This window comes from Dromiciops gliroides, chromosome 5, assembly GCF_019393635.1.
Source record: "Dromiciops gliroides isolate mDroGli1 chromosome 5, mDroGli1.pri, whole genome shotgun sequence".
Taxonomy (NCBI): Eukaryota; Metazoa; Chordata; class Mammalia; order Microbiotheria; family Microbiotheriidae; genus Dromiciops; species Dromiciops gliroides.
In genome coordinates this window covers 88,024,308-88,168,486 of record NC_057865.1, presented here as the reverse complement: position 1 = coordinate 88,168,486, position 144,179 = coordinate 88,024,308, and the positions used below count along the sequence as shown (strand labels likewise).

Sequence of the window (144,179 nt, the reverse complement as noted above, 5' to 3'; positions counted from 1 at the left end):
GATCTGAACCAGGCCTTAGGATATGCCCAGAATTTGGATAGGTGGAAGAATATTACAAGCGGAGATGCAGAAGGAATAATATACACAGGAACAAGGAGTAAGGCAGGGAAGAGCGCACACCTTAGCATACGGTGATCCTGCGTACAGCTCATACAGTACATACATCTTTAAATCCATTGACCCTATCAGGCACAGGCTATGCATTCAATATTATGCAGCTCTAGATTATTTTGAGGCAATGAAGTGGTATAATGGATACAGTGCTTCCTCAGACACTTACTAGCTGTGTGACCTTGGGCAAGTCCCTTAACCCCTATCAGATTTCATTTCCTCATCTGTAAAATGGGACAAGGTCAATAATAGCACCTATGTCAAAGAGATACTGTGAAGATCAAATGAAATATATACAGCATTTTACAAATCTTAAATATGATGCTATCAAGATGTTAGCTCTTATTACCATTATGAACAGCTATATAAATGTTAGCAATTATTATTTTTTACCAATGCTTATCAGAATTTCACCGTGTAATAGGATCCACACTCTCCCTTGGTTCCCCTTAAGACCAATGACATCCATATACAAAATGTCATCAGTATAGATCAGAAATAAGTCAATTGGTCCACACAGGATTCCAAACAAGGCCCTAGGTCTCATTAGGATTCAGCACTAACTCAGGGACTATCCAGAGATAGCAGAAAAGAAAATTGTTTTTTCCAGGCCAAGTATGTTTTATTATTAAGGAAGAGAGGGAGGGAAGAGCTAACAGAGAGATACCACATCCTCAACTTCTCATCACAAACTCACAGTCTGGATTTGATAAACACAGAGGATTAGAGCATACAACTAATGCTGGACTCAAGAGCTTTGAACATGACAATTAAGGAGAGCATTTTTCTACAAAGGAGCTCTGCTCCTGGCAAAAGTGTTTCTCATCTCTGTTCATTTTGATCAGACATTGACAGATCATGTTAATCAAGTGTAATAACATTCACAGACCTTATTGAGTTGCCTCCATGGTACGAATTTGCAGACCGTGCTGCCTTATTTGCTAAATGCCTCGAACACTCACTTCATAAATTGTAAATGAAATAGAACAATCTCTCCCAAGCTCTGGGAAGTATCTGGGCACTCTGATCTCCCTTTGAGCATTAGAATTGAGCTTCCATAAGTGTAGTATAAGATGGCCAGGCTCCCCATTCTCTTTCAGAAAGAACCTCAAGCTCTCTTTACCTTTCCCTGGGAAGAAGCCTATTAGTGGATTTTTTCTTGAAATCACCTGGAATAAAGCTTTCCAGATGACACACTGGCCTCTTTTCTGTTTCAAAAGTTCTAGGATAACCTACCAGAGGATAATCAAACATGTCCCAAAACATCTTCAGAAACCCATTTATAAATAGCAAAAGAGGCTCAGATGGGATCATACAGAAAGATAATGGATGGATCTTTCCACACTTGGAGTTGGAAGGGGAAATGGTGTGGGCATATGTGGCAAAGATCACTCTGAGTACAGAATCAGAGGCCATGCCCCCCGCCCCAGTCCCAGGTCAACAGTCAAACAAGCAATCTTTAAAAGGGAGCATCTCTAAGTAGGGAACTCCAAGGTGGGTCTGATGTGTCCCTATGCGGGAGTCACACAAAGACCCTATCTATCCATGGTAAAATTCACTGAATAGATTTAATAGTGCTAAGGAAGTAAAGGCATTTCATTCTAAAAAGGTGTTACAAATACTCTTGGGTAATTCCATATCTATTTAGAGAATAGTGAACTATTAACAAAGGGGGTAGGCTCCAAGAAAAGAAAAGCTCTGGTCTGATCTCTAATTTTTTTTGTGTGAGGCAATTGGGGTTAAGTGACTTGCCCAGGGTCACACAGCTAGTAAGTGTTAAGTGTCTGAGGCTGGATTTGAACTCAGGTACTCCTGACTCCAGGGCTGGTGCTCTATCCACTGTGTCACCTAGCTGCCCCGGTCTGATCTCTTATTGATAAAGTTGTAAACTCTGAAGAAAATAGCTCTAATCAATGGTCTGGCCAGGTATCTAAAGTGTCCAAGGAGAATCATGGGTAGCTTGAAAAGATACTAGTACTACTCCAACAGGTAATGGAAGCTCAGAGGATGACAGAGAAACATTAACTTCTCTTTCCTTCTTATTTTTAACCTATCCACAGCTAGGTGATGCAATGGATACAGTGCTGGGCCAGGAGTCATGAAGATTCATCTTCCAAGGTTCCAATCTGACCTCAGTCTTCCTAGCTATGTGACCTAGGGCAAGTCATTTAACCCTATTTGCCTCAGTTTCCTCATCTGTAAAAAGAGCAGGAGAAGGAAATGGCAAACCCCTCCAGTATCTTTGCCAAGAAAACTCCAAATGGGACATGACTAAAGAACAAAGCTGTGCACAAATAGTAACTTCTCATCCACAATCCCCTTCTTGGTTCCACATGATTGAGTGCTTAAGTGCATACTTAAGTGGCCACACATGATTTTGTTACACAGTGCATTGCACAAGGCTGTTTTGTTGACTGTGTGTTTGCTTTCTCTCCCCTATCTTGATAGACAAGGATCATGTCTTTTATTTCATTTATATTCCACAGTGACAGATAGTCTGAGTACTATATTAGTGGCCCAAAAAGGGGGAAAAAATCAGAGGACTGTCTCCAAAAGATTTTGTGGATACTTTTGGGAGGATTTATGGAAAGGTATGGGCAGGCATCTCATTGGATGAGAACCTATGAAGGAGTTGTTATCTGAGCTGGTGGAGGTACTGCTCATATCAATGAGATCAAATATTAATTAAGGGTCAGAAGACTTTGGTTCATATCTCACCTCTGATGTTTACCAGCTATGTAACATTTGGCTTAAAATTATTTAATTTCCCTGGGCCTTAATTTCCTTATCTGAAAAAGAAGTTAAACTACATTGTCTTAGAGGTACCTTTGAACTCTGTACATATGATCCTATGAGTTATGTACATATTCCAAGGTACCACATTCACTTGAAGGCTTGCCAACTAATGCCAACAACTAGGGATTCTCCTGTAAGGGACATAAGGCGGTGATTTAGGGCATTGGGTCCACTACTTTGATAGAATGTCCCTATATGGAGTGTTCTCCTATATAGCTGCTATATTGTCCCATCCCAGCTATGGGCCATTTTCTCCTGGGTATCTGATAATTATTGCCTTACTAATAAACTGTGAACACATTGGATACTCAATAAATACTTGTTGGTTGCCTGATAAGTCACTACAGCCTCAACCAACCAAATGTCACCTTTTCAATGTAATAGCAATAGTCCTCCCTTCATTACACACACACATGCATGTGTGAGCACATATACACACACAAAAGAAAGAAAATCAGTGACCAAGAAAAATTAATCTGTTAGCAAATGAGAAGATAAATTTTAATTATGTGTCCTTCAACAATGCACTCATATGCTAAAATCTCCCTTGAACCAGAGAAAATAAAAAGTTATTGAGCTGTTGCTATTGTGTAGAAATATAGTATATAAAAAGCCAAACCATTTGTAAATCACCTACTCTGTGCAACATGATATCTTTATCATCTTGGGGAAGCAATGCTTGTGGAGAAGGGACCATTCATCCCCACCACCACTGTTTTAACCACTATCTCCCCTCAGACCCTAATGGAAAGAACGCAGGTTTCTGAAATGAAGAGGCTTAGGAATAAAAATGCTTCTGGTCCAGTGCTGTCAGCCATCATCCTGGGAAGCAAACCCTGGGGAAATGAAGCCTGGAAACTGGTCCTATAAGATTTATAGCCACAGGTACTGGTGAGGGAGAAAAGAAAGTTCTTGCCACCAAAGTGGTTCTGAGGTTGAAGGCTGTGTGGTTTAACATAAAAAACTGGTATCAGGGCAGCTAGGTGGCTCAGTGGAGTACCTGAGTTCAAATCCGGCCTCAGACACTTAACACTTACTAGCTGTGTGACCTTGGGCAAGTCACTTAACCCCAACTGCCTCACTAAAAAAAAAAAATTAAAAAAAAAACTGGTATCCTTTTCTCTGTGAAAATGACATTAAAGAAGAGAAATTAACATCTGCCTTGCTACTGGACCCTAAGGACCATGGGACTTTCCTATCTAATGCAGCTGAGACCTTCCATATTTGTTGTCTCTCCCCGATTAGAATGTTAGTGCCTGAAAGCAGGGACTGTCTTACTTTTCTATTTAGAGCCCCAGCACTTAGCACAGTGCATTGCACATAGTAGGTGTTTCATAAATGCATTATTCATTCAAAGAACTGAGGATACAGAAGAAAAATAGTACCTTCCCTCAAGGAGTTCATATTCTTGGAAAGAAACAACACATGCACAGATGAGTGAATAAAATGGATATGAAAAATAAATTCAAAGTAATTGAGGGGAATATTGACAACTAGGAAAATCAGAAAGGGTTTCTTATAAGTAAAAACATAAGTAGATATGTAATAATTTGAGGAGGAAGAGAGAGACAGAGACAGAGACAGAGACAGAGAGAGACAGAGAGAGAACACAGTGTATCCTAAATGTAGAGCTAGAAAAGAATTTAAAAAGACCCATCTAGTTCAAACCCCTCATTTTCAAGTGAGGAAACTAAGGTGAAAACAGAAAAGTGATTTTTCTCACATACAGCAAGTGAATATCAGAGAAAGTTTTATCAACTAGGGGAAGATTATGACTGTCATCCCATCAAGTGCGATTCATAAACTGAACCCTGAATCAAGATAGGGATTGTAAGAGATAGAGTACATTAGAGGCATGGAGTACAGCCCGTACAGAATGGAAGTGGAGATGGAATGTAGAGTTTGAGAACTAGCAAGTGGGCCGGATTAGCTAGAAGCTCTTCCCTTTGCCCATCTGACTGCCCCTCTCTCCCCATCTGGAACAGAGTAGACCTCCAGATATTCTCCAAACCAGACCTTCAGGGATCAGCCTATAGGAGTTAGTCCATTCAACTTTGGAAATCTGACCAGGAATTGAGCTATCATGAAACTCATCTAATTCATTACATCCAACTAACATCAGACTATGCTTCTCATCCATTCACCTTGGAAAGCTCGCCCTCAGTCCTTCTTCTGTAAGCATACCTCACCCCCTCTTTTGCTCTGGGAACAGTAATAAATTCTACCATTGCTACTGAAATTATCGTGACAATCATAGTATCATAGATTTAGAGCTAGAAGGGACCATCTAGTACTACCCTTTCATTTTGCAAATGGATCTGAAGTTCAGGGATAGTGTGACTTCCCCAAGGTCACACAGCTAGCAAGTGGGGGACAGGATTCAAACCCAGGTCTTCCTGACTCCAAATCCAGCACTATATCCCCTATGCTGCCTCTTGTATCCTTTGGATCCACTTACCATTACCAAGGATCCCCAGGCTAAGACTTCCTTTCCTGCTTACTCCCCTATATACCATGTTGGTTTTCCCCATTAGACTCACTTTTATATATGTATCCCCAACACTTAGCACAGTGCCCAGCACATAGTAGGCACTCTAAAAATCCTTGCTTCCTTTCTCCCTTCCTCCCTTTCTCCCTCCCTTCCTTCCTTCTTTCCTTCCTTCCTTTCTATAGAGTGGGGGAAAGTGGAGATGTGAAATAAGCCTGGAAATATAGACTGATGGCTTGTGAAAGGCTTTAAATCTCAAGCTGAAGAGCTTTCTTAATCTTAGATACAACAAGCAACCATAAAACCTTCTTGGGAAGGATAGTGACATGGTGAGGCTCACACTTTAGGAAGGCTGGGAAGGTTTGGCCAGCTGTATGACAGATGTACTAGAGAGGGAAGAGATGAAGAAGGGAGTACAAACTAAGAATCTGTTTCAGTTCTCGAGGTAAGAGGTGATGAACGGAGGAACCAGGGTGTTGGTTATGTGAGAAAATTAAAAGGGACAGATGAGAGAGCTATTGAGGAAGCAAGTGACTTGGCAAGTGACTAAATTGTTGGGGTGGCGGGGAGAAGAAAAGAGCACTGGATTTAGACACAAAATAATTAGATCCAAATCCTGTCTCTGTGGCCATGGGCAAATTTCTATACTTCTCTGGGCCTCCATTTCTTCAATTGTGAAATGAATGAGATCTAGGATCCCTCCTATCTCTTACATTATATGATTATATAATCTACAAACTATATAATCTACAAATTATATAATCTACAAATCATAATAAATGTTTGTTGGAATTATTTAGTAGGACTGGAATTATTATTTAGTTGGAATTATCTGGTAGAATTTATTCAAATTATTATTAATAATAATTATTGCATGGTAATTTTCTTTATTGGTAATTTGTTGGAATTATTATTTAGTAGGATTATCTAATGGGATTCTCTTGGCTCTTAGGAAGAGGTTGTTGTTTGTCCTTCATTCTTTTTTTTTTTTATCCTTCATTCTTGAAGAGGACCATGATATCAGGAGGTGATGTCATGACTTGCAGTGAGTTGGATTTAAGTGAGGGAGGGCTGTGCAAAGTCACCAACCACATTCTCTCTTTCAGAGCCATCTGGGTCCAGTAGCAAGATATATATCTGGATGACTGGAGATGGCCCTGGATGTTTAAGGTGATTGGGGTTAAATGACTTGTCCAGGGTCACACAGCTAGTGTCTGAGGTGAGATTTGAACTCAGGTCCTCCCAATTTCAGGGCCAATGTTCTATCTACTGTATCACTTAGTTGCTGCTAAAAACAGTTAAGAATTACAGGGATGTAAGAAGAGGGAGAAGTTGCTTCTGCCAGACTCAAAAAGACCAGAAGTATCAGAGAATTATTTTGTAAATATCAAAGCTCTGCAATAAATATTTCAGGTGTGGACATCATATTTCCTCAAACGATTTACAACTTTCCTGAATACAAAAATTATGTACTTCCTCCATATGTCTCGTGGTATTGGGCATATAGTAGGTATCAATAAATATTGGTTTAATTATACTTCATTGAACTGAATTGTATTAGAAATTTGAAATCTAAAACCAGTTGGAACACAGGCCATCAGGGAATTAGGGGAATTGACTTTTGCTAGGTGGATAGAGGGCTGGATTTGGCATCAGGAAGACCTGACTTCAAATCCTGCCTCAGACATTTAGTAACTGTGTGGCCTTGGACAAGTCATTTAACCTTTCTTAGACTCAGTTGCCTCCTTTGTCAAATGGGGATTATAATAGCACTTCTCTTAAAGGTTATTGTGAGGATCACATGAGATGTTATATTTTTGTAAACCTTAAAAGTATTAGTTTCTTTTTCTAACACCATGGACACTAAATGTTCTTATCCTCACATCAAAAGTAAGACCATTAGAGTTGCTTTAGTTCGTTCATCTGTAAAACAAGGTGGGGGGTCAATTAAATGAATTCTAATGGGCTATAAGGCACCTAAAAGATCATCTAGGCCAACTCTCTCATTTTATAGATGAGCAAACTCAGCCTAGAAATGCAAAATGTCCTGCCCAAAGCAGCAAGTGGCAGAGCCAATATTCAAACCCCAGTCCTCAATTCCAAAGCCAGTGTGCTCTTTCCAGTACAAACTGCCTCCTAGCAGTAACCAGGCAGATACCAAGAGCAATAGGTGTCTAAGCATCAGCACTGGGGGAAAAAAAAAAAAACACTTATTCAACAAATATTCCCTTGTTTTCAGCGGTCATTTGACTGAATTTTTTTTTATCTTCTTGGTCATTCATTCAATTATCATACATAATGTTGATACCAATAAAGTAATCACATGGTACAGCATCTTTCTTTGGGGGGGGGCAATGAGGGTTAAATGAGGTCATACAGATAGTGTCAAGTGTCTGAGGTCGGATTTGAACTCAGGTCATCCTGAATCTAGGGCAGGTGCTTTATCTACTGTGCCACCTAGCTGCCTAATACAGCATCTTTCTTTGTCTTCTGGGACAAACTTTCAAATTATCTTTGGTCAGTGGTAGAAATGTTTACAATGGGGGAGGAAGAGAAGTAGAAGAGTAGGAAGAGGAGGAGGAGGAGGAGTAGAAAGAAAAGAAGAAGAATGCACAACACACTTTTAAGTTTAACCTGCATTATTAACGTTTTCTCCATCGCTTTCTTATGTCTGGACCAGCAATAAGACAATAAGCCAAGCCCTGATTTGTAGCATTTTTTTTTTTTGCCAATTTCCAAGGTGAAAATGCTCAAACTGAAAATTTAACAATCAATTCTTGAGAGCCACCTCAAGCTAGCTCCAGCGCACTCGTGGTTGATATACATTTTCATTTGAAAACTGACAACAGCCTAGTGAAGTAGATAGGGCAGGTATTTTTCTGTTAAGTACATTGTAGAGCTTCATTGGGCTTTACAATTGGAGGCATTAGCAGAAGATTACTCACTGGTGTCCAATCCTGAGAAGGGTTAAGTCTACAAAGGAATTATCTGATGCAGAGGTGATTATTTTTATCACCTTGGTCTTGAATGCATTAAAGGAACATGAATTGCCATGGGGCATGTATGGAGGACAGGAGTGTCTGTGAAGCTATAAACCCACAGCAATAATAATGTCTTGAAATCTCAAGAAACCCAAACCTCATTTGTCTTCATAACTTCCCAAAGAGGAAGGCATATGACCACATCGCCATTTTAAAGATAAACAAACTAAGGCATAGGGAATGTGCTGAGTCGGCATCGGTGCGCACACAAGGGATGAATGAACAGACCTTCAACATGACTGTACTTTATTACTGCACAAACTGCTTTAGAGTCCCTGTATACAACCATGGAATTTCAAAAGATACAAAACACTAAGGAAGTCAAAAGGGGAAAATCACTGCATTGCACCAAAGAATCCAAAGTAGAATCTTGCCCCTTCTTCCCCCTTATGTATCATAATATTTTAGCCAACAAGAGAACATCCTTTGGGAAACTGTCTCTGTTTTCCATGAGAGTATAGAAATGCCACATGCCTTCACTTTCACTGTTTTGATGGCCAGAGAAGCCTTCATTTTGAGGCTCTGATGAATCCCAAGGACTCACTAGAAGACTCTGGAGAGGTGACTCAACTTGTGGTCCACAGAGCCCCAAAAGGTCCAAGGGTAGATTTCAGGAGCTCCATGAACTTGGATGGGAAAATAATTACATCTTTATTTTAACTAACCTTTAACTGAAATTTAGCACATCCTTCAATTATTTTAAAATATTATTCTGAAAAGTTGTTTATGGGCTTCACCAGACTGCCATGATAAAAAAAAAATGTCTAGAAGCCATGCTCTAGAGGAAATGCTTTTTAATCATTTAGTCAAATTGTCAATCCACCATGAGAGAAATACTTTCACAGTTGACTAACACAGAGATATCAGACTGACTTCTCCACTCACTGGACCCTGGATGACGTATGTACCATGATCTCAATTATAGTGCTAAGAATTGATTTAGTTCCATTGTTTCCAGCACAGACTAATCCTCATAGTAAAAAAAAAAAAGTCAAAGACAGTTGATATCCTTCTGTATGCAATTTTTTTTGCCCTACTGAGACAAGCTCCATTCAGGTGGTTCATAAATGTTTTCTCTCCCAAAATTGCTCTTCTGGAATAATCTGTACTTCACATTCCTATCCAGAAATGTCTGAAACATACTAAGACTGGGAGCATTCTGGTACCTTGCCAATATTTTAATGGTTGGATATAGCTTCTTTCCCCTATTTCTTCTTAGGATGCTTAATGCCCAAAGGATATGAACTCTAAGCACATAGTGGTGGTAAGGTTTTCCAAATAAACAGTGGGAAGAACGTGGGAGGAAAGAGGAAGTAATGGGCATGAGAGGTGACCTGTGGTTTGATGAGATTGCAACAGATTTTCTTTCCCCCCTTCCCACTCCCTCCAGAAAAAGAAGTGATTAAGACCCACCCTCCCATGGCTTGCTGACCCTTGAGGGGAGTATTACTTCTTTTTTTTCCTCTCTAATTTAATGTGTTTTATTTTTCCCCAATTGCATATTAAAACAAACTTTTATCATTTAGGTTTTTTCTAAGTTTTGCATTTCAAATTCTAACCCTCTCTCTCTCCCTCTGTTCCCCCCTCCCTGAGACAGGAAGCAATCAGATATAGGTTATATATATACAATCATGCAAGGGAGCTTTACTTCTACCATTCTTTCATGGATACAACATCATCTGATTCCTAATGTCTCAGTGATCTTCAAGGCAGCCCAGAATGCTCAAACCTGATCTCTGTCAGAATTTGATCCATGAGACAAACAGTATAGCAGCCGAAATACTGGGATACAACACATTTTTGTGTTTATCTATGGCAAGCCTTACCTGTCCCTGGTAGTTGGGACTGTGTGAGAAAGCCATTTTGGGATGTTGGTAAAGTTTTACAATATCTGTTTTTGATGCATTCTGTGAAGATATAGCTCTATTAACAAATCACTTGCTATCATATTGTAGTAAAGCAGAACAGTGTAATTGGGTTAGGATGGTAGTATCAAACAGAAGACACAGTACAGATCTAGCTCTCATATTGAGTTGGGTAACGTCAAAATAAGCCAATATTCAAAACAATCCATCATTCAGCTCCCCTAAGTCACATTTCAAGAGTAGCAAGAAAAGGGCTTGATTGTCCACAAACCCCTCTAAGAACCTGCTAAACTCAAGTGAAGAAAATGCAAGCATTATCAGAAATAATGATGATGGGGGCGGGGGGGGGGGCAGCTAGGCGGCGCAGTGGATAAAGCACTGGCCCTCGATTCAGGAGGACATGAGTTCAAAGCCAGCCTCAGACACTTGACACTTACTAGCTGTGTGACCCTGGGCAAGTCACTTAACCCTCATTGCCCCACAAAAAAAGAGAAATGATGATGATGATGATAAGAACGATAGCAGTGGCTAGCACTTATGTGGCATTTCAAGGTTTTGCAGAGTGTTTTATGTATTTTATCTCTTTATTCCTGACAATCTGTGATTTGCAAATAATTTATGCAAAGCTCTGACTGTTGCAATGAATGTCCGAGATGAACTCAGGAGTCTTTAAGTCCTTTCCACTCTGGGGATTCAGTGATTGATTTTGAAAATCAGTCTACCATAATGAAGTCCTTACAGAATTAATATGGAGTCTTAATCAAGGTTTCTTGGCCATCTGAATAGCATGCATTCTTCTTGGTCACAGTCCTTTCAATATCAGAATCAGTACCAGGTCTGCAGACATCACTTTTGCCAATGCTTTTATGACGATAATCTGCATCAACTGCAGCTAGTACAGGCAAGGTAATGTGTTAATAACTTACGAAGTAAGCATGTGTCTTCTCCATAAAAGGCAGACAGTTCATGTTAACAGCCAGTGAAATGTATGAATTCCTCGGGCAGTTCCTCTGTTGATCACATCCAGTTCAAAAGAGGAGTCAGCCTTAAGTCCCATATTATTAATCTTGCAATTTGATCATCCTGAATAGGTGAGTCAAGGAAGTCTTTTAATATCAAAACTTCCATTAAGGGCAAAGCAGCCTAATTCAGGATCCATTTGATCTTGCCCTTTCATTGTAGATAATGGAGTATTAATGGCTATTGAATCATAGCATAACAGTGTCTTCTTTGTACCTTACCACCCAGAATAGTGCCTTGTATATATTCAGTGATAAGCTAATGTTTGTTGAACGCATTTGTTGAGTCCATTTCTTTAACACCAACACTCCCTCAATGATGCTATATGTCTGCAACTCCTATGACACAATAATAGCCAAAAGAACAAAAATTTCAAATAATCTAAAAGGCGATGGAAAGACACAATGGGGACCTAAGTAGGTATCTCATGTTACCAGTAATGCATTGTATGTGAGAAGTAGATTACAAAATATTATCAAGGATATAGTTGGCCAAAAGAGAAGTGAGCCAGTCTAATGAGAGACTATAGCTAGACAGCCTGGTTGCTAGTGTGGTACTACTGAAATATGAATAAAATAAGAAGGCATACAACATTTTGAATGGATCTTCCTGTAGAAGAATTATAGATAGCCTTGACTAAGAATTACACAGGTGGTTTGCTCCCTTTGTCAGTGGAAAGACACTCACTGATTAAATCATGACATGATTAGAAACACTAGGCAGCCAAATGATGCTGGAGCCTGACAGCATTAAGAGATGGTTAAATGCCTTTCTGGGAATCAGATTGATGCCAACCTCTAATTCTCCATGCTCCCTCTAGTGGGGAGAAGCCACAAAAACTTATTGTTACTTGTCAGCTTTTGGAAAGTGTGAGTAAGAAAAGCAATATCTTTTCAGTTGTTTTCTGATTCCCCCCCCTTTAATTTTTAGTCAATCTCCTAAAGCCAATGGGGGTTTCCTGAAGAGGAAAGCCATGCCTCACTCACAATAGCTGCCATTAAGAAAGAACTTCTTTGACTCTGAAAAATAATGGCTCTGTATGTGTGCGAAGCTTTCTAATCATTTCAGGATTCAAATAACAAAATAATCTAAGCTTAATTCTTCCAGGAACACTGATATAAGTGTTTACGAACATATCAGTGCGTGTGTGTATGTGTGCTTAGGTGTGAATAAAAAGCTTTATTAGAATCATGAGGATTTTAGAATAAAAAAATCTTTTGTGATCATCTAGTCCCACCCTATTATGTTACCAATAAGTAGATTGGCAAAGCAGATTCTGGGAGCAATGGAAAGGGTCAGAGAGAGCAGTAGAAAAATCTGTTATGGTTAGAAAATTTTAAATTTAATTTTACTACTTTAATTTAAATTTACTAGTAGCAACATCAATGATAGCAATTAAGCTTACCTAGATAGTGTTTGTATCCCTATTGTATTCAGTATGATAGGTATTCCACTGGAATGCCAGTAGCTTATTTTTGTCATTGTCAGATAATAAGAAAAATGGATTCACTTGCGAGAAGTAAGAGGTTATTCCCAATATTATTTACATTATGGGTATATACAATGTGATTCCTTAATAGTTTTGCCCCCAGTTGTCCCCTACTACTGAAGATCTGGGATGGCTAATATTGGTGTGATCAGCACTATTGGATACTGGCACCCTTGGGTCAATTACTGGACTACTCTTCTCTCCCTTAGGCTTATGTCATGCTTGCAAGGTATTAGATTTGGGGTAATAAGTGAAAGGAGAAAAGGATAGTTGCAAGCAAAATTTTGAATAAGGTAATGTTTTTTCTTTGCTTACCCCAGGTTCTTCATTCTATATGTAGCCTATTCCTACTAACCCTACTAATGATCAGGCAACAAGCCAAGTTAGGGAACTTATTTTGGTAAGTGGGGTTTTCCCAGAACCTTTCAAATGACAACATATACTCTATTCTGCCTGAGGGCAAGGCTGAAATTAGGTGATTAAGGAGAAAAGTAGTTGTGACCAGAGTGTTCAGGAAAACAATTTCAGAACCATGGAGAGTTCTGCCACAGGCACCTTAAGCCAGAAGACCCAGGGCTCACTAGCACTGGAGTGAGCCTTAAGAGTACTTTGTTTTACAACATACCTGTGGCAGTGGAAGAAAAGAGTCATATAGAGCTTTCAGGCTTTCAAAGCACTTGCCCCACAACAGCTCTGTGAGGTAGGCCGTGCAAGTATTATTGTTGTTTACATTTTATAAATGATGAAATCCAGGTTCATAAAGTTTAGGCAACTTGCTCATGCACACCAGCTAATAGGTTTCTGAAATAGAATCGGAACCCAGGCTTCCTAATTTCAAGTCCCAGACTCCTTGTACTACACTAAACAGATTTGGGTCTCTGTGAAGCAGCATAATTATTAAACAATTCCTGTCCTAGAAATGTGGTGTGAGAAATAAGGTATGATTTGTTGATTGGTAGACCCTGTTGAGTTAAGAGAAAACATGTGTATTTTAAGATTTTTTCTATTCATGGGTTTTGCTTCTTTATTCATCCATTGCCTTGTCCTTGTGCACACTCGCACGCAAACACTCGCATACATACACACAATCACTCCTCACCAGCCTCTTGAAGGTTTGTGATCCCTTTAGTTCAATAGGGTTAACTTTTGTTTTCTAATCCCTTCAACTTTAAAAGGTAAAGTCACATATAAAACAGTTCTGAGAGTTACAGGCAATCAGGTCATTTTTCATGAGACATCATCCCTGGGATCTTACATAACAAAAGAATGATAATGAAAATCAGGGACACACACACACAAAGACAAACAAAGACACACCATCATCTGGACTCTCACTTACCTTTAAAGTCCTAGTACCTGACAACAGAGTTATAAAGCCAATTAATTCATCAATATAGTGATAGTGAAAGCCTACCTTTTGCCAGGGAGGGGAGAAGCATGTTATGACATCTAAAAAGAGAAATATATTCACAGTATTTGAATGAGGAGTGTGAGAATTGGATTGACACCCCCTGTTGGAGAGTTACTGTAGAAAAACTCCATGAGGAGAAGGTGTCTGAGGGCAAGCCATGTGGCTTGGAAGGTCAGTTCCTTGGCATCAGGAAGTGATGTTTGCTCATGGGTACTGTCGATCAAAGCTACCAGCCAATTAGCTTGGAGCTGTGTGTGGGTGAACAGGATATTTCTGGTTTTCACAAGAGGCTTGTGGGATGAAGAAGGGGCTCTCTCTCCTCTTCTCTCTCTCTGTCTCTCTGTCTCTGTCTGTCTCTGTCTCTGTCTCTGTCTCTCTCTCTCTCTCTCACCAGGACCTCATGAGGAGTGGAGCAGAAATGCTGGCTCCCTGAGATAGATAGATGAAGGCATCTTGGCCTCTTTCTCTCTTCTCACCAAATTCTTATGCTCCTTAATAAATGCTTAAAAGTCTAAAGTCTTGCTAAAGCTTCTAATTTATTGGTGACTACTCATTAGATTTTTAGATAGTCTAGCTAGAATCTTAGCCACCTTACAGACAGCAACTATTCAGGAGAGAAAAAGCATCAGGAAAGACTTTCCCTAGGTGGTTGAGACTTAAAGGTAGTTAGGGCTTTCCATAGATAGAAGTGAAGAAAAAGGAAATGGATTCCAGGCATAAGGGGATAGCCTGTGCAAAGGCCAAGAGGTGGGAGATGAATGCTGAGTACTAGTGGGTCGAACATTGAGAGGACACAGAGGGAATAATCAGAAATAAGACTGGAAAGGTAGATTATAGTCAGAATGTGAAGGGCTTTAAAGACTAAGCCGAGGATTTTGGACTACATCCTGGAGATTAGAGTACTTAATAGTAAGCTATTTCTGTAAAATGAAGGTGATGAAGCTAGAGCTTTCAGAACATCTAGTCCAATATTCCATAATATAGAGTTCTTAAAACTCACAATTACATAATGTTTTAAATTTTAACACATTACTTTACATATGTTATCTCATTCAAGCCTCTCAACAGCTTTGTATGGTAGGAGCTCTTATTCCCATTTTGTAGCTGAGGAGGGGCAGCTAGGTGGCACAGTGAATAGAGCACTGGCCCTGAAGTTGCCAGGACCTGAGTTCAAATCTCACATCCAACCCTGAGCAAATCACTTACCCTGGATTTCCTCAAACATCTGGGGCCATCTCCAGTCATCCTGATATATATCTTGCCACTGGACAAGATGACTCTGGAGAAGAGAGTGAGGCTGGTGACTTTGTACAGCCCTGCCTCACTTAAATCCAATCCATGCAAGTCATGACATGATCCCAATGTCATGATCCTCTTCAAGAACAATGGACAAGTAACAATAACAATAGCTGAGGAAACTGAAGCTCAGAAAGATTGGGCAACATGCCTATGGTCACACAGCTACTAAGTGTCTGAGGCAACATTCAATTCTAGGCCATTTTGACTCCAAGTTCAGCATTCTATCCAATACCCCATGATGCTTTAAAGGTTTAAGAGTTTAGTCAAAGTATGTTCAGAGTTTTCCTGTCATGAAAATTTTACCATCACAAAAAATAAGAGAACATTTGTTCTCTGCTCTGCTATTCTCCATTTTAAAAAACGACAAGTCAAATAAACTGGTTGGTGAAAAAACTAGGAAGATCATAAGGGAAAGTTCTAATAGGGAAAGTCCTTTCACCAAATCATCGACACTTCTGTACCTTGAAATCTTCATAATCCCCTGAAAAGTGGTGACTTTGGACACAATCTGGTGCAGCCGTTCCTTTTTCTCACCATTTGTAAAATTGGAATAAGTAAAGTGACTTGGCCACAGTCATACCTAGTGGAAGAAGCAGTGTGTTGGAATGGGAAAAAGGCTCTGGGCTTGAAAGACCTAGCCTCAATGCTAGGCTCTCATCCCTATCAGCTGTATGATTCTGGGAAAGTAACTTCATCATTCTGTGTCTCAGTTTCCCCATTTGTCCAATGACCTGGTTGAACTAGACAAGAGAATGCATGGGGTAGTGGGGAGAGCATTAGGTTTTAGCATCAGATGCATAATCTTGGTTCCTCTATGTTATGGAATATTGGACTAGATACTCTGAAGGCTCTTTCCCGCTTTATCACTCTCACCTTACAGTAGTTTACTATTATTTCCAGGATATAATACAAAGTTCTCAGTATGGCTCTGACACTACTTCTAAGTGACTTTGGGCAAAACACTTAGTCTTTCTGGGCTTCAGTCTCTACTTCTGTGGATTTGAGTAGTTGACCTGTAAAATTTCTTCTAGTTCTAAATCTATGGTTTTATGACCTCTCGGGTCTTTTTCAATTACATTTTGTTGGATCAGTGTTCCCGGGACTTTTCCCCTTTCCTTCTTAAAAGTGTTTTCCTGTTATCTCAAAATCAACACAAGGTGGCAGCAAAGGAAGGGTTCTGGGCAAATAGATTCTTTTCAGATACCATAGGGGCTGCAGGGGTAGGATGGCAGTGGAAGGCTGGGAGCTTTGTCTATATCAGTAATAGGCTCTAGATAAGGGCAAATCAAGGGGCCCAGGCAGTTGTCCGTGTGGTCACTTCAACACCCAGTTTCCGAAAATATCACTTCTATTGTCTGTGACACTATCATGCCTTCCTTCCTAGATGTGAAGTATCATTTCCAGATGGCAGAGATAGGAGGTGGAATTAAATGCACAGAGATTATGAGGATTGATTTCTTGATTGATTAATGTCCCCCATTAACACACTAACACAAATTAATTTATCACACTCTTTCCTAAACTTTATTACAAGCTATTGATTTGATATGCATTTGATTAGATGTCCATGATTTGGGGGGGGGGCAAATAGGGGTTCCTTGAGAATAAATGAGGCTGCTAGGTGGTGCAGTGGATAAAGCACCAGCCCTGGATTCAGGAGGACCTGAGTTCAAATTTGACCTCAGACACTTGACACTTACTAGCTGTGTGACCCTGGGCAAGTCACTTAACCTTCATTGCCCTGGGGGAAAAAGAGAGAATAAGTGGATGTCAGTAACATGTTCCCCTTTAACACAGCAAATATAAAATTATGTATCAAAAATCTTGTATGAGGACAATAGCCGAACATATTCTCTCCTCAGCAAATTTGTATCTTATGTGGTAGCAATGTCCTCAACTGGTCACTGGAGCCTGAAAGCATGAAGTACCAGACAGAGATACTTTATTTACAGGAAGAATGGGGCAAAATGTTCACTAGTCTGTCCGAGAAACCATTATTTCTCAAATTGACTTGGCCAAAGAGTGGTTGAAGGTTTAAAATACATTGGTGGAACCCATAGAACTAGTTCAGGAGATTCGGAAGTATGGGATGCCCTTAGGATGAGGGATCGCAGAGGAATTTTGGAGAAAAAGAGAAAAGTCTATTTTCATACTAAAGACAATTACCCTTTATGTGTCCACTCAAAGTTTCACCCACAATGACCTACGTCCTCTTCCCAGAACTTAGCATGCACTTCCCACCTCTTGGCCTTTGCACAAGTTATCCCCTTATACCTGGAAGTCATTTCCTCTCTCTTCACCTCTACCTATATATAGAAAGCCCTAACTACCTTTAAGTCTCAGCGATGCTTTCTCTCTCCTCCAAATACTGCAAATATATATATTTTTATATGCATAAACATGTCATCAATGAGAGAAGCATGATGTAACAGAAAGGACACTAGGCTTGAAGGTGAGACCTGAGTTCAAATCTGGGCCCCGACAGTTGGGTATAATGACCTTTGCACGACCTCCTTCATTCAGTCATTTGTGATGAAGGCACTTATTATCTATCATTGGTGTGGCCATATAACAAATCATACTTGGCATGAGGATGCCATGTCAGGGAATAGATGGGAAGAGAGATATAGAAAATCATACATGAATCCATTCTAACCCTCCAAATTTTGGATGTGGTTCAACATCTTAATTTTACATATGAGGAAACAAGTTAGTGATAGAGTCAGAACTAAATCCCAGAATTCCTGAGTTATCATAGAACCAGAGGATCTGGAACGAGGGGATGCCCTAGATATTGTCTTGTTCAATCTTCCCATTTTACAAATGAGAAAACTGAGGCCCAGATCAATAATGTGACCTGTCTGAGGTAATATAGGACAAAAAGTAGCAGAGGCTAGATTAGAACCCAGGTCCAGGGCTCTTTTCCTTTCAACATGCTTCCTTCTATCCAGTTTTACCCTAAGCTAACTTCTAAGGGTATAATATCCCACATCAGAAGGTGAGAGCCCTTTGTCTAGAATATTTTCATTTGTATCATGACAGGTTCTCTGGTTACTCCCTATGTCAGAGAGGCATTAGATTTAGATTTAGATTATACAAACTGTCAGCAAAATGGTTAGTTAAGGTAGCCTGAGAACAGATGGGCATGTGGACAGGAGGGCAGGTGAGAAGGGATTCAGCCAGTTCAAGGCCTCCAATAAGAACATCTATGTTTTATCTCTTTCTGTGGTGGCTAAGAAAGGGAAATCAAAGAGATGGCTAAACAAACTGTGGTCTATGATGGTGATGGAATATTATTGTGCTATAAGAAATGACAAGGAGGATGATTTCAGAAAGGACTGGAAAGACTTACGTGAACTGATGTATAGTGAAGTAAGCAGAACTAGGAGAATGTTGTGCACAGTGACAGCAATAGAGTTTGATGAAAAATTGTGAATGACAACTATTTTCAGCAACACAATGATCCAAGACAATCCCAAAGGACTAATGATGAAGAATACTATCCACCACCAAAAAACTGATGTTGGTTGAACACAGACAGAAACATGCTATTTTTCACTTTATTTCATTTTTTCTCTTTTATTCAAGTTTTCTTATACAAAATGACTAATATGGCAATGTTTTACATAATTTCACATGTATAATCTATATCTGATTGCTTACCACTTCAGGGAAGGGGGAGGGGAGGGAGGAAAGGAACGATAAACTTTGAAACTCAAAATGTTAAATAAAAACATTTATTATTTTTAAACAATAGTGGAGATTTCAAAGAGTACATTAGAACAGGAAGTCAGAGGACAGTATAGACTGTGGTGGAAGAACTGGTGTGAAGAACACTGAAAGAGATAGGAAAAGAAAGTTTTCACAATAGAAATTGACTCTTAGAAGCATGGAGATTAGGGGAGCAGGGGCTAGGAATCTGTCCACTATAACATGAACCACTAGTTGGTAGGGAATATGCACCCTCTACGGGCCTGTGATGCATGAGTCAATGAAGGGCTCTCATTGCTTTCTGATTGATAGGTGGCATCTTTCATTGTTCTGAGACACCAGTGGCTGAGGAAAGATGGGGTCACTAGGGGTTGGGTTGAACTCACTCTTCAGACTCAATCCAGAAACTCAACCTAAGATGTCTGGGACTGAGGTACCATCATAAAATACCCTCTGCGTGGTTTGGAGACTCTGCTCTAGATCTCTAAATCCTTAGAAGCAAAGGCCCTATCTTACTCACAGTGCCCTGAGGCTCAGGATTTGAGATGGCTAAGAGTCTCCTCCTGAGTAAGCTCTCTGAAGCCCCCAAAATCTTAGATGCAGAGGCCTGAAATGGTTTAGGGTCCCCTTCAGGGCAGGTTTTCTTTCTTCCCCGGATCTCCAAAGACATGCCTTCTTATAGTTCTGAGATCAAGATTCCTTGGAAGCAAAAGCCCCTACCATACCTTAGGTACACTGAGCTTCTGGATCTGAGATGATCAACCCTAAACTTTGGAACAATAGTACTCCTAGTGCCTCTCATGCCTAGGTGCTGAGCCCTGAGACTGCCTACAGCGGTGGTTCTCAAACTTTTTGGCCTCAAAAAGGCCTTCACAAGTTTGAAAAGTTTTGAGAATCCTTTCCCCCTACAAAAGGTTTTTGATTATGTAGGCTATATCTAAAATGTTTATTGTATTAAAAATTAAAATTCTTAGTATTAATATAAAAAGTTTTGACCTCCCAGATGCCCTGGAAGGGTCTCATGGAGCCTTAAGGGTTTCCAGATAACATTTTGAGAACTACTGGTTTAGCATTTTCACCTTTTTCTCTATCAATCATCCTGTCTAGCATGGTGTTTGACAAGTAAGGGCTTAATAAGTACTTCTCAACAGGAAATAATAATAAAGTCCTTTGGCGGATTTTCATTCACCAAATAAGCATACAGTTTGGTAGCTATAAGCATCTCTGATAACAGATCATATACCTTTCAAAGAATTTGCTTTACAGAAGAATACTGGGGGAAAGGGAAGGAAATAAGTAGAGTGAGTCAGAGGATCACAGAAGGAAAGCTTGGGAGAGATCTGAGAGGTAGCTTGTGGCTTAGTGACTAAAGCTGTGGGCCTTGGTAAGGAAGACCTGAGTTCAAATCTCGCCTCAGACACTTGATAGCAAGTCACTTAACTGCTAACTGCCTCAGTTTCCCTATTTGTAGAACAGGGATGATAAGAGCATCTATCTTGCCGAACTGCTGTGAGGATCAAGTGAGATACCATGTGGAAAGTTCTCGTTTCCTTCCTTAGAGGTTCTCTAGTCCAGTGGTTTCAAACAGGCTGCATACCCCTAAGTGCTGCTGACCCGGACTAAAATGTAATTAGGAAATATTTAATAAAAATACAGACATAGATGTTATGTTTTAAACCAAGCCAACCTGTAACCCTTAGGTATCATTATGTACAGATTGTCCCCCTTTCTATTTGAGTTTGATACCATTGCTCCAGTCCTTCGTTTTACAGATGATGAAACTGAGGACTAACAGAATTGACTTGCTTAGAATCACAGAAATCGGGGAGGGGGGGCATCTAGGTGACACAGCAGAGAGAACCACAGCCCTCGAGTCAGGAGGACCTGAGTTCAAATGTAACTTCAGACACTTATTAGCTGTGTGACCCTGGGCAAGTCACAACCCTGAATGCTTTCCCTATCCTCCCCCCAAAAGAACTACATAAATGTTAAGTGCAGATGTGGAATTTTAAACTAGGTATGGCTAATAGCTATAGAATAAGGACAAGAGCCTACATCTCCTGCCTTCTAATTTAGTTTCATTTCCCCTCCACAATAGTGTGTGGAATGGTTCCTTTCCTTGGGGAGCATATGATACTGTGGAGACTAAGCATCTTACAGGCAAAAGGCTGAAGAACATTTACAATACAGTCCAGCACTCTCTTCACAAACACTTGTTTGGTGATGGGGGTAGAGTTTCGTACCAAGAATTTTGGCACCTGAGACAAATTCAGTTAAGGAAGGGGGAGTTGGGAGTCCAAGGTCTCCATGTTGTGGTGCAGCACCAGCATAAGATTTCTCCATACTGGCCCAGTTATGGGCTACATGTTTATCTGTTGTCCAGCTTAGCTAAATTCAGAGACTCAGAATGATGCATTTTTGGTCATCATAATTCTCAAAAATCATCTAATACGCTGCACAGAGGTTAAAATCAGGATATGTGGAGGTAGTACCCGCATCAGTGAAACTGTAGATCTCTGAAGTGTTCAAGTAAATAGTCTAATACACTTATCATCATTTCCTATTATTCACCGACAAGGGTGTAATTTTCTGTTCCTATGACCCAGTGCCTTAGTGATGAAAATTCTTTTAAGCATGTTGAAATAATGAAAAAGGAAACCGAGTTAGATCAAAGGAGACTCTGATCAACTCTAAATATGAAGTAGAAATTGCCCCCATGCCCCTCAATGAGAGTTTCTTCTCATGATTTGTACAAGAGTAAAGAGTCTCCAGTTTCATTCTCTGATCTGTCACAATGGGTGATTAGGACTCATTCTTGTCTACTTCAATTTCTTTCTTGATAAGAGTGAGATGAGATTCTCTATTTCAGGCTCTTTAAAACATTGTAAGAAATAACCATCTGTCTGCACAGTACTTCATCATTCACCCATTCTTATTCATCAGGCAAGCATTTATTATCTACCATGTTCTGGCTTAAAACTTAGGCACAAACACACAAGCAAGCAAAGTCAAGGTGGCCTTCAATAGGCATCTTACAAAACCATTCATTTGAAGCTGGAATCGTTGAGAGTGGCAGGACAAGGTCTAGACCTGGGTGTCATGAGTCCAAGTTCAATGCCCTCACTAACCATGTTATATTGGACAAATCACCACACCACTCTTGGCCTCAGTTCTAGATCTGATGACATTTAAAGTCCATAGATAAACTGCAAAGACATTTAGCATCTCTTTTGACTCTGAACAGCCCTCTTCTAGGAATCCATATATTGTGTGTCTCTTCTACACAGGCCTAAAGTTGCCATTCCCTGGATTTTCAGTGGGACTTTAGGAGCCAGCTGAGAGCATGTAGCTCATTAACCTCATATTTTCAAAGTGCTTTCCTTCTAACTATCCTCTGGGGTAGGTAGTATAAGAGAAGGAAAGTGTAGAGCCAGTTGGACTACACCAGAGGTGTCAAACAAAAGGCTTGTGTGCCTGCCAGCACTTCCCAGTGAGACCAGAATCAAATTAAAATGTAATTGGGAAACATTTGACAATTTAAAAAAAAATACCGTAGAGCATAGATAATGTTAATATGTGGTTTTCTAAGTCAATATGTGGCCCATAGGGATCCTTATGTATAGTTTAGTGGTCCCATTTCTATTTGAGTTTGACACCCCTGGGCTACAGGTATTTCTTGAAGGAGAAGAAATGCCCCCATTCCACCAGGTCCTACTTGAGCCATGGCCCTGGTTGCTCTATGCTAGTTCCATCTCTGGGTAGCAGAGAGTCAGAATAGCGTAACAAAGCAGCACTGGAGGCAGAGTCCGGAAGAACTGGGTTCAAGTCTTGCTTCAGATACTTATTAACTACATGACTGAGCAAAGTATTTAACTTCTCTCAATCTGTTTCTTTATTTGTACAATTAAGATTTGATCCTCTATGATTGTTTGCAGCTTATTATGACATGGAGTGGTCAGTAGCCAATTTTTGTTGCTTCTTACCTACTGATCCCACTTTTAAGTCTGATCCATGCTGATTCTTCAGATGCTTTGCTGGTACAGATGGTTCTTGAACCAATCTAAACCAAGGGGCTTCAGGTCAGAGCCTCAGGAGAAAGGAAGGGTCGACAACATTAAGGCCTGCAGGACCTTAGGGCTGCCAACACAGGCCAGAGTGAAGGAGTGGAGCCAGTTGGGCTGTAAGCATTTCCTCAGGTAAGAAGAAAGACAATCTGCTACCAGGTTCCACTTAAGATATGGTCTTGGTTGTTCTAGCTCTAGGCACAGGGAAGGAGATATAAAACACCAGGAGAGTCAACTTTGCCTCTCTTCCCTCTCCAGTGTCTTTTTTTTTTTTTGGCAGGGCACTTAACCTTAAGTGACTTGCCCAAGGTCACATAGCTAATAAGTGTCAAGTGTCTGAGGCTGGATTTGAACTCAGGTCTTCCTGAATCCAGGGCCAGTGCTTTATCCACTGCGCCACCTAGTTGCCCCTCCAGTGTCTTTTAAAGATCTCTACTCTTGGGGGCAGCTAGGTGGCACAGTGGATAAAGCACTGGCCCTGGATTCAGGAAGACCTGAGTTCAAATCTGACCTCAGACACTTGACACTTACAAGCTGTGTGGCCCTGGGCAAGTCATTCAACCTTCTTTGCCCTGAGGGGGGAAAAATACCTCTACTCTCCTGAGCCCACTTATCACCCCAATCAAATACATATCCAGCTCCAAAGTTCTTTATTTTTGTATATTTTTTCAATAAAATTTTACTGCTTTTTTTCTTACAACATTCTCACTTTCCAATGACTTCTCCTGTTCTACACACATACACACACACACACACACACACACACACACACACACACACACACACCACCCTCCTTGTGATGAAAGCCAAGCAGAATGAACCAACATATTGGCCGTGTGTGACAATGCATGCTTCCTTTGGCACCTCTGCCAAGAAGAGGCAGGAATGCTTCACCGTGTCACTGCAATGATAAGATTGTTGCTCCATGTCTTTTATAATTGTCTTCCTTCACACTGTTGGAGCCATTGTGAACTTTTGTTCCCCTGGTTCTGCTATGGTTCATACACTTCCTCCCAGGTTTCCCTGAATTTTTCATATACACAGTTCCTTATAGTGCAGACACATTCCATTCCATCCCATTCCATTCCTCTTCGTGCCAATTTGTCCAGGCCTTCCTAAACTGATGGGCACTGTTTCCAACTGATCATTCAACAAGCACTTACTACATACCAGGCACACATTCCTTTGCTTCCAAAAAAAGGGCTGCTATAAATATCAGCTCCATGTTCCCAACTGCATACCTACTGGCCATCTCCATCTTCATGCTCTGTCAATACTACAAACTGAATTCATCAGTTCCCAACTTATCACATTCTAATTGGCACCACTGTTACTTGCAATATATTTTTCATCTTCCCTATTATATTGTAAGTTCCTTTAAAGAGGGGACTTGCCTTATTTCATCTCTATATTTCCAGCACCTAACAGTTGCCTGTACACAGCAGGAACTCAATACAGGTGTTTTGCTCAGCTATTGTATTGAATATTATGCAGATAAAACCAGAGTAAGCCCATGGCCAAGTCTGCAGGAAAGGCACGCATTTATCTTCTTCCCATTTTAAAAAAGAGAGAGAGAAAGAAAGTCAAAGGGTCTGTTTGTGTTTCTGGTGGCTATGAAATAAAGTCTGGCAATTTAAATTTATGCTCTGATATAAATGTACATTAATATTCTGCTTATTGCATCAACACAGATATAAACTGTGTGGCACAGAACATAATTAGGAGCGATTTATTTTAATTAAGGTGTATTACTAGATGTAAAATGTAACATCCTTGGAGATGCATCATTAATTCTTCTGAGCAACATATGCAAACATCATCCTGTTGTGTTGTAAATATGTTTGCTGCCCAACACATCCCTTTCAGAGGCAAGCAAAGCATTCACCTGCTGCCTCTGTATTTGCTAAGGGGCGGCAGAGAAACCTCTAGGCAATGGGGGGGGGTGAGGGGGGGAGGGGAGATGATTGGGACACTGGGCCCAGCTCCCTGGGTTAGATAGCAGTTTGTATCATTTGAGCCCACCTGACACAATTCAGAAAGAACACAGACCAGGAGTGTGTTTCTAATAGCCGTGTGTGTCATGAGCAGATCTCAACACCTTCCTGAGCCTCAGTTTTTCCTTATGGAAAATGGGCATAATAACGGTACTATCTCCCTCATGAGATTACTGTGAAGCTCAAAGTAGATAATTTTTGTAACAGTCTGTTCACTTGAAAGTACCACAAATGTCAGTTTATGATTGTTATTATAGGAGCAAAAGGATTTGAAATTTTGGATATATGCCTTCCAAGGCTCCCTCTGCAAGCCTGTGATGCTTCTGTAATCAGAACAGTCCTACATATTGCATGACTGTTTTGTGTTGTTTAAAAATCTAAATGTGGGTTCTAATCTGTCCCCCCAGTTTTGGGGAAAAACTAGATAAAATCACTGATAAATTCACCAAGAGTTTAGGTTTTAAAGGGTTTATTAAAGGATATAAGATAGTAAAGAGAGAAAGATTGAGAACAGATTTCCTATAGCATGGAAATCCTAGTCTTCCTAAACTCCCATGTGAAGTCCTGTCACCATGCTGATCTCTACAGCCAGAAGAAGAAGTTCCCCGCCAGGTTTCCCTTCCTCCTTCATGTCCTCCTCCCAGAAATGGGAGGTTCTTCAAGCTGATGGGCTAGCATCATTCAAATTCATTCGTTCACTGGACCCAAAGGTGGTCTTGATGTAAAGTTCAAAGTTTCTAGCTTCTGAGAACAATATCCTCTTAAGTACCAGCCAGATGTGCTTACAATCCAGTTAACTGGAAGTAAGCCAGTCAGCAGTCAGTCACTCTTATCCAATTCAATCAGTTTAGATCAATCTCCAGGTGGGCCCCTGAGTATCTGCTAAATCCCCTCATCTACCACATTCCATTATCTCACGCAGTTTTGTGGACCATGTGAAAAATGGTTCAGTGGAAAATGTGCTGAGCTTGGAAGCTAAAAAATTCTGCATTTACTACACCTGTGTGTGACCTTCAGCAAAGTGACTTATCTGGGCTTCAGGTTCACACCAGGAGGTGGCCATTATAATAAGGTCATTTATGGTGTTAGGATTGTTTCTTGTCCTTCCCTCCATCCTCAGCACCTAGCACAGTGTCTAGCCCACAACTACTTAAAAATACTTGACTGATGGACTGCTAAGGATCCTTCCAGCTCTAAGTCTATGATCATGATCCACTGTAATACTTTCTGTAGTCCATGTCAGTCAGCAGGCCCCAGCTCTTTCCTCATCGCTCCCACCCATAGCAGACTGTGAGTCTTACAAGCTGTCATTTTTTTCTCTTGGTGCTCATCTTGTTATGGCTGTTGATCATTCTGAAAGAGGACCAATGACATCAGAAGGGTGATGTCTTGACTTGAAAGTGAATTGGATTTAAGGGAAGCAGAGAAGTGCAGAGTCATCAGCCTCACTCTCTCCCCCAGTCATCAGAGTCCAGTGACAAGACATAGGTCAGGATGACTGGCGATGGCCCAGGATGCAGTGGGAGACCTTGGCCTTTTTTAAGCTAAGGTTTTTCCCAGGTCTGTTTGTCTGAGGCAATGCCCATTCAGTGATTAAAGGCTCATCTTAGCACACACAGGGAGGTGATAAAGCAGGAGGAGCAAGGGCATTGAGAGTCAAAGGCCATGGGTTCAATCCCCCACCCCACCTCTTCTCCTTACAGTGATCCTTGGCAGGTTATTTCATCTCTGTAGATCTTGGTTTCCTCATTTGACAAAAGATGGAGTGGGAATGATATAAAAATGGATTGGAATAAGCATGTATTAAGAGGCTACTTATGTGCCAGGCACTGTGCTAATCATTTTACAATCATTTTGATCCTGAAAACAACCCTGACAGGCAGGTGCTATGATTAGCCCCATTTTATAAGCAAGGAAACTGAGGCAAACAGAGGCTAAGTGACTCATCCAGGGTCACACAGCTAATGTGTCTCTAAGGCTGATTTGAACTCAGGTCTTTTCTGTTCCAGGGCCAGTGTTCTTTCTACCTCCAGAGGAGTTCTGAGATCCCTTCTAGACCTAAATCTCTCCTCATAAGCCTTAGGATCAGTTTCTCCAGACAGCAGATCAGTGCAGTACTTTCTCTTTCAGCCCCCCCCCCCTTCTCTTATCTTTCTTTCTGCCTGATCTCTGGGGGCAATTAAAGTTGTTCTGACAAAGCCAGACCTCATCCAAGAAGAAAAGCCAACATAGCAGGCTCGAGTTTTCACAGTAACAGAGAGTTCCAGAAATGAATGGCATCTTCCATGGCTTCTCTAAGCAAGTCCCTTCCCTCCAAGCCTCATCAGATGTCTTTAAAAGTAGTAAGGGCTGAGGAACTGCAGATTATCGGTGTTGAGAGAAACCTCAGAAGCCAACTGGTTTGACTTGTGCCTGAAGGAGAACCTCCTCTTGGGTGCTCATTCAGCCTTTCCTTGAATAACTCTAGCAAAAGATAATTCATTGCCCCACAAGGCAGCCCGTGATTCTACTTTTGTACATTTCTGACCATTGTAAGTTTTCCCTGAAGTCAAGCCTTCATCAGTCTCTCTGAAACTTCCACCTGTCGCTCTTTGTTCTGTCCTCCGGGATCAAGCAGAATAAATCCAGTTCCTTTTTCACATCATGGCTACCATTTTGTTCCGGCTACCATTGCAGACTGCTGTCCCACATGGGCCCCTTTGCGTCATCTGTCCTGGGCTCCACCATGATAAAACAGCTGAGATTACAGTTGACAAGGGTCAATAGGGGATCAATAGCTGAAACAAGCCACTGACCATGCCACATGTTACAGTGGTAAAAAGTCTTACTGGTTTTGTAAATGAGGATGAATGGACCACAGATCCACTGGAAGGAACTCTGGAACTAATAAGGTCCAATCTCTTACATTTTACAGATCAAGAAACTGAGGCCCAGAGAGGTAAATGACTTGCAGCTAATGTCATGCAGCTAATGAATCTCTGGCAGGATTTGAAACCAGGTCCTCCTAATTCTAAACCCAGCTCCCTAACTGCTTTCCACAAGGCCTCTTGAATTAGTGTTACTCTTCTGCATCCCTCAACTGTGTCTCCAACTCTTATAAAAAAAATATCTCTCTGAAACTGAGGAATGGGGCATCTCCTATTGCTCTTAGAAGCCATGACTGGTGGGAGGTTGGGAAAGAGAGAAAGTCCTATAGGCACACTGATTCCCTTGAACTCTCAAACAGCATGGATTTACTCCAGGGCTGTCAGGGTTAGTTTTGAGACCTCTAAGGGTGTGGCCAAGTTTTGCCTGCCAAAAGCAAGGCTCCCCTTTGGATTCAATCAAGGACAAACCTGTTTGGTCTAGTGAAGGGATAATTGATGTGGCCACATTTTCACAGCTTAATACCTTATTATCTATACCTGACTCTGTGACTAAAAGAAAATCAAATGATCAAAGACCAACTACCCCCCTAAAGTGGAAACATATTGAAGGAACTTTTGCTATCACACTTTATTGAAGCCAAAATCTATCACCCTCATGTCTAGATTATATTTCATTTTTGACATTTTAGATTGCAGAGACCTCTTAGAATCCTCTCTCTCTTCAAGAGTTCTTTCCTGATCTTCCCAGTTAGGCACACTTACTAGCTATGTGACCCTGAGCAAGTAACTTAAACTCAGACAGCCTCAGTTTCCCCAAATATAAAATGAAGATAATTATAGCACCCATCTTTCAGGGTTGTGAGGACTGATGAAATATTTGCAGTGTTTAGCACAATTCCTGGAACATAGTGGATGCTTATTTCCTTCCATTCCTCCATTACTTCCTTCTTTCTTCACTCTGTACCCTCCTCTCACAAATAACTTTGTATATTTTGAATTTATTTGTCTATATACCTATTTCCTCAAAGTGGATTATAAATTCTTTAAGGGAAAGGACTATTTCATTGTTTATTGTTGTATCTCTAGCACAGTGCCTGGTACATAGTGGGTACTTAATAAATGCTTACTGAAGAAGGAGATGGATGGATGGATGAGAACAAAATAGATGAATTTAAGAAATTTCAACATAGACTCTACACAGCTATAGTTGTGATCAAAATACTGTCTGACTGCAAACCTAAGTGCACAAAGTTACTAGGCAGAAAGTCCACTGCCTAGAATCATTACTTATCTGGTATATGAAACTTGATTGAGTAAGCTCTTGGATTTCATGACACAATAGCTCCAATAAACCTCTAAATACTGCCACAGGACAATTCCTGGAGCAGCAGAACCCACCAAAGAATGGGCTGAGATTTTCCAGCCAAAGACAGCTTAGACGGTTAGCAGGAGAGGGCTGCTGTGCTGGGGCAGAAGTGGAGACTAACACCACAGTCACAATGATACAGATCCAGTCCCAGGCAGGCCTCACCAGAAAAAGAGACCCCCCTGAGCCTCTGAATCAGCTGCAGTAACAGTGTCTTCTGGAACTAAGCTCACGGTCTGTTGAGAGGGCTGAGCAGTTGGCCTGAGGGAGATTACAAGGGTCTCTCTGCTGGTGCTGAAGTGGAACTTGGGTGTTCCACCGCTGCTGGGAACCAGGAAGTAGGTAGGCTTGAGTGGCTGTGGCCCAGTGGGGGAGGGGTGCAGGCTGACAACCACAGGACACAAAGTTTTGCTGCCTGGTTAATTAGCAAGTTGGCCTACAGACCAGAGAACAGGTCAGGCAAGTGAAGAAGCTGCTCCTTCTTAAATCATACCACCTGGGATCCCGTGAAGCTTGGGACAGTGCAACCTGGAAATAGTGCCCCACTTTAAGAAGGAGTTAAAAGTCAAGTAAAACACAGGCTAGATGATCAGAGAGAGAAAGATGAGAAAGTTTTTTTAGTGACAAGGAAGATAGAGGTGCACCCTCAGAAAAGGATAGCAATGTCAGGGCTCCTACATCCAAAGCTTCCAAGAAAAATATGAATTGGTCTCAGGCCATAGAGGTGCTCAAAAAGGACTTTCAAGATGAAGAGATGCAAAGAATTAATTGTTATTTGAGTTTTTCATGCCTCGGCGCACACTGGCCTGGGGCTCCGCAAACCACACGGTGCTCCACCCACTGGTTGTAGCCGCTGCCAGGGCTCTGGCACCTAACATCATCACCACTCACCGACGCCTACATGGGTCTGGCTAAATTATGATTGGAAGCCTAGTGAGGGCAGTCATGTGACTGTCAGAGTGGCCATCCCATTGGCTGGGGCTGTGTGGGGTGTTTCTAGGTTTGGGGGAGAATTGGGCATTCTAGGTGGAAGCTGGAAAGTGACAGGCGTTCTGCTGCGTATTTTCAGCTGATTCCTGGGCGGTGGTATTTTTTCAGGTATTATAATTTCCCTTTCCCCATTTTATTTCCTTTCCCTTGATCCTACTGATCCTGTTTTGTTTTGTTTTTTTAAAGTTTGTTCTTTTTAAAATAAATCTTGTTCTGTTTTGAGGGAGGCTGCCGGTCTCCTTCCTTGCCCCAATATTGTGGCGAGCCGCTTAGTTAGCACTCCCCAATTAAAAATTGGTCCCCACAGAGAGGTAGAAGAAAAAAATGGAAAGAGAAATGAGAATGATGCAGGAAGGTCATGAAAAAAAGTTAACAGCTTGAAAAGCCAAACTGGCCAAATGGAAAAGGAGGTACAAAAGCTCTCTAAAGAAAATCATTGCTTAAAAATTAGGATTGAGCAAATAGAAGCTAATGACTTTATGAGAAATCAAGACACAATAAAGCAAATCCAAATGAATAAAAAAATAGAGGGCAATGTGAAATATCTCCTTGCAAAAACAGCTGACCTGGAAAATAGATCCAGGAGAGATAATTTGAAAATTATTAGAATACCTGAAAACCATGATCAAGGAAACAGCTTAGACATCTCTTCCAGGAAATCATCAGGAAAAATTGCCCTGATACTCTAGAAGCAGAAGGTAAAATAGACATTGGATTCGGAAAACTCCCAGGAATATTATAACCAAGTTCCAGAGCTCCCAGGCCAAGGAGAAAATGTTGCAAGCAGCCAGAAAGAAACAACTCAAGTACTGTGGAGCCAGTCAGGATAGCACAAAATCTAGCAGGTTCTACATTAAAGGACCAGAGGGCATGGAATATGATATTCCAGAAGACAAAGAAACTGGGATTACAATCAAGAATCACCTATCCAGCAAAACTGAGTATAATCTTTCAGGGGGGAAAATGGGACTTCAATAAAAAAGAGGACTTTCAGGTACTCATGATGAAAAGACCTGAACTGAACAGAAAATCTGACTCAAATAACAAGACCCTAGAGAAACATAAAAAGGTAAACAGGAAAAAGAAATTAAGAGAGATGTTAAAAGGCTAAACCGTTTACATTCCTTTTTTTGTTTGTTTTTGGTGAGGCAATTGGAGTTAAGTGACTTGCCCAGGGTCACACAGCTAGTAAGTGTCAAGTGTCTGAGACCAGATTTGAACTCAGGTCCTCCTGAATCCAGGGCTGGTGCTCTATCCACTGCGCCACCTAGCTGCCCCCAACTGTTTACATTCCTACATGGGAAGATGATACATCTAACTCATAAAAATTTTCTCAGTATTAGGACAGATGATAGAAATAAATTTAGACAGAGGGTACAGGTGGGAATTGATTATGAAGGGATGGTATCTGTAAAGCATTTATTTTTTATGTTTTTGTGTGTGGGGTGGGGGGTGGTTGGAGTTGGGTGACATGCCTGGGGTGAGTGTCTTGTGTCTGAGGCTGGATTTGGGCTGGGGTCCTCCTGTGTCCAGGGTGGATGCTTTGTCTACTGTGTCACCCATCTGCCCCATGACGACATCTTTAGGGTAAAATTGAAGGGTGAGAGGAATGCACTGGGGGAGGGGGTGTTTTAAGATAATGGAATATGGTAGATAAGGGGATTTAACAGATACTCAAAGACCCACTTGGAGATTAATCTAAACTGATTGAATTAAGTGAGAGTGACTGACTGCTGACTAGATTGTAAGCACATCTGGCTGGTCCTTAAGAGGGTATTGTTCTCAGAAGCTAAAAACTTTGAACTTAACATCAAGACCACTTTTGGGTCCAGTGAACCAATGAATTTGAATGACACTAGCCAATCAGCTTGAAGAACTTCCAATTTTGGGGAGGAGAACATGAAGGAGGAAGTTAATGCTGGCGGAGTTCTTCCTCTTTTGGTTGGAGACATCAGTTTGGTGGAGGACTTCAGGTGGGAGTTTAGGAAAGCTAGGATTTCCATGCTATAAGAAATCTGTTCTCAATCTTTCTCTTTCTTTTACTATCTTTTAATAAACCCTTAAAAAACCTAAACTCATTTATCAGTGATTTTAGCCAATTTCCCCCCAAAACTGGGGGGACAGATTAGAATCCACATTTAGATTTTTAAACAACACAAAACAACAATCATGCAATATGTAGGGGAAAGGGAGAGGTAGAATGGGGTGAAATCCCACATGAAAGAAACAGGAAAGGGCTTATGGAGTGGGGGGAGTGATGGGGGAGTGGGGCTGTGAATGAGCCTTACAGTCATCAGAATTGGCTCAAAGACCTTAATATCACCAGAGTGGGGTCAAGGAGGGAATAATATACATACCCAATTGGATGGAGTCATCTACCTAATCCTGCAGGAAAGTAAGAGGGGAAGGGGATAAGGAAAAAAGGGTGAAAGAAGGGAGGGCAGATCAGGGTAGGGGGAAGTCAGAAGCCAATCACTTTTGAGGAGGGACAGAATGAAAAAAGATAGAAAATGGAATAAATATCATGAGGAAGGGAATAGGATGGAAGGAAACAGTTCATAGTAACTGTGAAAAAAATATTGAAGCAGAGGCAAGAGTAATGTAAGATGAGGTTGATGTTGATGATGACTGGAGGAAGATGGGGATGGACTGATGACAATGAGAATGGACTGATGATGATAATTGATTGGTGATCATAGAATGTATGGTACTTTGCTGGGCTATTGTGAAGAAAATTCTTTTTCAGTTATAAGGTACTATATAAATGTTATCTATTACTGTTGTTGCAAGAATCAAAATCATGGGTTTATTGTAAGGAAATCTCTCTTTAGAGTACTATATAAATGTACTTTACTATTAAAAAAAAATGATGAACAGGATGCTATCAGAAAAATCCAGAAAGACCTACATGAGCTGATGCAATGTGAAATGTACTATATACAAAATAACAGCAATACTGTAAGATGATCTGCTGTGAATGACTTGCTTATTTTCAGCAACGCAATGATCCAAGACAACTCTGAAGGTCCTATGAAAAATGCAGTCCATCTATAGAGAGAGAACTGATGGTATCTGAATACAGATTGAAGTGTAATTTTTCTGTTAGTTCCTTTATCTGAAGTTTTGTTTTTCTGTTTTCTTTCACAATCTAGCTAATGTGGAAATGTTTTGTATTACTACTCATGTATGGTTTATATTGAATTGCTTGAGTTCTTTGGGGGGAGGAAGAAAATTTGGAACACAAAGTTTTTTTTAAAAAATTGATGTCAAAATTTGTATTTACATGTAATTTGGGAAAATAAAACTTAAAGGGAGGGGGAAAAAAACTTGATCAGTGGCCTATCTGGATTGTGGAAAAACAAGAATTCATGCACATTGTCACTGTCATAAAACCCCAACAATGGCAACACAGTAAAGGCAGCCTGATGCAGACGCCACACATAAAGTCATTTCCGATGATACAGAGCAAAGCTACATTTAATATATAGTATGTTGTTCTCAAAACTATTTACTGTTTATCACTAGATCCAATGACTTTCTTTGGGTCTTCTATATTTAAAGGTTAAGGTACATCAATACCATAATTTACAATCTCACAAAGAACTGGAAGATTGGCTCTTTACCAAAGATAACCAAAAAAACAAAAAGGTGAAATCCAGGAGAAAAAATTTCACTTGTAGAATATGAAGCTGCCAGTTTATTAAGAACATAGGCTGATGATGTATCCATCATCAGAAAAGAAGATGCAGAAAGGATGCTCCAAGGGGAGGTAGTCATTTGTATATCTGCATCTTCACTATCATCCTTCCTTATTCTCCTGCCCAATAAACCTGCCACTCTCCCAAACTTAAGGATAGAGAGAGGGCAATCCCACAAAAAATTCAGATGCCTTGATTCCTGTAGGAAGTATGAACTGAGATTCAGTAGCCCTGCGTTCAAGTACTGGTCAGCTCTGTGACCTCAGGCATGTCTCTCTCCTTTCTTTGAGCTTTGAGGAGATTTGGGAATTCCTATCTTCCCCATGAAAGTCTAGCATTATTCCCAAAATGGCAGTGGCTGGCAACAGTGGTTGCAAGAGCATCCTATAACAGACTGGCCATGGTGAAGAAAGCAGAATCAAACCTCTTTGGGCCTGTTTCTTTCATCTGTAAAATGGAAATAACAACCCTTGTTCTGCCTATCTCACACTGTTACTTTATAGAAAATGCTCTGTAATCTTTTTATTATTGTTGTTATTATGAAGTAGGCAGCTGGGTGGCTAGGTCTCCAAGGATGGCATATATGAAGTCAGATACTTGGATTCCTAGTGATATTTAGGGGCAGTAAGATTAGAAAGCTAAACCCCTTCTGGGGACTAAAATGGAAGGCCAGATGTTTGGGTCCCCAGCCCACAAGCAAGGGAAAAAAGAAAAGCAACTTTTAGATGTCCCTGGGCTCAGCACAATCAGTCCAATCTCCTACTTTTATTTTATTTATTTATTTTTTTTGGTGGGGCAATGGGGATTAAGTGACTTGCCCAGGGTCACACAGCTAGTAAGTGTCAAGTGTCTGAGGCCAGATTTGAACTTAGGTACTCCTGAATCGAGGGCTGGTGCTTTATCCACTGCACCACCTAGCTGCCCCCCAATCTCCTACATTTATGTCAACATGGAATATCACATTCAATAGCAGACAAAGTATTAGACTTGAAGTCAAGACTTGAGTTCAAATCCTGGCTCAGACGATTACTACTTATGTGACCCTGGGCGAGTCACTTAATGTCTCTTGGCCTCAGTTTCTCATCTGTAAAATGAGGGGGTTGGAAAAGATGGACACTTAGGTCTCTTCTAGTTCTAAATCTATGATCCCATAATCTCCAGTCATGAACAATAACTATTGGTCTTCCGAATTTTAATCTTGTAACCGTAAGTATTCTTAATTATTAAAAACATTTTTAACCAAATTCTAAGTACTAGGGTAGGAAAATAGATTCAAACATAGGAGAAGTTCATCACCAATGTTAGAAATTACGAAAGGTCTGGAGTTGAATTTAGCTATCCAGAAATTCAATTCACTAGAATTGCCTCTTCTCCAACCATCCCAGTTAAAAGTTTATAGTTTGTGCTTTTTTTCAAGAGTTAAATTCCTGTGCATCTGTTAAAATCTAAGCCAAATGTCATCTTCTCAAAGAAACCTTTCTTTACCTCTTAATCTCCCCAGTCTGGAAGACTACCCCCTTACAATAACGTCCTTTGTTCTGCAGTTCAATAATTCACTTGACATGCCATGCATGTCATAATTATCTGTGCCAGTGTTTTGTAACTGTTATTTGATTGTGACCTCCTCTTGAGGAAGGGATCATGCCTCATGTATTTGAACAAATAAAAGGTAACCACTAGAATATCTCTAAAGTCCTTTCCATTTCTAAATCCTATGATCTAATGGAATCAATCAATCTAATTACTTTGGTTCTTTATGTAATGGTGTAGGGGGAAGGTGGAAGGGGGCATCAGCAGAGAAAATAATCCTGCATGACAAAGTGATAAGATGAATTATTAATTTGTCACACACCTACACTGTACCTAAACACCTTTCTAGGTGTAAAAGGAAGTCTATTTATATTGGCTGATGGGCTTGGTCATTGATCATACCTTCTAGCTTATGAAAAACCACAAAACTAAATACAACTGAGAATTTCAGTATCTGGCATCAAAAAAGGAGATAATAATGTTCCAGCTAAACTTCTGAGAAGGATTTGATGGTGAAGAAAGGGTTATGAAGAGGATCAGAGACCTAAGCCTCAGAGTTGTTCTAAGTCTCCTCTCAGTTTCTCTCTCATTAGTCAGGGCACTGGCTAAAGGGAACTCTGAGCTTCAAATGGGACAGAGGATTTTGGATTTCTCATCTTTCTGTTGGAACCATAGCATCATCCCCAGAACAGGAGTGGTTGGCAACAGCATCTACATCAGGACCTCACAAGAGACTGTCCATGGTAAGGAAAACAACCAAAACTCTACAAAGAACCCAGCTCAAAAGCTACAATATTCCTAAGGGCAAGGACTGGGGCAAAAGGACTGGAAGGTGCTGAGGTACCCCTCTGCCACATGTGTTCTAAGGTGTCACAAACTTTTAGGAAGATGTTTTTGTACCAATTGTCTTTATTATACCACTTAGTAAATGCCCCTAGTCAAGGATCTGAGGTGAAATCTGAACTCAGGTCTTCGTGACTAAGTCTAGCAACCTATCCTCTGTGGCACTTAAGTGCCACAACAAGGAATAGAGAAGTTCACAAAAAATGGGCAATTTCAATTATATAAAATTTTCATAAAGTTTCTGTACAAGCAAAATCATTGCAGCTAAAATTAGAAGGGAAACAGGAAATTTGGGGAAATGCAGCAAGTTTTCTCTGATAAAGGGTCTAACATCCAATATATAAGGAATTGATCCAAATGTATAAAGTCAACAGTCATTCCCCAATAATTAATGGTCAAAGTTCTATACTCTGGAACCAATCACAACAGGCCTACTTCCTTCTTTCACACTATCTAGTGCCTCCCAATTTTTCTCAAAGAAAGTTTTTGTGGTATTTAAGTGGTAGGTTCCCGTGCAATCTAAACATGTTTCCAACATATTTCCAACTTTTATGTTCACCTTTGCATTGGATTTAGTATTAAGAGCATAGTGATTTAATTTGGAACATCTTACAAAGTTATTGTAGATTTTCTCTAATCCTCTACAACTGATATTGGCACAAGCTATAATTATTTTCATTGTAGTATTTTTGCAAACACTGATCATGAGCACTGAAACATGAGATGACTAAATGTCTCTTGAATTTTTTTCATGATATTGGACAAATGACAAAACTAATTCCCTTATTTTCCCTTATAAAGAGAACTTATGCGCATACCTCTATTTTGGCTACAATTTCTTTTGTAATCTTTTGGCTCCATTTATAGTGAAAATACCAAAATTGCTGTTATATTTCCTTCAGCAGTATGACTACTGGAAGACACACAGCAAAACAGATTGTTTCTCAAGATAGGGACTGGACCCTTCACTTCCTTGGTAAGGGGAATTCCAGGTAGATCTCTCCTCTACCACTCAATTTGGCACATTCTCTGCAATTTATAGTCTTAGAGTTGCCAAAGGCATTGAAAGGTTTAAGGATTTCCCCAGGGTCACAGAACTATTATGTGTCAAAAATAGATTTTAAATCCAAGTCTTCCTGTAGGCCTATCCTCTCTCCCCTACATCATGTTGCCTTTCTGTTTATAGATGTTCTAAAAGTGATGGATCTTACCCTGTGCCCCCATTACCACAGAAATGGAAAGGGACTAAATATAACATAAGGCCACTTTGTATTTTTCATTTTATGTGTTGCCATGATCAAATAATTAATTTGCAAGTGGCCAATCTGCTGGTGATGAGCTTGTTCGTATTTATCTAGGCTGATCCTTGGAAAGATGTCTATTACTGGTAGCAGATTTGAAGTCTTTTTAGGATAGCAGAACCTGGAAGAACTTATTCTTTGCTGGCATAGCCTAAGAAAAACCCAGGGTCACTTCAATGTCACAAGGAAGTATCAAAGTTAGGTTTTGTGGAAGACTATAAACTAGACAAATCAACCTACTTCTGTTCATCAACCCCTATGAAGGAAAAATATGGCGTACCATCAGTGAATGTGAATAGGTATACATGGGTACTCATGAAAATTTTGAAATAGTCAAAATTTTTCCCTAGAACTTTCTTAGCTCCCTGGTCCATGGTCCTCTCCCCAACTTAGTCCCTGCTATGCTGAAGAAAGCTCCTCCGTGCCTTGTGTTTCACCTTAACCTGACCGTTTTGTAAGCCTCCATGTAACTTATCCAAGCTTTCCCTTTTCCCTCTATGGGAATCTTTATTCCATCAGTGTTCCTCTTCTGTTACTTTTCTCAGCACCTAGCCATCTGAGTGAAATTAGAGTCAATGATACATTCATATTTTCTCTAGTTCTCTAATTCAAAAGTCCCTAAAAAGGAATTATGTGCAAGAAGCAAAGCTATTACAGCTCTCTTCACAGGCCAAAACATCAAGAAGCCTAATAAGGCTAACAACCTAATTAACAGCAGAAAATAGTAATCCCTAATCCCTAACTCATATATTCAGTACTCAGTCCCCCTTATCTGGGAGGGCAGCACAACCTGATGGCTTGACCTCTAGAATGCACCCAGCAATCTCTTTGCTGCTGCTGCTTCAACTATGTCCACCTCATTGTAGAAATGGGGGGAGGGTAGAGGAATGTGAGGATTGGCATATTGCTAGGCCCTAGCTGACAGAAGTGACTCTATATTTGACAACTGATTGACCTAACCTATATACTAGAAATTCCTATGTATCCAACAACTGCCTTGATCAGCTACATTTAGATTAAGGAATGCAACATTAGCAAACTATCATTTTAGCAAATGTCATCTAATCCAGGTGTGTAAGCTTAGCAAACTTTACTAATCACAGTATCCTTTCTTAAGACTATCCAATGACTGCTCTGAAAGTCCCCATCAGTCTTTTTGAATCTTCCCAGTGACAACAATCAGAAGATCTGTACTCTTGATTGGGGTACCAACATAATGTATGCCTGTTGATTTGGGTATCGGTTACCCCCACTGTATGCCTGTGGGTCCAAAGGGTGAAGGAGCCACACACCTTTACAAGTCTGTGAGTAATAAACTGCCTACCTTGTGTTCTTTTGAAAACTTATGTTCCTGCTTGCTATCTCTTCACCAACAATTAGGCACAGGACATTAGAAGAAGCACTTAGCCAGAGAACCAAAAAACAGAGGGAACAGGAGCAGAGTGTGTGTGTGTGTGTGTGTGTGTGTGTGTAGAGGAAGAGCATCCAGGTGGTGTCTATTCAGTTCCCTGAAGGCCTGAGGTTGATGAAAAGTGAATTCCCCAATGTGGGAGTAGGTTAAGACATCTTTGAGGTCTAGCCTGCATGAAATCTACCACCAAAGAGGAAGGAATCATAAAGTGAGAGATACAGGACTATAAGGAAAAAAGACTGAATTTACCAAAGATCTCAGCACTGTTAAAAACAGAGCAAAAGTAGGCAAATCAATTATTAAAAATCAAGACATTAAAACAAAAGGACCCCCCCAAAAAAAAAACCCACAACAACAACAACAAAAGGGAATATGGCCATTAAAACATATTGCCAAGACAAAAGTTAAAGGACTTAGCTCAGGTCACACAGCTAAATAACCAGAGCTATGATTCGAATTCAAGTTTTCTGCCTCTAGGATTCCCATTTATTTCCAGCCTACTTTTCCAGACTCATTACATGTTGCTCCCCTTCAGACACATCATGATCCAACCAAACTAGACTTCTTCACATGCTATTTTTCATCTCCATTCTCCATACATATTGTAAGACTGCACAGATTACAATCTCTGAAAAGACTGCTCATTTCTGTAATGAACTCGCTCCTTACCTCTGTCTAAGCTTCATCTACACAAAGATTTTCCTGATCCTTGTTCCCTGCCCCAAGTTGTTAATAATGCCTCTCCCAACCATCCAAATCATCTTGTATTTACTTGGCATTTATTCATATGTACCTATGATGTGTTCCTTAAATCAGACTTATTTTGGTTTTGTCTTTGTATTTCTAGTGCCTAACACACTGCCTGGAACATAGTAGGAATTTAAATGTTTACTCAATGGCTGATTAAATATATGATCCAACAGTGATAAGCTTCTTTTCAAAAACTCTTTCCCAGCATGTCATTAACAACAATGCACATCCTTTGTGCTCACATATTTTCTTTTGATTCACATGTTTGAAACTGACACTTTCAACTCATTGGCTTTCAAGTTCTATACAATGTGGCAGAGAAGAAACTCTGATTCTCTAAGGTTAACAGTCTAGTTGATGGCAAAAATACTAGTTAATACTGCAAACATTAGATATTTTAAGATAAATTATTGCAACCACATTAGCTATACACAGCTGTTTGTTCTTTAAATATATCCTATACTTTGATGAGAACAGCAGGACTAAGTGAAAAATAATGGCATCACTTTTTTCATAAGGACCTCAATTTTTAAAAAAACACACACACTCCTACCAGAAATCTTCAATCTTGGAATTTCACATCCAAACCTCTCCTAGTTACCTAATCAGTGCCTAACATCTGTGCAGGCCAGTTGGTTCTCGACAGCTCCTGGAGATCTTTAAGGACTGTTTCTTGGCAGCCTCTTTTTTTTACTCTAATTGAAAGGTTAATCAAATCAGTCATACTAGTATGTTGGCTAAATAAACACCCTGTCTCCAGCAATGATGAAACAGATGCATTATAGTTCCATTTACCCAGGGGGTTCATTTTTTCCATAATTATATTCACTTTTCTTCAATCTCCTCTGTGGTATGACAGCACTTTAAATAGTTCATGCAAACCCAAATTATACCCCACCTTCTAAAACTCCTCCTCACTTATAGCATTCCTCTAGTACTAATTAAGGCATTTTCAACAGCAATTTGATTCCATCTATTGTACATGAGCACCAGAAGTAACTCAGTCTGAGTTAGGGGAGAATAACTGTCATAGGTATTACAAGCATTTAAAATAACATCTTAAGAGCACAACTGTCAGTGTTCAAACTTTAGTCTATTCAAAAGACATATCTCTAGTCGAAAATAACTGCATAAGAGAGTGGTATTCAAGCTATATAGACAAGTAACATACACATGGCCAAAAGTCATTCCCCAATAGTTAAATGGTCAAAATAGTTAACTATTAAAATACAGCCATATGAAAGAATGCTCCATACCACGAACAACAACCCTGAGGTTTCACCTAAAACCAGCAAATGGGCAAAAATGACAAAAGATGAGAATAGTCACAGTTAGAGGGGATATAGGAAGATAGGAACAAGAATGGAGGTATGAATCAATACAAACTTTTAAAAAGGAATATGGAATTATGCAAATAAAATAACTAACATTTTTTTGACCCAGAGATTCCATTACTAGGAGTACAGCCCAAAGAGGGTGTAAGGGATAAGAATAAGGTCCTTATATACACCAAAATATTTACAGCAGTACTTTTTACAACAGTAAAGAATTGGGGGGAGGGATCTACTGATTTATCACTGAGGTCATCTAACTTACAGATGCCCATTGATTGGGAAATGGCTAAAGAAATTGTGGTACATGAATTTTAATGCAATAATTATGTCCTGTAAGAAACAATGAAAATGATGAATGCAGAGAAACATAAAAAATATATACAACATGAAGAGTGAGGTAAGCAGAACCCAGAAAATACACACAACTATAACAATGCAAATGAAAATCACGACCACAAAAACAATCAGTAGCAAATGGTACAAAAAATAAACATGGCTCTAAAGAAGAAATATGAGAAGATATCTCCACCTTAATCTTTTACAGAAGTGAGAGGCCCATGGATGTGCTATATTCCATATATTTACTGACTTTTCAATGTATTGATTTTGCTGATTTGATACTTTCCTCTTCCTTAAAAACACTCTTTGATATTATTTGGGATAGGGGAAAGGATGGAAAGAATATTAAGAGAAATTCTGGTAATATAAAAATTAATATCTGGTAATATAAAATAGCTTTTCAAAAGTTGTAATATATCTCAAGAAAGTAACTATAATAAAAGAGTGGTAGCTATAGGATTTAAATATTCACAGTTTGGCAGTTATATTGTCACATAGTCCAAAGGTTAAATGGTGGAACATTTAATTTTGCAATCAGTTGTGTGGCAATGTCATCACATTAGCATTTGAATTCTCCCTTCTCATTTTAATTCATTAAATCATACAATGTTTACAACCAGTCAAGAAAAAATAAGCATTTACTGCCCACTATGTGTGAGGCACTGGGGATACAAACACAAACATTCAAGTCTGCTCCTATGCAGGAAGACAGCTTTGTGAGTCACAGAATAATAATACAGGATACAGATTTAGAACTGGAAAAGTACTCAGATCACTCAGTCCAACCACCACTATTTTAGATGAGAAAACTAAGACTTAAGTACTTTGCCTAGTGTCACATAATTCAAATCAACAAGCATTCATTTAACTGTTTACTATGTGTCAGGCACTGTGCTAAATTAAGTGGCAAAGCTGGGATTTGAAACCAGGTCCTCTGACTCCAGATCTAGATTAACTTAGAGATCAACTATTCAACTGAAGTCCAGAGAGATCAAGGGGCTTGTCGAGTCACTTAGATCTAAGAAACCTTTATTTTAGTCCAAAGATTCCACATAACTGAATGTGGGAGATCATGAAAAATTTGGCAACAGTAAAAGGTCATTTATACCTATGTTATATGCCATTATACCCGGGGTTGCACAAAAAATATCTCAGGTAAAAAGGGGTCAAGAGTAGAAAAAGTTTAAGAAGCCCTGCTCTGTCACTGAGTGCTGTGTTCTATCACACAAGGTTAGGAGTGATTTCTCATGACTAATCTATTGATCATCACTGAGGTCATCTAACTTACAGATGGCCTATACATACTTTTCCTTGAACTATTATGCTCTCCAGTTCTATCTTCACAATCTATCTCTACCTCATTTCTAATCTTTACTCTTTTGGGGCTTAGAGAATACCCTATTATAGCCATTTTAATAGTTCACATCAGTCTTGTGGATTTGCATCATACTTTACCTAAATTATTAACATATGCCCAAACTATTTTAATCTACACTCCTGCCACCAAGTGCCATGTTATCCTTTCTCAAAACAAAACCCAAACCACATTTTAAATTCTGAAAAATTAAAATTGTGTCTGCAGGATAGTAGAATGCTATAACAGCAGAAAAAGGAAATCAAATTTCATGAGAAAAATGGAAACCGTATATATGTACATATATATGCACACATATACATGCATACATATACATATATACACACATACATGCATGTATGTATATACATTAGCAAGACTATAAATCCCCAAAGTTCACAATACAACTTACTTAAATAATAGAAGTTCTTCCCTCTTTTAGAGTGATATACTGTAAGATAGTTAGCTAAATTGTATGGTTTAGGTTCATTAATAATTATGATATACACACACACCTCTTGCTCTGGGAATAGTGGGCTTAGTTTGACATTCTAGCACAAATGATGATCTTCCTAAGATCTCTTCCCATTTCAATTTATCCTCCACATAAGTTGCTAGTCATTTTCCTAAAAAAACGCAGGTCACTCAACTCAATGAAATCCAGTAACTAACTGCATATTGCCCATAGGATCAAATATAAAACTTCCTTTTGGCTTTTAATATACTTTGTAACCTGGTCCCACTCTAACTTTTGTTAAACATTACCGCCTTTCCCTGTACTCTGTCCAAGCCAGTCTCCACATCTGTGTACTGATCATCCCCCTATCTCTCTTCACTTCTGCCTATGAGAACCCTTTGTTTTTTCCAAACCTAGCCCAAGAACCATCTTCTGCATATGAAGTATTTCCTGATCCCTCTTAGATATCAATGCCTTCTCTCAAATCACACTCTTCTCTTCTGACCCTGTCACTATCTTGGCTCAGTCTTTGATAAACTCATGGCTGAACTTTTGCAATAGCCTTCTGCTCTTCCTGGCAGTCTCCTCTTCCTCTAGTCTATCTACAATTCAGTTGCCAAAATGATCTTCCTAAAGCACAGGTCATCCCTTTCCCTCTACTCAATAAACTTCAGTAGCTCCCTAGCACCTTTAGGATCAAATATAAAATCCTTTGGTGTTCAAAGGATTTTCATAACCTGCTTCCCCTCCCTCCACTGCTTTTCCTGTGTTCTTTTATACCTTACATCCCTTCACATACTGAGAGATCTAGTGACACTGGCCTCTTCCCTATTTCTTGAACAAGATATTCCATCTCTCCACTCCAGCCATTTTTAATAGCTGTTCCCCAGGCCTGGAATTCTCTACATCTTGTTTTCCCTCAAATCCTATCTAAAATCCCATACTCTACAGGGAACCTTTCTTAATTTCTACATATTCCCCCTTAATTCTAGTGCCTTCCCTCTGAATTATCTCCAGTTTATCCTGTACATAGTGTGTATATGCATAATTGTTTGCATATTATCTCCACCATTAGACTGAGTTCTTCAAGAACAGGTACTGTCTTCTGACTTTCTTTGTACTTTCAGTGCTTAGCACAATGCCCAGTACAAAGTAGCCTCAATGGTTAGTGAGTGATCCACCTGAACAAACCATAGTACTTATCACCTCTTACTATAAAATATAAACTCCTTTCTTTGGCATTTAAGATTTATAACCTAGTCCCAGTCTTTCAAAGTCTTCTTACATGTCACTCACCTCCACACCCCGTGGTCCAGCCACACTGGATGATCTCCAGTCTTTGCCCCTCTAAATGGGTTGTCCTCTCTAGCAGGAATATGTTCGATCACCTCTGCCTCTTGTAGGCGAAATTTTCTCATCCCCTCAGTTACTAGTACCTTTACTTCTAAGGATCCCTTATAGCTACTAAGCATGTATTTTTTAAGCTCTTTGAAGACAAAGGCTATTCCCCCTTTTTCTTTGTATGGGCTTAGAATATGTTTGCTGATTGACTGTATTTATTTTGTATTGTGTATATTTATAATGGTGCAAAACCCATGACACACCTGGTCCTACTACTGATGTGCTCCATTTCTGTCCTGGGCTGGTTTGCCCCTACTTAGACAGTCTAATTCCCTCTGCTATCAAGGACTCACAATTTTAGTGCTTGATTTAGTGTGGATTCACTAGTCTCAACTTCTCCAGCAGCAGGAAGCCTACAGGCATGCACCAGCATAGACACAAATTTTAGGGAACATCTCATTTGTATTGTAAAGTCACAAGGAGCGTGACCTATTACTTTGTAATTAAAACAGTTTTGCCTGATACTACAGGATTATATTTAGGGTTCTAGAATATTTTCCTCAATAAATAAGACCTTAGTATGTTGTATATATTTTACTCAGACTAAATTTCTACTTAATGGCATACTGAATTACAATAGCATATTATTGCCCTGCACATCCTAACCTTTTAAAAATTTACTTAGGATATCAAACATTTCAGAAAAAGTTTTAACTTTTTTATAAAATGTTTTCAACAACTGAGAAGACAGACTCTATTCAAAATTCCAATCAGGAAAATGTATAGTCAAACCAGAATCACATTTTAGGTAAAGTTTAAAATTACATTTATTTAAAACTTGGGCAAGTTATCAATATAAAAGAAAACAGTATAAGAAATAAAAATAATCAAAGTACAAAACATTTTAATTTTTCAACATCCATAATTTAAAGAGATAGCAAGGCCCTTATTTACACCCATATTTTACTTTTGGTTGAAGTTCTATACCAGTTATATAAAACATTTTAAAAACTGGCAAAGGAATCATAAAACCTAATGTGGGCTCTTAAATTCATATAATACAAAACATAATAATTTATGTTTCCTCAGAATAAAATTACACATCTTAATAAGATGCAGGTATTTTGTTTTCCTGCTTTTAATGGCTTGCCACCTAAAGAAAGCAGCTGGAAAACAAGAGCATCTGCAGGAAGCACTGGTTAATTTTATCCATAGCTAAAACAGCCAGATTTTGTGCTCCAAGGGCTCTGAAGAAAGGTCACATTTCAGATACCATCAAGTAAATTTATATGTAGGCTTGTTGAGGAAAATAACTTAGAAGATAATGTAAAATATGAACTTAAATTTACATATCTAATTTAAAGTACAGTTTTAGGTGTTTTACTCACAGGTTATTGAAGTATACAGTGTCAAGGAAGGCTGTGACACTTGGTGAGCTTTATCTTCAGACTGCTCAGCACACATATTGCCCTCTGCCTACTCTCCCACCCTGCAATGGTTGACATCACACATGCCCAACCAGATGCCTACCCCCACCCTCGAGTCAGTTTTCCAAACTGTGATAATCTACACCATTCTTATAGGATAAGATCAACTGGATGAGACACAGGACATTAAAGATAACTCCTCCAGGTTACCTGATATATTGTAAATAGCATTTTTTCTTTTTGCAAGGGGAAGGAATGGCTGAACAGGTTTTCATTTGAATAGTATCAGAAGAAAAGCAAAAAAGGGGAATTATTACACTTTATGAAAATAAAGTATTTAAAAGATGATGGCATTGCATTTTACATTAAGATCTTACCACAATAATTGATAAATTGTATTTTTAGGGAGCAGTCTCCAAAAAGAAATGATTCAAATGTTATTACTAACAAACAGCTGAGTGTACCAATAAGTTAGCTCATTTCTAAATAGTATATTAATGTTAACAAAGGACTTTTCTCACAAGAGTGTCATGAGATAAGTAGTACAAGTTATCTCCATCTTACAAATGAGGAAATCAATCCTCAGAAACATTAAGCGTCTTGCCCACTCTCTCACAAATAATACATGATGGAACTGGTATGCCACCTGAATTATCTCCTTATCTAAGTCCAGCTCTCTTTCCACCAAACAGCTTAAAAAACCTCTTTTTTATTTTACAATTCTGAAAATACCCAATTCATATTCTTAATGCCTTACTTTCAAGTTAGTCAAAGAACTTATAAAGATATTCTTAGGGGGTTTTTTTGTTTTGTTTTGTTTTTGTTTGTTTTTTTGCAGGGCAATGAGGGTTAAGTGACTTGCCCAGGGTCACACAGCTAGTAAGTGTCAAGTGTCTGAGACCGGATTTGAACTCAGGTCCTCCTGAATCCAGGGCCAGTGCTTTATCCACTATGCCACCTAACTGCCCCTAAAGATATTCTTAATAACTGTCATGCGCTAATGTAATCACAGCTTTTCAGATAAAGAAAGCAGAAAAGTGGGTTAATTTAATGAGGTAGTTAAAATGGGTTAAAGAAGAAAAAAACAGAATGGACATTAAGGAGGAGATACTTTGTTTACATTAGTAAATTTATTGGTGCTAGCTTTGGCAGCACACATAAGGGTGATACAGAGAAGATTAGCATGGCCCCTGCACAAGGATGATATGCAAATTCATGAAGGGTCCCATATTTTTAAAAAAAATTATTGGCAAAATACAACTAATCAGTTAACTTGGTAAGCTTTTCTTATGGTTAGAGGACAAACTAACACATATCCTTATGCCTTATATTTATGTGTCTGAAAGATAGGAATAAGATTCCAATTCTAGTCTGTGTGTTAATATCACTCGGGCAAGTAAGTGGCAATAGTTTCATTTATACCTATACTTGCTAAAATTCAATGTAGCTTAAAATACTTCTCCATCAGAATGAGATGTTTGAGTAGGCTGTTATTCCACAGTGCCAAGCACACAATAAGCATTGAACAAATGATTTGTTGCTTATTAATGAGAACAATGGCAACTAGGTAGTAAGGCAAGCAGAGAGTTAGGCCTGGAACCAGGAAGGCCTGGGTTCAAATCCAGCCTTAGACACTTACTAGTTGTGTGACATTGAGCAAGTTCCTTAATCTGTTTGTCTCAGTTTCCTCAGTTGCAAAATGGGATAATAATAGCACCTATGTTTCAGGGTTATTATATGGATTAAATGAGAGTACATTTGTAAAGTGCTTAGCACAGTGCTGAACACAGAATAGGTGTAACAAATTCTAGCTATTATTGCTTATTTTTATTATTATTCCTACTACTGTTGTATAGTACTAATACTACTTCTACCAGTACTACTACAATGCTATACATGTCCATAACTGTTCACTCTAAACAGTAGGTAAAAAGAATACAGAGAGTGGCAAAAGAGTTGGTCTTGTTTCTGGTCTGCAGTAGTCTAATAAAAGGATACAATGAGCCAGACCCTGGAAAATAAGGAAATAGCTAATCAGTTATTTCCCAAAACTAGATTGGACTTTGATGTTAAGAAGGCAAATTCTCTGGTGAGAAAGTAAAACCTTTGTTTTCCACGGCCAAATACAAACTTCTGCGATTGACCATGCCTTTTGGATGGAGAAGGATAAAGAAAAAGGGAGGGAATAAAGAAGGGTGAACAAAGAGGCAGCACGGACGGAGATGAGGCCTAGAGGAAGCTGGGGTCAAGGGAGAGAGAAAGGATGTGATTACTATGGAAGGAAAATCTACTGTTTAATTGCTTTTTGACTGTACAAGTTCCTTCAGCTGTATGGCCTTTAGTTCCCTTCTAGGTAAAAGGAAGTCCTGATTCAGGAGATGTCTAAGCCCCTCTCATTCCTTGATTCTATGAGATAAGGAGCACTAGGGTAATGTCTGTATCTTTAGACCAATGAAACAATAAATTCTCCATAATGTGAGACTGTACAAAGAGCATGGATAGGATCTAGAAGATAAAAATTTAGCCTCAACCATAAGATCCTGAAAAAATTATTTAACCTCTCTGAATCTAAGTTTCATCATCTATAAAAAGGAGATAATTAGAGCAAGCCCAACTCTCTCACATCATTTTACCTAATTTTGCTGTCTTTTAGTTAAAGGGCCACAAAAAGCGTCAACTACTGTCCAGAGCATAAATAGCTCCATTTCAATAGCACCTAATGGTTCATGCTTTTGAAATATGAATTACTACTCTCTGTATGTTGCATTATGATTTTTCAGAGTGCCTTCACCTAGAGCTTCAACCTAACCCTTTTTGGTTTGACCTCTTCTAAGTCCTATTCCAATAGGACAGTCACTGGAGGTGACTGGGTTTTCAAAGGCTCTGTCAAAGCCCAAGATCACCTATGCTATACTGTGCCAGAAAGGCCTTCAGTGCAACCCAAGAAACACAGTCCATCTTTCCCCAAGCATAAGTTCAGCTAAGAAAAGATAAACACATCACCAGGAGGGAGGCCATTTGTTATGTCACCCTTTGGCCATGGCAATATATGAAACAATAAAAAATGCAAAATGGCCTCAGTTATATTTGGCCTCCTTCCACTCCTTCAGTGATGGTGGCAGAGTGGTAGAGAATGCAATGGGAGCTAAGAATCATTAGTTTTAGATCATCTATATACATTAATTTAGCTTATGTTACTCTAAAGGAGAACTCTTCCAGTGACCAATAAAGAGACAACTTATTAGAGAAAATGAATGTTACAAACCTTGATATTTTCACTATAAAAGAAACCAAAAGACAAAAAGAAAATGCTGACTTAATAGGTTATTTTTGCATTGATAATAATTCATCTCTAAATATATTCAGTTTGTAATATTTAAATTGGAGAGTGATTTAAGAATTTTATAATGAAAGGTCCTTAAAAAAACAGTATAATTTAATGCAAGTAACATTGCTTGTTTTTGTTGTTGTTCATGGACCATAGTATGCCAAGATCCTTCTATCCTCTACTATCTCCCAAAATCTGTCCAAGCTCATGAAGCAACATTGGACTTGGGAGTCAAAACAAAGTACTATACTACCAGCTTCACAATATGTCTATAAAGAAAACACTCTGTATAGTGCTACATAAAGTATTGTAAAACATTCCATAAATGTGAGTCATTATTTTTTTTAAAGTCTATTCTGCATGTCTACGAACTCAAAAAGTGGGTAATAATATTTATTTTCCCTACGTATTTTCAATTTTACATAATTGTCTTCAAAAAAGCAATATGTCAGACTGGATAAAGACCCAGCCTTAAAATCAAGAAGACCTAGGTAGTCTTGCTTCTTATACAGAGTGGTTATGTGACCCTGGGCAGGTGACTTAATCACTCAGTGTACCCTACAAGAATCTAAGATTATAAATTGCTGAAGGATTGTCATTCTGTATTGGTAGAGGGAAATGATAGCATAGGTCTAGACCAAAACGAGAAGAAAAAAACCCCTTCTGTTTCTAAGTAAATTCTAGAGCTATATTAGTCATAAAGGCTTTAACTAAAGAAAATCTTTTGGGGAGCTAAGGAAACTTTTTCTTATTCTACAAAATGGCCTGAAACTCAAAGCATGAAGAAACATATGAAGAGGTATTGCTAGCACTGTTATAAAACCATACTAAAAGACAGAGTTTACAAAAAGCAAGAAAGGCAATAAAATTCATTGTTCTCTTATTCTTGGAGTTACTTTAACAAATATTTCACAATCTCTTTAAAAAAGGATATGATTCATAGTCCAATGTCTGCGTAAGTACTCCAGTAAGAACAAATTCTGCATTATGAACATCTGAAAGATAATTTTTAAAAATCATTTAAGCAAAAATAATTATATGGTGACATACACAAAAGCAGTAATGACAATCTGATCATACCTATTCCTCTTGCAAAATATTCTCGACATAAGTGAAGATCATTTTCACAGGATATTAAAATTATTTCTGACAAACTCTAAGGAAGAGAAAATAGTAAGTCCAACTAATATACAACAATGGGTCTTACAAACTATAATAATTAGTCTAAGAGATCACTTTACTTATATCCACCTTATTTTGCTTATGCTCCATGAGTTTACGGAAAGATGGCTGCTTAGATAGTACTTTTCCTCCTGCACATTCCACAATAGCTTTCATGGTGGAAAGACTTGGACAAATCCCAGGTGTGATATAAAAATACTTTGCCTTAAAAAGAGAGAAAGAAACTTGTGAAGCTAGTTGAAAACTCAATAAAACCAAACCAACAGGCAGCCCAATGCTGATAGGTTAGTAAGTTTCTGTTTCAGTATAAATCAGGTACTTTCAAATCACTAAGACATTGGTTAACTATCTGACGAGAAAGTAAGGAAGCGTAATGGATAGTGTTGGACTTGGGGGGTCACAAAGACTTAAGTCCAAATCTCCCATCAGATACATACTGTTTGATCATTGGCAAGTCACTTATTCTTCCTCTACCTCAACTGTCTCATCTGTAAATTGGCAATCATAATAGCACCTACCTCCTCCAGTCATTGCGAGGATCAAATGAGATATTTGTAAAGTGTTTTGCTAACCTTATAGCACCTATATAAATGTTAACTATAATTTAAGAACTAACTAGGTATAGAATTTCCTAAATAAAAGGAAATATTTTTAATGATTTAAACATAAGCTGTCTTGTCCACTGTTACCAGCAGTACACAGGAGGTGCTCAATAAATACTTCAACTTAAGAGATACTTCCCAATAAGTACTGCATTCCAAAACAACCTACTCAAATATGACAGCCCAATGCCAGATGTGCTGATAGATACACACTTGACCATACTTATTTAGCTTAGATATATTTATCTCCACTTGACAATAAAACACTACTTTGGTCACAGACAGAAATAAAAAGATTAATCTGACTAGTTAATTTTTTTTTTGGATCCTTCAACCACCATGTACCAAAGTTAAGACTAAATAAACATTTTAATCTTTGGAATATATTTAAAAGTTTTTTGGTTATTAATTATTTAGATATGTTTTCAATTTGTATCTTCTTATGTACTAATCTGCCACATGAACTTCTGTAGCTATGCAATAAGTTTTAGATGTAAAATCTTATGGAAATTTGTTAAAAAATAAAAAAGTTAACTGTCCAAATCTTATATTGAGTTAAATCCAAAATGAGCTCTAAATTTTCCTCAAATGTGCACCAATCAAAAGGTATAACATTGCTCTTTCTATTCATTTAAAATATCAATTCTTTCAAACCATAGAAATGCCAAGTATTACAAACAATGACTATACTTTACTGAAGTCCATTAGCATTTGACTTTGAAAATGAGATCATACCATTGACCTGAAAGCATGACTGGCTTACTAGAATTTCTTTCCTTTTTTTTTTTTTTTGGTGAGGCAATGAGGGTTAAGTGACTTACCCAGGGTCACACAGCTAGTAAGTGTTAAGTGTCTAAGGCTGGATTTGAACTCAGGTCCTTCTGAATCCAGAGCTAATGCTCTATCCACTGCGCCACCTAGCTGACCCTAGAATTTCTTTTAATGAGCAGATTTTATTATATGTGGATTGTTGCTTCGATCACATTTTTCAATGGCAGGAGTTTCAATCAAGCCTCACTTGAGGAATGAAGCAGGTCAAGAAACCATCTCCATTTCTTAACAATCCCTTTGCCTACCTTGAAAAGTGGTGTGACATGTGCTCTCTTTAAAGACTCCTCTAAACTGAAACAAAAGAGCACCTCGGCTTCAGCATCTCGGAGCATGAAGTTCTGTTCATCTAGAAACAAGGCAACAAACACGATGAAATGTACTTCATGAAATCCACCCATAGCCCTCTCATTCCTCATGAGGAAGTGAGTGAAGACCCAGGGAAAGCCTTAACCCCTCCTTACCCCAACCACACTGCCCACCTAACTCCCAACAGGAGACAGAGGCAGGCACACCAACTTTAATCTCCCCAAACACTCCTGCTATCTCCTTTTTCCCCCAGACTAGAATTAGAACAGAAAGAAAACCAAATATACAGATACGTATTCAAGTCCACATAACTATAGTTGGTGGCAGAATTTGCAGCCGGTTTAGAAATTCTCTATCTAGAATAACTAAACTAGGGAAAGATAAGCTGCCAATTAAATTACATTATTAACAAGAGTTTCAATTTGCTATTTTTGTCTGTTGTGTCAAATGCTTATTTGAAAATTTCATTTCAGAAAATATATAGTTCTAAATAATTGGCTTATGTGGTGATGGCCCTTGATCTTGAACATGTATAAAAAGCAGCGATCATTTCCAACTACAAGAGTGATTTCCAATCAGCTCTTACATAAAGAATACTAGAAAAAAAAGGGTGTTTGTTTTCCCTATAAGTTCCCTAATGATGTTGAGAGGGAGAAGAAGCAGCAAAAGGAGGGGGAGTGGGAGAATGCGTATGTGTGTAGGGATGTTTATATGCATGCAAAAGTTGCATATAGCTCAACTATAACTTGACTATCTAAGAAATATTACTTTAGATTCAAATTTAAATTTTAGATTTTTTCTTTCACAAGCACTGAAATCTAGGAAAAGACCCCATCATCAAAAGATTTGGAGCTGAGACTTTCTACTGAACATCAACTCCACAACTCCTCATTACATAGATAAAGACAATGAAAAGTTAATTTACTTGCCCAAGGTCAATGGACCTAAGTGGCATAACTGGGATTAAAAAGCCCAAAAGTTTTGTGATTCCAAATTCAATGCCCTGTGCACTAATACTATTCCAAATTAAATTCCCTGTGGATTTCAGTCAGTAGTCTCACACTTAAAATAAAAATGGGGATCACTAATCTGAATAGAAGGACCCCTGTGGGCTACATGACTTGTTGTAAAGTGTTATCTGTGTTTTACTGTATTATTATTTTTTTTTGTTAAATATTTCCCAATTATATTTTAATCAAGTTTGCCCTGCACTTGAGAGTGTTACAGACCCCACTGCTTTTACCTCCGGTACCTATAAAGTTGGGTTGTCAAATTTTACATGTTAAGTTTTTTCCTATGGTTCCTAACCCCTCCATTACTACTTTCATGATTTAGTAATAGCAAAACATCAACAAACTTCATAGAATAAAATCCTCTCTTAATGAGCCTGTTTTTAGAATGTCATTTCTGAAACTATGGCTTGGGCAAGTCATTTTAATAACAACAACAATAATTAATTTATATATATATACACATATATGAACAATACACACACACAAATATCTCATTTGATTCTGACAGTAATCCTGTAATGTTGGTGCTATATATTTACTATCCCCATTTTGCAGAAGAAGAAACTAAGGCTGAAAGTTAGTGAGCATCTGAAGTAATGATTAAAACTCAGATCCTCCTCACTACAAGTGAGAATACCTTCTGCTACCTACTTCAACTCTCTGAGCTTCAATTTAATATTCTACAGAATAGAAAGGCTGTACTAGATAATTACCTTTTAAATATAATTTTATTCAAAAGGAATTAAAAATAATTACTAACAAAGAGGTGTAGGAATTTTAAAGACTTGAAACCTATACACACAAATGCCTTTGTGTTTATATCCATATATATGCACATATTTATACAATAACAGCAAATATGTGTGAGTGCCTACTATGTGCATATGGCTATGCTATGTGCTAGGAGAGATATACAATGTTTCAATAAAAAAGACCTGGGGCAGCTAGGTGGCGCAGTGGATAGAGCACTGGCCCTGGAGTCAGGAGGACCTGAGTTCAAAGCCAGCCTCAGACACTTAACACTTACTAGCTGTGTGACCTTAGGCAAGTCACTTAACCCCAACTGCCTCACCAAAAAAACCAAAACACCTTGCCCTCAATAACCTTCCAGCCTAGTAGGAGACAGATAACTACCATATGTCAATATAATTCATTATATAAAAAAAGAAATCACTATAACATACAACAGAAGTACATTGGTGAATTACACCCCCCCCCAAAAAAGGTGCCACTTGAGGTCAAGGATGAAGGTTATCATCAAATGGAAGAATTTAGGGACATTTTAATGGGAAGATGTGGTAACTAAATTAGGTTTTAAGGTATCAGCAGAAATTCAACCAATGAAGAATGAAAGAATGGAAAGCATTCCAGTCCTAGGGAACAGCAGGGAAGTATAAAACAACATAAAACAAGTCAATGAGCATTTATTATGGGCTTATTTGCCCAGGACAGTTTCCGAAATTATCTATGTGCCTGGTACTGTGTGGAGATGCAAAGAATGGCAAAAGCAGTTCCCACCCTCAAGGGGCTCCCATAATTAGCAGGTACATAACCAGGTTATAAGATAAACACCATGTTGGTGGGAGACAATGGCAGTTCTGTGGACCAGGCAAGTAATCCTTAAGTAGATCAGCTTTTAGCCCCGTTCTGAAGGAAGCCAGAGAACTAAGAATAGAGGTAAAGAGGAAGACAATTCCAGGGATACTAGACAACCAGTATAAAAGCAAGGAGGCAGAAAACAGTGTCAAGTCTGAGGAACAGCAAGTAAGACGATGTTTTGGATGTGGATGGAAACCAAGTACAAGAATACTGGCAAGTTAGGAAGAAGCCACGTTGTGAAGAGATTGCAATGTCAGAGCTGGCAGCTATAAGGCAGGAAGACAAATTTGAAGGCAACTGCAATAGTCTACTTCAGAGGTGATAAGGGTGATTGCTATAAGTGAAAAGAGGACATATATGAGATGTTATGAAGCCAGAAATGATAAGGCTGGGCACAAATTGGTTATATGGAGTGAGTTTGAGTGAACCCTAAATCGTGGGTGAGGGTGACTGAGAGGATGATGGTGTCCAGTGGTACAAGGGTGAGGGGAGAGTCTAGGAGAAAGGTAGTTGTTTTAAATTTGAGATGCCTATAAACAATAAAATACCTAAAAGGCTGATGTAGCACTGGAACCCAGGAGACAGGCCAAAGCTGAATACATATATTTGGGAATCATTTGCAAGAGATGATCACTGAACTCTTGGGAACTGATGGGACAGCCAAGTAATACAGCGTTAAAAAAAAAAAAAAAGAGGAGGGCGTTAGGAGACAGACATATTAGTGAGTATAACCCAGATGAAGAACCAACAACGCACCTGAGATACAGAGGAGAACCAGGAAAGTAGAGTCATGACCACCTAAAGGGGAAACCATATTCTGAAGGAGGTGATTAACATGATCAAATGCTGAAAAGGTCAAGGAGGATCGGCACTGCATTTGGCAACCAGCAGTAACAACAACGATAGCTAAAACCTATGCTAATCACTTTACAATTATCATCACATTCGATGCTCAGAACAATCTGGGGAGGGAGGTACTAGTATTAGGCAGAGGTTAAGGGACTGGCTCAAAATCACATCACTCACATCTGAGACTGAGTCTTAATTCACATCCTCCTCACTTCAGGTCAAGTGCTCTATCCACAGCACCATCTAGCTGCCTATGAGATTGCTGCTAACTTTGCAGGGAGTAAACTGAGGTTAGAAGCCAGAATGAAGGAGGTTTAGAAGTGAAGGCACCAAATAGAGATGGTTTTCTCAAGCAGATTAGGCATTATGGGGACAAGAGATAGAGGATAACTGCTAGGTTGGATGTTCAGGTCAAGTGAGTTTTTTTAAGGATGGAGGAAACAAGGATATGTTTATAGGCAACAAGCAATGAGCCAGTAGATAGGAAGAGACTGAAGATCAGAAAGAGATGGGATGATAGTGGGGTTAACTGCTAGAGAATCTGACAGGGGATGGAATCAAAGGTGCATGTAAAAGAAGGGCTGACCTTGATAAGGAGGACTACCTCTTCAAATGAAATCAAAATAAATGAAACAATGGTGATAAAGGCCTGAATGATATAAGATGACAAGGGGAGAAGATGGAATTCACAGTGAATGGCATTCTTTTTTTTAGGTAAAGTAAAAATCTTCAGCTAAAAGGGGTTCCATAGGAGCCTAAAAGAGAAACAAGGTTCAGAATAGCTGTTTTTAAGTGGGACAACGTAGGGAGAAGAGAGGAATATAAAGGAAGGGGGGAAAGTATTTATTAAGCACCTATTACATGCCAGGCAACAACCCTACAAGTAGGATGCTATCATCCTCTTTTTACAGGTGAGGAAATTGAGACAAATAGTGGTTAAAGGGACTTGCTCAGGGTCTTCTGGCTAACGTCTGAGACAAGATTTGAACTCAGATCTTCCTGATTCTAGGTCCAATGCTCTGTCCACTACACCACCCAGCTGCCTCTGCAGCAATAAAGATTGCCCTGCAGTAAGGGTTCAAAAAACATAAATTTGTAATGGACCAAATCAGCACAATTTCATGTTTTCTCGAGCTCTATTCAGGAACACGTGAATAGAAGCAAATGTAAAAATGTTGAGGGTACTGGGCTTTGGCAAGAAATCATTGACAGGACAAAGCATTATGGAATTTGAGAATAGAGAATAGTGGAAAGTTGAAGGGTTGACATAAGGAAACAAGAACAGTAGCCAGTAGAAGGGAAATGGCTAAGGACAGAATTGAAGGGTGGAGAGAATGGAGGTAAAGTTGAAGATGGCAAACAGGGTTGGGGTCTTAAGGAATATGGAAAAATGGATTGATAAAAGATCACAATTAGATAAAAGAATTCTGGAATTCACATAGACAGAAGTGGATTAATAGTAAATGGCAGGGGGCAGCTAGGCGGCGCAGTGCATAAAGCACTGGCCCTGGATTCAGGAGTACCTGAGTTCAAATCCGACCTCAGACACTTGACACTTACTAGCTGTGTGACCCTGGGCAAGTCACTTAACCCCATTTGCCTCACCAAAAAACTAAAACAAAACAAAAAACCAAGAGTAAATGGCATTAAGTTTCTCTGATAGAGGCCTCATCTATCAAATGTATAAAGAAAAGAGTCAAAATTTATAAAAATAAAAGCCATTCCCCAATTGACAAATGATCAAAAAATATGAAATCAGTTTTCAGATGAAGTAATCAAAGCTATCTATAGCTATATGAAAAAATGTTCTAAATCACTATTGGAGAAATACAAATTAAAACAATTCTATGGTACTACTTCACATCTATTAGATTGACTAATAGGACAGAAAAGGAAAATGACAAATGTTGGAGGGGATGTGGGAAAATTGAGATACTGTTGGCAGAATTGTGAACTGATTCAATCATTTGAGCAATTTGGAACTATGTCCAAATATTGCAGCAATTTTCTAGTGGCAAAGAATTCGAAATTGAGGTGATAGTCATCAACTGGGGAATAGCTAAACAAGCTGTGGCATATCTATTGTGATGGAATGCTATCATGCTGTAAGAAATGATGCACTAAATAAATGCTCACAGAAGAACTGGGAAAGACTTACTTGTGCATGATTTAGCTACTCTCAGCAATACAACTATCCAACACAACTCTGAAAGAGTTATGGGTTATCCCTCCCCAGAGAAAAAAACTGATGGAGTCTGAATACCAATTGAAGCATATTTTTTAAACTTTCTTGTAATTTTATTTTGTTCTGTGTTTTCTTTAACAACATGACTAATATGGAAATGTCTTGCATGTTACACATGTATAACCTATACAAAATTTGCTTACCTTTCTCAATGAGGGGGGTGGGAAGAGAGGGAGAGAATTTGGAACTCAATTTTTTAAATGAATGTTGAAAGTTGTTTTTACATGTATTTGGGGAAAAATAAAATACTGGGGGGGAAAAGAGCAAATAGCAGGGTGGTGGGGAAGATAATTTGGAATATTTTTCACTGCTATACAGTTTGGCTGAAATCCAGAGGGCATGGAAGATAATAATTTGAGATAAGGTTGGAAGGCATAACTATGCCAAGTTAAAGAGGATTTTGTGTATTATTTACTCAGGAGGTTACTTAAGATTTTTAAACGGAGGAAAAAAATGAACAGATCTACATATGCCAACAATATAAAAGAGGGATGGCATTATAGAAAGCACAGAAGCAACAATACCAGTTAGAAAGCTATTGTACAAGTGGCTAGTAATGAGAACAGCCCAGCCCTCAAGTACTGGCCATAAAAAGAGAGGACAGGATGTATTTAAAGTATGCTGCATAGATGGAACTGACAGTACCTGTAACAGACTGAATCATGGAGAGGGACTATCCTTGTGTTTGCATATGAAGACAAATAAAAATTCTCTCTACCTCAATTCATCATAAATTACCAGATTCTCTCAACCTGTCCTCCCCACCAAAAATAGCTGACTTTATTTTAATCCATGGCTATGCACTGTATTCTTAAACTATCTAATGGTGCTGACTTCAAATTAAAGTATGGGTAGAATAGTAAAGATTAGTTTTCACTATTGGCCAAATACTTAGAATACATACTAGGATCATAAATGTTCAGAGAATTCAAGTACTAAAAAAAATCTGAGGTCACAATGAATCCAACTCCTTCATTTCATAGCCAAGAGGCTGACATGCATCTATAGTCATCCTACTAGTGAAATACAAAAGGGAGGCTTGGATCCAGATTTTCACTGCTCTTTCCAATAGTTCATGGTGTCCTCTTTAATAGCTCATATGACAAAGATGGCAGAGGATATGATTTCAATAGCACACATGGACTTTGGTGCCAAGCAGAACAGGGAAAGAAACAAAGTTTATCACTATTGGAATTCCCCTCTTTGTAAAGTACTTCAAAAGGGTTACCAACTGCTACAGTAGTAACATTATCTTTACTACTACTATCTTTCCTAGTAAGTTCTGTAAGGAGAAATTGAATTTCTTAAATAGTTAGGTGGGCTCAACGCATTTAAATGAATGAATAAAGAATTTATTAAGTCCCTGCTATGTGCAAAAAGCACTGTGCTAAATGCTGATACACAAAGGGAAAAGTAAAACAGTTCCTACTCTCAAGGAGTTCACATTCTAATGGGGAATATAATATATACAGGAAGGTTGGAGCTCCAAGTTAAAAGTAAAGGTACCACTGTCCTTGGGAGCACAGTGGCACAGAACAGACAGTAATGTGCCTTCTTTAATGTCATTTCCACTGATAAAACCACATCAGTTTTGGATGCTGAACCATCTGATGCTGCCAAAGCCCGGTGACAAGAACTTTCTTTTCTGGGTCTGTAAGAGCTGTGGCTGTCGTACCTGCACAAGCAGCTACCAGGCTGAATCTCCAAAGAGGTTGTTTCAGGATAATGGCTGGAGGCGCTAAATTGGAGCACTGTCATTCCCAAGACTCTTGGGGTTCAGAGTCCTAGGCTGCCATCAGACTCCGAGGGGAGACAGTACTCAAGGCAGGGGTAGGGTCTGATTTGCCTGGCATGTGCTCACTCCTGTCTCTCTCTCTCCAAGGTGCTTGGTTGCTTTGACTAGGTTGTCCTGCCTCTCCTTTCGGCAGCAATTGATGGGGATGGCTCATTCAAGGGCTGTTATAGAAGTAAGACCAGTGGTCTGCTGCCACTCCAAGGTTCTTGTGCTTGACTCTCTGTTGGTAACAGGTTCATGAGCAGTTATTGCTGTCAGTGATGAGGACTGTGGATCACTTTTCCATAGTTTCACCCTATTCTTGGTAAATGGCTTTAGGGTCTGGGCTGGAAGGAGCTCTGATGATTTGGGGGACACTGATATTATTAAGGCTCCTGGACTCAGGATCCTAGACTACCTCCATCAGGGTTGAAGGGGAAATGGTGATTAAGATGGCAACGTCAGTTTGACTATTCTGGCAAGTATTACTGCCTGCCCCTTGTCTCTTCCCCAAGACCCCGGATTATAAATCACTTTCCCAATCATTACAGAGCACAGTCCACAATCTGCAACATAAATTAGAATGCATCAAAACTAAACTATCAGTACCAGTACTGATTCTATGCTTCAAGCTAGAAAACTTATTTCCCTCACAGTGGATCTTAATTTATCAGATTTCTTCCACCAGGACCAATCTTTACTTGCAATACACAGGATCTTCCTTGTACTTCTATTTTCATGCCAACACATATAGAGGTAATAATCAGTAAATGCGGGCGCAGCTAGGTAGCACAGTGGATAGAGCACCAGCCCTGTAGTAAAGAGGACCTGAGTTCAAATCTGGCCTCAGACCTTGACACTAGCTGTGTGACCCTGGGCAAGTGACTCAACCCTCATTGCCCCACTCCCCACCCCCAAGTCAGTAAGTGCATTTCACTTTGCCGGTCTAAGCATTCATTATATCACCCCCTAACTAGGGGCATATGCCAAGGCTGTCTTCTGCACTCTCTCTAAACTCCTTTCTCATGGTCCTGTCAGTCCCCATGGTTTACTAGGATCTCAAGTGCTTGGTAAATGGAACTGCAAATGCTTAATAAATGCTTTTATTCATACATTCAAGCATGCATTCATTCACTTTAAAAAAAATTATTCCCAATCCAGCTCATCTCTTGTCCTGAGTTCTGTGCCTTCCCATCTTCAAACAATATCCCCAAACATCTCCAACTTGGTATGTCCTAGACAAAATTAATTATCTTTCCCCAAAAACCCACGTTTCTAAATTTCTCTCTTTCTGCTGAGGGCACCACTAACTTTCCAATCATGGCTTTCCTCAATTCTTCAATGTCAATTCACCACCATATAGCCATTGTTTCCAAATCTTGCCATTTCTGCCCCCACATCTGTCCCATTTGCTCTACTCCCAAAGCCATCACCTATTACTTGGGCCTCATCATTGCTCTCCCTGCCTCAAATCTCTACCATTCCAATCCATCCTCTACACAGCTATTAATGTGATTTTCCTTAAGCATAAGTCTGACCATGTTACACTCCTATTCAATAAACTCTAGGGCTCCCTGTAGGTAAATACACGTACTCTAGTTTATTTTTAAAGCCCCTCACAACCTGGCCCCTGCCTACCTTTTCTAAGTTACACTGCTCCCTTTTTAACTCTGAAGATCAAACAAATTGGTCTTCTTACTATTTTTCATGCATGATGGGCAGCTGGGTGGTACAATAGATAGAACACTTGGACCTGGAGTCCAGAAGACGTGAGCACAAACCTGGCTTCAGACACTTGCCACTTATTAGCTGTGTGACCCTGGGCAAATCACTTAACCCTAACTGCCTCAAGCATCTGGGGCCATCTCCAGTCATCCTGATGTATATCTTGCCACTGGACCCAAATGGCTCTGGAGGACAGAGTGAGGCTGGTGACTTTGCACAAATGTTCCTCACTTAAGTCCAATTCATTACAAGTCATGACATCTATCATGGTCCTCTTCAAGAATGATGGACAGGGGCAGTTAGGTAGCACAGTGGATAAAGCACTGGACCTGGAGTCAGGAGGACCCAAGTTCAAATCCGGCCTCAGACTCTTGACACTTACTAGCTGTGTGGCCCTGAGCAAGTCATTTAACCCCAATTGCCTCACCGAAAAACAAAAACAAAAAAGAATGACGGACAAAAAACAACATGTATGATACTATCTTGTATCTATCTGTCTTAACAGTGGTTTTCCCCAAAGGCTTGGATCTACCTCTTCTCATATCAACTTCAGAATTCCTTACTTCCTTCAAGACTCAGCTCCAGGGGGGCGGAGCCAAGATGGCGGAGGAGGGGCTATGAATCCTACAAGCTCCAGATAAACCCATCAACTCGCTCCCAAATAATGTGGTTTAAAAAAAAAAAAACCAAAAAACAGAGCAGCCTAATGCACATAAGAACAGAGTGAGACTGTTTTTCAGCAAAGGAGGGGAATTGTGATGACCTACTGATCAGGCTGAACAACTGAGCGTGCAGTCCAGACCTAGCCAGGAACAGACAGAGCTTCCAGCACCCAGCAGTCTTCAGCACCAGCAGCTTCTGAGGCTCTGATCACGGACTGGTGAGGGGGTTCAGCGATAGGCCAGGGTGAAGTGGAGGCAGTCTCTACTGGAGTTGGGGTAAAGCGCCCTGGTTCTGGGCCAGTGGGCTGAATCGCATGGTGGCGGCCCAGTGGGGGAGGGGCACAGGCACACCAAGCTTCCGACCATAGAGAATCAAAGTTCAATCAGACTTCTGTTTCCGGGTAAAAGAGAAAGCAGCCCTGGTTACTCACAGGCCAGGCTGGCTAAGAAGCAGCCCAATCACCCCCTGGGCCATGCTGTAGCTTGAACAGTGTATCCTGGAAGCAGCACAACACTTTAAGAAGGAGTTAAAGCCAAGAAATAGCTGGCCAAGATGAGTAAGCAGAGAAAGCAGAAGACCATCAAAAGTTTCTTTGGGGGAAAGGTAGACCACCATACACCCTCAGAAGAAGATAATAACAGGGTCAAAGCTCCGACATTCAAAACTTCCAAGAAAAATATGAATTGCTCTCAGGCCATGGAAGCTATCAAAAAGGACTTTAAAGAGAAAGTAGGAGAGATAGAAGGAAGATTTAGAGAGATGGAGGAAACAATGGAAAGAGAAATGAGAGCAATGTAGGAAAGTCATGAGAAAAAAGTCAATAGTTTGAAAAGCCAAATGGGAAAAGAAAGAGAAAAGCTCTCTCAAGAAAATAATTGCCTAAGAATTAGGATTGAACAAATGGAAGCTAGTGAGTTTATGAGAAATCAAGACAGAGTAAAGCAAATCCAACTGGATAAAAAATTAGAGGATAATATGAAATATATCTTTGGAAAAACAGCTGACCTGGAAAACAGATCCAGGAGAGAGAATTTGAAAATCACTGGACTACCTGAAAACCATGACCAAAATAAGAGCTTAGAAACCATCCTCCAAGAGACTGTCAGGGAAAATTGCCCTGATATTCTGGAAGCAGAAGGCAAAATAGAAACTGAAAGAATCCACCGATCACCTCCTAAAAGAGATCCCAAAAGGAAAACCTCCAGGGATATCATAGTCAAATACCAGAGCTCCCAGGTCAAGGAGCAAAAACTGCAAGCAGCTAGAAAAAAGGAATTCAAATACTGTGGAGCTCCAATAAGGCTAAAACAGGATCTAGCAGCATTTACATTAAAGGACCAGAGGGCATGGAATATATTCCAGAGGGCAAAGGAACTAGGACTACAGCTAAGAATCATGGATCCAGCAAAACCGAGTATACTCTTTCAGAGGAAAAAGTGGGACTTCAATGAAAAAGAGGCCTTTCAAGCATTTGTGATGAAAAGACCTGAACTGAATAGAAAATTTGACTTTCAAATACAAGAAGCATAAAAAGGTAAACAGGAAAAAGACTTCATGAGGGATATTAGAAGATCAAACTATTTACTTTCCTACATGGGAAGATAATACTTCAAACTCATAAGAACTTTCTCAATAAGGAATTCACAGAAGACACAGGTCTGAACTGAATATGAAGGGATGATATCTGTAAAGCATTTATGTTTTGTTCTTTGTGAGGCAAACAGGGTGGGGTGCCTTGTGTCTGGGACCAGATTTGGGTTTGGGGCCTCCTGGGTCCAGGGCTGGTGCTTTGTCCATTGTGCCACCTAGGTAATCCATGATGACATCTTTAAATTAGGGTTAAGGTGTAGAAGGAATAGACTGGGGGAAGAGGAAGGGGAGAGATGGTCTGGGGAGAGGTAGTTCACATGAAAGAAACAAGAAAAAAGCGTATAGAGGGGAGGGGAAGAGGGGGAAGGAGTGGGGGAGTGAGTGAACCTTACTATCATCAGAATTGGCTCAAAGAGGGAATAACATACATACTCAAGTAGATATAGTAATATACTTTTGCCTTGAGGGAGGGGAGGGAGATGGGGGTGGGGGGGAAGAAGAGGGGAAGGAGGGAAGGGCAGATTGGGGGAGAGAGCAGTAAAAAAGAAGAAAAAAAAAACTCAGCTCCAGCTTCTACATTGTCTTTCTTGACTCTTTTCCCCTCACCCTCCAGCTGCTGGTACCTTTCCCTCCTAAACTACTTTGCATTTGTTGTGTATTTATTCTATATATATTTGTATATGTCTCCTGTGATAAAAATGTGAGCTCATTCAAGGCCAGAACTGTTGCATTTTGGGGTTTGTTTTTTTAATTCCTAGCACCTAGTATAGTGTGTGGCACATAGTAGGCAATTACTAAATGCTTAGTGACTGATTAACAAGTTCCATGGCTTCACTCACAATACTCTACAATGTTTAGGCACCATGAAAGTTAATGGCCATTCTCTCTACTATATTTATTGTAAGCCTACCCTACCTAAAGGAGAATCTAAGTCATTCCTTTGTTAAAGATTACATTCTATTGGTAATTATATATTTCTTTATAGCTAGACTACAAGTGAATAAAAGAGTGGTCTGTCAGTTTACCTTAGTCTCTTACTGAAGAATCTATAACCAAGTATGTTATTAACAAAAAAATAAAGCAATAGTATATAAGTAATTTTTCTTTCCTAATACTGTTCAAATTACCTGACCCTTCATTTTTCCATCAGAAAATGTAAAGAAATGGAATTCTGAGACATAAAATCCATGTGTTAACTGATGATTATTAAATGATCAAAGAACAAATCAGATGTTTGTTGGGATGAAAATGGAATAAATCAATTCTAGTAAAACAAAGAGGTGTGTGTGTGTGTGTGTGTGTGTGTGTGTGTATGTGTGTGTGTGTGTGTGTGTCTTGCCTGAGACACTTCCCAAACTTTCACTGCTAATGTGATGCTTCTATTTAGTGCAGAAAAAGGACATAAACCAGATTGCATTTATCTTAAAATAGCAATAGGCGCCAGAGTTGCCAAAGCTTGAAATATCATAAAATTATAATTAATTCATACAAATTATTCACAATTGTAAAAGCTTAATGCTTGTGACTATACAATAATTACATTTAGAACACTTTGGAACAAATCAACTCCCAATGGTTTAATTAAACTTTTGCATTTGGCATTTTAAAAAATGTTACTGGTGCTTTTACTTACCAACAAATTTCTGGCATTTGAAACATTCTTCTAACCATTCTGGAGTTACTATATGCTTTACTACAGAAATTGCTGTCAGGAACTTTACAGTGCGGGTCACTTTGCTGGCAATAAGATGTGTGCATTTCTGTGCAGACTCAGCTACCTCACCCCCAAGAATATAGAGTTTCTAAAAGTTGTACAAACATAGTAAGATCAGAAATTAAATAGTTAAAATGTATAAAGACGTTATCAATGGGGTGTAAAACAGATGAACTAATCTCAAGACATATTTATTTTTAAAAAGACTATGATATAGTATTGTTTACATACCTAATAAAATTAGGTAACTTCCTATTTTTTTTAACCTTTCATTTTAGAGCAGTATTCCATTCAACTGGAGTCAAAGCATTACAAAGACTACAACAAATGTATGAAATAATTCACAGCCGTGGCAAAAACAATACGGCAGGCAGAATAAAAATACCACAGGGGGAAAAGGTAAAATAATGAAAAAGTTAACAATATATACTTCTAAAGTCACTTAATTCTAAGTGAAGTGAGATTTTAAATATACATATATGTCATATATATGTATATATAATTGAACTTTTACATTAGGTTTTATACACAATCATAACTTCAATAAAACATTTAGATGATTTTATCTGTGATTAATATTAATGATTTGAATGGCACTGTCCATTTCATGGTAAGAAAGATTTCTAGGTTATTTGACCTGGAACTCCTCTTACGTATAAGAAAAAATAAAATACAAAAGGGTATTTTTGATGCTATTAATGAATACTAAAAAGCTAACTTCTCTTCAAGAATGATGACATGAAAATTGACTGAAAAAACATGAACATGAAATTAAAAAAAATTTGACTCATGAAGACTATAGTTATTAAGATGTCACAAAATTAAACTGTGCTTCAAAGTACACTGTTTAAAATGTTTTTAAAATTCAGCATTAGGAAAGAAAATAGGAAAATAGTATATGTCACACTGGTTTAATATAATTTTACTGGGGGGAAAAGACTGATTCACTCTTAAGTTTCAAAGTATGTTTCTAAATATTTTATTTAAATAGTAGTTTAAAAACTGGCTAGACCTTATTGAGAAGGCTAGTATCTGAGTATATTTATAGATGATGAAAAGGTATAGTCACTAAGACATAGTAGAGAAAAGAATAGTAATTTATTCAATGGAATTCCAGTGATCTGAAAATAGCAATATGCCTCTAAAATTCTGGAAGTAGATTACTTATCTGGCCCAAATTTTTCTAGTAATAAGAGAGTAAATACTTCAGGCTTAAATAATAATGTATTATTAAGTAGACTATTTCAATACTATATTCCCTTTTGACAAAATATATTCAGTAAAATGTTATATAGTTAACCCAAATCAGACAAAAGCAAGAACACGAAGAATTGCTGTTTCTATATATTACTGACAAAAATCAAAGCAAATTTTCACCTTAATATACTGCTGAACTTGGACAGGCTCAAATCCAGTGAAAAGCACAAAAGGTGTCAATTCTGGAGTTAACTTTTTAGTGGGAGGTGGTATGTCTTCAATTCTACAAAATGAATATATACAATACTAAATTATGGCTTTATCTCACTTAAAAGTATAAATATCTTTACAAAAGTTATCCTATGAAACATATGCATTAAATCCCCAACATTATAAATAAAAGTAGGTATACCTTAATGTCTTCCTAACTTATAGCATTTAAAAAACAATCATGATGTATTTCCAAGAAATTTACACCTCAATTTCTTAACTCTTAAGACTTTCATTACGCTGAAAAGCACAAATTACTGGAGATTTTTTTTTTACAAGTCTTACCATAACTACTATTAAAATTATGATTAGATTTCTGACTTCTGAGGATTAACACATATTACAATTTATCTGAATTCGTGGCATGTACCTCTCTATCCCCAATACTCTGTAAATGCTGCCTTGGTGCTAAAAGAAAGTGTTATATTTTGATTTAATTAGAAAAGCATGCATGCGCACATGTGTGCACATACACAGCATGCCAAAGGTAGTGTAGTTCCACTAAGACTTCTGTAACACCCTATATATTGAGGAATGGGGGAAGTAGGAGGGACAGGAATTAGTAATAGCTTTTAAGAGATATAACTGAAAAGAATGTAGGATTTAATAAAAGTAAATACCTGGGGATCACTGACTTGGTCAGTAATTTTCTTTCCTATATGTCAAATTCTATATATAGATTTGGATTTTTAAGTATCATTAATTAAAAATTATAAGTGTGTCTCTTTTTAAGCAGCTCAAATAACAGAATGCACATAACTTTGAAAAAAAATTTTTATAACTCACAGTTACCTAATAAATTACATTACTTATTAGGTATATATGCTATTCATGTTAAAAATATCTACAGAATATGAATGTATATTATGTACACTAAAGCCACTGGAATCTTTACCCTTTCTCTATTATCTTAGAATTTATTATCCAGCTTAATTTTCACACAAACTCACAACTTGATATAAACCATGAGGTCAAGTTAATTTCTAGTTATAACAAACTCTCTATTATTACTGCCCCAAAGAGAACCAAAAAAGCCTTTATTTTTTTTTAAAGTGAGAAAGAAGGTGCAAAATTTTAAACAGAACATCTATTGTGTTTGTATTCATTTTACAAAACTATACAAGTAGTGATCTTGTCTCTTTTGTAGTACATGTCCATATTTAAATTCTATTGCTTTGCATCAATAGAAGTAGGAAGTCAAGGAAAAAGGAAAGACTACAACTTCAACCTAAAAAGAAATAGATCATACTTGAGTTTTAACCTTTGATTATCTTTCAGAAAACATAAGACTATGTAAAGACAAAAGTAAAAATTCTTATTCATAAATTCCAGATTATCCCTTAAACCTTTCTTAATCTTTACTGCCAATGAGATAACCCTTGGACTTTAAAAATTCAATGTTAAAAAAGTTCTATTTATGATACTTCAATCATTCTCCTAAAAATACTGTTAACACAATTCATATTTTACTTAAAAAATGAAAAGGAATACAATACAGCTTATGCTGTAAAAAGGGAAGGAAGTGGAAGGAAAGGAACCTCAAAGAAGTAAAAACAAACTAAACTTAAATTGTGGTACAAATTATATTGATAATTTTTTTTTTGTTTTTTAGTGAGGCAATTGCCCGGGTTCACACAGCTGGTAAGTGTTAAGTGTCTGAGGCCGGATTTGAACTCAGGTACTCCTGACTCCAGGGCCAGTGCTCTATCCACTGCACCACCTAGCTGCCCTGATAAAATATTTTAAACCTGTTTTAAGCCACATATCCATACTTCAAATCATTCTGTAAACTTCCAAAGGATTTTTTAATAATTAAGTGACAGTCATCAGAACTTTTCCAAACATATTACTTGTAGTTCCGCCTATATTTAAATTATCAGCACTATGTTACTATGGACTAATGTTTTCTAAACATTTTCAATCCATGACAAACCTAAGAACTTACCAGGCAGCACTCTCCTCCACTAAACACAAACACAGATACACAGATACACAGATACACACACACACACACACACACACACACACACACACACACACACACGACACATTTTCTTCTCCTCCTCTCTCTATCACTTCAAGCTTCCTGGTCTAAAACTGGGAAAGGAGAACCAGCAAACTCAGAATGACAGGACATTTTCTCAGAACATCACATGGTCACTGGTTTAAAAATGATGTCCTAGGCTAGTTCCAACTTGGGTACTTTAGTTCTTTAACTATAAAATGAGATACAGCTATTAATGCGTAGGAAAGACTTCAAATAAGTAAAAATGTATTCTAAAGATACTGTATTCTAAAATACTGAATGAAAATTTCTCTAAGAGTAGACAGATGAAATTTTTATACAGATATTCAGATTTTCAAGAGGTGCTATCATTCTTCTAAAATATACCTAAAATTTATTCTACAGGGGCAGCTAGGTGGCACAGTGGATAAAGCCTTGGATTCAGGAGTACCTGAGTTCAAATCCAGCCTCAGACACTTGACACTTAACTAGCTGTGTGACCCTGGGCAAGTCACTTAACCCTCATTGCCCTCAAAAACAAAAACAAAACAAAATAAAATTTATTCTATAATGAAAAATTTCAACAAAAATTAAAAACTGTCCTTACCTGGCTCTTTTGGAAGAAGGCTGGATGTTAGCTACTTCATTCTGTTTCAGTTTAGGAGGTAACCTCATGCCCTATAATTAAAACATTTTATTTAAATCACACACATTAACAAAGGAATAATTTTATGGGCTGATTTTCTTAAAAAATGGTTTATTCCTATATTTTTCCACAAGCAAACATACAAAAGTCATAACAGCAAAATATAGTGCTTGGACATGGAAAGCAAAGTTTAGAGAAGAAAAATGTAGAAGATTTTAAAAGTTAAAAAAAATTAACCACAGAGTCACCTTCAACTTTTCCCTCCTTATATTGTCTGTTACCAAGTTATTTTGATTTATCTTTAAAAATAACTTTGGAATCTACCATACTGTTATAATGAAAATATGTATCACAATGGTGAATGGTTAGAAAGAAATAGCACCATTTTCCCGAATCGATTCTGTAAGATTAGTGTTTGTGTGCCAAAAATCAGGGCCAGTTTGGGGATGATGGTTATCAGAGTCTTTTTCTCTATGAAAGCACATATCATTCATCTTATATGTAATCATTAAATTGCTGTAAAGAGCTTTACTATCGCAAGCTATTTTCCTTTCTATTATGAGAACCATGAACCTATACATCATCCTCATTAATTCATTTCTGAACTACTGCAACAATTTTTCATTTATTCGAAGTTACTTTACCAATATATTGTTTGAAAATATTTCTCAGACAACACTCACCATCTCTTCAAGCTCAAATATACTTTACTAAGTGACAAGGATGTATTCTAACTTTAACAGTATGGTTTTCCCTATCACATCATGGGGGCTGAGTCATGGCACCCCACCCCTCATCTGGAAAATCCAAATAAAAAATTTTGGCCCTCCCCTTCATACCAGAGAAGAAGTCTGAATATTTTTTTCTTTTTCTTTTATGGGGTGTTTACAGTACCTTATTGCAAAATTTGGGTTAAGTGTTTGGTCATAATCTCTATTATACAATATTATATGCATTTCTGAGTTTCTAAACTTTTTCTGTTATCTGCTGACCTTCAAGGGTTGTCTGCAGCTTTTGTAAAACTCGCCCCAAAAATCCCCATGTAATTTCTTACACTGACCAACGATATACCAAAACCATGATGGGAAAAACTGAGATCTGAAAGGGATAACTGTATCATACACTACCACTAACCATTGTATTTAATCAGAATTTTGTTGCCTTTCCACACTGACTTTTTTTTAATATTGTTGTAGTCATGATATAAATTGTTCTTCTAGCTTTATTTTCTTCTTCCTTTCTCCCAGTTCTGGCATTATATGACTCTATGAACCTATGATTTGACATTTCATTAACTTGTAAATGTGTTATGCTCTATCAACAATCAACTGTTAGATTTGGATTCAAGCAGAGATCTAAGCTGTGCTTTATTCTTCCTTCTGTCTCAACTTAAACCTGTCCCATATTTCATCCCCTCATATCTAGGCCTGCCTGGCTTCCAAATGATAATTAGCTAATCTGACAAACTCATTGTACAAATGTATGGAGGTTACAGTAGCTCCTAATTTTAAAGTACACATCTCTATCTAAAACAAAGACCTTCAGGGAACAACGATTTAGACTTCCTTTCATATATTAATTTATATACATTGATTAAAATAATATACAAACCAGTTTAGATGATGTTGGCATCACTTGAAAATGTGAAATATCTATGAATACATACATATAAACACACATATATGTATCATGCATACATACACACACACACCGAAACAAATAATATAATACCAAACTTCAGTCCTGACAATGTCAAGAAGGACTTATTAAGTGCCAGGGTAGTGGCTTTACAAAAAAATGTAGTGCTACAAAGAAAGGCAAAAAAATGTTCCCTGCTGGCTCACAATCTAATGCGAGAAGCAACATGTAAACAACTAAGTATAAACAAGAGATATATATATATATATACATATACATATACATATACACACACACACACACACACACACACACAGTGTTTAAAAAAAAAAAGGTACATGCATTGTAAATGAGAGTTAATATCAGAGGGAAGGCGCCAGCAGTGGGGGAGGTACAACATATGCTGGGAAAGAACTTTTGAAGAAAGTAAGATATGAACTGAGTCTTGGAAGTGAGTTGAAAGTAAATAAATGCCAGTTAATTGAAAAAAATTTAAAAAAACAAAACAAAACAAAGAGGCTCCCCATTAACTGTAAGATAAAATGCAAATTCTTCTGTTTGACATTTAAATCTGCTCATAACCTAGCTGCAATCTCTTTCTTAACTAATTTCATGAACTTCCACACTTGCTATATTCCTACTAAACTGCCTTCAACTTCTATTCCCCAAACAAAACATTCCATCTCCTGCCTCTCTGCAAAGGCTGTCCCCAGGGCCCAGGCCCAGAAGGCTCTCTTCAAGGGTCATGACTTTAATGTGCCATCTCCTAAACAAGGTCTTTCCTGATCTTCCCAGTTGTTAGTGCTTCTCCTACTCCAAAATGACTTTACATCTACATATATTGTATTTGCTTAACTGTGTCTGTTATTTCCTGCCAGAGTATAAACTCCTGGAAGGCAGGGACTGTTTCAGTAACTTGCTCCTAATAGGCACTCAATGAATACTTACTGGCTTGAAAACAAGCAGCTGATACAATGCCTTTCTACTTATGCTAATCACAAATTATATATGACATATTTACTCCTTCCCATTCCCTCTTAAATCAAGTGCCTACTTAAGTGCATAGGAAATCAAGCTGAAAAGATAGTGCAGTTCAATTCAAGAGTATTTATAAAGTGCCTCCTATACTCACAATGTTGTGTTAGGTATTGGGGAGAAGCTTACATTCTACTACACAATCCATTCAGAAACAATGCCATTCGCCGCTCCACACATATATTTTTGATATTTCATGATAAAAGCCTAGTCTAGTTTTGGTGGGTTTTGTTGTTGTTTTGTTAAAGAAAAGGAAAAGGTTTTATTATTTAACATCAAAACTTCAAATAGTACATTCTTCAGTGGTGATTTTGAAAGAGGACTTATGGCATCTTCCTCATTAAAAATGGAATTTTTTTCTTAGAAGACCTATAGTAATCTGGTTAAATACATTTATGTCCCTAAATAAAGTATGCTTCATGTATTTTTTTTTATTTTCAAGATCTACCAGGTGTCCAAACTGACTACAAAGTAAAAGGAAATGAAATTTAAAGGTAATACTAATTAAACATTACCCAATTCGTCTTGTTCTAATGGCTGGGACACAGTGCAAGTATCTGTAAAAAAGTTCCACACCAATAAAGAAAATTATATAGCATTTTAAAGTTTGAAAAGCACTTTATTACATACACTATAATAATTATTATAATTTTAAGAATGAAAAAAATGGCAGAGCTTCCAAAAGCTGACAAGAACATACAAGATAAAATTTGTGCTTGTTAGGATAAAGACTCTGATGACCATAATTCACCTCACCTATCTGATTTTCAGAATGGCAGTGTGTTGGGAGTGAAAAGAGCAATCAACCTAAGAGTCAGGAGGTCTGGATTAGAATTTTGGTTCTGATATTAATTAGCTATATGAATATAGATAAGTCATTTAATTTTCTATGTCTCAGTTTCTTCATCTAAAAATGGGAATGATACTTGCACTTGCCACACTTTAGGAGGTTGTTTTGTGCTCTACAATCATAAAGAGTAATTTGTCAGAAAAATTATACTTCTGACAAATCAATAATCACTTATGCCCAAAACAAAAGGAGATAAACACTATCATGTTGCTATAAACATTAATAAAATAGGACACTCACAGAGATTACTGAGAATATGTTCAAAGATCAACAGTGGTCTCGACATCACACTTAAAAATAATATAGTAACCAGAAAACTAGATTAGGAAAGACCAGGTTCTAGGCTAATTTGTTTTTTGATCATAATGACAAGTTATTTTTTTGTACTTGTACAAAATGAGAATAATTCAACTCCCCTATCTACATTGATAGGAAAGATGTGAAAAAGAATCAATGAATGTAAACTCTGAATTCTGAGATAAAAATATAAGATAACAAAGATTTACACAGTATCCCATAGTAGAGGCTTGAGCTGCCAAATCTAAGATTCTACAGGAAAACATGCAAAAAAAAATCCATAGTGCTAATAATCATGACAGAGAAATGCAAATTATTTTTAAACCCAATATTTAATTAGCAATGATTAAAACAATACACACTGATGTGGAAAAATAGCTGCTAGACACAACTTTTGTTCTACTAAGCTTTCATGCTATATGTAATGTATTTGCTATCATTTAGTCTAATTTATTCCATGAATCTACAACTTAAATATTCAATAATTAGAATAATGGAAAACGAAATAAGGTTATTAATAACATACCATTAGTAGCTCTGCTGATACCTTTAACGGAACTCTCCATGCATCTAAGAGAAAAATACAAGATTTGACAATGAGAACATTTGAAGAAAAAAGCCTTCATATAAATATGTAGTATACTGATGTTCTCCCTATGACTGATGCCAATGAGTCTATGATGGCCTCCATGCTAAAGTAAACTTTATTTTTAAAGCCACCACCTATATCTTAATCCCTGGGTCAACTATTTCTAAATGAATGCCATTAAACAATGAACAATATGTTTTCCCATATTACCCACTACTAGAAACATAATTTAAGGGAAAGTCTCTTTGTACATTAAGAAAAACACATTCTATGCTGCATTTATTTTATGAACCCCACTCATACTCAATTTTAGCAATCACTGGAAATAACCTCTCAGTATAATGCAGCCAGGAAATATAATTTTCACCATTTACCAGGAGTAGGCAAAATACTATTTAAGTACAGGGTCAGGCTATTTCTAATCAGAAAGCCTTCCCTACCACCAGATGACTGAGAAGGTCTTCAAGGGGCTAGAAATTATTGTTCTGAGGTTTCTATAAACAGGTGAGATGTACTCATTAAGGGATATAACAGAAGAACAGCTTCTACTGTTAATGCCATCCCTGTCCCTCTGGAAAATTTGAAGGTATTTTGACTATAAAAAGAGGCCTGAAAGCCCTTTGAGAGTCAGGTAACATACATAGGTCAGAAGTGACCCAACAGCCAAACCACTGACCCCAGCATACAGAATCTTCATTCTCTGAAAACCCATTTGTTTGTCACTATTTATCCCAATTAGGAATAATATGACTGTACCAACAGAAAAGGAAGAACTTAAAAGGGAGATTCCACAGTATCTTGGGAGAGAAGGTAGTCCAATTTGGCAATGAACCGTTCTCTTACACTGATTTATTACTTCCTCTCAAATCCTAGTAGGATGCTGCTGGTGTCTGTGCTTAATCTTGCCTTGTTCAATACATTTTAACAACTTGGAAGAAGATATAAAAGGTATATTTGCAAGCAAAAGGTCCTATATAAAAGCAGGATATTACCATCACATTTAATTTAAAGATTATACAACACTGGACAACTAATAGGCTGGATGACCGTCAAGAGTTTAAAAAAAAAAAGATTAAACAGTTATAAATATGAGTTGGCGCTAACAAGATGGCATGCACGCCTATAAAGTATCCAGTGCAGTGTTTACAACAAAGAGAAAATAGATGTGAAGTGCTTTCTAAACTATAAATCATTATATTTAAAAAGGTGCTATTATTAGATTCAAAAGTCAATTCTACACGTTGATCATAGACCTGGCTTAACAAAAGCAATCAATGCAAAAGACCTAAGGACTTTAAGTAATTTTAATTCCAATGAGTGAATAGTGTGGCACAGATATCAAAGATACATTTATTCATTCAACATTTAAGTATACTGTGCTTAGGCACTAAGGACGTTATAAAGGTGATTAGATAGTCTGTGTCCTAAAGACATTTATAAACAGAGAAGTAAAATATACAAACAAAAATTAGTATACAAATTAGAAGATAATATGTACTAAGTTCTATGAGAGTTATAACAAAAAGAGACAATTATTTCAGTTGCGAAGGCAGTTTCATGGAACAAGTGTCATCTTAACTGGTGAAGTAGGAATGGGAATGATTTCAGGAGTCAATCTGAGTTCCCAGCTTCAACAGTGAATAGCTATGTGATCCTGAGCAAATCACTTAACCTATGGGCCTTAGTTTCCTCATTTGCATAATTATTATAATACTTAAAATTATCTACCTCACCTCACAGGGCTGTAATAAGTAACACTGAAAATGTGATTTATTATTAAGTAAAAATAGAAATAGATTTATTCTGTGTAGTTTCAGTGGGCAGAATTAGGACAAATAGTAGAAATTACAGGGAGACAGATGCTGGATCAACAATGTCAACAGGCAAGCACAACATCATGACACTTATATGAAAACCAAGTTTATTACAAGAGAAATTAACATGCATTGGAACTCAACAGGTTCCCAGGTTTTATAGAAGTTTACACTTTTATAATAGCAGGACAAAGGGAGAAGGGGATACCAGGAAGGTGTGTAATGGGGTGGGGGTGGGGTTGGCAGTGGAATAGTACAGCAAAGGTGTAGGACACTAAAACCACTCCCCACAGGGAGGAGCAGGACAACAGCAAAAGTGTCATTCTTTTTTACCCTGGAATTGCTAAACTAAGATGGGTCTTCTTATCTGCATAAGACCTCAGATGCACAAGCAGTATCCCAGCCTGGCACAGATGGCTGGCACCTGTCTTGCCTCCCAAGGACACACAGGGAGTCCAGTTTGGGGTACAACAATACATTATGTGAGCTCAGGAGGAGCTCTGTCCTTGACACATTCAGGGCCTCCTGTATGTTCTGAGTCCAGTGTTTTTGGGAAATATGGCAACTCAAAAAGACAAGTTCAGGGGGCCCCTTAACAACAAAAAATCTACCTATTGTAGCTATCTAAAAATAGATGGGGAGAGTCCTCCTCAGTAGCTAACTCACCACTGATAAAAATATTTAGGCAGAGGTTAGAAAGCAATTTTTCATGGAGGTTGGAGAGGAAATTATTGCACGACATGGGAAGCTGGACAAAATAACTTCTATGAGTCCTTCAAACTCAGAGGAAAAAAAAATCATAAGAAAGCATAGGAACTCTGTAGGGAGAAGCAAAAAGCTCCTAACGCCAAGTATATTGATCAATATGGCTAAAATTTTAAAGTTAAGTAGCTTTCAGCTAATTATGAGATGAAAATCAGAAAAAGCCTTATAGATGTGAAGAGAAAATCAAGTTTTCACTGCTAGGTTGTCATGCAAGTATTTGCTCTCAATAATTCTATAGAACACTTTGTATTTAATTATCTAAATTTTAATTTGCAGTATTTGAATTTTTACTTACCCAAAAGATTTAAAACTAAATGCTGAGTGGGAGCAAATGGATCCTGCAGGTTGAACATTGTGTATCGGCTGCACTGCACCTGCCGCAAGGCCTCAAAGTTCCCAAGCAGTATGTCACAAAGCCACTGGGCATTTACACATGGTATCCTCCACTCTTTGGCTTTTTCATATTTTAAACCACTTGGCCTTTGTATATAGAGAAAAAAATCATTTATCAAACACTTTAAGTTCTTACCAAAACAATTCATATTTCTCATCTCTATTATAACCATAGAATTTTGCTTTGTAACAGTTTTAGAAATATTAAATAAATCACGTCAAAATTTAAACCATAATTTAGTAGCAGAATAATCAATCCATACTACAAAATGCATTTTGGAATACTGGACCACCAATTTAATTTCTTGCAGTCCTACTTTTTACTTCATTTTCTATTACTTTATATCTAACTGTAATTCACCTTTTATACTTATGTCTATGATCATTACCATGAGCATTTTTACTATTTAATTCTCTTTTAAAGGAACTGCTTTTACACATGGATTTCTGTTCAAATCAATCACTAAAGAAACATTTATGTAGCATTGTCTATATGTCAGGCATTATTGTTAAAAAATTGGGGTTACAGGGCAGCTAGGTGGCGCAGTGGATAGAGCACCGGCCCTGGATTCAGGAGGACCCGAGTTCAAATCCGGCCTCAGACACTTAACAATTACTAGCTGTGTGACCCTAGGCAATTGCCTCACCAAAAAAGAAAAAAAAAATGGGAGTTACAACTGCTAGGTTCACCTCCCAAAAGAGAAAAATATTTATAGCAGCTCTATTTGTGGTGGCTAAGAGTTGGAAATCAAAGGAATGCCCAAAGATTGGGGAAAGATGAACAAGCTATGGTATATGACTATAATGAAATATTATTGTGCTATAAGAATTGACAAGCAGGATGATTTCAGAAAGGCCTGGAAAAACTTATATGAGCTAATGTATAGTGAAGTAAGCAGAACCAGGGGAACATTATGCACAGGTACAGCAATATTGTTTGAAGAACTGTGAATGACTTAACTATTTTCAGCAATACGATAATCTAAGAAAATCCCAAAGGACTAACAATGAAGTATACCATCCACCTCCAAAGAACTGATATTGATTGAATACAGACTGAAGCATGCTATTTTTCACTTTCTTTCATTTTTTTATTCAAATATTCTTATACAAAATGACTAATATGGTAATGTTTTACATAATTGCATAACCTATAGCTGATTGCTTACTGCCTCACGGAGGGGGAAGGTGGAAGAAGAAATAGAATTTGGAAATCTAAACTTTAAATAAAAATGTTTATTATCCAAAAAAAAAAGAAAAGAAATTGGAGTTACAAAGACAAAAATGAAATTTTGCTGCTTTCAAATTCTATCAGGGAGACTGTAGGTTTAACTAAACACACAAAATATATAAAAAACAAATGCAAGGTAACTTTTCAGGGGGAAGGCTCTACCTACTGGGGCAATCAAAAAAGTCGTAATGTGGATATGAGTTGAGAGGTGTCGATGTGGAGGTAGTAGATTCCAAAACTATGGGACATCTTATATGTAGGTATGAGATGAGAAATGGAGTCTTTGTGAGCCTGTGGACTGCAGAAGTGATATATAATCAAGCAGAAAATGTAGGGTGAGGTCAGGTTGTGATGGGCTTTAAAAGGGAAACAAAGAGGTTATATTTGATCCTAGAGGCAAGAGAAAGCCACTGGAGTTTTCTAATGAGAGTGAAATGTCTGGACCTGTAATTAAGGAAAACCATTTCAGCAGTTGTATGGATGATAGACTGGAATGAGCTCAATTAGCAAGCAACTACAGTAATGATAAGGGCCTGAAACAAGGGTGGTGGTGGTTTAAGTAGAGAGAAAAGGACTGATGTGAAATGTGGAGGCACAACTGCCAAGATGCCAGCTGACTAGATATGTGGGTTTAGTGTGAGCAATGAATCCATAATGGCTGAGTTTGTAAAACTGGTTAAGTAAAAGCAAAATGGTACCCTTCACAGAAAGAACTTCATTAGAGCAAAAAAACCCAGAATTGTGAAAACTATACTGCATAAAAAAGATAGTTTTTGTGAGACTTGGACTGAAAATATTTCCATTATGTCACTTACTCTTTACATATGAGTACTGTGTTGCTACGGCATAAATAACCTGTATATTTGGCACCTGCCAAGTAAGCCATTAATTTTAGGTCATCTCTGTCACCATCAACAAATCCAGTCACTGAAATAATCTGTTGAAAAAAGCAAAAAACATTACAATAAAACCCCAAAGTACCACTTTCTTTTCTTCTTTTAAAGTTCCAGGGATTCACAGAATTTCATTTCAGTTTTATCAATTACCCAATGAATCAGGAAACATTTATTAAGTGCTTACTGTGTGCCAGGCACTGTGCTGGGTGCTGGGGATATCAAGAAAAAGGAATCACACACAGTACCTGCCCTCAAGGAGATTCCCCCCCACTCTAATGGGTGTGATAACATATATGCAAATCAGCACAAGGCAATACTGTATTTAAGCATTGTGATTTTCAGTTAATGGTCAAAGTAATGTCTATAGCATTCAAAGGAAAATCAATTAGTATAATAAAAATATTTTTTCTAACCCTACATATTAGAAATTGAACTTTTAAAAAAGAGAATGAAGAAATGGCGATTTAATCATGTGATGGAAAGTATCCTTAAAAACAACAAAACAGCAAAACACCACCACCTCCTTTTGGGAATCAAACAATCTAAAAACTTGACGTGAAAGCTTTCAGAGAATCAATCAACAAGTCTTTACTGAATGTGTACAAGGCTAGATGGAATCTATGAACTAAAGATGATCCAAAGAAATATTTTTAAAAGGTGACAGTGAATAAAAGATTAAACTGGGGCAGCTAGGTGGCGCAGTAAATAGAGCACCAGCCCTGGATTCAGGAGGACCCCAGTTCAAATCCGGGCCTCAGACACTTAACACTTAACTAGCTGTGTGACCCTGGGCAAGTCACTTAACCCCAATTGCCTCAAAAATAAAAAAATAAAATAAAAACATAAAAAAAAAGATTAAACTTGGGAGTCAGGAAGACCTGATTTAAAGTCCTTTTGTATGACCCTAGGCAAGTCATTTAACCTGTATGATCATAATAGCATTTACCTCACAGGGTCGTGAGGATCAAAAGAGATAATATATGTAAAACTGCTTGGAAATCTTTAAGCACTACATAAATGTTCAGCTACTGTTATTGTTAAAAAGAAAACAACGTGTGTCAGTAATACAAGAGATATCAAAAAGCAAATACGAGATATAGCCAACTTTGCTACAATTAACTCAATAGTTTAAAAAATCTATCATTTTTATCTATGTAAGTACTCCCTCCACACTGTAACCAATAGTTTCATATTACAGCAGCCCAACAGAGTGTAGAACAGGAATAGTGAACTGGAATAGGATTTTAGTGAGGTATGGTAGATTATTTCAAAATGCATATATTCATTTAACTTACATGTTGAGAACATGGCTTTCCTCCTGGTGGGAATGCCACTGGAAAATGAAGGGCTCGATGAGGTGGTACCATTTTCTTCTTTTTTAAGACTGTATTTAACCAATGAGCAGTGACACATCTTTTTCTTTCTCTCACCGCCTGTCAAACATAAAATTTTAGAATTTTTACCATTAACCACTACATTTTGTCTTATACATTACACAACTATCATCTTTATTTGGGATGCCATAATCAAAGAAATGCAATAGGAATTGCTAAGGACCTAACCTAAAACATTAGTTTTATTTTTAATGCATTTAATTTAACAATAAAGTTGGATAATTTCAGTTCATCTGACAAAATTTTATTTTTCAAAATTTCTAAGAAGCTACAATTAAGGTAATGAAAGGCAAAGATATTTTTTTAATTCATTTAGCAACATGACTGTGACTATTTCAACTAAATTAACACTGTAATATTTCCCTACTCTCTAGTAAGATAAAGACACTAAGGCACCTCAGTTAACCGCCCACCCCCCAAAGAAATACCGTGCCCAACAACAACAATCTTGAGAAAATTACTGAGAAAAAAACCTCAAATATTTCTACAAATTCAGAATTTCTTGGCTGTTACAAGGCAACAAGCCAAATTTGTAAGAACTTTTATACATTGAGCATGCTTCCTTTAAGACAATAAAATTACATAGCTGAAGGCTCATTAGGTAAGGAAATAAAACTAATTAGAAATCAAGAAATAACCAGGAAGAATGGTAGAGATTCTGACCCAAAACTTATATCCCTATCAAACTCTAAAGTCCCTGAAATAGCAGGGATCCACACTTACCTTTCCACATACATCCTTCCTTACAAGCAGTAAAAAGTGCCTATTCCCACCCACCATTTAATCACGGCCAGGAATTCTGTGATGCTTCAGAAAATAATAGGGATTCATTCCCATCATAGCTAAAAGATTACCTGGAATTTCTCCTTCCTTTCTCCCTCACCAACAGTATACCACAGGAGCAACTTTTGGTACCTACAGAAATTCATTATTAAACAGAAAGTTTTTTTTCTTCTGAATGTAATTAAGATCCTTTCCCAAAAATGATGAAAATTTACCAAAACCAGATTATTTTATGCCAATAAAACTATGGCATTAGACATTTTTTTGTTAGCAGCTTTTATTTTAATGACTTACCTGTGCATACATACTACTGACTTGACTTTCACAAAGAAGATGTGTACATCTGCTTGTAAATGTAGGATCCACAGAGCCACCATGTGCTTGTATTATCTGGTCACCCAAGAAAACCCCAATTTACATCAATTTTATTAGTCTAACCAATTATAAACTTCAGTAAATAAATTTATTATAAGATTATCATTTCATATTTACATGATAATTTTTTGAAAAACATGAAAAGTTATAGGATGTTTCTAAACTATGAATTGACTTCGATTGTAAGGAGGGGAATGATAGGGACATCACCAATTCAGGGGAAAAAAGTTAAATAAGAAAATATATACAAAACAAACATTTACTTCAAAAGACAAGCAAAAAATATCTTACAGAGGAGATCTGAGTTCAATAAAAATTCAAGCATATTTCCTACATTTTCTATCTATTTACAATACTGCACAATGGGAACTGAATTCAAGAATGAGAACCCTGAGGCACCCACTACTTGATCCACAACCACCACAGAAAGTTCCAATCAAGTTCAGGATGCTTATATTTGCTAAAGTAGCTAAATGAACAGATTTTAAATTTTCAAAGGTTGAAATAAAAAGCTTTCCAAGTATGGCTTATACAATCAGAATTCAGTTACCTAGCTGGTATGAATACTCAAAGCATTATGATTAGAAATGGATATTGTTTGAGTCACATCATATTTCAATCCAATTAAATTTTTTTTACTAGAGTAAAAAAAAAGTATAATTTTTAAATGATCATAGCTAAATAGAAAATAGTTTATCGTAGAGTTGATGGTCACTCCTTGGGTAACAGTTTCTCATCATAGCTTGACAAATCACATAAAAATAAACATGTTTTTACTATAGAAAAGATTATTATTATGAGATTATTTCCATTAACTGAAATAAGTAGCAAAAAGAAATTAAGGACAACCTTAATTAATATTACTTTTCAAACTGCAGTTCCATATTACATTTCAATCTCTATTCTAAAAATTTAAGAAAATACTACATTTTAGTTTGCTTCCCAATCTTTATTCATCTATTTATATGACCCTTATATCTTCCTCCTTTTAAAATAAACATTTATAATAATAAAAACATACAATCTTAGATAGCCATTGAAGGTATACAAAGTGCTTTGAAAATAATAATCGGATTGAGTCTTGTTATTAAGATTTGTATTATTATCTCCATTTTACTAATGAGGCTCAGAAAGAAGCAACCTACTCATGGTCATAGAACTAGTGCTGGTATCAGGATTCCAAACCAGATCCTTCTTGCGTCTATGTTTAGCACTCTAACCACTAAGTCACGCTGCTTCATTTACAAGTTATTTACATAAATTATAACATACATAAATGAATTCGTCTAGGTGTAGTCACTGAGCTTTTCTCAGTTTCAGTTCCCTTATCTATAAAATAAAGATAAAAGTAATACCTACCTTACAGGAAGGATCAAATTAAATAACCTTATGTAAAGTGATTTGTAAATCTTAAGGTGCTATGTAAAAGTTACCTATTAGATTTTAAGTATAGATCCACAGGGGGGGAAAAATCTTTAATAAGAAAACTTATTATTTCTCTGGGGCAAGTCTTACCCTTTTCCAGGTTGCCAATAGCTGTTTATCAGACATCTGCTCTGGATAATCAGCAATTGCAAATACACATCCCAATAAGAAACATTCTTCTGGAACTGAAAAAAAATTACACAGGAAAATAAAATATATTAAACCCACAAATTCTGAATAAATAAATAAGGAAAATATGTCTTAACAAGTAAAATCTGAAATTTTGGAAGTTAATTAGCTTTAGGGCTGCTAAGCCAGAGAAATGTTTGTAAAAGACTTGAAAACTATTGCAAGAAAATTTCCGGCTCAATTTATTTAGATAGCAATCTGAATTAAAGATAGCTAAATCAATATCATTTATTACTACCAACTATAAATTATAAACTAGTGCTCATATTCTAGGCTGGATTGTAAAAATTGATTGTACATATGCATATGTGTGTAGTTACATAAGAGCTTTAATAATTTAAACACTGAAGTAAAGGCCTTAAACCCTAAAACAGTAGACAATTCCTCCAGAGATAATACATTCTTTATTAAGAGATTCACATTCTCCATTTTGAATAATGATGATGATGATGGTGGTGGTAATGATGATATAATAATCCCCACCCTCAAATAACCAAAGCATTTCATATTTTTTAAAAAGCAATACTTTTAGGAGGAAAAAAAGATTACTAACTCTCCACTGCTGGATCATGTCCAAAGAGCTGATGATGCTGTGACAGCTGCTGCTGCTGCTGCTGTTGCTGCTGCTGCTGCTGCTGGTGATGTTGTGGTTGCTGAGGTGGAACCTGCTGCTGTAGGGCCTGTGATGTTTGACTCAGATGTTGTGCTGTTTGATTTTGCATTTGCTGCTGTTGCTGCTGATGGTGCAGACGTTGTAACTGCTGCTGCTGTAATTGCTGCTGCTGCTGCTGTAACTGCTGCTGCTGTTGTTGCTGTAATTGTTGCTGCTGCTGTTGCAGGTTCTGTTGTTGGAGCTGTGCTAACTGTTGCTGCTGCAGCTGCTGCTGCTGCAGCTGATGAAGCTGTTGCTGAAGGGCATGCTGTTGTTGGAACTGCTGTAGTTGTTGCTGAGGGCGATGAAGCTGCTGTTGAGGATGTAACTGTTGCTGTGGAAATGGTAGCTGTTGCTGTGGAAATTGATGCTGCTGATGGACTTGCTGTGGTTGTGAAAACTGATGAGGCTGTTGCTGAGGGTAAGGTTGTTGGGAAATCTGTGGTGGTGGTTGCTGCTGCTGAAGTTGCATCAGCTGCTGTGGTGGAAGATGTAAAATTGGGTGGTGCTGCTGCTGCTGCTGCTGTGTCTGATGTTGCTGCTGTTGCTGCTGCTGCTGCTGCTGTTGCTGCTGCTGCTGCGTCTGATGTTGCTGTTGTAACAAATGTGCCTCTGGAGTTAGTTTTACTTGACTAAACAACACGGCATTTGCATGTCCCTGTTGGCTATGATTTACCTGCTGTTCTAAATTTTTTGTAGGTGCTGAAAGAGACTGTAAGATCTAGAAAACAAAGATTTAATAATAATGAAGTGTCATTATCCAATATACAAGATATTTCCACACTTTGTTAATAACTTACTTGAAAGAAACTAAATCAAACATTTTTACAAAACTTTTGGATATCAATAATATGGGAACCAAGAACAACTTTGAAAAACTTCAATAAACAATACCCCTAAACTTTAATTTGTAATGTTAGTAAATGATTTAGTAAAGAACATTAATACTCAAGGATATCAACATTTGAAACTATATAATTAAACAATTTAAATCTAATGAATCATAAAAAAGGATATGAAAATGAATATTAATGAAAATGAGTTCATGATTGGTGTGTTTTGAACAACAGAAAAGATTTTGGATGTAGGAGAACATGATCACTCTAGGCCCTTTCCCAGAGGGCTAGGGGAGGCAGGTGGCACAGGTGTTACACAGAGGCTCACTATAGTTTAAGTAATCCCACCATGAAATATCTCCCCTCCCCAAACAAAATTCGGAGTTAAGCCCTAGGGATTAAGGATTCTTATGGAGTAGTAGACAGTAATTCACCACTTTAATGCAAACACCACAAAGAAGCCCTCCTTGAAATTTATGGTATTCCTATATTGAATCTGGACCAATATAGCACAGGAAGGTCCAAGAAAATAAAGATGACTGGAGAGAAGACATGGAACATACTACTCAGAGAGGCACAACAATGCAGCCAACTACTGAAACTCCAGAAAGTTGAATCATTTCTGAATTTTTTTCATGGATTGTGTCTTCAGCTTACCTCTTCCTCTCTAAAGTTTCAGTATATGACACATGCACAACTGGAGCATAACAGAAACCAAACCCTCAATAGTCAGTTATTGTTAAAGGACTTCTAGTCCAAAACCATTATTATTCACCTCCTATGTGTACAAAGAAAAAAATATGAAAACCAGCCCTGCCCTCGAGCTTACATTCTACTGAAAAGAAAAGAGATTTTGCTACCATTCGTTGACATTTTAGATCATTACAGAATATTTGCTTTTTAACTGCACAGTATGACAGCCATGGTTTTTAACATACACTTAATTTTTAATGTACATTCTTCTGAAATTTCAAATATTATTAAATATGAACAATATATTAGATATGGTATGACTTGATAGAATGCAAGTGAGTTTTCACCTCCTTTATTCCAGATACTGTGGTTCTCAAAGCAAATTAAGATCATATTACCTTTTGGGGGCTGTCATTTTCATCGTTGCTTCATACTGAATTTGTACACTAAAACCTCCAACTTTTGCAAATAAACTATCTAGCCATGCTTCCCAATTTGTACTGGAGAAGTTGATACTTTGAACCACAGTGTAATACTCTACATCTATCCTCATTAATTTTCATCTTATAAAATTCAACCCAATTTTCTAGTCTTTCAGGACTTTTTGGATTCCATAAATTAAACATCCTAGCTCTGACATGCCCCCAGCTTAGCGTCATTCGAAAAACTGACCGATATGCCACCCGTGTCTTGATCCATAGAGCTAAAAAGGACCATCCAGGTCATCTCATCTGTTCAATTTTATAGAAAAAGAAATTAAGGCCCAGAGAAATTAAACAAATTTTTACTCCTCCTTGCTAGAGATATTACTCCAAGCTAATACATCAGCTCATTAATGACTGTACTTTGTGTTTAGCCTCTTAACCTGTACCAAATCCAACAACTGCACAACAGACTAATAATGAGCATTTATATGGTACTTCAAGGTTTGCAAAGCATTTTACATATATTATCTCACTTGATCCTCACAACAACCCTGTGAGGTAGGTGCTATTATCATCTCCACTTTACAGATGGGGAAACTGAAGCACAGGGTCACACAGCTATTAAGTGCCAGGCAGGATTTGTCTTCCAGTCCAGTACTCTCAACACTGTGTCACTGAGCTACCCTCAACGCACATTTCTTTATCTCCACTACAAGCATGAAAAACTTTATAAAATGCTTTACTGAAATCAATGTAAACTTATCTACAAATTTCCCCTATTTGCTAATGAAATTAGTCTGGTATAACCTGTTCTTCCTGAAGTCATGCTGGCCATTTGTGATCACTGATTCTTCTTCTAGATGTTCTATAATCATCCTTTTTGATTGAGTAGAATTCTAAAATGTATTAAAAATCACGGTCACTGATTATATTTTACAGATTCCACTCTATCCATTTTAAAAATTTGGAGCATCTGCCTCAATTTGGTCTAGAGGAACTTCTCCCAATGTCTAATGATCTTTCAAAAATCACATTCATCCATTCATTCAACACCTTGGCATTTCATTCATGTAGGCCTGATGAATTGAGTTCATAAAGGTAAAGAGGTGCTCATTTATTTACTATTAGTATCTCCTTATGAAATTTTAAATTTCAGTTCCCTACTAGTCATGTTTTTTTCTGCTGTCTCTGGTTCAAAGATCATTCTCTCCGACAGACAAAACAGCAAAAGAAGGGCCCAGCAGTTCTGCTCCTCTACATCCAAGCAGGGATCCTATTTCTTAACTGATTCTCCTATCCCTGACCTAGCTTTTAAAAACCTATCACCCATCCTTAGCATTATTCACCAAGCCTAAGCCCATTCTGAACTTTAGGGGTTCTGAGAAAAATCTTATAGAACCATTCTGTTCTTTTAGTTAGTATTCATCCTGTCAACTGACCTTAAACATCATCACTAGCACAGACCTAACTTTTATATATTTTTTTAAATCCATGTTTCCCTGTCTCTCTAGCTTGCCCATTTAAAAGAAAAATACCTTTAAACTAGGTTCCCTATTTTAGGATCTCTAGTTCTCCTCATTAGTTATCCATACTTTGTGTATATGTCTTCATATGAAGACATATGAAGCCATGGATGGTGCTAGCCTCTCTTCTTTATCTCCTATTAATTATTGGGCATCTCTACTGCTAGTCTTTCTATGTTGTAGCTATTCTCTAAGGCAGAAGTTCTTAACCTTTTTTTCATGTAGCCCTTTGTCAATCTAGTAGTCTTGTGACCCCTTCTCACAATATTTTTAAATGCACAAAATATAAGATTACAAAGAAAACCAACTATGTTAAAATAATGATGTCCAAATTCATGGAACCCAGGTTAAGAATCCCTGCTCTATAATATATAAGCTTAACAGCTACTTTTAGACTAAATTTGCAAGACTGCAGCCATTATAACTGACCCTCATCACTAGGGAACTCCATTCCTAGCCCAGAGTCTATCATTCTCATATTTTAGTCTTTTGTTCATAAATATAAATCCATTCCTAAATAAAACCTTCTAAACAACTCTTTACATCACAAATTTTGCTTTTAATTCCAAATACCCTTGAATTCCACTGAAAATAGGGTCTTCCATTTCTTACTCAGAACTTTATAATTTTTAGCAGTGCCTTTTAAAATACTTCTGGCAATACATATATAAAAGCAGCTGGGTGGAAAACTGGATAGACCACTGGACATGAAGTCAGGAAGATGTGATTTCTGATCTGACCTCAAAAGATTAACTAGTTGTGTGGGCAAATCATGTAACCTCTCACAGCCTCAGTTTCCTCATCTGTAAAATAGAGATTGTTAGTCAATAAATATGTGCTAAGTGCCCAGTATATGCCCGGCACTATGCTAAGTAATAGGGATACAAGTACAAGAATGAAGCAATCCCTACTCACATAAAGGTTACATTGTAAAGAGGTGAGTCAGTAAGTACAACTGAAACACATACAGCATAAATGCTAATCAAGTAGTGCCTATTACATAAGTTAGAAAATACAATGTTGTTAAATACAAGGTAGTTTGAGAAGAAATAAAGGCATCAGCAGTTTGGGGGGGATGCGGAAAGGCTTCATACAAAAAGATAGCGCCTGAGCTTTATCATAAAGGAAGAGGACTTTTAAGGGAAGAAGAAAAGAGGAGGTGCATTCCAGGGATGACAGAGAGCAGGGAGACAGCAGGTGGAGTACTGTTTAAGACCAGTTTGGCTAGAATGCAGAGTTTGGAACAGGGAATAATAATGCCCAATGGGGCTGGAAAGAGAGACTGGAGCTAAGTTGCGTTGGGCTTTAAAAACTCAAGAGCTGAATATATCTAATTTTCTCTATAACTTTCTTTCCTATTCAACAATTCTATTCAAGACCATGAGATCACTGCTATTCTCATCTCCCATAAGCCTGAAAACTTAAAATTACTTTTGATTACATTCTCTTACCAACTGATTTGTTCCTTTCCTTCAAACCAATGCCAACTAATATGTATTGGGTATCTGCTCTATGAAGAAGGTACTGGGGAAAATGAAAAATTTACAGTAGTCCCTTAAAGGGTTCACAATTGAGTAAAAAAAAAATAATAATTTTAATAACGTTAGACATGGTACCCACAAGAAAGTAAAAGGCCAAGGGCTATGTGAGGTCCAAGGGAAGGAAAAGTCATTACTGAAAGGAAATAATACAGGCTAAGGAATCTCAACTTTACTGGAGGCAAGTCATTTACTTGGGTAACACTGAAGGGTTTTTTGCATAAAGGTAAGAAACGACCATATTTGTACAATCCCACATTACCACCTGTCTGAATGACAAGCCCCACCTCCAGTTCTCCTCCATAGCAGTTTCACAGGATCATGAGGTACCTCAGCTAGTTCAACCACTCTTATTTTACAGATGAGGAAACCAAAGTCAAGAAAGCCTTGGCCAAGGGTCTATCAGGGAGTAAGCAGAAGAGATATGATTCAAAGACGGGCCTCTCTGCCTTGGAATTCAATGTTCTTTGCTCTCACTATATGCTACGATTTCCCTCAAACTATCTCTCTCTTCCCTTTCACAACCAAACTGAATCCATACCTATTAACTTCCTCTCACTTTTTTTTTTGGGGGGGGGGGGTGGCAGGGCAATGAGGGTTAAGTGACTTACCCAGGGTCACACAGCTAGTAAGTGTTAAATGTCTGAGGCTGGATTTGAACTCAGGTACTCCCGACTCCAGGGCCGGTACTCTATCCACTGCGCCACCTAGCTGCCCCTCTCATTCACTTCTAAACCCTTGGTAATGTTGTTTCTGATCTCATAACTCAAATTTAAGTTCAAGGTAATCTCTCATAGGGTTTACAATCTCAGTACCTACAACATAGTAGCATAGTCTGAGTTTTCACACCACTGTTCTCCCTGATTCTCTTTAACTTCTCCCACCACTCCTGAGTGATTTCCTTTACTGGTTCATTTTTCATGCCCCCTAACTTTGGCTGTACCCATAGGGTGCACACACCCTTTTCACATTTTGACCTTATCCCAAAGACATTTCAAACTCATGTCCAAAACAGAAATTATCTTTTTCCCAAAACCCTCCCCATCTTCTCTATTTCTGTTGAGGGCACTACGAGTCTTCCAATCATCCAAGTTCACAATCTTGGTATTATCCATGACTCATCACTTCCTCTCACCACACACAGCTAATCAGCTGCCATCTTCTGATTTTCACCTTCAGAACACTTCCTTTATGTAGCCCCTTCTCTCTACTCACATCAGGCCTCCATCATCTCTTACCGGTTGAAATAGCCTAAATCTCTGAGTCCCTGACTCAACTCTCCTTCCCTACACAGCTACCAGAACAATTTTCTTAAAGTAAAAATCTGACCTTGCTATTTCCATATTCAAATTCCAAAGGCTCCTTTACTGACTTTAGGATCCAATATAATTCCCTCTTGTTTGGCTTTTAAAGTGCTTTACAACCCAGCCTCAATCTACCTTTCCAGTCTTGTTATACCTTATAGTTTTTCCCAGATTCTGCTTCACTTTAACTGACCTTCTGGATGTTTGTCACCCCAGACATTACATATCCTCTCCCCATACCTTTGCAATGGGTTCCATGTCTTGAATGAATTATCACCACTCCTCTAATTTTCAGAATCCAAAAATCTGCTTCAAAAATCTGCTCAAGAGGGGCAGCTAGGTGGTGCAGTGGATAGAGCACTTGCCCTGGAGTCAGGAGTACCTGAGTTCAAATCCAGCCTCAGACACTTAACACTTACTAGCTATGTGCCCCATGGCAAGTCACTTAACCCCAATTGCCTAACCAAAAAAAAAATTTTTTAATTAAAAAAAAAAATCTGCTCAAGCTTCAAGTCCTATCTACATAAAGCTTTTTTAATTCCCTGCCTCCATTTGTATCCTCCCCAGATCCCACATAACACTTTTGTTTTCTAATGCCACATTGTCCATACCGTGTAATATTAAGTATTGTAGCTAATGATGTTGGTGTTTTAAGGTTTTATTTTTCCCAATGCACGGTGCTATGTACCACATTAGATATAGTTAATAAAAAGGTCTGTCATATTACACTGTATGGTCCTAGACACATCACATCTACAGTACCGTGTTCAGATTTACATGTCATTATTTGTTTTTTAATCGAAAAGCTGGAATACATCCAAAGAAAGGAGACAAATAAGCTGAGAAAACTGCAGATAACACAATGAATAAACTAGGAACTTTGAAATAAGTCCAAAAAAGACATGACTAGAGAGGTGATGGTAGCTGTCTAACTAGCCTTATGGAAGAGATCAGACTTGTTTGCATCAGCATCAAAGGGAAGGACTGGGAGTAAAGGACTAGGAGTTTCCAGGGAGGCAAGCTTTTGCTTAATATGAAGGAAACTTTCCTAAAAATTAAAGCTGACCTATAGTAGAAATGGCTGCTTCATGAAGTAAACAGTATTCATTCCTGGAAGACTGTGTGTAGAGTCCTGAATGAACAACTATTCAGATGCTATAAATGGGTTTCTGTTTAGGGACAGGTTTGATAAAATGAACTCTAGAAGGAAGAACTTTTAAAAAAGCTCATGAACTCAATTTTGGACATAGTTCAAGTTGATAGGATTTTTTTTGTTTTGTTTTGCAAAAAACATTTTACAAAATACAGCTCTAGAGCTCAAAAAATTCAAAACTGAAAGTCAGGTCTACAAAAATAGATCTGGGAGTCATTTGGTTAAAAGGTAATAGTTGATTTCAAAGAACTCATGATGGAAAATGTTCTCCACATCCAAAAAAAAAGAACTGTGGATTCTGAATGCAGATTGAACTAAACTGTTCCTATTTTTTTTCTTTTTTGAGGTTTTTTTTCCCTTTTATTCTGATTCTTCTTTCACAACATAATTAATGCAGAAATATGTTTGATATGATTGTACATATATCCTATATAAGATTGCTTTCTGTCTTAAGGTGGGGGAAGGGAAGAGAGGGAAGGAGAAAAATTTAGAACTAAAAATCTTGTGAAAACAAATATTGAAAACTATCTTTACATGTAACTGGAAAATTTTTTAAAAAAATACTTTTATGATTAAAAAAAAAATTTAAGGTAATAGTTGAAACTGTGGAAGTGAACTTTAGAGAAAGAAGAGGACCAAATGAATTAAATGAGAATTTGGGAGATTTTGCAGAAGCTGCAGATCACAAGCAAAGGCATTCAGATGAAAGAGAACCTGTGACCAAATACTTAGCCCAAATTTTACAATAAGGTGTTATAAACACCCCATAAAAGAAAACAATCAGACTTCCCTGGTATGAAGGGGGAGGAATAACTATACTTGGAGTCAGAAAGACCTAAGTTCAAATGTTGCTTCCAATACTATTAGCTATGTGACTCTGGGCAAGTCACTTAATTACGCTGGGTCTTAGCATTCTCATCTTTAAAATGAGGAGTTTTTTCTCCAAATCTAAAGAGCTGGAGGCAGCTAGATGGCACAGTGGTTAAAGCACCGGCCCTGGATTCAGGAGTACCTGAGTTCAAATCCGGCCTCAGACACTTGACACTTACTAGCTGTGCGACCCTGGGCAAGTCACTTAACCCCCATTGCCTGCAAAAACAAAAAACAAAACAAAACAAAAACAAATCTAAAGAGCTGGCAGCTAGCTAATAGGCACAGGAGTGCCAGGTCTGGAGTCAGGAAGACCTGAGTTCCAATCTGGCCTTAGATACTTCCTAGCTATGTGACCCTAGGCAAATAACTTATCCCTGTTTTCTTCAGTTTCTTCATCTGTAAAATGAGCAGGCAAACCACTCCATTATCTTTACCAAAACCAAAAAAAGGGGCAGCTAGGTGGCGCAGTGGATAGAGCACTGGCCCTGGAGGCAGAAGTACCTGAGTTCAAATCCGGCCTCAGACACTTAACACTTACTAGCTGTGTGATCCTGGGCAAGTCACTTAACCCCAACTGCCTCACTAAAAAAAAAAAAAAACAAAAAACAAAAAACCCAAATGGGGTTATGAATAGGACACAACTAAAACAACTGAACAACAAAAGTAAGCAAAGCACTTTACAAGTGAAGAACAGGAGGAAAACTTAAGGAACCTACATCTTAAGGACTTGGGAAAACAAATGGGAAACCAGAAGCATTCAGATATATAAAAACATGAGGTAGTATCAGTATCAAATACTACTGAGAATTCAGATAATAAAAACTGATTTAAAAAAATAATTAGGCAATTAGATTAGTAACTGTGAAAAGAACTGTTTCGGTAGAGAAACCAGATTGCAAGAGATTTAGGAGAAAGTAGATAAACAGTAAAGAAATAAAAAAGCACTGGGTACAGACAACTTTATTGATGTGTGGTGGTGAAAAGGAGCCTGAACTTCTCTTTTGGAATAGAAAGACAAAAGAATAACATGCTTAGGATTACAGAATATAAACATGTTTGTAGGCACATCAGAAGGAACCAGTGGAAAAAGAAAGATTAGAAAAACATGACGATAGCAATGATTGATTGCAGTATCACAGTCCGCTAGGAGATGTGACAAAATAGGACAGAGGACACAGGTATGGGGATTAAATTTAGCAAGGGATAAAGATAACTTTTCCTCTAAAGCAGGAAGGAAGGTGAGGATAACAATGAATGATGCTGGCTTTTTCAAACACTAGATTTGATGTCATTATCATCTTTTTCTCCTGAAATCTGTCATCTTTTCTGTCCATTTCCACTATCATCACCTTAATCTAGGTCTTCTTTATATCATCAATAGTCTCCTCCTTGGTCTCCCTGCCTCTACTCTTTCATCACTGCATTTCAACCTTCATTGCTGCTGCCAGGTTAATTTTTCCAAAACATTTTTCTTCATGTCCTTTCCTCCATTAAATAAGGTATAATGGTTCCCTAATAGCTACTGCATTAAATCCAAATTCCTTTGCGTAACTTGAAAGGTGCTCTGTAGTCTGGCCCACCTGACCAATCAAGCCACTTAACACATACCTTCTACTCTGGTCAGGTTGATCTCCTGTCTCATACATATGCTATGATGATGTACATGTCCTTCATTCAAACCTCAATTTATGATCAAACTCTTCTTTCAATTATTAGTACTTACTCCATATACAGGCTGTCCCAACATTTTTCGTGTAAGGCTTTTAAGACTACTTTAATTCTAGCTATATAAATTTCTTGACTACATATTAAGTTATTTAAAGGCAGAACCATGTCTTAAAAGTTTTCTTGCATTAATAGAGTTTTATTGCATTCCTCACAGTGCCTAAAAAAAGTTCTGAGCAAATATTAGGTATTTAACACTTCAAGGATATGTTATTTTGTTGGCATGAGTATGCTTTCCATTAAAACTGATCACAACAGGCTCTAGGAATCATCACAACCAAAAAATTTTTTCTGAACTTAGGCTAGACCTCTGAAAAAGGAGATCTGGTCCATTGCTGAGTTCATACTTGAAGTCTTTCCTAGGTTAGTTAGAACATCTTAGAAACTTGTACTACGTTGGCAGTGTTGGCAGTCTTCAAGAACCCGGAATGACCCCGTGCCATAATGAATCAATCAAGCATAATTTGGGTTGAGGTGCCAAATAGCAATATATTTGTTGAAGATTGCCCTCCAATTTGTAGTTTGTAGTTGCTCCTTGCAAAGCCTGACACTAGTCTGTCTACTGAGGTTTCCTAACATTCTAAGACACATCTAGTGAAGTGCATCTTTATTGTGCCTGTTTGCCTATGGCTACCAAATTTACTTAGATATCATTTACTTATTATTCTGTCATTCATTTCGCTGCATATGATGTTTAGTTGAAAGAGATGTATTATAGTAAAAGCCGTCATTTAATGGCTGTGTTCCACTACCTCTAATTCTATCTCGCCTTTTAATGTTGAACATGACTTAGAAGAATCACTGATATCACTAATATATCAGGTGTTATATTTATAGCCAGCCCAAAACTCAGAGGCATACATAAAATAAGATGTAACCAACATTTAAAAGAGAGAGAGAGAGAGAGATCTCATGATCTCTCATGAGATGAGACCAACATTTGTTTGTCTAGAGTTGGCAGTACATTCTGTCTACCAGACTCCTGAAGGCCATACTATCTTTAAACAAACACACACACACACACACACACACACACACACACACACAATTCAATAAAGACATTTTTCAGTGATGACCTTTAGCCTTATTTTGCTAAGAAAAATCTTTAGCTTCATTAAATAATTCCTAATAACTAGAAAATGACTTAGTGATCTTTAAGTTTTTCAAGAGTTTAATGTTGCACTGTATCTACAAAGGAAATCTACCAACCTGACTTCAGTTTCTAAACATCTTCAACTACAATGATCTCTATTTGCTTCATAAAGGTGAAACAGAGAGAAGTACACATAAAGTGTACTAGGTTGTTGGATTCAAGAGACAAAGTTTTAAATTCTGCCCCAGTCTATGCCAACTCTCTCATTTTACAGATGAGAAAACTAAGACCAGAGGAGGCAAAGTGGCCTGCTCAAGACATACAGGTTCTGAATCGAGTCAGTATTCCTTTCACTATACTATGTTTACAGGCAAGTCACAACCTCTCTGATCTTCAATCATCTGTAAAATGAATACCAGCTGATATATCTACGTTGCAGAGATGCTTTGAAGATCAAATAATATAATGTATTTAAAACACTTTGTAAACTTTAAGAAGTTATAAAGCAATCAACAAAACATTATTACTCATCCATCAATACTGTGGACCTTACTGTCAGCTACAAAAAATACCCAATTGTAAAATTTTACTCTCTACCCATTTTCCTGTTCTTCCAACTCTACTCTTGCCATCCTACTGAAGCCATACCCATTGGAACTCATCTTGTTCTATTTGTTCCTTTTTCCCTAAATTCATCATCAAGCTCTGACGGGAGAATTTTTGCTTTATCTTTACTAAATCCAAACCTCACTTCACTGCCTAATGATCTTAACATCGTGCATTCGCCTCTAAGGCCTTCATCTCCACCAGTACCATGGACTATCCGTCTTCAATAAAGAAGAACCCATTATCTTCCAAAGTAGCCAGACTCATTTTTGTATAATTGTTTAATTATAATTGTTAAGTACTTTTTTTCCTTATGTCAGACTAAGTTTGCCTCTGCAATGTCCAATGATTGTTCTGAGTTCTGCCATCTTAGACCAAGAGAACAAGTCAAATGTAACTCCTACCTGACAGTCCCTCAAATATGTGAAGTATGCTTTATCCTGTCTTTTCTCTTCCAAGCTAAATATTTCTAGTTGCTTCAATGCATATATAGCAAGATCTCATGGCCTTTCGCCATTCTGGTCTCATAATTTATCAATGTACTTCCTAAAATGTGGTACACTCAACTAAAAACAGAACTCCAAAAGGACGATCCCATTTCCACTTGGCAATTCCTTTTCTCAGGTCTTCTGAATTTCTACTACATTCCTTTTATCATGTTTCGAACCTTTTCCACTCTCCTCAATTCCAAAACTAATCTCCATTCTCTATACTTTCCATTCTACTGCTCTCCACAACTTCACTTTTCACTACACAGAGACCAGAGACATCAACAACCTTTCTCTCAATTCTCTTCCTTCGCAACTCCATATTTCTCTGTATTCATACTTTTGCCCTTACTTATCACCTTAATCACAATATAAACCATTCCATTCATGCCATTTAGTTCTAAGTGATGGTGAGTTCCAAGATATGGCTATATTAATAAGTATAATTTATTTAGAAGTTTATAATTATTGCAATAATTATATTAATATTGAATAATTTGCCTATATTATCTCATTTGATCTTCATAGCAACCTTGGAGTAGGTCCCAAACCTTTCTGACTTTTTTTTAAACTTTATTCCATCAGTATACCCTTTCCTTTGCAGCTTTAATATCCTACTCTGTGGTATTAAAGGTAATTTTTTTCAGGGGCAAGAGAAGTGAGAAGGGGAAAAAATGCTTGATAATGGAAAGAAAATAAACAACATTTTAAAAAAATTAAAAATAGGCAAAAAATAAATACCTACCTTGCCACTGGGCTCCTCTTCTGCCTACAAGTATGCTTAGATCTTGCTTACCCTAAAAAGCTTTTCATTTAACACTCCAATGACTCTAAAGCTCTCTCTTCTCTTAGTGTTAAATGTCTCATGAGTACAGACTACTTTTGCTAGTTCTGCAGCCTTACTACCCACTAAAATACCAACTTTCTGAAATCTAGCTTTCTTCCAATGACTAATGAACCTGTCCTTTCAAATGTTTTCAATAACCATTTAATAACCAACTTCAAAGCCCTTTCTCAATACTCATACTCCTGGATCCTTCACAGACTTTGCCACTTTGGCAACCTCATTCTTCTTGACATTCTATATATTCTCTTGGTTCTTGCATGTCTCTTCTTAGTCTCTCCTACATTCTTCTCTACTATTTGTTCTGCTCTTTTCACATAAGGGTTTTGGGGGTTTTATCTTCAGCCATCATCCCTACATTCTTTTGGATGACTATGCCATTCATTTAAAGATGATTCTTAAATTTGTTATTCTAGCCCTGACCTCTTTCCTGTCAGCTGTCTACTGGGCCTCTTCTTGTTATCCCCAAATCAGTAAGTACAAAATCCTCCCCACAAAAAAACCTGTTCCTCCCTCATAATTAATATTTTGTTTTTATGTAATACTGACTTCTGGATATATTAATCCACTCTACTATTCAGAAGCCTTTCCTTTGAACAATATTTAAAAAGAGAAAATTTAAAAACAGTTCAGCAAAAACCAATCAACATAAACTTGATCATTATAATTACATAATCTTCAGTTTTGCCATTTTGCTTCCCCTATTTATAAATGGCAGTCAAACCTTCTGAAAGTCTTGTCATGCTGACTACACCTTCCCTGAATACCCATATCATTAGTCCCCAAGCCAATGGACTAAACCGCTAAGGTTATCATTTGCCATTGTTTCCACTCTCACAGTTAACAATACAGTCTAGGTCCCCTAACCAGTTTCCCTATTTCTAATGCTTCATCTACAATTATATCTTCTTTGCTACTACTAGAATGTTCGCATTTACTCACAAGTCCAGTCACATTATTCCACTGCTCAAAAATCTTCAATGGCTTATTATCTCCTTCCAAACCAAATTAGAAATTCCTTGGCAATCAAGTCTTCCACAATCAAGCATTAAACTATCTTTCTAATTTGACCTCACAATTCATTGCCCTTTGCATAATAGAAAACTGGACTTTCTTCCCTTTTTTTCCTAAACACATTTCCATAATCCTTATGCCCAGAGTGCTACTTACTCCTCAAATCTCTGGCTGTCAAAATCTTACCAATTCTTCAGTACTCAATGATAGATCTATGAAACCAACAACAAAGCTTCAGCTGGAATTGGTGTCTCCATTCCTGAAACTTTTGTAGAACTTTATTATAATATCTCTCATGATTTTATTAAATTCTATTTTGTATCAGTTATGGTCTTTGTGGAGACTTTCTTAGGCCCCAATACTGTTCTTTGAGCACAACATAAACTTAATAAATGTTTGGATCAAACTGAGGGTCCAAAACCTGGCATTATCTTCTGACCGAAATGCATCTTTTGAGAACTCAATCAACTGCATAAACCCCTAAGATATTTGTCTAAGATGCAAAGTGATGCTCCTAACAGATGAAATTATTTCCAGCTGATCATGTGAGATCAATTTGCAGATCCTTTACTGTATCAAGTATAACTACATAAAAGAATCAGAATAGCACTAGCCCTATTTTCCAAGGTCCTTATTCATTGTGTTCCTTACACTTCTCTTATTTCTATCTACTGCTATAGATCTATCTATCATACCATATTATGGCCTAGAGCCACATGAGCTTCCTAGAAGCACAGAAACATCATTCATGTTAGGTAGTTATTGGTTACATAAGTGTTAACAAGAAAATCCTTTGTTTCAATCTTTCTGTTGAGAATCTTTCTCCCTTAATAAACATAACAAACTAATCAGTATATGGTCTCTCTGGGGATATTCTGAACATAAATGTTCATTGTACAACATTCCTACATAGGAGACAGAGTAGAACTTAATCTCTAATGACATAACAAAAGCTTCATGAAGGCAGATTCTGTTTCATTTGAGTCTTGTATCTCCAGGATCTGGCACAGTCAGCCTTTGATAAATGTGTATTTACTGACTGACCTGCAAGGAAGGATTGTGTGTATATGTTCATTCCATTTGCTTTTTTTCTTAAAGACTGAAAGGATTGGTGAGGCTGGGGATGGGGGAAGAGGGTAAGGGGTGGAGAGGATCAGATTAGATTGTAGGTTAACTGGTATTCAGTTAATTGAAAGCTTCTATACTAAATTATGCCAGGGGTGGGCAGTAATTGTTGCAATGTCTTCTTGCCTTTCTTCCTATACATGGTAATGATGGTCCCAGCTTTGAAATCAGCAGTCATTTTCTTGGTAGCATTCTGTATCTGCACTAAGATCATCCTACTAACAGGAACTCCTCCTTGAGGCTGAAAATCTAAGCAGGAAAAGCCACTAAATTCAAAAGCTTGACCTTTAGGCATGGCTCAGACAGTAGTGCCTATTTCCTAAAAAGTTGCTATCAACTCTATGTCATGTTATGGCAGGTTCTCTACACTTTGCACAAACTCATTTGGTATTTCTATCCATGTTCAAAAGAAATGCATACAAATCTTTGGGGAAAAAACCCTAACAACTAACATTCTTGAAATAATCTACATATCTGTAGACTCTAGATATCTACAAGTAATAAATTTTATTTTGCCAATGAAAAACTGGCCCCTCAGTCTCTCATCATAGGCCAAATATTTGACAAATATACTTTATGTGGATTTGGGATTATAGACCTTTCAACGTATGAAACCCTTTTATATATTAAGTATTTGATTCAGACCCATGACATTGGTATAAGGAACTCCCAGTGAGGAAATCCCCTTTAGTCATTTGGACTGAGGCTACTTGGGGTACTTAAAGATCAAATGACTTGTCCAGAGTCACATCATCCTGTCAGAGGCAAGCCTCAAACCCTGGTACTTTGGACATCAAGGATAGTGCTATATCCACTACATAAAACTGTCCTTCCAGGGGTGTGTTGTAAGGAATTAATTGTGATTTAGAATGTTTATAACCCCATCTTTGCTTCATCATGATCAGACTGGAAAGATGAAAGCTTTAAAAGCCTAAGAGAAGGTGGGTGTGTACTTAGAGAGATTATAGAACAAACAACACAAAGAACATTTATTGAATCAAAGTATCAAACTAAGTACCTAAACCCGAGAGAGAGAGAGAGAGAGAGAGAGAGAGAGAGAGAGAGAGAGAGAGAGAGAGAGAGGGAGAGAGGGAGAGAGGGAGAGGGGGAGGGGGAGGGGGGGAGGGGGGGAGGGGGGGAGGGGGGGGGAGGGGGAGGGGGGGGAGGGGGGGAGGGGGGGGAGGGGGAGAGGGGGAGAGGGGGAGAGGGGGAGAGGGGGGAGGGGGGAGGGGGAGAGGGGGAGAGGGGGAGAGGGGGAGAGGGGGAGAGGGGGAGAGGGGGAGAGGGGGAGAGGGGGGAGAGGGGGAGAGGGGGAGAGGGGGAGAGGGGGAGAGGGGGAGAGGGGGAGAGGGGGAGAGGGGGAGAGGGGGAGAGGGGGAGAGGGGGAGAGGGGGAGAGGGGGAGAGGGGGAGAGGGGGAGAGGGGGAGAGGGGGAGAGGGGGAGAGGGGGAGAGGGGGGAGAGGGGGAGAGGGGGAGAGGGGGAGAGGGGGAGAGGGGGAGAGGGGGAGAGGGGGAGAGGGGGAGGGGAGAGGGGGAGAGGGGGAGAGGGGGAGAGGGGGAGAGGGGGAGAGGGGGAGAGGGGGAGAGGGGGAGAGGGGGAGAGGGGGAGAGGGGGAGAGGGGGAGAGGGGGAGAGGGGGAGAGGGGGAGAGGGGGAGAGGGGGAGAGGGGGGAGAGGGGAGAGGGAGGCTGTTTTTTGATCTTCGGACCTAACCAGGAGACGCTGCAAAGCTGATTCTCCTCAGAACTACAGATCCCAGGTGGTGCTCAGTTTGTGTTCCTTCCAGGGAGGCTGGCTCCTTAAGCCAGCTGAGCTGGAAACAAGTTTAGTGTTTGAGTTAGTTTTTGCCCGACCTAAACTGTTCTGAGTAGCTGAGGAGGCAGAGCTTATTCAAGGTACCTGGGGGCCTTTTTACCCTCCACTTGTGTTGTAAATTTTGTTACCATTAATAAACCTGATTTGAAGAGGCTGTTAGGAGAAGGGGAAACTCTGGACCTAGAGGTCCCCCATTATTTTCTGAACCCCAATATTACGGTAAGCTGCTCAATTAACTCTCCCCATACTAAATTTGGCCCTAACAATGTCAATAAATGTCTAACACACAGCTCTCCAGGGGAAAAGTACAAATGACACAATTTTAAGTTTAATCTTCACTATTAACATTATTCAACACTCTAAGTTAGATAATCAACAAAATAATAAATCAAGTCCTGATGTTCAGTGTTTGTCTAGTTCTAAGGCAAAAAATGCTCATGCTAAAAAGTTTACAACCTGCTCAAAGTTCAAGCTGGCTCCAACACACGTCTGTGCTCTTCTAATATACCATTAAACATAGGCAAATAGCTCCTAGAACAATTAATCATAAAGTAAAATGCTTAAAAAAAACCCTACTTTTGGGGGCAGCTAGGTGGCACAGTGGATAAAGCACCAGCCCTGGATTCAGGAGGACCTGAGTTCAAATCTGCCCTCAGACACTTGACACTTACTAGCTGTGTGACCCTGGGAAGTCACTTAACCCTCACTGCCCTGCCCCCCCCCCAAAACAAACAAACAAAAAAACATACTTTCTCTCTGTTGCCACTTTTAAAACCAGAAGGGCTTTCCTGAGAGCAAATTCCCATAGGTACCTGGCTCTGCCTAGTCATTTGGCAGCCCACAATAAAATAGATGTACATTAAGAGCAGCAGTGAATGTATTGCCATTAATCCGTTCACTTCTAAAATACTGGTACAATGCTACTGTAATAATCACTTCCATTTTCATCCCAGTCCCTTTTCCTCTGTGCAGGCCCTCTCCAAACTTTACTCCCCAAAGGACTGGAATGGAGTGAGTGAATGCTATTAAATACCTACTTTCAGCAATTGTATTTTATTACTTAATGATTCAGAATTCTATTAAAACAAACATGGTATATAACAAATGTTTACTACTTTAGTCATTTAGTAATTCTTATGAGCATAATAGTAAACTATAATTTAAATCTTCAAAATTAAGTCTAAGAATATTATTCCCCTCCAATTTCAACTCAGAATCAGAAAGTCAGAAAGGACTTCAGTGGCCATCTAGTTCAACCCATTCATATATGAAAGGAATAATTGCTACAATATACTTTACAAGTGATCATCTGGCCTCTGCTTGAAGACACCCCCCCCCCCCAAAAAGACTGAGAACTTCTCAAAGCAACCTATTCCACTTTTGCACAGCTCCAATTGTTAGGAAAATTTTATCCTGAAGAGAAGCCAAACCTTGTCTTTTTACAACTTCCATCCATTCAGTCCTTCAGGTTCTGTTCTTTGGGACTAAACAGAATGTGTTCAGTCCCACTTCCAGAAGACAGCCCTTCAAATAACAGTTGTCATGTCCCAAATGTTCTCTTCTCCAGACTAAATATGGCCAGCAGTTCTTTCAACCAATCCTGCTGTCCACACACTCAAGGATCTTTACCATCCTAGATGCCCTCTTCTGAACACCCTCCAGATTAAGGATGTCCTTAAACTGTGGCACCAGAATTGAACACGGTAATCTGTTAGGTCTGACACAGGATTACCTCCCTATTCTTAGAAGCTAGGACCCTTAAAAAAAAATCACTACTTCACACTGCTGATTCATACTGAGTTTGTAGTCTTCCAAAACTACCAAATCTTTTTCAGAACTTGTCTACCCATACCTCATCCATCTCATGTTTGTTTAACCTAAGTGCAAGATTTTCCATTTAGCCCTATTAGATTTCATCTTATAAAATTAAAGCCAATGCTCTAGACTTTCTAGATCCTTTTGGAACCTCAACACCATCCATTGTATAGTTCAGCGATCACTCCCAGCTCTCAGTCATCTGCACAGGTGAGGAGCATGTTCTCTAGGCCTTTAGTCAGAGATAAAAATGTTAAACAGCACAAGGCCAAACAGAAATCCCTGGGGGACTTCCTAGGGACCTTCCAGCACATTTACATTGAGCCACTAATTACTCTGAGTTCAGCCATCCAATCTCTTCTGAATCTATTAGATTTTATTATTGTTGAATACACCTGTCTTTTGCACAAAAACAGAATGATACTGTAATAAAAGTTTTGCTAAAAACTAGATTAACTATATTCATAGCATTGCTCTCATTGACTAGTTTAGTAATCCTGTAAAAAAGGAAATAAAGGTTAGTCTGGTATGACTTGTTCTTGATGAAGCCATGTTCTTTGTAATTACTGTTTCCCCTTCTGGATGTTCATCAACCATCTCACTTGTTTTGCAAATACAGAGTTGTTTGTATTTGACAAATAAATTAATCCAGAATTAATGTCTATATCATATAGTGCACACAATTATTATAGCCATAATTACATACTTAATTTTTTTTTTAACCTTTTATCAGTTTGAGTATAAATGTTAATAATTTAGTATCTGTACTTCTCATTTTTAGGTTTAGAAATGTACAGGCAGGTTAATAAGAAGATACAATGTTCAAGATACATAGTTTTCTACTTAGTTTACTCAATTAGACAATTTATTTGATAACTATAATTGCTGCTACACTCAGACCACAGCTTCTACTATCTAAAACAATAAAAATAGTGGTTCAAAGAAAATACCAACTTCTCATTGCTTCATTGATCTAAATAAATACTGAGAACGAATTAACCTTGAAAATAATATAACAATATGCAATATTACTAGAAATATGACTAATGCATATAAGACCTTTAATAGTAAAGTCCCTTATTTTGGAATTTTTTAAAGTGCGACTTACATGTGCTACATTTGATGGTCGGTTAATCTGCTGAATATCAGCACTATTAGTAATATTTCTCAATGTCCGTACAGCTGGACTCCAAGTAGCCATCATTTCTGGTCTTTCAGAGTTTTGGAGACCTTGTCCTGAAGCCATTAAATTATTTCGGACATCGGGAGGCAAAATGCTGCTTGGAACTGGTGGGACATTGGCACATAAATTAATTAAACCAGACTCCTTTCCCTGAGGCAGTCTGCGCTTTGCTGCAGCTATCTGTGGGACTTCAGCTGGGGTCCAGTTCAAATTTCTTTCTTGTTTTTCGGGTGAGGAGTCTGAGGAATCATCAAACATCAATTCCCCTTTAGATTTTTCAGTGTTTGACTTAGGTGAAAATGGTTGGTCACCTAATGTTGATCCTTCTTGAGAACTTGCAGGACTTGACAACTTTTCATCTGTACTGCCTTCATTTTGAGAATCCTGTTCTTCATTTTCTACTTCATCCTCCTCCTCCTCCTCCTCTTCTTCCTCCTCTTCTTCTTCATAAATAATTAGACGAGGATGATAAAAGGCTTCCTCCTTTTTAGTTTTATCAGATATTGAATCCAGGACCCAGTCTGGTGTCACAATTTTAATGCTTTCTCGCTTAAGAGCACATTCATATTTTTCCTGAGGAGAAAATAAAAAATAAATTAAAAGCCCTACAATTCAGTTTCTCTCCTTTCACTACAACTTGGTAATCAAATAATTTCCTGGAAGCCTGTATAAATAAAAACTGATTACAGCATTCATGCCACAATGCAGAAGAACCACTGTTGATCTGCGTTAACTAAAACTTATCATAAAAAATAGTTCTGAGATGATTATATTAAGCTTACCTGTAGAAAGAACCTAAATTAACACTTAGTCACAAAATATTGAACTTAAAACAACAAAAATATATTTCAAATGACTAGAGTATTCATCACTTTATAAAGTCATGAAAGTTCAATGTAAAATGAGTTTTAGTAAAACAAATCCTATATTAAAAAATGAAAACATTCTATTTAAGGAATGCTATGGCAATTTTCTTTTTGCAAAGGTAGATTTTTACATATAGGATTTTAATAAAGTACACCTCTTTTAGAAAATATTAAATATATAATAATAACAACACCCCCTTTTAATATTGGAATGTAACAGGATTGGGAAACAAGAGACAGAGTTATTTAATGATAATGGAAAACAATAAATAGAGATAGAGAGGAACCAAACTTGAGATATCATTAATACAAACAACAGCACTTCACCTTAGGAAACTCCTCCCAATGCAGATGGGCACCTTTTTCTGTAACTTATAATCTTAGAAAGTTGCCTCAATGCTCAGGCTAAGTAACTTACCTAGGGTTACACAGCCAGCATGTGCCAGAGGCAGATCACTAGGCCATGCTGCCTTTCAAGAGAAGCCAAAGAAAATTTAAATTCAATTACAGCCAAACAGTAAGTACATATAACTCTTCTACTTAAGCTCTATCCGTGGTTCTATACTGGTTTTTCTCTGTATCGCTATATATGTCCTTTGATCATCCTATCCAACCTAGTGACTTCAATCACCACTTTTAGGATGACACCTAAATCTACAGATCCAGTCCTAATCTCTAACTCTGAACTATATTTCAAATTATTTGCTGGTCATTACCACATAAATGTTCTGTTAGCAAATCAAACTTAACGCAACTAAAACAACTCATTCTATTCTAAAAATTTATTACTCCTATTTCCCTATTTCTGCTTATGGCACTACCATCCACCCATAGCTGCCCAGTCTTTAAAAACCTCAGAATCATTTAATTCAATTCAACATTTATTACGCACATACAATATACAAAACACAAATGCTATGCACTGAAGATATTTCAAGAATTGGCAATTTCACAAATGTAAATAATAACAACCAACCTTCTAGTGATGAATTAGTACAACTATTAAGGCTGTTGTTTCTTGAAAAACAAAAAACAAGTAAGTCCATACCCAATCATAGTCAAAACCTTTTCAGCTTGGTAAACCCTTCAGAGCATGCTTACAAGTGTCATCACCACACCATGATAAAGGCATCAAATTAAGACTGTAAAACAGATGAAGCAACATAGCCCCTGCCCCAAAGAAGTAATTAAGCTAATAGGAGAATCAGATAATTATACAAATAAACATGAATTAAAGTAGGTGGTAAGGACAAAGGAGAAAAGTCTGAAATAAAACTAGAAAAAGTAGGTTGAAGCCAGACTGTGGAGGAACTTAAGGTATTTTGGGGGATCTGGGAGATATTGAAGGTTTTCAGTCAAGCAATAACAGTCAGACCTATGCATTATCAGGATTACTCAGGCAGCTATGAAAGAGCTAGATGAGGGAGGAAAGATTCAAGACAAAGACGTCAGTTAGGAATATGACAATAGTTCAAGTAAAAAGTATTTAGCAAATGGCCACAAAAATATTTTTTAATTAACAAAAATAGGCAAATGGCAAATATTAAAAGGGCTGCAGGAAATGCACTGTTGGTGAAGCTGTGAATTGGTCCAGCCATTATCAAAAGCAATTTGAAACTATGCCTCAAAAATTACTAAATTGTGAATATCCTTTAATATAGCAGTACCACTACTGAGTCTATGTCACAAAGATCAAAGAAAGAAGACAAAGACCCATATATGCAAAAATACTTACAGCAATTCTGTTTATTGTACCAACAAGCTGGAAACTAAAGGGGTATCCATCAACTGAAGAATGGTGGAACAAATTGTGGTATGGAAATGTCATGGAATATTACTATGCCATCAGGAGTAATGAAGGAGAAATTTTTGAGAAAATTTGGAAGACTTGAATGAATATGATATAAAGTGAAGTGAATGAACAGAACCAAAAGAACAATTTATACAGTAACAACAACCTTGTAAAAACAAAGAACTCTGAAAGACTTAAGAACTTTGATCCATGCAATGACCAAACACAATTCCGTAAGACCCACTATGATGAATGCTTCATTGTCATTCATTCATTTCAATCATGCTCAACTCATCATAACCCCATTTGGAGTTTTCTTGGCAAAGTGGAGTAGTTCACCATTTCCTTCCAGCTCTTATTATAGATGAGGAAATGAGGCAAATGGGGTTAAGTGGTCTGTTCAAGGTCACACACAGCTAGTGTCTGAGGCCAAATCTGAACTCAGGAAGATGTCTTTCTGACTCCAGGCCCAGCGCTCCATCCACTGTGCCACCTAACTGCATAGCAGCTACTTTCTAAGAGAGAAAGAAAAAGGGAAGGAAACAAGCACTTATTAAGTTCCAAGCACTATTCTAAGTGCTTTACAGATATTATCTCATTTGATCCTCCTATGAGATAGGCGATATGATCTTCATTTTACAGTTGAGGAAATGGAGGCAAACTGAGGCTAAGTGGCTTTCCAAGGTTTATAAAGCTAGTAAGTACTTGACACTAGCTGTGAACTAGGGTCTTCCTGATCCCAGGGCCAGCACTCTATTCCCTGTCATATAGCTGCCAGACGCTGATGACTTGAAAAAGAATGAGAAATACATTTTTAGACATGGTCAATGTAAGAATTTGTTTTGTGTGACTGTAAAGAGTTTTGTTTTAATTCATTTTTCAACTTAAGGATAGGGGAGGGAACAGAGAAAGAAACAAGATGCTTGCAAAAACTTTTTTTAAAATAAAGTTCAAAAAAATCTGATAGTTCAGGGCAGATTTTATATTTTTTTCAGTTCATTCTGGGAAATATCTTCAAGTGGTAGCAGGGTATAATAATATAAACACCAAGAGGCAACGGTTTTAGTATCCCTTCTACCATCTGCCAGATATATGACACCCTTGAGGGTGTCACTTTTAACCTCTGTAGGACACAACTTTTTTTTCTTTTAGATAGAGGAGAGAATGTACAACAGAGTAGAATACACCTTTAACTGACTAAAAAAAAGGCTGCTGCTGCACCAGACATTATCTTGTCATGGCTCTCAGATGTTAAATTTATGATTCTACTCAGGGACAGAGCATATTCCTAACCTGTTTTTTTAAAAATCACACCAATGAGTTGAAAGATGTCACTTAAGGACCTAGATTCCAAAGGAATTATTAAAGTGATAATCATGGAATTACAGGACTGTAAAGGACACTGGAAAACATCCAGTTTTTAGCAGCAATTCTGCAGGTATATAAAACATGCTTTCTTTTTTCCAATTAACTCAATCAACCAGCATTTACAAAATGCTTACTTTGCACCAGACACTGTACTAGGTACTGGGAATACAAAGGACAAAAAAACAGTCCATAACCTCAAGAAGTTCGCAATCTAACAGAGGAGACAATATGAATAGAACTATGTACAAACAAGCTAAAAACAGTATAAATTTGGGGAAAAAGATCAGGGGGAATGTCAAAAGGAAGGCATTAAAAATTAAGGGAAGCTGGGAAAGGCTTTTTAAGACTTGAAGAAAGCCAGGAAAGCTAGGAGGTGGAGACAAAAAGGGAAACCATTCCAGGCATAAGGGACAAAGAGTCAAAATGTTCAAAGTCTGGAGGAGTGCTGTGTATGAGGAACTTCTAAAGTTAGAATTTAGAACTGCAAAAAGAAAGCTTTTCTAGTGTCCTAATAAAGATGAAGTAAAAAGGTTAAGGCTGAGGTGTATACTGAGAAATTAAGTGGTTAAGGCTGAGGTGTATACTGAGAAATTAAGTGGTTACGGCTGAGGTGTATACTGAGAAATTAAGTTTCTTGCATTTTTTACTTGGACTATGTTGTCAAATAATCAATATAACCATATTCACCCAAATTTGTTTTTGTTATGAGGAAATAATCATCATCTGAAATAAACAATTATATTGCAGGATGAATAGAACAGATTACAATTCTGCATTTTGGGGTTTATAGATATTTATAAATTGTTTAGCCTCAAAAGTTTCTATAAAATGGGAAAGAGAAACTCCTTGATAGGGAGTGATAACATTTATCCTTCAGTGGCCTTCCACTTTACCATAGCATAGTTAACCCTGTTCCTTCATTCCTTTTTAAATTCACTGCTTAGGGAAATTTTGGTGAAAATCAAAGAATATAGTGAATAACAATCATTTTGTTTTGGTCTACCTGAAATTCTTAGTCAAAACTTTTCTCCTAAAAGGTATTTACCTGCTCTCAAAAAAGATATCCAAGGGGACAGCTAGGTGGCCCAGTGGATAGAGCACCAGCCCTGGATTCAGGAGGACCTGAGTTAAAATGCAACCTCAGACACTTAACACTTACTAGCTGTGTGACCCTGGGCAAGTCACATAACCCCAATTACCTCATCAAGAAAGAAAGAAAGAAAGAGAGAGAGAGAGAGAGATATCCAGGTCTTTAAAGAATAAAAGAAACATCACTTCGTATTCCATACAGACATATAAGTAAAAATAAATTGTACTCTGAAAACTTATTTTTGGAAGAAAATCTGTAGTCTGTTTCCAGCAGTCTTGAACCTAAAATGCAATTTTTCTTATTAGATTTTCTAAACGTAAGCATTTTTAATTTAAAGAGATAAATGTCCAAACTGAGAAAATCAAATACTGATTTTCTATTTTATATGATTCCATTCTCCGATTCTATTCTGTAACTGCCTGAGCCATGCCTCTGAATTAAGTTTAGAAGTTCATGAGTCCAGAAGTTCCATTTTTCTTCTCCAAGTTAGTCTAAAATTCAGTTGTCCTATAAATCACCTTAATTCAAAGAAATATGTTATCTCTATGCATCTTACAGCCCATGCACAATTAAGGTACACTTGTTATCTTACTAAAAAGCCTTGTGTGCCCACGTACAATTAAGGAAGATATGTTATCTCACTACAAAGCCTTTCAAGATGCAGGTGGGCACTAAGAAATCTGTTATCTCTCCAACACTGGCTGTCCTTTAAGAAAGTCTGGTGACTTTAAGAAAGCACTGTGACACTAACTAGTCATGCAGGTGGACACCACCAATGAGTTTTCCATAGCAACAAGATGGAAGGAAAGGTGGCCCTGCATTCCAGACTTCCAGCCAATCATATTGTTTTCTATCATCTATGCTACTTCAGACTTAGCAACCAATCATATTGTTTTCTATCTGTGATGCTTCCTGTTTTTCATTCTCTTGTATTTCCCAAACTATACGATGGTTAATAAGCCCTGTCATGGTCTTTCGGCTGACTGAGGAGCTAAGAACTTTATTGGTAATTGCTAACCTGACCCATTAATACACTGAACCATGCTCAGAACTCTGTGCCTCCATTTACCTTAATTTCAATTGTGACAAAATTGACAGCATTTCTTCATGCCTTAAGATATCTAACACAAATCATTTTATATCAATTCATGAGGATCTTGAACAAGGAATACTTCATAGCCAAGACTGAACAAGAGTCCACAGAATATAGATGAGAGTTAAGAGTTTGCCTCATCTAAGATGATAATCACTTAAGTTTCAGCACACCCTCAAAAAATCATTTTCCCAAAGCCATTCAATCCTTTCTATGCAAGGTTTCTTTTCTCCAGCAAGTCAAAGGCAAACCCAATAAATATTTCAACTAATTGAAATAATCAAAGAGACTTACTTCTTTCCTCTGATCTTTACCTTCAAGGCATGGGTGGGAAAAAGAGGGTAGGTCCAAAGATGGAACATTATCTTGGTCTCTTCAAAGCTCCAGAAGAGACAAAGACCTTAACTAGATAAGAGGTATTTTCCCTTACTACTCTTAATCCATTTTCCCCAAACCACAGCTTTTGTTCTAAACTTTTTTTTTTTTGCAGGCAATGGGGGTTAAGTGACTTGCCCAGGGTCACACAGCTAGTAAGTGTCAAGTGTCTGAGGCCGGATTTGAACTCAGGTACTCCTGAATCCAGAGCTGGTGCTTAACCACTATGCCATCTAGCTGCCCCTTGTCCTAAACTTTTTATACACATACCTGAAAGAAAAAATGGCAGGCTTAAAACAAAGGGGAAAAGAACTGGTGATGGGCATTGTTTTCCTAAGAAGTTTAAGTACTGAAAAGGGTTTTTTTTTCATTCAGGTAATTCTGAAAAGAACTTAAGACTTAAGAAATTTTAACTTCTCAAATCTTTTCAGGAAAATTTAAACTGTTACTTTAACTTGTCTCAAATTCAATGAAACTTTGTAATAAATAAAAAATGTTTAAACTTACAGTTAATCTACAGTTGTATATATTTCAATTTACTACTTTTCTACCAGCAAGATAAGTCAATTAATACCTTAGAATCAGTTTCCTCATTTATAAAATGAAGATGCCTACCCAAGCTAATTTGCTAAGTCATCATGACATGTGACTATCATAGGGGGAAAAAACATTTTGAAAGGGCTATTTAATTATATACAACTGCAACAATGTAAATGGACATATTAATAAAAGGAAGCTAAGGTATTAACTGAAAAACTAATGAAGGTCTAAGATAATGAAACATAACTTTTCCCTCATGGAAGAAAGGTGAGGAACTACTACGGAAGAAAATTGTATACAATTTAAGACAGTTTCTATTGGATGCTTTTGCATAATTGCTCTTCTTTGTCCTAAGGAAGAATTCAGGGCATAATGGTAATATAAACATAAAAAGTGTTCTAAGAATTCAAGATGTTATTAATTTCTATACCTACCCAAGCAATAGTATGTAGTAATGGAAAACCCATCCCTATTGACCGAAGCACTTTTAAGGTTTATCATTTCATAGTATTACTTTAATTTTATACCATTTCAATAAAAATATTTATTAAGTATTTACTATGTGCCAGGTATTGTCCAAGTACAAAGAATGAAACAGCCCCTACTCACAAGGAGCTTACATTCTAACAAGGACGACAAGCATAACAGCAATAGAAAATGAATAAATACAAATACAAAATAGTTTAGTACAAGTTAGCTTAGGAGAGAAAGAAGTAGTAGCTGGGGAAATCAGCAAAGGCTTCATGCAAAAAAATGGTGCTTAAGCTGTGACTTAAAGGAAGAGAGGAATTCAAAGAGGCTGAAATAAGGAAAGAATACATTCCAGTTAGGGGTTATGGGCCACCGAAAAAGCAGCAAGGAGAGATGGAGTCTTAGTTTAGAGCCTGGCCATGAAGGGCTTTAAAAACTAAATACGAATATATACTTTATCCTAGAGGCAATAGGAAGCCACTAGCTAGAGTTAACTGAATGAAAAAGGGAGTCATATATAAGCTGAAGTAAAATTATTTTGTCAACAGCATGGAGACTGATAGGATGGAGTGAAGCAGGGAGACCAATTATGAGACTATTACAATACTCTAGAAATAAGAAGAGGATGGCCTGAACTAAGGTGGTAGCTATATGAATACAGAGAAGGCATCTGAGAGCTCAATAACCTTAAAATTTTGGAAACAATGAATTCTGATATCGGTTGCACAGTCTTAAAAGTTCACAACGATAGCTATTAATTTCCTCGACTTTTTTTTTCAATGACTGTATTTTTAAATGTTAGGGCATAGGATCAGAGAAATAAGTATTATCCTAATGCCTTACAGATAAGCACTAATTGGTATTCTGTGAATTTAAACTCAGAATAATGCTTTAAAAAAATTCAAATAACAGATCCATGCCCCCAAATTAAATAACTAATCTTTTATTATTCAATTTCAACCAGTTTATTTGTTAGAAGGATCCAGAAGTGTCTGAAATTTTATCTACCATAACACATGAGATGAATCTCACATATAAGTTGCTAGTAAAAGCTAGTTAAGAGTATAATGTAACCTCTTAGAAGATATAGGCCTTATTCTCTTGAAAGGGGCCATGATCATATTGAAGACCAATTTGTTGGGCTTCTCAAAATCTTTTTATAATTGTGTTATCATTTATCATCAAAAAATCATTAACTGCTCTGACTCCCCAGATAGAACTTAAGTAGTTAGTAGTTGCTGATATAGAGGAATCAAGTAACAACTTCAAATCTACTCATTCCTCCTTCTGTCATCACAGGATTAGGAGGTAGGGATGCCCCAATCAACTACTCTGAAAATGGAGGCCTTCTCCCCCAGTATCCTTTCTGGATGTCTACTGAGGAGGAGTCAGCAAGGTGGCCTCTGGCATCACATACTGAATCAACACGATTATCCCCTAAAGGTTACCAAGTTATAGAATCTCAGAAGACAAGTAGATGGGAGCTGCTGGTACTGCATTATTCCTAGACATCAAATACAGTTGTGTTGTGCTTCCCCACTCTTATGAGTCCCCACAACGAGTTGCTATTCAATTTCACATTATTCAACCCTAAAGTTTTACCATTTCTAGGTCTTCAATGCTATCATCTCCTGGCTTTCAAGTCAATCTCCCTGCAGAGTAACTGGGTGGGACTAGATGGTCTATAAAGTCTCCTTCCACTCTAAGTACACTTATTATATACACCTGGTAGCTAACCTTCTTTGACCCCAGTTTTAACAAAGTAGTTATATTATCTCATTCCCCCAAGGATCAAAAGAAAGATAATAGGATCCAACAGAGTAAGAAAAACTAAGGCAAGATGTAGCCTGACAAATTAAAAGGGCAAGGAAAATGTGAAGGGGTCTGCCCCTGCTAATCTGAACAGAAACTCTGTCTATTTAAATTTCCCTGGCCCAGGTCTCTTCTTGTGTTTAAAAAATAACAGCAGGTAGCTTAGGTTTCCTAGAAATCAAAGCTATCAATAGTCATATGAAAAAATGCTCCAAATCACTAATAATTAGAGAAATTTAAATTAAAGAAACTCCAAGGCTCTACATCATATCCATCAGATTGGCTCAGTTGACTAAAAAGGAAAATAACAAATGTTGGAGGGGCTGCAAGAAAAGCGCACACCAAATGTACTGTTGGTGCAGGTGTGAATTGTTCCAGCCATTCTGTCATCCCAGAGAAGAGGGAATTAGTAAGACTAAGGATCACTTGAGTTCAGGAGTTCCAAACTGCAGTAAGGCTGAAGCCCCATTAGTTGGGTTTCCACACTAAGTCCAGCACCAAGGAGACAGGATTGGGATGCCATCTAAAGGGGCAAAATGGCTCAGATCTGAAATGAAGGCCAAAGCTGCTGTGCCAATCAGCAGTGGAGTAAGGCCCCAAAACAGCCACTGTACTTCCAGCCTGGATAAGATAGGAAGACCTAGTGTCCAAAAAAAAAAGAGAAGGCAACTGGAACTGAGCCTCTAAAGTCACTAAGATATGGCTAATTTTTGACCTAGCAATATTACTATTAGGCCTATACCCCAAGGGGATCAAAGAAAGAACACAAGTACGCATTTGTACAAAAACACCTTATAACAGCTCTATTTATAATGCCAAGGAATTGGAAACTAAAGAGGGTGCTCATCAATTGAGTAATGGTTGAAATATTTATGGTACATGAATGTAATGGAATACTACAATGCCATAAAAAAAGGAGACAACTTCAGAAAAACATGAGAAAATTTGTATGAACTGATGAAGAGTTGAGTAAACAGAACCAGAACAATTTATATAACAACCTTGTAAAGACAATTTTGAAAGACTTAAGAATTATCTGATCAGATACGTGGTACAGTGGATACAGTGTGAGTTCAAATATCACTTAAGAAACTTACTAGTTGTGTGACCCTGGGCAAGTCATTTAACTTCCCTGGACCTTAGTTTCCTCAACTATAAAATGAGAATTATAATAACAGCACCTACCTCAAAGGCTGTTTCGAGGAGCAAATAAGAGATCTGTAAAATGCTTAGTACCACAGTGTCTGGAACATAGTAGGCACTATATAAATGCTTATTCTCTTCCTGAATTTCTTCCTGATAAATGCAGTGACCAAACAAAGTTCCAGAAAACCTATGATGAAGAATGCCATCCACCTTTTAACAGAGAGGACTCAGGTTTGGGCATGGCCAATGTGGATATTTGTTTTGTTTGAATATGCATATTCATTATGTGGATCTTGTTCTTTTTTTTTTTCAATTTGGGGGCAGGAAATACAGTAATGAGAGAAAATGTTTATTAAGTGAAAATATAACAAAACTTAAAATTAAAAATAAAAACACTGATGTTTTCCATGACTACTCATGTATAATTTATTTTGAAATGCTTGAGTTCTAGTGGGTGGGGGGTGGGAATAGAGGAGGAAAAGAAGTTGGAACAATTTTTTTTTTAATTGATGTTAAAATTTGTTTTTACATATATTTTGGAAAATAAAATTCTATTCAAAAAATAAAAGCACTGAATTTGGACCTGATTTGGAATCAAGCTCCATAGGACCACAGACAATTAAATTTCACCCAAACAATTATTAAACACCCAATGCCTACAAACGTGCTCCACTAAGTGCTTTGACACAAAAATAAAAACTGCATAGGCCTTGTTCTCGTGAGCAAGTTCAAGTAACATTTCTTTCTCTGAGCCTTGGTTTCCTTTAGTAAAATGAAAGTTTAGACTACATCCATTCCAGTTCAAAATCTGTGATGCTCTTTTCTCGGGGTTTAGTACTGGCTCAGTTTTCCTCTTTATAATTGTATATCCTTGACCTCCCAATTTATCAACTTCCTTAACTCCCCTAACCTCCATTCCATTGTATCTCGTATCATTGTAACATCTCCCACAAAAATGTGAACACCTTAAACTTTACCACCCTCCCCTCAGAATTATTTCATGCCCCAGAATTCTCAAATTATCCTCTAATCATCATGCCGAATGCTTCCACCTCTCACTGGGGCTCACACCACCAAAATAATTATTTGAGACCTCTTTTCTTTATTACAACTCTTACTTCCCTACTTCTCTTGATCCTTGCCCCCCAGTCCATTACTCTTGCTCTATTCTCACTTTCCTTCTCAGACTTGACTGTACTATTAAATCAGTACAGGATGGTTATATACAGGGTATCCCAATGCTTAATGCAGTTTTAAGTTTTAATATCTTGATAACTATTATAACAACTAATAATTAAGCTTTTAAGCTTTAATAGCTTAAAACTGCACCAAGATTTTGGGGACACCCTGTATTTGTCCTCCATCCTTTATTACTTTGCTCCCTTGTCCTTATACTGTCAGCCTGACCACCTGCCTTTTAAGTGCTGAAAGTTATTAGAGAATTCCCACAATTGTATACACTAGATCAACAACAAATAGATAGGTTTTTAAATTCAAAATCAGCCCTCACCACTTCTTGGTAATTTAGTCTTGACAGACTAAAAAGCTTACCAAGGAGGTTCTCTCTAATGCTCCCAAAGTAGCTATCACAAGCCTCTTGAGTTTCCAGTGTCCCTTCCCACCCCTTTCCCTCTGCAGATGACCTTGCCTCCCAATTGGAGAAAAAATGATGTCATCCACAAACTCCTTTTCCACTGTTCCACACTTAAAATTCTACATCTTCACCCATCCGTTCACTATTTACTCCAGTCTCTGAGAAAAAAGTGGACTTCCTCCTCGCCAAGGCTAACTTTCTGCCTTCTACTTGTGCCCTAGTTTCCATGTTTTCCCATGAATCATCCCTCACCTTCTCTAACTTGACTTTCCTCCGATCTATTGGTCTACAAATGTGCTCAGGGTGCTCCTACTGTAAAGAAACCTTCATGTGACCCTACTCCATATTGTAAGGCACCTTGTAAAACCTTAAAAAGAACGCTATAATTTTTTATACAAGCAAGCATGTATAGGGTCATGAGACCAAGATATGAATTCCACTTGACACATATTAGATATGTGAACATGGGCAAATCTTAATCTGTCTGAGCCTCAATTATCCTCATCTATATTAAATATAATATCCGTAATACCTATCTCAGAGGGCTACTGTGAGGAGTGTATTTTGCAAACCTTAAAGTGCTATATAAATAAACTGATTACACTTGCTGTCATTTCCATTTCTGAAACTTTTGCAGCAGAGTGGGCTTCTGATTCACTGTACTGAAACTGCTCCCTAAAGTTGTCAATAATCTGATTGTTAAAAAACTAATGATCTTCTCTCAGTTTTCATCTTCACTGACTTCTTTGTTGCTTTTGACACAATCACCACACTCAATAATCACCACACAAGATAATGCTTTTTCTCTTCCATGATACTGCTATTTCATATATTTCTCTATCTGCTCCTTTTCCATATCCTTTACTGGATCATCTCCTATTTCCTAAGTATGGGCATCTCCGGAAGCTCCAGTCTGGGGACTATTTGTCTTCTCTCAAAACGTACTCTCTAGAAGGAAGGGGGGAACTTTTAAAAAAATATTTTGATAGCAGTACTTCAACACAGTTGGTTTCTTTTGTTAAGTCTACATATTTTCTTTTATTCATTTCAAAATATTATTCAGAGAAGGGATCTATAGGATTCACCAGACTACCAAAGGCTTCTCTGGACTAGATAATCTCATCAGTATTCATAGTAGCTCTATGAGATGACTCTACAATTGATATACCCTGTCCTTATCTTTAACACAGTTGAAGATGATGGTACTGGGTCCAATCTCCCTCTCACCAGGTATATGACCTCGAGCCCAACACTCAACCTTCCTGGGCATCAGTTTCCTTATCTACAAAATGAAGGCACTAAACAAGATGACATCATACAGTTGTAAGAAGCCAATGAGCCTAAACTCCAATGTTACCTTCCTTCAAAGCCTGGACACTACTTCCTCTGTGTAGCCTTTTCTGTTCTCCCCATTGTTAGTTCTCTTTTCCTCCTTAGATTATCTTGTTTTATCTATCTGTGTACAAGCTGTATGCTCCCAGGAACTAGCACCAGCACCTTTTACACATTAGGCACTTAATAAATGTGTGTTGAAATTAAAGCAGATATTTATTAATAACTTCATAACTATAATCACCACTAGTTAGGGCAGCAATCACTAATGTTTAGCAACTATTCCAGAGACTGCTTCAAAAAGTGTCACAATAGCTCAAAAACAAAATTAATTCTACTTCAATCAATTTTATTTATAAATGAGTATGTGTCCTAGAGTTCATAGCAAAAAATACTGGGGATTAGGGTAAGAGATGGGAGTGTTGTAAAATCAGAAAATAACAGTTATTATTCTTTAGGTGATGAATCAGGAATATCAAAACCAAAAAGATTTGATAATGATAGGTTTGAACTCAAGCCAAATTTCAAACAAGTTCAAAGCATTCATTTATCACTATTCAATTCCTCTCCTGAAGAGTACAATATACTTTTCATGGGAAAATATATGCATTTGGATTTGATTCAAAAGAAGTTAAGAAAAATAATCATACTGATAAAGGCAAAATGATTGAAAAATCAAGTTCAAAGCCTAAGGTAAATACTTGTAAAATTAACTGGAAGGAGCCTTGCAGATCATCATGTTAAACCCCTCTCATTTTACTAATGAGGAAGCAGACCGTGAAGAATAAAGTGATTTGCTAAAGGTCATCTAGCTCAGAAATAATCAAGCTAGAATTGAAACCAGGGCCTTCCAGCCATCTGATAAAATATAACACCTTTTCTGAAACTGCAGGCAATGAAGTTACAATGGTTTCAGAGACGGCAATACCCTTGTACAGTATAGTACTTTGCACGTATTAAGTGCTAGGTAAATGTTTTTTCCATTCATTCAATCCATTCATTAAGTTCTATGCATTCTCCTACATTTTTTGTCATCACTGGAGAATAAGCTATATAACAAAAAGAACACTCTAAAAAGTCATAATCCCAGATACAGAATCAAAGACAATCCGATTAATTCCAAGAACACATACAAATCTGTTTCTACTTCATCACAGCAAAATAACTTTTCTGAAAATCACCACGAAGTAATTAATTAAAAATTTTAAAAAGGTTTTGTTTTACTAAAGATGAACTTTTAAAATGTCAAAACTCTGAAAAAGAAACTTTACTCAATATTTATAAAAGGTTATCTATTAATATCGATCATTAATAAGGCATATGAAAACAGTCAATTACCATTTTAATAATCATGTTAGGACCTTTAAAATGATTCAAACATATTAATTTTTGTTCACGTGTAAGAATAAACTTTCCAATTTCACTTACATTGAAGGAAAAGATTTGATGTTGCCAAAAATTGTCTCTCCCTAACCCCAGAAGACAATGCATGTGTGCAATGATTATTCTGAACCAGAGATTTCTAAAGCAGAGATTCACACTAATAATGAAATACTATAATACATAACTCAAACTACTTAAATTAAAAATGTAAAGATGTAAAAGTAATAACAAAAGCTAAAATGTTTTTGGAAATGTTTAAAAGTTCAAAAGTATCAGAGTAACAATTTGAAAAACATGAAAGATGTAAATGCAATCATCAATTGAGTCTAATGAGAAATCGAAGACAACCTTAAAAGAAAAAAAAGTATTGAGAAATATTTCAGTGCTATATAAAAAAAAAGATTGTACATGGAAGACTCTTACCCCCTTTGGTTCTGGTACAATCAAATGAGTACACTTCTTATTGAGGCTCAGCTGGCAATCCCCCCCATAAAACGTAATCAAAGCCCACAGCGCACTTCGGTCTTCAGATGAAATCTAATAGAAAGTTAAAAATAAAACTTTTAGAGCTATGTAATATAGTTTTTTCTTTAGATATCATGCTTCTTTTTAACTTATGTATTAAAACACTATGACACATGATCGCTTTCAAAATATATACTTTCCTTCTTTACTAACCTAAAAGGTAAATAGGAAAATGTTTTCATTAATACAATGAAAATATTCTAAAAGGGTTCACTTCAGTTGGAAGATTCTTTAAATTATCTAATCATTTTCATATTAATTTAACAGAACTATATACTTATTTATAACTTATTTATATCAAGTGACCAAACAATATCTGAAATCGGAAAATATCTGTAACCTGTAGCAATAGGCTCTGATAAAAAAATATTTGATAGAAAATAAGAAATGTTACTACTTTCTCATACTACATTTAGACAACTAATTTTCTACCATTGTCTTCATATAATTAATAAAATTGTAGAATGAAATGAGTCCTTCAGAAGTTTATAAAAAGTATAAGAACTGATGGAGAAAATATTTAGACCATTTGTGATCATTAGTGAATTATCAATGAAGGAATACAAATGAGCTGACAGTATGTTTTTCATAAATCTGAATTCAACTTCCACACTTCTAAAACATCTATGTAAAATACATATGCTCGACTTTCAAAATGAATTTAACCACAATCAAATCCACTTGAATCTTAAAATCTAAATATACCTACCTTAACAGTTAAATAATCCACTGAATTTCTCCATATTCTTAAAAACTTGATTTGCTCTTTCTGCTTTTCCAATAGCTGCCTTTAAATCTCATTTTTTAATCATGAAAACTTGTTTTACAACTCCTGGTACTCATGGTAGAATCTTTACCATGCAGCAGGAAAATCATTCCGCCTTATCCTTTTATTCTTTGTTTATATGGTTTCATTAAAATGTTAAATAATTACAAAGAAAAGTACTAATAACAAAATTTAGAAAAAATATATTTCATTTAACTTGTAACTAATATTCCTGATTCAAAAAGCTTCAAGGAATGTCTTGTTTTTTAATCATTTTCAAAGATAACCTTAATTTCAAATGGTAAATTATGCTACAATATGGTATATCTTACTATGTCAACAAAAATAACGTATAAATTATGTAATTACATTATGTAATAATCATGTAATACATTAATTGTTATTGAACCAAATATCTTTATTAATTTTCCTTTTAGAAGTGTTATAGATATTCTAGAACCTTTTATATTTGGCTATCTCTGGAATTTTAATATCCTTGTTTTACAGGTAGGAAAACTGAGGCCAAGAAAAAGGAAACAATTAGCTCAAGGTCATATCACAAGTTATGAGTGGAGCAAGAACTCAAATGCACACAAACATATGACAAATTATGATTGTATATGGCAAGTTTGAAAACAAAATATCTACCAACCTGCAATTCAGATGTCACTTTTGCACTCAAAATAAACACTTTAAAGGAATTTCTCCATATCATACATGGTACAAAGGAAAGAGTTCTAGCAACCTGAATTCTATTACATCTCTTAACTAGGATATGAGCATTAACTAGCTCCTTAATTCTACCTCTACCATTGCTCAGCTGTGTGACTAAATCACTTCATCTATGAGGAGAGTTCAATTAAATATAGACCCATTAAGCCCCTATTCTGTATGTGCAAAGCACTAAGGTAGATTCTGGAGATACAAAGTCAAAGCCAAAACAGTCCATGTCCATCCATACAGAGCTTATATTCTACTGGTGATATATAACACATATTCAAATACACAGTAATGTCAGAAGCAATCAAGCACTAATGGTAGGGTAGGGGGAGGTACAAGAGAACATAAAAATGTTTTTGTACTATTAAGTAGCACAAGAGCTAGGCCTTAAAGGGAACTAGGGATCTTAACAGCAAGAGATGAGGGAATATATTCCAAGCACAGGAGGGAAATTGTGTAAAAGCATAGAGAAGGGGCCTGGAACATTGTATTCAAGAAACAGCTTAGTTTGACTCAAATGAAGAGTGTGTGAAAAGAATAACGTAAGTGCAGAAAAGTAGGTAGAATTCAGCCTAGGGAGGGCTTTAAATAGCAGGTTGAGTTTTTATTTTATCCCAACAGCAATAAAGTCACTAAAGTTTGTTTTGTTTGTTTGTTTGTTTAGCAGAAGGAAGAAATGATCTGCCCTGTACCTTAGTAATGTTATTTTGGCAGAATTGTGGGTTGAAGAAGGAAGAGAATAAATACCGGGGTGCCTATTAGGGTACTGAAAATAATCCAAGAAAGATAAAGAGGGCTCCAAATAGGGCAGTGGCCATGAGATTGGGGTGGAATACATGGTGTTCTAAAAGTCTTAGTCAAGTTTTTACATTTAACTGCTTAAAATGTCACTAAGACTTTGGGGACACCATGTAGTAAAGGGTGATTTTGAGGTTACAAACCTAGGTAAACGGAAGAATGGTGGTATCCTCAATGGGAGGTTTAGGAAAAACAAGAATGAGATTTATTTTTGACATGTTGAGTTTGAAATTTCCTGTTGGAGATGTTCAGAAACATTATCACTGTGGGGCTTAAGTTCAAGAAAAAAGTTAGGGTTGGATGTATGGATTTGGAAATCATCTACAAAGAGATATATTAATCATGGGAACCAATAAGTTCACTTAGACTATCAGAAGAGAAGAAAGTCCATGAGGGAATCTTAGGAAATATCCACACATTGGGGAAACAGAAAATAGCAAAAGACAAAAGAGGTCGGATAGGTAGGAAGAAAACCGAGAGAGGAATGTCACAAAAGCAAAAAGAGATCAAGCAGGCTTAAGACAGAAAAAGGCCATCATATTGAACAGTTGAGAAATCACTAGGAAGCACTCAGCAGCAACATGGTGGGGTCAGAATCCAGACTACAAATGACTGAAAAGAGAGAGAAGAGCAAAGAAGATTGAGAATATTTGAGTTAATATGTGATTCTTTCTAAGAGTTTAGCTGTGAAAGGGAGAAGAGATACAGGATGATAACTTGAGGAAATGAAAAGGTCAAGTCAATGTTTTTTTAAAGATTGAGGAAACCCTATTTTTAAGCAGCAAGGAAGGAGGCAGTGGCTCAGAACTGACAAGAGATGGCACATAAGGACAGGCTACATTCCCAAAGTAGCCAAGATGAGACAAGACCAAAAGCACAAGGAGAGGAGCTATCCTTAGCAAAAAGGAAGGCTACTCCTTAAAAGAGAATGGGGAAAAATGTGAAGAAGTTATCAAGTGTGGATCAGGAGGAAAGGACAGGTAGTCTCTTTTTTTTTTTTCAGTAAAGTAAGAGGTGAAGTAGTCTGCTGGAAGGCAATGGGCAGGGGAGTTGTTTCGAATTTTCCCTTCAAATTTCTCCCTTTATTCCCCAATATTGTACCCTTGTGCAAGCCTTCCCTTTCTCACATGAATTATCTTCACTTGTCTAAAGCTAATGGTCTCCTCCCTCCAGTTCATCATAAACACCACTACCAAATTAATCTTCATAAAAATATCACTTCTCACTCCTCTATTCAAAAACCTACATCGGCTCCCCCTAAAGTTCATCAAATCAAATTCAAACTCAATTTAACTTTCAAGGTCGTCTATAATCTGCCCACTACCTGACCTGACTACCATCTACTACTTCCCTCTAAGTCAATATTGCCTGGTGTAGGTGTTCAAGAAATATTTTTTGACTGATCTACCCTCAGTTTCCCTATGTCAAGTCTTCCATATTAGATTTTTCATCCTGGTCATACTGACCTAACTCCCTGACCCTGACTCCACTAATTATATTCAATCTCAATCTCTCTCCTCTGGACTCAGATGAACTTCTGAATCTTGAATTCAGAAATCCAATTCACTACTTTAGAAATAATTCATTAAATGCAAAGATTGCATGTTAGTAAAAATACACAATTTATCTTTTTTACTACAGTATTCTAGTCTTCAAAATGGCCACCTTTAAATATCATCATCAACTGTAGAAATGAAAATTATATCAACTTCAACACTAAAATTTTTTTTTATAAAAGTCTTTTATTCTTAAGGTTAAAATGCCAAAAAATGTAATATTGGTTAGATTGCAAAAAAACCCCAATGTATACCAGTGAAACTGCAAACTCATGGAATTTTTTCCAAAAACAAACTGAAAATACATAGGAACTTTTTAAAAACAATAATCATACTAGACCCTAAGAGCAGAAATATATAGTTACAACATAAAAGGGGAAATGCATACACAAATAAAATGAAGGGGCACAGAGGGAATAACTAAAAAGGTGTTACAGATATTTTAAATGTTGATATAATCCTATACCCATCTATTTAGAACTGGAAAAGACTTTAGAAATCATCTTGTCCAACTTCTTCGTTTAAAAGATGAGGAAACCAAAGGCCAGGCAGGTTAAGAGGCTGCCAAAGGCCCTAAAGAAAACACAAACAGGGTTTAAACCCAAGTCCTCAAGTGTAAAATAAAAAGGTCTCATTTTCTTGTTTAAAACACAGAGTAATTATTCTTAAAAGAAAATGAAACTGGGGCAGCTATGTGGCACAGTGGATAAAAAGCACCAGCCCTGGATTCAAGAGGACCTAAGTTCAAATCCGGCCTCAAACACTTGACATTTACTAGCTGTTTGACCTTGGGCAGGTCACTTAACCCTCACTGCCTCACAAAAAAAAAGAAAAAAAAGGAAACTGTTCCATGGATCAAAGAGCCCCAAGTAACTGGTTATGTGTGGATCAGGACTATTATCTGAATTTTCAAAATTAATGATCTCAGGAGCTACATGAAGTAAGAGGGTAAAAAAGGATTCCAACTTTTAAAAGAACTTTGGATATTTAGAATAAAATTATCAAATCACACTAATCGCAATTAAATTTACTTTTGCCTGGATTCAAGGATCAAATTCATTTCTTTAAACATAAGACAGACAAATACAAGGAGCCAGGTGTGATCAGTAACCAAATATACTTTTTATTTATAAATATACTTTTATAGACCCATACTCTCATTACAAAATAAAGATGAAAAGTCCAAATCCTATTCCTAGCTCTTCCATATTTTTAAAATACTATCACAAAAACATTTTCTAGAGAATAACAAGATGAGAGTTTAGGACTAGGCCTAAAAATTCCCTTAATTCCAAATGACTGGCTATACAGTCTGAATTATGCATCCCTTTCAAATAATCAATAATAAACTTATCTATTCAATTATTTAGCTTTAGAATGATCCCCTCCTTAAAAAGCTTTCATCCAGCAAAAAATATATTTGATGCTAAAATTAACTATTCATATGATTTAAAATGTCTAGCAAATCTATATTATTCAATTTAATAAAAATCTTCCCTAAGATTTTTTTATTTTTATTATCCCAAACATGTAAAAAAAATCCTCAGAAATGTGTTAAATTAGGATTGTAAATATCATAATCATTCAAAATGATGCTTACCTGAGAAAGGCAGGCAGTGACTCCAAAAAAGATCTGACAAGATTCTGGAGAAAAACCATTCACTCTGGATAACAGCTATTAAGATTAACAATGCAACAAAACCATTGTATATTTAGAATCTCAAGCATCCAATTTTTGAGTATTTTCTACTTCCCCTTTCAACAAAAAATCACCCCTAAAAGATATTTATGAAAGAAATGGGTTGAGGGTGAGCAGAGAGGAGTGTTCAGCCACAGAGGACTCGAGTGCTGGAGTAAATAAAAATGAGAAAGAGCAGAATCTTGTACAATAAAGAGAAAATAGATCGTGGAGGTAAATAGGGGAGGGGGCAAATACAGGATTCCTTCATTTTATGAACTAATAAATTAGACATAAAGCAAATTACAAAAACTGAACCACTTTCCTATCTGCTATAAAAATTGAGTTCTATAGCCATGGGAATAAATTTAATCCCAACAATATACACATACAAATAAGTACATATTTTTTCAAACTTGAGACTGTGGCAATTTTTTAAAAGCCATGTTAAATGAAACAGATTTGGGGGCGAGGGGGAAGGAGGACAAAAATATTACTATTAACATTGTTTAGTAGAAAAGGCATTGGCCTGCAAACCAAGAGACCAGGGTTCCGAAATCTGCCATTAAATAGCTGTGTGGCTTTGGATGTCACATGACTCATTTCACCAAAGGGAGTGAACCAAGCCTCTAAGGTGCCTTCTGAAAATCCCACTCAAGAAAAATTAATTGCTTTTCAAAATAATGTTGCATCTCTAACTTTAAGAGGACAATTTTTGAAATTTATTTTCTTTCACCAAGGAGAAAAGTAGCTAACCCTTACTTTGACATAAGGAAATCAAGAAACAAAATTAGGATTTTTAAGTTCTTTTGTTTCAATTTCTAGGCCTCTAAAAGAAAGTCATAGGTGACCCTTAAAGCAGGATGTACAGCTTTGAACAATTCCATTCCTGGCTGAAGTGACTTTTGTAGGCCTGAACCTGATACATTCTAGTTCCATATACCAAAGATCTGATCCCTCCAACACAAGTTCAAGAGATTTTTTTTCCTTCCAGAAATTCAGAGATCAAAGGGGTCTAAATCTGATCAGAAGCAAACCATGGAGTGCCTTGGCACAGCAAATAACCTGGAGATCTCACCCTTATCCTCAAGAGTGTCCATGAAAAATCTAGCCATTACTGAAATGACTTAATAGCCCAATGATTTCTTGGATAACTAAAAAGGGGGGGCACAAGTCACCGCAACTCTTCCAAACAAACACTTACTCTAGGGGATATTTTAAGCCACATAAGTATAAAATCTTTTTACAGAAAGAATCTTAAAGAGGACCAAACCAACTACTTCAATCTACAGAAGTGAAGTCTAATCCACACATTAAATGGTCCAATGAAAACTACCAACTTGCTGTCCCTGAACCATAATGCTCTATTTCATCTTAGTGCCTTCCATGGTTATCCCCTGACTGGAATGCTGTCTTACCTTGCCTTTGCCCCTTAGAATTCCTAGTTTCTTTCAAGAGTCACCTATTTACCAAATATGTATTTGCCAAAATGCTACTACCTCTATCACCCTGTCATTTATATGCTGTCTAGACCCATGTATGTGTAACATCTTGTCACCCACCTCTGAAATCTTTGAGGGCAGAGAGAGTTTGACTTTTGTCTTTGTAATACCAGCACTGAACACAGTAAGTACCTGTTAATTGCCCACTGTAATTGCCATATAGTTAATCAGTGGCAAATCAAGGGTCAGAATCCTCATTCCTGGACTGGAGCTCTCCCATAATAAATGCTTCCTATCTGGGCACAATGACACTAAAAGGTATTACTTTTAAGGATGTGTTTGCTTTGTCAATCTTAAATCATCGGATCATAGACTTGGAGCTAGAATGGACATTTAAGGCCATTAAATCCAATCCCCTCATTTTCTAGATGATGAAACTGAGACACAGAGAGGTAAGTGACTTGCCCAGGAACTACTAAGTGTCTGAGGCCAGATTTGAACTCGAGCTTTGCTGACTCCAAGTCCAGTGGAGTACACAGTACATGTATCTAGTACATCAAGCTGCCTCTCAAGTGTCCTATAAAAATTATTTACACATGAAAGCTGACCCTTATCTTTCCCATTTGTGATACTACAGTGGACTACAGAATGCATTCAAATGAGCTGTCTGGCACATCTCTAATATGAAACGGTTAGACTCAAGGATCACTAAGCTTCCTTTAAGCTCTAAAATCTATGATCTATGATTTGAGAAAGGCACAATCTCTCTGGGACTAATTTCCCTCATCTATATCATGGAGAGGATACTAAAAAAAAGGTGGGAGGGGGTAGATCATATGATCTCTTTAAACACTTTCTAGTTAAGCATTTTTTACTTTATGTCTTCTATGCAGTATATTCTTCTTTTAAATAATCTTTTTAAGAAATTTTTTTGCTTAGTGGAAATTTTCATATAGTGGATTTTCCCTTAAGGATATTCATGTAGTAAAAAAAAGAAGCATCAAGAACAGAATTATAAGGAGATCAAGGACAGATACAAGGAAGGAGTGGGATCAGAATCACAAGAGAGATTAGGCACAGAACAGGAGAGAGAAGTGGGAGCTAAGTGAATAAAGAAACAAAACATACCAAAGGAAGTTCAAACTGGACAAAGAGTCATATAAGGAGAAGAGGCAATAGACTGAAGATCTGGTTCCCTTTTAGGCAATGAAGGGTATGTAGGAAATTACATAACAAGAGCTAGAAACATCACTGGGAATGCTGTAGCAAATATTAATAAAGTCCATTTCTATTACATACAAGACCAGACCAACACCAGCTTCTATGTTAGAAAACATGAGAAAAGTTAGCTGAAATTCTTTCAAAACTATGGGAGAAATGATAGACAAAAATTTGCCATTTAAATTATTATTGTGAATCTTTTAGCTAACATAACTAAAAGGTGCCATGTAACAAAATAGAACATAGCCCCAAATCCAGCTTCAACTATTTTTCACCTCTACCCCCAACCTAATCCTCCATAAAAGCTGAAATCAGTGATCTAGTTTCATTTTGTTTCCTTTTGTCTCCTGATTAAGTTTGTACTGACCACCAAACAACTAATATTTTCACATTGGAAAATACTACTAAATATCCTAAAGATTCTACCTGTGGCTATTAATCAAGAATTTATTATAATCTCAATTTTAATATGTTTACTCCCTTGTCACCTAAAAGGATACGGAAGAAGAGCTCCACATCGAACAGATAAGATCACCCAGGAAGGCTAAAAGACAAAAGAAAAATAAATGCAATTAAATTTTTTTTTATAATTTATAACAAAAATAAAATCTTAAATTATACTGATATCTTTCTTCTAAGAAACACTTTGTAATTATTATACAACATCCAGATCATATTACATATGCACAACTAGCAGAACGATGATATTCGAAAAGCAGTTTTTAGTACACTGTTAACCAGGGAGCACATTTAAGTCAGATTTCACAAAGGTTTTTTTCAAAGATTTCCTATTTGTTTCTTCATAACTGGTCAATTTTCTTTGGTCTCTCTTTCAGGCCTGAGTGGGTGTTCTATAGGACTATCACTGCTGTTCAGCAATCCTTTGCCAAATGATAACCTACCAGATTCTGCTGTGTGTTCCAAACCAGCTCCTGTTATATCCTCTATAGCAGGGCTTCTCAAACTTTTTCCACTCAAGACCCCTTTTCTCCTGAGAAACTTTTACCCAACCTCAGGTATACAAGTATATAAAATAGGCATATGTACAAATTTTTCACGACCCCCCACATTCAGTTACTTGACCCAAAGTGGGGTTGAAACTCACAGTTTAAGAAGCCAGGACCTATACTACCACCTCCCCATCCCTCTAAGTAGAAGTTGTTTACACTTAAACAAGAACAACAACAAAAAAATCCCTGAATTTTAATCCTTCCTTTCTTCTCTGGGAGCCTGTTCCTTTAATCATACCATCCTTCTCTTTGGGATAGCTAAGTGACACAGTAGGAAGAAGAGTGCTGGCCCTGGAGTGAGGAAGACCTAAATTCAAATCTGGCCTCAGATACTTCCTAGCTGTGTGACCCTGGACAAGTCACTTCACCCTGCTTTTACCTCAGTTCTTCATCTGTAAAATGAGTTAGAGAAAAGGAAAAGGAAACTACTCCAGAATCTTTGCCAAGAAAACTGCAAATGGGGTCACAAAGTATCAAACATAACTAAACAATAAAGAACCTCTCTAATCTTCAATCACTGCCAAAGTGATATTCATGAAGCAGACATCCAACCACATCACATCTCTGTTCAAGAAACCACACTGGTTCCCTACTATACTTCCTTGTTATCTTGACTTTAAAACACTTTACTAAAAGTTATAAAAAGTAGTGCCTTCAACTGAAAACTTTTCAATACCTTAAGCACAAGGCAAAAATTAATGCCATTGAAATTTTACTATTTTTCAAGCAGTTTCATATCCTCACATTTTATCTTCGCAACTAAATATCTGTTATTATTATTCCTACTTTACAGACAAAATTCTGTTTGGTGTCCCATGACATAGAATTCTGATGAGCTAGGACTAGAACCCAGAGCTGAGAGATTTTTTCATTAAACTATACTGGGAGAGGGCAGCTACTAGGTGATGCAGCGGATAAAGCACCAGCCTTGGATTCAGGCGGACCTGAGTTCAAATCTGACCTCAGACACTTGACCCTTGTGTGACCCTGGGCAAGTCACTTAACCCTCACTGCCCCACCGAAGGGGGGAAAAAAGCTATAATGGGAGTGATATGTCAATCAACAAACATTTATTAAATATTTACTATGTACAAGGCACTGTGCTTAGTGCTAGGGATACAAAAAAAAAGGCAAAAACACAGTCCTTGCCCTCAAGGGGCTCATTCTTAGACTGTATACCAACAACTATGTATATATAAATATATTTGCAACATAAATAGAACAAAAATACAAGGTATAGTCCCAGAAAGCTAAATAGTCAGTGTGAATCAAATGAAGGCAGAAAGCTATCAGCCTAAAACAATTTTAAAATAGCTCTTCTATTAATTGTTATTCAAAGAACTCTGCAAGATAACAAAGGTAAGAAGAACATTTATGAAAACATAAGGATAAACATAGTAGATCCTTAATAAATGCTTATTAGCTGACTTACTAAAACAGACAAAAAACAGTTAATCAATTCTCAATTATCTGTGTCAACGGAACCCGCAAACTACAGATAATGAAAAACCATAAAAGCTGCCTTCCCCTGTTTAAGGTACGTGCAATGACTCTAAACCAAATTCTCAATCATAAGCTAAGTCTCCATGCAAGTTCCATGTGAAGCACTGCTCATCGATCTCAAGGTCAACAAATGGTTTACAGAGGGCTTTTCTGTCAAACCCTTAATTTAGGATTATTTCCCTATTATCCCATTATCCTGATTCAGTCAAAAAGAAAGCAATCTTAGGCTAAGATTTCTTTCCTTCCACCTAAAATCTAGCAGTGAAGAACTCTGCCTACAGAAACAAAGATGTTTCATGACATACTTTCGAAATACCCAAACTGGTTCTGGACTGTGTGTCCACTTTTCATAATAAATTTTCTAGCTATAAGGAAAAAGAAGGTGAACCAAATGAAATGTTCAGCTGCAAATAATAAGAGGATATTTTTATTTTCTTATCCAGAAGTGATTTAAAAAGTAGATTTTGTTGTAGTTCACCAAGAATTTCATCAAAAGACGGGTGAGCTCCATGAGGCCAGGGACAGTGTCCTATTTAACTTCTGCATCTCTCCTACGGCTAAGCATAATGTCCTGCACATAAGCAGGAAGAGTGCTTTGCACAGTGTGCACCAAGATGGCTAAATAGGGCATTTGACTTGAAATTCAGTAATTGGGGTTTTTTTATTAGCCACAGGCTTGAATCCCACTCCAGCATTTTAAAGAGGCAGCATGTTATACTGAAAAGAGCCCTTCTGAGAAGTCAGGCCACCTGAGTTTAAAACTGGTTGTAGTAGATGTGTTGTCTCTCCTCTGAGGTTATTTTCCTTAGCTGCAAAATGTGAATATCCACAACCACATAATACATGTTGTTTTAAAAAAAAAACACTATGTAAATTTAAGTTATTATTATTAAATGTCTATTGAAATGAAACTATGTATGACATGGCAACTTCAGGACTCCCAAAGCCTGTGTACAGTCTACAATGGTAGCCTAGAATTCTATTTAGTCGAATTTGGTATACAATGTCATTATCCACCAAAGTTTAATTACTGAAAAGGCTTCATATATAATGTTGATCCTACTACATGGACCCTGAGAAGAACTATATTTAGATTTCAATATATTTCTCTCAATTATTCATCAGTAAAAAAAATTAGATTTACTACTCACCTTTACTACAGGGAGATCAAAGACCTCACGAGCTTCTCCAACCTCTGGATTGTCCCCATCTTCTGAAATTATATGTGAAGCTAATGCATTATAGGAAACTTCTTTAGCTTTTCCAGCTTTCAAAAACTGGATAACCTAGAAAAAAATATATATGCACTGAAATAAAGTAGCATATTTCATTCTTAACTTGAATAAATCATGACAGTAGTCTCAACTTTAACTTTCTAATAAAAATGTATCCTGAATATTTTCCACGTTGTACTAATAGAATTTTATTCTTAGTCCTATTGCCAATAAAACCCTTTTTCTGAATAAGAATCAGCATTAGCATCAGCTAGCATTAAGGTAGACTCTATTTTACAACAGCTAATTTTACTGGCTACCAAGATGAACCTGTTCAGTACTACATTTTATAAGCCATAAATCGTTAGATATCAACTGTACTCAATAAATACTTCTCAAAGAATGGATAAAATACTGTGTAGGTAGCCTTGAAAGTACTTTTTTGAACCTGTATTTTACAAGATCTAGGTAATCAAACCAAATGAAACATTAGCTGAGTTAGGGCTCTACTTGAGAATATTCTCCTGTTTCAAGGGCGTGCTTTTTTAGATGGAGCTTTTTTTTTCTAAGTATTTTGTGAAAATACCAGATCTTTATCAATAAATAACCTCCAAAACATAATTTATAGTGAGTGAATCGTTTTAAAAAAGAAAAGGAGAGAAAGAATAAGTTCCTCCTTGATGATTTTTGTGTTTGTATTGATTCACCTCAGCACCTAACAGTGTCTGATACACTGTATGTACTTGCTTCATGAATGCTTGTTTGATTGATGGAGTAGTCACTTCTACAGGACCCCATTTTCAATATTCTATATCCAGCATCTGCATGGTTGCTTCCAATCTCAAAGCCTATAATCATAGATTTAGAGCTGAAAGGAGCATTTAAAGTCATCTAGTCGGGGGTGGCTAGGTGTCGCAGTGGATACAGCACAGGCCCTCGATTCAGGAGTACCTGAGTTCAAATTCAGCCTCATACACTTGACACTTACTAGCTGTGTGACCCTGGGCAAGTCACTTAACCCCCATTGCCCCACAAAAAAAAATAAAATAAAATAAAGTCATCTAGTCCAACTCTCTCATTTTACAAATGAGGAAACTGAGGCCCTACTTCACAATAGCAGCCATAGAATCAGAATCAGAATCTGAATCCAGATCCAGCATTTTTACATTGCTCCATGCTATCTCCTGATGATTCACCCATAAATTCCTATATCACACTGGGACCTCAATGATAGAATTCTGTAATAAGCGCTTCTTCTTGAGTCTCCAAGGGAATATAGTTATTTTATTGTCACATTAAAAATCTTTTAAGGAGCCAAGATATCTATGAATCCCCACACACAACTTCATTTGTATAGGCTCCTAAAATATTAAGGTACTTTAGAGTGAATTTTTTTTCTATACTTTGCTATGAATTTTAGCCTCAATTCTTGAATGCCACCCTCAACTTTTACCTCTTCCATGAAGCCTTTCCGGATCATTCTAAGTCCCATAATAGTACCTCCTCTAAATCCAAAGTAATGTATGTAACATTCAATGAAAAAAATGTTACAAACCAGTATGTGACTCTTGCACTTTTATTTTTCACATGATCACATTATCTCCCCAACTAGATTGCAAATATCTTAATGGCATGATTCATGTGACATACTTCCCTACTCAAGTACTCCATACATTTGTTGAATGAAAACTGCAACATTTGGGATTCTTTAGCACCTTATTTCATTTCTTCAAAACATCCCCCCCACACACATAGCCCATAGGTTAAAAAAAAATACCATATATACAAAATATTTTTGAAGTAATTAGAATTTGTAAGAATTCCAAAATAACTACCATTTACAAATAAGTATAAGATTACTATTTATATTTCAGGAAAGATGATTTTTACAATTTGCTAAGATTTATATATGTAATTTTTATTAAACTATGGCATTTAAACTCTAAATATTGGATTTTAATAGAGAACCTCCAAAAGGAAATCAACTCCTTTAAAGACACTTGTAATGTCAATACTTAAAATATTAATCAATATGTATGTACACATATGTGTATTGCAGATCTAGAACCTCAGATATTTAGTCCAACGCCTATCTAAAACATGAATACTGTCTCTACAACATCCTCAACAAGAGATTATTAGGCTAATAACTCTTATGATTCCCAATGGTAGGACCTTAACTACCTGCTCTAATCATAAGGAAATTCTTCATGAGCTGAAATCTGCCTCTAGGTCTGTGTAGAATAAAAACATCACTTTCTATATATGTCAACACTTCAAATATTTGCAGACCAGCAATTATAGCCCAAATTCTTCTCTGGGCCATCATTACTTCCTTCAATTGACCTATGATAATTTTGAACGCTCTCATCTTAGTGGCCTCTCATCTTAGTGGTATGTAGTATGTATGTCGTATGCCTTCCTAAAATGTAGTATTAAGATCAAAACAAAGCACTTTAACTATAGTCAGACAGTACAAGACTACTACCTTCTTCAATTCAATTCAAAATTGTATTTATCCCTATTATGTACAAGGTACAGAGACCAAATGAGGAACAATTTATTACTTTCCAAGTGCTAGCTTTCAAATCAAGAGTGCCAACTTTCAATCAGAAGTTATTACACATTTTCTCCACATTCCTAATGTGGAAATTTGTTTTGATTAACTATGTTTAGTTGTTTCTGTTTTCCTTTGAGGTGGTGGTTGGGAGGAAGATAGAAGGAAAAAAATTAATACCTAACAATTGAAAAAGATTTTTTAATTTTAAAAAGTTAGCAACCTCACTCAAGCCAAGAAACCAGAGGAACATGTAAAAACAAAATTAAAGTTACATATGGTCATATAAAATCTTCCAAAGTTTCAACCAGACTTTAGTATCACAGATTTAGAGCTAGGTTATCTAATCTAACCTCACTTTATGGATGAAAAGTCTAAGGCCAAAGAGAAGTTATTTGCCCCTGGGCTCTAACTCCAAATACAGTGATCTTTTCCACTGCACCTTGCCTCTTTAATGTGCTTTTTAAAAATATACTGCTAAAGTTCTCATCAAATAACAAGATGAAAACAATCAATATACTTGTAATGGCAAAGTTCTCCTTCCTCTTTCTGAAAGATTCGCATCAACTGTACTTACTAAATGTCCATCAAGTTTTGTTTTTTAAATGTCCTATTTTTTCTTCTTTCCTGTGGCATTCTACATGGCACTTTTCACCCCCACATTTACTTTGGCATGAGATAAAGTGATACATGATTAAATTTATACATATCACATACATGCAAGTTTACTTATTTTCATAATTCCATCCAATCTTTAATGTGAAATATTAATCTGTAATTTTAATAAGTGAATGATACAAGAAAGCTACAAAAAAAACACAAACAATCTTCACGATAAAGTCAAATTGAGGCATTCTCCATCCAGGAGTAATTTTTTTACAAGAGGTTATGACAGAAACATGATTATCATTAAAATATGATCATGTCTGTCATTCCAACAACTCTCCCTTCTTTCCAATTCTCTTTTAGTAACTGTGCACCCTGCATCTGAATGATTTTAACTGCAAACTCCTTGTAGTTAAGAGTCTTGTCTTACTTTTTCCTTACTCCAGGGCTATCCATAAAAAATAAATTATAAACAAAAATTTATTTCAAGAAATGAGAAAATATTAGAAGAGATCACATGAAATCATCTAGTACAGTTTCATCATCTTTTAACAATGAGGATAAATTATTTAGAAAACTGGATAACAATTCAAGTCCATATATATGGAATAAAACTTCAATAATTAATATCTATTTTTAGTAATAAACTGGTGGTGTTATGTTTTAAGTATTTTCCTATAACTGGATCATAAATTTTATTTTTAAAAAGCACTTGTTTATAGAGAAAACTGTAATATTAAAATTCGGTGAAACTAGCTTTTTCTTTTTGCCATCTGATAGCCCCTTCTGCAAAATCTGGTTCATTGTTTTAAGCAAGAAAATGCTTCCAAATCCATTTACCTGGTTAAACTACGGCTAAAGGGACACATCCATTCTATTTTTATAATGCAAACTACAGATCTGACATTAGCTCCGGAGGGCAGGGGCTGCGGTTTTCTCCTTTCTTTGTAGACCTTAGCACGGAGCCTCCAACACCGTAGGAGCTGGATAACAGAGCTGACAAGACTGACAGACAAGACTGACAGGAGTCCCTGGAGAAGGGGTCCCTAACCTTTCTTTGTCAGGGACCCCTTTGGCTGTCAGGAGAAGCGACTATTTTTAGATGTATAAAATACATCTGGGTTACGAAAGATGCCGATTATATCGAGATAGTTGCCAAAATATTTATACGAGAGAACAAGTTCCCGGCCCCGGGGCAAAGAGCCCCTCCCCTGGAGCGGGCTCCCGGCCTAGTGCAAAGCCGCGCTCCCACTTGTAGCTCCTGCCCGAGTCGCTCGCCCTCACTGGGCCGATCCCCCGGGTCCGTCCGTCCCTCCCTCAGTACCGTCCCGTCCCGTCCCGCCCCGAGGCTGTCCGGAGCTGCCCCCGGAGCCGCACGGCCCGCCTGGGGAGGACGAGGCTCCCTCGATCGGGCATCCCCATTTCACTGCAAGTCCGAGGCGGATGCGCCGGGAGTCGGGAGAGCTACTCACTATTGAGCCAAGCGCCGCGTTCCCCCGCCAAAGCGCGACGTCGGGCGGCGGCCGGGGACGGCTAGGCCCGAGCTCCCCTGCCCGCTCCGAGAAGCGTGGAAGCCCCGCGAAGCTACCCCCGGGCCCGAGGCGGCTGCTGCGCAGAAGCCGCCACCGCCGCCTCCACCAGTCAGGGAGAGCCGGCTCGCCCCCCAACGCTCCCGTTCCCTTCCCCGAGTTGGGCAGTCCGCGGCGCCAGCGTGACCCCGTCCGCTCCCCTCCTCCTCCTCCTCCTCCTCCTCCAGCGCCTCCTCCTCCTGCGGGCCCCCGAGCCGGCAGCGAGAGCAGCTCGCCTCGCCTCGCCCGCAGCCCGCTCCCCCCCGCCCGGCCGCCGGCGAGCGCGGAGCAGGCGCGAGCCCGGCCCTCGCGCTCACCCTCCTCCTTCAACCACCCAGGGGCCCCTTGCGCCGGCGCGAGGCCGGCGCGAGACCAGCCTCCTTTTCCCCAGCCCGGGCAGGCCGGCGCGAGACCACCTCGACAATGGTACGGCCGCAGACGGGGGGAGGAGGCGGAGGGGGAGGGGGAGGGAGCGAGAGGGGGTGGAAGGTGTTCAGGAGGGTACACATCCACCCGGAGTGGGTCGCGGGTGGGAGGGGGGAGTGGAGGAGGTAACGGAAGAGGAGCCGAGCAGAGTAAGCGGATGCGGTACCTTGGGATCGATGTCTCCCACCGCGTAAAATTTGACCTCTTTGAACATTTCCTCGGGAACTTTCAACTCCTCGTCCGACATGATCCCGGCGGCTCGGCTGGCTTCCCTGGATCCGGAAGAATCAACGATGGCACCCACCCCAACCCCACCCACCCCCCACCCCCCCGGCGAGGCCCACTTCGGCCCGCGCGCACCCCCACTTTACCCCCGGCTTATACGGCCCGGGTAGTCCGGTCCCGGCGGAGTCTTTACGAATCGGGGTCCGGTTCCCCCCTCCTCCCTCCTCCCTCCTCCTCCTCCTCCTCCTCCTCTCCCCCCTCCCTCTCAGAACGGCCAAAGCGCGGGAGCAGCGCGCGCCCTGCGGGGCACACCATTCCCCTCAGGAGAGCAAGGGGGACAAGGGAAAGGGAAGCTGGGCGGCCGGTGCTTCCCACCGCCTCCTCCCTGTAGCGAGGGATGCGGAGGCGGCTTCCTCGCCTACTCCGCTTCTAAAGGAAAGCCAGCAGGCCCGGAGCCAGCCCTCTCACCGGCGGGACCCGAGGGCTCGAGTAGCCTCACCACCCCCACGTTGGGGCAAGAGTGAGCGGATCCCGGGGAAAGGGGGTAGGGCAGCCCCTCCCATCAACACACGTTCCCTCACACACTCACCCTGGGCGGCGCAGGCGCGGGGCGGAAGGGGCGGAGCGCCGGCGGGGGCCCGCGGGGGTCAGGACCAGCCCCGCTGTCAAGCTCAGGCTGGGCTGGGGTGGAGGTGGAGGTGGGCCGGTACGAGCTGGGGATCCGGGACCTCGGGTCATTGTATTGGGTTCTCGAACTCGGGCCTTGGGGGGCTTCGTGCGTTTCTGGCCTTCCCGGGTCGCTAACCGAAGCTCCCGAACGCCGGGACCCGCAAGGAAAGATTAGGAGAACGGGGTTCGTCCAAGTTCAGGACTCCGGCACGCCACACTCCCGCGTGAAGGAGTGATCCAAACTGGAGAAGGCCCGGGTGGAGTCAGAACGTGGGGGCTCTCCGGGGGACACACGTGCGTGTGACCTTGAGGCACTAGCCTCCCTTCTTCCTGGGGGTCAGACGGGGAGCAACAGTTGTCCCGCCTCTCTCCCGCAGGAAGTGACCGGGACCGGCGCCTCGGGCGCCCGCTGAGAGGACCCAAGGCCGAAGGCGCCCCCTGTGGCCTGGATTGCTGCTCACGTGCAGCCCGGGGCCCCGAGGTGGGGTAGAGCCGCCGGCCACCATTGCTGACCCGGCGACCACTGCGCGGGGAGCGGAGCGGAGCCGCGGTTCGTTGGACTCGACTACCGCCCGCCCCTGGCTGGCCGGCATCCTTCGTGCGGCGTTTGTTCCCGGGGTCCGTGGTAGTTGGCTTGGGAAACCTGAGGTTTTGTATCAAGGACCGGATGGTTTGCCGCCGCGTCCGAGGCCCCCCGGGCCTTCCCGCGCCCGCCGCTCTTTGCCGGGCCGACACCTCAGTTCTGCTCCCCACGGCCCGGCCCCCCGACCCTGCCATTCAAAGACCAGAAGCGCCGCTTCCTGCAATCCCGCACTCCCGATTCTGGCAGTGACCTCCATTTCCTCAGCCCCGAAGTCTGGGATACCCAAAAGAGAAGCGCAAGCGCGCAGAAACAAAGTTTGGGACTGCGGTGGGCACGCACCCCAGGCAGAAGGGGCGCGTGTCTGATGGCTAACGTCAGGGAAGAGAGTGGCCCTTTGTATGCTTCAGTCTCCCGGGATCAAGTTTGCGTAGGAGCAACTGGAGGGATCCTTTAAGGGCACTGTACTTTGGTTTGCCCTTCTGCAATAAGTCACATGTAGCATGGACTCCCCAGGAGAAGATCACTGATTGTGAGCGAGGACTGTGTGTTGTTGTTTTTTCTGTCTCTATGACTTGTGTAGTAGGTATAATAAATGTTTGCCTTATGGAACGAGTAACAGTCTCAGATCTTGTGTGACAAAGTCTGAGAACCCCAACCAGTAATACAACCCTAGCATTTCACCTGACTTTCAGTCTAATACAAATCTCGGGTTAGTAATTTCTTAAGGTGTGGATTGAGATGTTTTAGCTATCAAAGAAATTTGTTTTTCCACAAAGATTGTTCCTTCCTCCTGACTCACTGAACCACCATTATTATGCTATGAAAGTACAAATGATTCCTCCTAGAACAACTTTCCATATGGCAAACAGAAAACTAATTTTAGGCATCTGTGTTTGGTGAAAGCAAGAGAAAAATAATTTGAAATCCTTTAAGCAAGGGTTGTTTTTTAAATTACTCTGTAGCACCTAATCTGCTATATGCAGATTAATTCATTCCTTCAGGCTTTTAAAAAATTGGCCATTATCACATTAGTTCCAGAAAAAAGCAAGTGTATTTGACTTATTTAAGGATCAGGTGGACAAATTTGCCCTTTATTCCTTTTTTCCCACCTAACTTTAAGTATATGGCTACATGTAATTGCAAATAATTTTAATATTGATTAACCTTTATATATGTAATATTTTGTCAATCTAAATAATTAAACTAATTCAGTTAATAAAAATAAAATAACTGAATTATTTCTTACAATCACCTCAAATACAAGTTTAATGATTCTTTTACTCATAATAATGAGAAAAAGGTTTGATATCTGAAGTTAACAAAGAATGAGGTGGGCCAAGTCGAGTTTGAAAGGTATCCCAGTATATAGCTCTCCATCCATGCAGATTAGGAACTCCTTTATAATTTATAGTTTTAGAGAATTGTCTGAGGCCTGCTCACACTGCTAGTATATTTAAAAGGAGCAACTTCAGCTGACTGCTTGACTTCAAGAGCTGGCAATTGGCCCTTTCTCTTTCCAGTTTTTTATAGTCACAATTGAACAAAATATTATTCAAAGATGTTTACATGTTTTTTAAGTGAGGCAATTGGGGTTAAGTGATTTGCCCAGGGTCACACAGCTAGTAAGTGTTAAGTGTCTGAGGCCGGATTTGAACTCAGGTACTCCTGACTCCAGGGTTCTATCCACTGCACCACCTAGCTGCCCCAGATGTTTACATTTTTTAATGATCACAGTATTTTATTTGAGATTAAGAAAAAAATGTCAAATTATTAGGCCTATAATGTAATTCTCATGCCCTTTTATTGCTACTTTTTGGGGTATCTAGACTTGTGATTTCATTGGTGAAGAGAACTGTGAGGCTCTTTCTTTATCAATGCAGATCTGCAAATTATGGATTCTTAACTTTTTTTTATATGCCCCTTTGACTATTGAAACCTATGGAACCCTTCTCAGAATAATGTTTTAAAATGCATAAAATGAAACAGACTTTAAAAGAAAACTAATTACATTGAAATATGGTCATAATTTTTTTTAAATAAATGCAGATACCAGATCTAAAACTATGCTATAAAGCAGCAATTATCAAAACTATTTTGTACCAGCTAAGAAATAGAGTGGTGGATCAGTGTAATAGGTTAAGTACACAAAACACAGCAGCAAATGAAAATATCAGTCTCCTGTTTGATAAACCCAAAGATTGTAGCCTCCAGGATAAGAACTCACTATTTGGAGCAGCTAAGTGACACAGTGGATAAAGCACCAGCCCTGGATTCAGGAGGACCTGAGTTCAAATCGAGCCTCAGACACTTGACACTTAATAGCTGTGTGACCCTTGGCAAGCCACTTAACCCTTATTGCCCTGCAAAATAATAATAATAATAATTTTTTAAAAGAAAAAAGAAAGAATTCACAATTTGACAAAAACTGTTGGGAAAACTGGAAGGTAGTATGGCAGAAACTAGGCATAGACCAACATCTTACACCATATATCAAAGTAAAGTCAAAATGGGTACATGATCTAGACATAAAAGGTGATACCATAGGCAAATTAGAAAAGGAAGGAATAGTTTACTTGTCAGATCTATAGAGAAGGGAAAAACTGATGACCAAAGATGAGATAGAGAACATTATGAAATGTAAAATGGATCGTTTTGATTACATTAAGTTAAAAAAGGGGTTACACAAACAAAACAATGCAAACAAGATTAGAAGGAAAGCAGAAATCTGGGAAAACATTTTTACAGACAGTGCTTCTGATAATGGCCTCATATCTAAAATATAGAGAGGACTGAATTAAATTTATAAGAATACGAGTCATTCCCCAATTGAGAAACAATCAAAGGATATGAACAGGCAGTTTTCAGATGAAGAAATTAAAGCTATGTACAGCCATATGAAAAAATGTTCTCAGTCACTACTAATTAGAGAAATGCTAATTAAAACTACTCTGAGGTACCACCTCACACCTATCCAACTGGCTAATATGACAAAAAAGGAAAATGATAAATGTTGGAGGACATGTGGGAATATTGGAACACTAATGCACTGTTGGAGTTGGTAAACTGATTCAACCATTCTGGAAAAGGCTATAAAATTGTGTATACCCTTTGGTCCAGTATCCCAAAGAGATCATAAAAAAGGAAAAAGGACCACATCTACAAAAATATTTATAGCTGCTCTTTTTGTGGTGGCAAAGAATTGGAAACTGAGGGGATGCCCATCAATTGGGGAATGGCCAAACAAATTGTGGTATATGAATGTAATTGAATATTCTTGTGTTGTAAGAAATGATAAGCAGGCAGATTTCAGAAAAACCTGGAAAGATTTACATGAATTGATGCTGAATGAAATGAGCAGAACCAAGAGAACATTGTACACAGTATCAACAACATTGTGTGATGATCAACTATGATAGACTTAGCTATTCTCAGCAACACGGTGATCTAAGACAATGCCAAAAGACTTATGGTGGAAAATGCTCTCCACATACAAAAAAAAAAAGAACTATGGAGTCTGAATGCAGATTGAAGCATGCTATTTTCACTTTTGTTGTTTTTTTTGTTGAGTTTTCTTCTTTCTTGTGTTTTTTCCCGTTTGTTCTGACTCTTCTCTTACAACATGACTAATGTGGAAATATGTTTAACATGATTGTAATGTATAACCTATATCATATTGCTAGCTGGCCTTGGGGTGGGGAGGGGAGAATGGGAGAAAATTTTGGATTAAAAATCTTACAAAGATGAATGTTGAAAACTCTTTACATGTAATTTGGAAAAAATAAAGGTCTGGTAAAAAGAAAAAAATAAATAAGTAAATTCAGAAACTCCAAGTTAAGAATCCGTGTCTTAGAGAAGTACCTTGAACATAGAACACCAGGGGGTTAAGTGATTTGCACAGAGTCACAGCCAGTAGGTGACAACAGTGAGAACTGAACTCAGGTCTTTCTTAGTTCAGGGTTGGTTCTGTATCCAGCGTGACATATTGCCTCTCAGATAATTGCTGACCAAAAGAAATATCTCATATACCAAAATATCTAAAGCAGTATCTTGTGTGGTAGCAAAAAAACTGGAGGGGGCAGCTAGGTGGCACAGTGGATAGAGCACCGGCCCTGGATTCAGGAGGACCTGAGTTCAAATCTGACCTCAGACACTTAACACTTACTAGCTGTGTGACCCTGGGCAAGTCACTTAACCCAAATTGCCTCACCAAAAAAAAAAAAAAATCAAAACTGGAAACAAAATTGATATCCCAGCAATGGTTTGAAGAATAGCTGAACAAATGGCAAATGAATATGATAAAAACATAATCAATAGCACCATAAGAAATGACAGGTATGAGAAGTGCAGAGAAGCATGGGAAATTGAGCTGATGTAAAAGGAAGAAAAGTTCAAGGAGAACAATATGCATATATACATACCTACAATAATATGTTTAAATGATGCTAAAAGGTATCCGGATATTCCAATTAAATGCAGTGGTCAATCCTGGCCCCTAAGAACTGTATCTGTAGTTACCATATAAACACCCTTTCTCTTGGTAAAAGGATGAGAGATTTTAAGAATGAAATATGTCATACTGTTAGGGTTGCTGTGTGTGTTAGGACACCTAGGTCTTGCAGTGGAGTGCGGGGCCTAGTGTCAGGAAGACTCTCTTCCTGAGTTCTAATATAGCCTCAGACATTTAGCTGTATGACCCTGGGCAAGTCATTTAACCCTGTTTGCCTTGGTTTCCTCATCTGTAAAGTGAGCTGGAGAAGGAAATGGCAAACCACTCCAGTATCCTTGCCAAGAAAAGTCATGGGGTCATGAAGAGATAGACATGACTGAACAGCAATGTAAATTGATTTTGATTAACTATTAAGGTTCCATTCCACTTCGTACATCAGACTGGCAAAGGTGACAAAAACAGAAAGTGTTAAGTTGGAGAGATTGTGTTTAGCATAGTTCCTGACACATAGTAAGTGCTTAATAAGTGTTTATTAACTGACTTGCTATGGAAAAACAGACCCACTGATGCATTATTTGTGGAGCTATGGATTATTGGTCCAGCTATTTGGAAACAATTTAGAACTATTCCCCAAAAGTTATCCAGCTATTACTAGGGTTTTACACCAAAGAGATCAAAAAAAGAGAAAACATAACAGTTCTTTCCATAGTAGCCCAAAATGGGAAACTAAGGAACTGTCCTCCAGTTAAGGAATGGCTAAAGAAAAAAAAAATGGGCATATTAGTGTAATGGAATATATGCCATAAGAAATGGCAAAAGAATTTCAGAGGAACCAGGGAAGACTTATCTGCACTGATACAGAGCTAAGTGAACATAACTAAAACAGTTTGTACAATGACAACCTTGCAGAGAAAAACTATTTGGAAAGACTTTAGAACAAAGCAGTGCTAAGCCATGAGTACAGAGGAGTGAAGATGAAACACAACACTTACCTATTTCCTGTTGGAGAAGTGATAAACTTAAAATACAGAGAGAGACAGACATTCATTTTCAGACTTGCCACTGGGGAAATTTTTCTTATTGGATTATAAGAGTTTTAATTATCATTGTAGTTTTTTTGTATGTTTAATAGGACAAGTGGAAGAAATATGAATGCATGTAAAATTTTATTTTTAAAAATAAGGGTAGTTTCTTTGGGGGATAACAAGGATATTGGGAAATGATTGATGAAAAAAAAAAGCAAAAGATGTCAAAATCTTTTTTAAAAAGATAATTGCCCAGCTTTCTGCTTTGCTTGGTTGGACACAGCCTTGATCTATAAGATTTTAAACTGAAAGACTTAAGATACAACTCAAACAAGTATTTGATTGGATTTTTAAAAGGAAGAACCCTTGTAGCTTTTTCTACAGCAGAACTAAGCTACCTCTACTTTGACTTTCAATATTTATTCAATAAGGTAAACTGTAGGACTAAGGTGTCCATCTGATATTTAAAATCCCATCAACCTGTCAGACTTTGTAAAATATCAGATGCTAACTATGCAAGGTCAGTGTGTTGCACACATTTAAATCATAGGGAGCCATCACC

General features: G+C 37.9%; 1 protein-coding gene and 1 pseudogene across 3 annotated transcripts; one reads left to right on the top strand and one right to left on the bottom strand.

Annotated features, from left to right (window-relative positions):
* Positions 1–45,715: 45,715 nt before the first annotated feature.
* PAXIP1 (PAX interacting protein 1) lies at positions 45,716–137,470 on the bottom strand. Of its 3 annotated transcripts, XM_043966044.1 has the most exons (22): positions 137,362–137,470; positions 136,835–136,940; positions 131,449–131,583; positions 128,285–128,328; positions 125,044–125,107; positions 119,502–119,615; positions 104,142–104,789; positions 84,064–84,883; positions 83,412–83,506; positions 81,816–81,911; positions 80,640–80,777; positions 79,264–79,385; positions 77,120–77,304; positions 74,183–74,226; positions 69,798–69,868; positions 67,096–67,198; positions 65,638–65,806; positions 52,486–52,586; positions 50,877–51,011; positions 50,706–50,781; positions 50,560–50,620; positions 45,716–46,161 (listed from the first exon to the last, which is right to left on the bottom strand). In XM_043966044.1, the coding sequence occupies exons 1-22, from the start codon at positions 137,454–137,456 to the stop codon at positions 46,146–46,148; spliced, it is 3,438 nt and encodes a 1,145-aa protein (XP_043821979.1). In that variant the 5' UTR covers positions 137,457–137,470; the 3' UTR covers positions 45,716–46,145. The 3 variants fall into 3 exon arrangements, with proteins under 3 accessions (XP_043821979.1, XP_043821981.1, XP_043821980.1); XM_043966046.1 differs by lacking the exon at positions 104,142–104,789 and having other exon boundaries at positions 137,362–137,468; XM_043966045.1 differs by lacking the exons at positions 136,835–136,940; positions 137,362–137,470 and adding an exon at positions 136,147–136,348.
* On the top strand, positions 47,434–47,532 carry LOC122730203 (annotated as a pseudogene).
* Positions 137,471–144,179: the final 6,709 nt, after the last annotated feature.

Bases quoted from the DNA above. Each gene is read 5' to 3' on its own strand.
- PAXIP1 (XM_043966044.1), bottom strand. From the start codon at position 137,456: ATGGGAGGGGCTGCCCTACCCCCTTTCCCCGGGATCCGCTCACTCTTG. The intron at 125,108-128,284 runs GTATCCTTTTAG...GCTGTTATCCAG, and splicing joins CGATGTGGAGCTCTTCTTCC to AGTGAATGGTTTTTCTCCAG. The intron at 77,305-79,263 runs GTAAGTGACATA...CTATATACAAAG, and splicing joins ACAGTACTCATATGTAAAGA to GCCAAGTGGTTTAAAATATG.